The sequence below is a fragment of the Brienomyrus brachyistius genome, chromosome 13, assembly GCF_023856365.1.
Source record: "Brienomyrus brachyistius isolate T26 chromosome 13, BBRACH_0.4, whole genome shotgun sequence".
Lineage (NCBI taxonomy): Eukaryota > Metazoa > Chordata > Actinopteri > Osteoglossiformes > Mormyridae > Brienomyrus > Brienomyrus brachyistius.
This window is the reverse complement of record NC_064545.1, coordinates 17,380,250-17,520,170: the sequence shown is the minus strand read 5'-3', so window position 1 is coordinate 17,520,170 and position 139,921 is coordinate 17,380,250. Positions and strand designations below refer to the sequence as shown.

Genomic DNA, 139,921 nt, shown 5'->3' with positions numbered 1-139,921 from the left:
CAGTCACACTAGGCTGCTTACTGAAATGGAGACATTCAAGAGAGACCAAGGAGGCGGGGTAATCAAGTCTGGAGAATCATGTGACATTTCAGCTTGGCCACTCAGCGCTCAGAAATGGAAAGACGAATGGAGACACCTGAGGATTTGATTGACGAGCTGTACGTCAATCCATTGTGGGGCAGGCTCTCGATGGTCTCTAGGCTGCTCCTTACGGACTTTGGCTTGAAGTCCTTCTTTGGACGGTGGCTTTCTGTAGATATCCTGGAGGAGGTGGTATAAAAGAGGAGAAGCTGGGCTCAGCTGCGGCTTCTCTAATGCCAAGGGAAACAGCTCAGTCAGCCAGCAGGGGTCTTCCGAGTCACGGAAAATCTCCTAAGGCTTCTCACCTGCTCTTCAGCCTGCTGTTGAGTTCCTCCAGGATTTCCAAAGACTGGCGGTGGTAGTCCAGACCAGCTTCTACCAGTGCAGCAAGCTGACTCACCTGCTCCACCTAGTGGCAAGAAAACCCACAGTCAGGCCCTACCGAGACGCCAGGAAACGTAAAAGCAAAAGAAAACAAAAAAATGACAGGAAGACAAACAGCTGAAGCCCTCCGAGATGGAAACGCGAGTGTGATGCCACAGGTTCAGTATCTCACGCCCGCGACTTACGTCGCTCTCCAGGAAGTTGATCATGCTCCTCTCAGCCAGTTCTCTGGACTCGTCGAACTTCTCCACAGCCTGCCGCACCTCCTCCTCGGGGATCTTCCCCTGCCGCTTCTTCTTGTAGTCAAAGTCCAGGCGACGGCCCTCCAGCTTCTTCAGGTGGTGCTGTGACCCAAGACAGACACGACTAATGACCACCTAGAACATCTCCATATGGTGCATCCCTCGGTAGAACAGTAGCCATCTACTTCCCCCCCATTTCCCTGACCAGCCACTCACACACAGTGACCAAACATCCTGCTCCTCGGCCATCTAGACTGGTCTGGGATAATTATAGAAGCTTCAGGGAGAAATGGAGATCAATGCCTGGACGTCTTTTGGGTGAATAAAGGGCTGTAGTTGGAACCTGTTTCCAGCACTTGGCCAACATCCACATGTTCTTCCCCCAAGCCCCAAACAACTGGCTGTAATCAACAGCCCGCATGTCACATCCTTGTTGGTCCTGTTCGACTAACCCACTGCGACATAACAGAGCAACCCCATCTGCCCACCAGAGATGGGAGCCCCGCCCACCGTAACAGAGAGCCTGCCCACCAAAGATGCCGGTCCCGCCCACCAGGCAGTGAGCCACACCCCTGCGTCTGGTCCTGCCGGGCTCACCCCAATCTCCTTCAGCTCCTTGTCCTGCAGTGACTGCAGTGGGTCGATAAAATTCTGCTTGACGCTGATGTCCAGTGAGTCTTTGACGTCGGCCATCTGCTTCATTGCCTCACCTACGTCGACTAGAGCGCAACCTGGTGAGATTTCACAGCTCAGCTCAACAGGAGACTCTGTGATACGGGGCTCTCAGCTCGGTCTGGCTTTTGTTGGCTCATAGCTAATTACATATAAATCACACAGCTCGTTTACCTTACGCTTGTTGAAATTAATGCAGTGTAAGCTATATTTTATTAAGATCTTGCTACAGGATTATTTGAGAAATATTGATGTATTAACCTGCGCTTTTTCTGTACAGTCAATGATTTGAGGGTGAAATAATTGTAGTGAAGACTATACCCTAACTAGCCACCAGGGGGCATGTATGTATCTACATAAGGAGAGGAATTGCTTTTCACTGCAGAACGATCCATGGTGCATCTCTGTGAACCTTTCAACCCCCTTGGAAACACCCAGGGGGTCACTCACCAAAGGAGGAGTCCTCCCCCAGTTCCTTGCCGTAGCGGAGCATGACATCTCCCAGCATGCCCTCCGTCTGGGGATATCCCACAGTCTTCACCTGCCCCCGCATCTTCGACACCGTGTTGAGCATGCCCAGTTTGGCTCGGTAGGCTGCCAGGAAGAGACAAACAGATCGAGCGCACCCACATGTTCAATTGCAATTCAGAAGACAATTTAATGCATTTATGATAAATTCAGACAAATAAATACAACTGAAAGCCTTAAATGTGTTGATTGACTGGTTGAGAAATTTAAAGTATTATTATTAATACAGTATGTTAAGTAGAAAAGTACTGAAGGTGTAGCAGGCTTTCACAGCTGATGCCATACCTGGGTTTGGTTGGAGGTATTCTGTGGTTTTAGACAGCAGATCAAAAATGGCCTTGTTGGTGATATCGATCTTCTGCAATAACAACAGAAAGGTTTGGGGAAAGGGTAAAACGGACAAACTGTCCAGCAGTGAGCACCAGTGAAGTGCATCACTGCGGTGACTGTGCTGTGCGACGGGCAGCCCCGCTCTCACCTTCTCCATCGTCACGAAGTCGTGGTCATGCTTGGTGCCCTCTGCCCCGCTTATCTTCTCGCTCAGCAGCTGCGGGAGGGACACGGTGAGAACGGCGTCAGACTCAGGCTGCAGGGGGCGCCCTCACACTCGCCTGAACATATGCGTAAACACTGGGGCTGGATCGACACCAACTATTTGACTTTGAATGCCGATAACAGCTTTGGTTCCTCGACATAAGTACCAAATTGATACTATAAAATAATCCTATTTAAGCATTATGAATTAAACCAACAGCAACCGATTACACCATAGTGAAATATGCATAGATAATAGCACTGCATGCAGTCAGGGACGGATTACGGACCGGGCCAGCGGGGCCGCTGCCCAGGGGCCCTTGGGGTGTAGGGGGCCCGTGGGGCCCCTAGCCCAAAACAATTTGCAACGCTTATCAACAATGTATTTTCGTTTGTCTATTTTAGAGGGCCTACATTCTTTGATCCTCTGCCTACAAGGGCCCCTGACCCTATAGGGAGGGCGTTTGGCCGCCAAGGGCCCTTGAATTGTGGTGGTTGTGGTGGTGGTGGTGCTGGTGGTGGTGGGGGGGGGGGGGCCTCGCGAATGTTTTGCCCAGGGGCCAGACAACCCATAATCCGTCCCTGCATGCAGTACACACATTCCGATATTAATTTGGTCTCAGCAGTTAAAAAACCGCACGGATAATACACTAACGTTAGGTTATGTTTATGTGTCCCCATGCTTTTCGTTGTCGAGAAAAGGGATATGAATGAACTCACATGTAGGTTAAACGGAAACACAAGACGTAATAAACGGTAAATTACACTACTGTGTTGCCCCCCTGTAGTAGTTACAGTACAGGTTTTTTCGTTCGGTTTAAAACCAAAATGACACCACATCTCACTACGGCCCCCTTGTTTATCAGCTAGGGGCGGGCAGTGGGTTACCACTTTCCATGTCTGTAACTTCTCCGTACAAGAGACTCAAATGAGCGCGACTGCCTCGCCCCAAAGAGCAGATTCTTAAGGGGGAGGGCTCAAATGAGTAAACGACCAATCAGATCTCTCCGATGGCAATTTTAGACATTTAATGAAATAACAACTTGAGGGCAACTTGAGACTTCGTCAGCTTTCACTCACATTTTCTAAGCAGAATAACATTGGTGTTTGTACTGACTTCTTTATGTCTGTAAACTCTGACAGCCTTTTTTCTCATATCTGGCCAAGGCATGAAGAACAACGTCCATGTTCAGCTTGTAAAAGCAACATGTCTCATGCTGAGCAAACGGCAGAGGTGACTCAGCTGCGTTAAGCCCCTGAACATCAGCTGAGCGTGAAGGGGACAGGAATGAGCTTCTCATGAAACTCACCCCCCTCCCCCGCGACAGCCGCATCCGGCAGAGCTATGAGGCATTACACCATGGTGAAATGGGTGGGGTGGGGACAGGTGATGTAGATACAGCTCTGCGGTGTCTCCCCCCAGAGCTGGACATAGCGGAGGGGTTCACCGCGCTGAGCAGCAGGGGCAGAAGGGCCTGTTTGTTTGCATCTGCTCCGGTGCCTGAGTACAGGGCACTGGGCCACGACCAGAGCTTCCCACTTAAGAAACGTGCAGGCAATCGGCTTGGCACCAGATTATCAGAACCCAGACACCAGCAGGCGGGACCTCCAGAGCTGGGGTCTCAATTCCTTTGTGGCATCTGCGCCTGCTCACCATGGAACTGCAGAAGCTGCTATGGTTTATTAGTCTGAACTAAAAGTGTGCCTTGTTATAGACTGGCATCCTATCCAGGCTGCACCCCGTCATGAGCCCTCTGCTTCCTGTGCCCACCCCCCCACACCCCAGCCTTGGGAGCGGATGGGAGACGCATGGATGACAAGGTTACTCCCCACCTGAAAGGTCACCGCACACACCAGGCTGAATCTTTAACCTCTTACGAAAATTGGACGAAGGACACAAGTCTTAACCTTAATCTGCTGCCCTTCTGAATAACAGCCAGGCAGGTTTTAAACACTGAGAAATGTACCCCCTAAAAAAAGAGAGAAGCCCCACCGATGCAGTGTTACTGCAGCTGGAAGCTCCGCACAGCCTGGAACAGGCTAAATATAGAGATGATGGGTAAGAGGCTGCGTGTCCTTCGAGGGAGGGGGGCACCACAGGGATGTGCTCCAGTTAGCCGCAGGAAGGACGCAGGAACACCCAGCCTGCGCCTGTCCTGACTGGGGGGGTGGAGGCATCAGGGCGCCGAGCTTCACCTGCCCCCTCCTGCCATGACATCACACTGCCACCTGGGCAGTGACCTGTCTGCACGCTGCCCCAGATGAGGCCAGTGGGACCCACAGGACTGTTAAAAAACAGGTCAGCCCCCCCCCAACGCCACCAGAGCCACCGAATTTCAATTATATTTATTTATCCATCTGCTGGGGCTTCCCAATGGCCAAGGTGCTCTGTGATTGGGGGGTGCATGTGTCAATGGCATACAGGGCCGGGACGGAAGGTGACCTTACAGCTGCAGCATGTGAAGGCTGGGGAGGGTTGGTGCTTCACCAAGCTAACAAGGCTACTGTGTGGTTTCACAGGAACTGCGACCCCCCACCCGAAACACAGAGCATTTTTAATTGCTTTGAAGGGCCCCTGCCGCAACCAGCAATCCCTCTCCTGGAAAAACGACCCCGTTCCCGGTTCCGCACCTGCTGGGGTACATACCCAGTCAGCAAAGGAGCTCATGTAAATCGTTATTTACCCTTTCAATGTCATCGTCAGTGTCATTACAGTGGTACAGCCCTCTGCACATGATCAGAAAATTCATAATCGCTCATTTGTTGCTCCTAGAATCTCTTTGGTATATTTTATTTTCTTGCCCTGTTTCAGTGACATGAATAATATACGCGGAGTTTAAAAATTCTCCACTGGAGCGTTTCACCTTCACCCATTTAAAGGGGAATTCCTCCATATTTGTAGCCCCCGAGCGACATCGTCGTTAGTGGCGAGCCATCTTGGAAGCACGCGACAGAAGCCGGACACAAACAGGCTTCCGCGAGGACGGCTCTCTTCCTTCTCTATTTTTTTTTCTTTCACAGACAGAATTGAATTTTCACACTCAGCAGGGTCTGCGTGACCTCAGTGTCAGCACCGACCGCATATTTCAGCGGTTCTATCTAATTACTGCAGACCGTGTGTCAGTGAATGCCGCTCTACGTGATCTCGCTTGTCATTTCTGTGCCAGCGGGGGGCACTGCAGAGGGTGAGTGTGGAGCTCACTGAGGAACGAGAACAAAAATCACCCGGCAGCACCAGCTATGCCCCCCGATGCGGAGCTCTGCAGCAGGGAAGTAAGCAGAGTAGCAGTGCTACTTCCTGGTGGCCCAGGGGTGGGGCGGAGCTTAGCAGCACCTCCTCCTTCTGGCCCGCCCCAGACTCTGCCTTCTCCCATTCTAGGGCCTTGCTATCGTCTATGTCTCCCTCCTGCTGTGACGGGTGTCCCCCGCAGTGCCCATCTCTGCTTCCTCTGGCCACAGGCCCAGGACCCAGGATCATGTCCTCTGGCTACAATTATCCTGCAGCACTGGGGGGGTGGGGTGTAGGGTGGTGGGGCAGTGTCTCGGGCCAGTCTAACGAGCCTCTCGCTATAGCAACCGCATCTCGATCTTCACTCCACTGGGACCCATAAGCCACGTGATGCCTCTGACTGGGTGTGAGTGATGTATCACTCTGATGGGAAGTGATTCAGATGGAAGCATTTGAATGGAAGTAAATCTTTCTGTTCAATGACTGGCTGCAACATTTGCACACCAGAATAAGCTGTGCAAACCATGTACTGCATTCCTGCACTTCAATCCAAAGTGACATAAAACAGAGGAAATATGAACACTTTGTACAATTTGTCTGTAAAATGTTGCTGGAGACTCTTCAGTGGGGTGGGGTCAAATGGTGACCCCTCCCACCAACCAAACCGACCAATGATCTGGAGACCCTTGAGTGGATGAGACACACCCACCTTTTACCAGGAAGGCCCTTAAAGGGGAAGTTACTGCCATACTTAAGCAAATGTTATGACAACATCAATAAGCGGGGGGGGGGGGGGGGGGGGGGGGGGGGGGGGAGGGGGGGGGGAGGATACTTAAAATCTATAACTAAAATTGCTGGTGGGTCAAAATGTAGGAGAGAGCCACAGAGAAGAGCTCCGAGGGCAGACAGCGAACATCAAGGGAGAGCTAGACTAGCAGGCTAGAGAGCAACACAGTGACTTCCAGCGAGAACGATCACAGACAGGAAGTCGCCTGCTTTCAACTGAAGAAGCGGAAAAAAAAACAAAAACAGCTCTTCAGTGACACAGAGTGGAGGCGGGTTTACCACAGCGGCAGGCAGAGAGCAGCTGCTGGAGCCAGACGAGCTCCACAAACGCTTATGACTGATGTTCTCGGTGCTCAGCCTCACTGCCACCACGCCTGCTGTGCACTTCACTACCAACTCTGGCCACCAATCACGCTATACATGCAATTCCTTCCATTTAACTGCATTAATTAACTTTAGCGTGCGCGTTAGCTGAGCACCCTGGCACAGTGGTGTAACCCCGATTGTTCGACTAAACCAGGCCATGTGACGGCGTGAGAGTGTGGATCACTACAGGTGGATAAGCGTTGCAGCCATCGCCTAGAGGAGCTGGCAATCGACCCATCGGCATCAGCCCACTTGCCAGGAAGGAAAGACTTTGCCTATGATTTGACAGCCTGGCCTGTCAGTCTGCATGCCCCTGATCCCTGTCAGGGCCGTCTGTCAGTATCTCATATCAATCATCAGCGCTGATGTAGCAACTCGTTCCAGACGGCAAGGGCAAAGACCATTGGTTTGTCCGGATAGAATTAATCCACGTCTCCCCATTCAGGCTACAGGTACAGCCCAGTCACCAAAACTGAGGGAATGAAACGCCACAGAAAAATACTCATTTATCTTCATCGGGCAAAGACCTCATTCCACGCAACCCAAAAGTTCGAGTCAGAGAAGAACAGAAACCGGAATATGTTGTGTGACATCATCCACCAATCAGCGGGCCGGATGAGAATCACAGCGTGATGTATTCAAAGACAAGTGGGAGCACCGTTATCTGTCCAACCCAACACAACAGGTGCTTCAACATGTCAACCGGACAAACTGCATTCAAAATTCACTGCTCTCCTTCCTCGTAAACTGAGCACTGATTTGCACAAAGTGCCACTAATCTCTCCCTCTGCACAATGGAGGCGAGGGTGGGGGGGGGGGGGGGCATCTCGGTTGCCTTGAAATGCTAACCACATTGTTACAGTGACCCACGGCCGAAATCACAGCTCAGCCGAAAACAGCAGGATCACTGTGTACTGCCTTTATCCACAGCTGAAGCCACCAGAAGGGGTGGGATCATTTTTTGCAATAACTAACTGTTTAGGTTCTTATTGGGTCAGACAGTGACTGACAGTAAACGATAATACTGTAATCCCGCCCTCTATGGTTCTCAGTGCCCTAGTCCCAGGTCGAGAAATAACTGGATGCACTTTTTTAAAATGTGTTATTTTTTTATTTTAACTACTATTTTTATTTTTAAAAAGAAAAGGATTCTGTACAGTTAAATAATTGGGCCCCTCGCTCAGCGGCCCCTGGTCCTCCTGAGCATCCCATTGGTGTGCCATGTTCTCTGCAAATGAGCATGCAGCGAACAAGGCGAAGGGGATGCTACATACTACATAACGGGGGCATGGTAGGGCTGGCTGATATAGCAAAAATATCATATCGTGATATCGAGAGCCACTGTGGCATTTAGTGTCATCCGTCCTGTTTCCTAATGCATAGAGCAGCACTCAGCGGGGCAGGGGAGCATCTGATACTGTCCCTCCAATATAGGAGGGATGAATGAAGCCAGATTATTCAGGGGGACATGATTCCCACCCCCCCCCACCCCCGCCAAGGTGCTACAGCCCTGGTTACACTGACCCGGGCACAAAGCTAGGGACGCCTTTGATGGGATGCAGACAAGATCCCTTAATGACATGTTTTACGAAATTATGGAAGGAAACCGAAGAGTCTGCAAGAAACTCAGGGGCGGAGCTGGAGTACATCCATCCCTTCCATTCTGTATATATATGTGTATAGATGGACAGGCCTCGTGCCCATTGCTTCCGGGATAGGCTCCGGACCCACCGCGACCCAGTAGGATAGGCGGGTTGGAGAATGGATGGATGGATGGATGGATGGATGGATGGGTAGACAGACAGACTGAGGGCTGGTACAGCATAAACAAATAAACTCTGGAAAAAGGCAGGTCATTTAACTCATTACACTATAAAAAAGAAACAGAAATGAATCAGTCTAAAATGGATTAGCATTAGCCATAATTACATCACGGAGAGGACAGTTATGTAACCGCTAACTTGTTTAATGAGGCGCAAGCATATAGATGACGATGGGCCGGCCTTGTTTCCTAACGAGTTTAACAAATCATACGCCCCGAATTTAGCGGCATTTTAGAAGTCTGAGATATCTCAAGGCGACTTCCTGACACACACCAGGCACAATGTTTTGTAATTATTACATTGTAGTCACCAGATTTCGTCATAATGCGATAAACACTTCTTACTTCGTGGGGACATTTTTGGTAACCTCAATTTTACAAAAATCTGTGACTGCAATCAAAGAAACTAAAGCAGTCAAAAGTCTTGCATTTTGTTCATTAAGTTATGGTTAAGGTCAGGACTGGATGGGGGTTACGGTCGTCATCACAGTTGGGATTAGGAATATGCCTATAGAAATGAATGGAGACTCTCATCCACACAGACCCCTCCAAGGCAGCCAGGCTTGGCGACACGCCGACCAGCACGGGCTGAAATGGGGAAGCACAACAGAAACGGGGACAGCGGGCCTCCTGGGCGGACTGACATCCGGTGCCACCTAAAAGATTAACCCACTTCTGAGTGGGCTCACATGCCACTTTAAGCTACCAGGAACATTCCTGTGAATTACGTGGGTGATACACTGAGCAGGAGGGTTAGTACCAGGAAAACGGCAGGACCCGTGACCACAGCAGCGGGACAGACTGAGCATGTCGTCACCCCTTATGTGCGATGTGACGTTTCCTCAAAGCACCTTCATAACTTCATAACACCAGGATATTATTCAGATGCCATTCAGTCTAGATGCCTTCCTCGCGAACGCGACAGGCCGCCCCCAAAACATGAACGAGAATCTCATTTACCTGCCAGTCCTCAGGATTATGGGTAACTGCAGCTGTCGCTGTTGAGATTGGGTTACTAGCCTGATACCCAAGGTGACTGACCGTCTTGTCTAACAGGTGGCATCAAGAAGCTAACAACAGACATCTGTTAAAGTTAAGAAACCTTATTTAAGTCTGTATTATATGAACGTACAACGTAAACACAACTTTTTTCACGCTTCACAACATATGAACACGACATAGGCAATTTGTGGAAAATAGTATCCTCTGATGTGATTCCAAGTGGTTTCAATCACTATTTGGCATGAACTCTGCCGGTAAGTAAATAATCAGTCACTGATTAATCGCAGAACACAGGGGAAGCGTGTCACTAAACCAGATCTGATCTCAACATTGAATAAATAATTCTGTTCCGGACGAGATATAACGGCGCTACACGGATACAGGCAGTGACGTTAGGCAGAGACTTTTATTTCCTCTCTGCCTATCTGTGGTTGACAATCTCCAAGCTGCTGTGTCCTTTAACCAGAAAGCAAAAGAACACCTTTCAAACGAGGTGCGAGTATATGCATAGATGAATATATACGTGTGTCCATAAAACACTGATCGCAGCCCTTGAGGACTTGTATCAATCATGGAGTATATTTCTAAATAACACATTTTACGATTTCCTAATAATATGGAGAGGAATATTTAATGTTTGATTATTTCATTTGCTGTTTCCGGACTCGAGCCACGCTTTCCTGTTATAAAGTACAGCATCTCTATACTATCACGGTATGACCGGCGCATGCTTGAGCCGTTTTAAAAGTTAGCTGCCCTGCTTATTGTAAGTGACAGAAGACACGGCTTGCAGCATTAAGAAGGTGCAATTAAAAGTATTTGGGGGGGGAGCGCTGTTTGCACGCCGTTTATAGCACTTATACATGCATCCAGCTGTATAGTAAGGAAGCAGAGCACCGGCCTCCGGTGCGCTGCATTCCTGGAGTGACAGCAGGCTGCAGCGATCGCGGCCACATACACAGACCTTCATTATCACAAACTAAAGCCCGAGCCGATGCTTACCTGGCTGGCTTTGTGAAACTGCTTCTTGAATCCGGCTACCGACATCCTGGGAAAATCAAACGGTTATTTCGCCGCTGCCAGAGTAGACGGAAGGGGATGAGAAACATAAAAGAAAAACGAAGTGAAAACGAAAACGAGAGGTTGGAGAAGAGTGATCTCCGCGCTCCAGTAAGCCGTCCGCTGTCGCGACTCCAGACACATCTGATGCCGTTTATTAGGCGATATGAAGCCCTAGAGGGATCGTGCAGTGGATCCAGCAACCAGAGCGGAGGAAAAGCTTCGCCTCTATGTAAATGAGCAGCATCAGAGGACGCCCCCGCAAGGCCGGCGTGGGGACAAGAGGCAGGCATCCGCGGCGTGGCGGCACCTTAACGGGAAAGCACTGTTTGCCTCCATGACGCGCAAGCTGTAAAATGACGAGTCGCCCGGCTGTATATGACAAGAAACAATTACTTAATTTTCATTGCTTCATAATCATCGCGGACAAACAGCACTGCTCGCTGTTATCATAGAGGAACTGTCAGTGCACTTTGTACTGCTTCCGAGATTAAGTTAAATATTAAGCATCATCTATATTCTCGGTTCTTATTATTATGTATCATTTGCGCGGATATTTTTTAAAATGGAGAATAGATATTGCAGGATCATCGTTTTAAACATAAAAATCAGTGTTATGTATAATATGTTTTGTAAAAATTGACTAGAACGATTTATGTTACTTTTTAGCTTATACACACGTTGAGTCACATAAATCGAGCAGTTTGGCATATTTCGACTGGTCATATATGCTTAAACGTAACCAGGATACGCGCTTGAGGTGGACGGGCCGCCTAACACTGCTTATTACATTATGAATGTGCTATATGCCCCCTGGTGGCTGTACAAAGCATCGCTGCGTTTAAAAGAAGCAGGTGATGCTTAATGACGCGACACGCTCATCTAAAAAAAAAAAAGAACCGTTATTTGCCATAAACTGAAGTACTTGTAATGAGAGTTGGGGAAATGTTGTGTGACAAACACATATGTCTAAATCAAGATAAATAGATAACAGTGCATGACCATAAATGTACTGTCATTTTAATAAAAAAGATTCTTAAAATTATTGGTAAAATCAGACACAGAGGAAGTGACAGAGACACACTTCCCTGCTCTATGGTTAATTTCAACAATCAGAATGACTGGTTTGGAAATAGGTTTTGAAAGCAATGAACATTTTCAAAAACAATGCATTTGAATAGACATTAAACAAACAAAGGAAGTTCCGTTCAGGAGATGGCAGGCTGTACCAAGCCAGTGGGCTCAGAGTCAGTAACAGACCAGATTATGACTATGCACACTCAGCGTATAATGTACAGTGAAAAGCAGGGCTACCAGACAAATGCCAGCCGGCAGCGTAACGCGGGCCAGGCACCAGGCGGCGCCATATTAGAGGAGGCAGATAATAGACGCACTAACTCAGAGGATGCTAGTGTCCCGAGGAAACACACAGGGAGCTTCGGTGTGTCAGAGGCGAGAGAAACACATGGCAGAGGGAGGAACCGGTGAGCTGCAGGTCACTGCGGGAATGCAGCCTTCCTGGGGACTGAGAGAGATGGAAGAGATCAGGGCCAACAGAACACACAAATAAAATAAAAAATCCAGGAGTTCGTTTCACGAAAACAAAAAAACAACAATATGAGGTGGTAATCATAGACTGGGTCTAGGGTTAGAGATAGCAAACTGGTGCTAGGGTTTAGGTTAGAAAAGGTATGGCATTTTCAGGCATCAAGTGTGTTTTTATAATAGGTCTGTGACCACGTAGGATGCGAAACAACAGGTGAGCATGGCTTTAGTAACATATTTCCTACTTTCCAACAGTCTGTTGTTTCACCCTAAGGCCTCAAATTAGGGTTAGCGAACTGAGGCTAGGGTTATGATTAGGAAAAATATGTCATTTTCAGGCATCAACATGGGCATGCTTTAGTAGGATATTTCCTACTTCCCAACAGCCTATTGTTTCACCTTAAGGCCCCAAATTAGGGTTAGGGTTACCAAGTCACCTTTCCACAGGATGCCCCCCCTGTGTAACTCTGGCTGGGAAAATGTTACATGCAGCAACTTGCACCAGTTACTGAAATTTACCCCTTATTTATGCTGTAGAAATTACTTTGGGCAGGGCCAAAGGAAAATATTCTAGCTGGGGGGGCATCTTAGAGCAGGCCATCCTGCCACAGAATGCCACCCCTGTCTAACTCTGGCTGGGAAAACCCCACGTGCACCAAACTTACACCAGTTACTCATATTTGTCCCTTATTTATGCAGTTGAAATTACTTTGGGCAGGGCCATAAGGAAAAGATTCTAGCTGGGGGGGCATATTATAGCCAGCCACCCAGCCACAGAATGCCCCCCCTATCTAACTTTGGCTGGGAAAACCCCACGTGCACCAAACTTACACCAGTTACTCATATTTGTCCCTTATTTATGCTGTTGAAATTACTTTGTGCAGGGCCATAAGGAAAAGATTCTAGCTGGGGGGGCATATTATAGCCAGCCACCCAGCCACAGAATGCCCCCCCCTATCTAACTTTGGCTGGGAAAATGCTACATGCAGCAAACTTGCACCAGTTACTGAAATTTACCCCTTATTTATGCTGTAGAAATTACTTTGGGCAGGGCCAAAAGGAAAATATTCTAGCTGGGGGGCATCTTAGAGCAGGCCATCCTGCCACAGAATGCCACCCCTGTCTAACTCTGGCTGGGAAAACCCCACGTGCACCAAACTTGCACCAGATACTCATATTTGTCCCTTATTCATGCTGTAGAAATTACTTTGGGCAGGGCCAATGTCACGGGAGATCGGCAGTGATCGCGAGCAGAGCGGCGATCGTGCGGGGCAAGGGACATCAGACACAGACTCATCAATGACAGACAACGGGTTAGTACAAATCAGGAACTTAAATACATGGAACAAGGTAGCAGGAAACAAGACACGACTGGGCACGATCAGGAAATCACACGTGGGTAATTAGGGGGCGTGGCACACACGAGGAGCGGACGAGCCGGGCATGACAGCCATAAGGAAAAGATTCTAGCTGGGGGGGCATATTATAGCCAGCCACCCAGCCACAGAATGCCCCCCCTGTCTAACTCTGGTTGGTAAAATGCTACATGCAGCACCCTAAGGCCCCAAATTAGGGTTAGGTTTGGCAAACTGAGGCTAGGGTTAGGGTTAGAAAAACTATTTTTTTCAATTTTATAATACTATTGCAGCATTATCTGTAATTCATACTATATCTAATTTTAAATGTCTTGGGGTTGCACCATAACCATAATCTCTTGGGGGTGCTGATTCATCACAGACCTCCCCATAAACCTCAGTAATTCAGCAACAGCATATGCAGTTCTTGCCACACTTACAGACATGCGGGAGAGCCACGGGGAACATTGGGCACTGCAGGTAGTGGGGGTCCTGATCAGAGCTAACTCCCCCTGGATGCGACACCTCTTTGGGCTGCTACAAAGGGAGTCTCTCCAGGGTGTGCAGCATGGCACCAGGCCACTTTCCCCGCCAGCATGGAGTGGGCTCTCGAGACCGTCCTCTGAGCTAATGCATTGGTGGAGTCTACTGTGGCCATCCCCCCTGACCCCGTGTTTTTATGAGCGGTAAGTGTGGGCGGCAGACGAACAGCTCCAGTGCTCTGAACTCAGTGAAAGCGGAGTTGCCGTTCGTCAGCTGTGCTTTCTAGCCAGCGGGCACAAGGCTCCAAGACAATCACGAGCTCCCAAACACTCACCCTCCAGTGTGAATTAGGGAGCCTTTGAATCAAATGGGCTTGAGACGTGTATGACACTGTGCTAGCACCTCTGGGTGTGTGAGAGACTGTGCTTTAGCAGGTCTATGTCTGTGTGTGTGAGTGTAAGAGTGATACCCCGATATCTCACCAGCGTGCAGGTTCACGCCTCAGCCACACGGGGGCAGACGTCAGCCCAGCTGTGGAGGGCTGTGTGCTGTCGTCTCGTCAAATGGTCTGCTGGCAGATAACAGATCGATCCTAAACATGGAAATGACCTCTGAACTCTCAGCTCGTCTGTCTCAGATTGACACTGCATGCTGTCAGGCTTCTGGGCGCTATAACAGACAGTTTGCTCTCTAACTTCAACAAGCAGCCGCAGGGCCACACCTGACAAAATGTTACACTGGGTGCCACTGGCCAGTTTTATGTATAATCTGACATGTTTAAGTGCCCTTATCGAGTGCAGGGCCCCTGAATCTGCTACGGTATTCAGGCCTCTCTACTGCCACTGGCCTCTCCCTCACACACATGGAACAAACTTGCTTGATCCAACTCTCAACTGATAACTGAGTACAGGGACCCAGCCCCAATCCCCCCAAAAAATCCATAGCCTTCAATGGTTCACAGCAGCAAGCATATTAATGACCAGAGTGCCAATACTTTGAAATGAAACCTAAATTACGACCTATTCTGTTTTCTGTTTGCTATACATGACCATATTGAATACATTTCATTCCTGTAATAAAGTACATTCTCTGTGCAACTCGTTTATCTCTGGTCACACTACATGCGACATTTCACCTAAAATGCAGTCTTCTTCTGTAGAGCGTCTTCTCAGAGTACGCTCACTGATGTGCACTCCCTGACTGTCCCATGGACTGAGCAGCTCCTTAACAAGACTGTATTCAAACACTCATCGCCTTGAAAGTAACCTTCAGAGGATAAATAATTGAACAGCTAGACTTGAAGTAACAATAACGGTGATCGCTAGAGTCACTCTTCTCAGTGTTAAGCGCTGTTGTCATGATAAAGTCCTGTTCTATTGTAGTCAAAGTCACGGTTCAGGCTTTCATTCTCCAGTCTTGTTGCCGTGGTCGACAGTACAGAAGCGTAAATGGGATCGTGATCTCGTTTGTCCTTGTCAATCACCTGCATGAGGTACATGTGTCTCAGCGGGGACGGCAGGAAGACGCTGTCACAGAGAGTTAGTATCCAGCCTCCACCACTGTCCATTTCATAGAGAAGAAACTCTCAGTCATGTATTATTCAGCTTGTAGATCAGGCTCTGTTTGGGTTAAGATCTTCAAACCCACTTTCAGGGTGTGAATGAAGTCTCAGGTGTGCACCGTCTAGAAGAGACTATGACTTTGTGGGTTGACGCAAAGGTTCTCGGCAACAGGCACAGATATGAGGGAAGAAGATGGCGAAGTTCGGCCAAGGCAGTGGGTAACACAATAGCTATGGGTTTGACCAAAGGTTGCAGGTTCAAATCCCTAAACAGAAATGTAGCCTTATCAGTATTCCATAACTGTCTGCCTAGTGTATGGCTGAGATGAGGCGCAGGTCACCCTGTCTGGAAGGTGACTCACACGCACAATGGGCTCGCTAGAGACACCAGTTCACTGCCTCGTTTTCCGGGAGGAAGCCAGACTACCCGGAAGAATCAGTGAGAACATGTATCATCTTCTGTTCTGAAGCATGTTCTGAACATGGAAATCTTAGTCAGAAAAGCTGTTCGAAAATCTATCAAAAAGAAAACCACGTACAAGGAGGCAGCCACTTAAAGCAGTAATGGCCAAGGTTCTCCTATATGAAGCACCTTTAGCATCTAGATAGATGTTCAGAAAACACCAAGAGAATCTAGTAGGAACAATGTCTAACAAACAAACGATGTCTAACAAACAAACGATGTCTAACAAAGTTCTAATGCACAAAAACAAAGATCAGTGGTGCCAAACCAATAGGCTGGTAAAAATGCCAGTAACAGGCCAAAGTGACCTGCATTTTTCATTGAAATGGATCAAGTTCAAATTCTTATTAACTGAACTTTGGAGCCACCTTAGCCTTAGTGCAACAGCCATAAAATATGTGAAATCTTCCAGCGCAGCGGGGCACCTGAGGCAAAATAGTTGATGCGCGGTAGACTTACTGTTGCAAACAGTGCGTCGGCAGCCATTAGTGGGCTGATGAAGCAAGCGCTCTCTCATCCAGCAGCAGTAACCGAGCATTTTTATGTTAATGAACGAAAGCGGCTCTCACAGAACCATGCGGCTTAACAGCTTTCGCTCGCATCCGCATGTGAGCACGCCGACGGGAAACCGTCTGCAAAGCTGAGGTCGCAGCAGGGGCGGTTTTAAGAGAGTCTAAGCTGGCAGCCCGGTCCGGCCACTGGAGACATCCAGGCTGCAGCCCAACACAGCAGAAAGCCAATTAGGAAGGCAGGGTGCCCACCTAGGGCAACAATGGAGGGAGATGCGAGGCTTTAAAGCCAGCCTGTCTCACGGTTAGGGAGACCCCTCCACGCCGTTTGCACAGCCCCCACCGGAAATCGCTCCCGCTCCTAAATGAAAACAGGCCGTGGTTCATGCATAGGAGGGGCTCCTTAGGGGACACAGCTCCTGCTGGGGGGGGGGGGGACTGCACGGGGCTCCTTAGGGGATACAGCTCCTGCTGGGGGGGGGGGGGGGGGGGGGCTGCACAGGGCTCCTTAGGGGATACAGCTCCTGCTGCTTTCTTGCTTCCATCATTTGAATAGGAAGTTGCCGACACCCAGTGATTCCCACACGATCTACACTTCCCTAAAATGCATCAAACTGTGCCCCCCGTGGCCGGCCACTCCATCCCCCCCCCCCCCCCCAACAAAGCCCGGAAGCAGGCATCTCTCTGAGGCACTGGAAAGCAGATCGGGTCATTCCGGTGAAGCACTGGGGAGATCGACCTTCTGCTAATGAGACGCACTCGTCTTTAATGAATCGGCCAGCAGTGCAGTTCCCACGCGATTTCTTCCGATATGCCGCTCATCAGGAGATCCACTCCAGTTGCCTGAGGACACAACTGATGTGCTGCGAAAGTTGTTAATGCTGATGTGTGAAACCTCATGGTGGAGCTCCAGAGAGAGACCCCCCCATGTTAAGGCTGCACACGCCTGAAATATAACAGCCCTCACTACACAATCAGGGTGCTTATGGTTTCCAAATAAAAACCAGAAACATTCCACAGTATCCACTGAGCCACTTAAGAGATTACAGTCTTCTTCCCTCTCAGGTGTAATTTGCCGTAACAGAAGTTCAAGAAATATGGATACTGCAGTTCCTGTGAAACGGCAGTTGTACCCTAAAACCACTGAAAAGATTTCTGTACACTTTCTTTTTCTTTTTCTCCCTCTTTTTCAATTTCTTATTTCATAATATTCAGACTTTGGCAAAGTTAGTAGTTAGCTGCCCTGCTCGCTGGCAGACGCCTGTCAGGCCAATTCACGCAAAACTGCCAAACCTGTGTGATCAGACTTTTGAAGAGCTTTTCCGATTAAGATTTCCTGACAGTGACTGTTGCGGAAGTTGACATCACGTGTCTTTTTCTTGCCAAGACAGGACTACACGTCACCTCACGGGCATACAGGAGGCAGCTGATGGATGGACAAGCCCATCTGTTGTGCTCACCTGCCCTGAGACCAGCAGGACCACGATGACTGGCAGCACATTCGCATCTGCACAGCTGATCAAGTTAGTGTGTGTCAGCTGTGTCTGGGTCTCATATTCTCCCTTCACCGAGTGCAATGAAAAAGTTGCAATCAAAGCACTCTTTGTTTCAATACAATTCCATTTGCCCATAATAAAATTGCTTTTATTGGCTTCCTTGTAAAGTGAACACAGTAAAAACACTCTCACATGCCACATCTCTGGCGCCATAACCTTGGTGTAAGTGCATTGACCAGAAGCTAAATGGTTCCTTAAGTTCCCTAGAAATATTTGAAATTTTCTTGACAGGAACATCTGTAGAAGCTTGCTTCAAAGCAAGCAAACCATCTCATCCAGTCTGGGAAGGCGGCCCCACAGTGTGTTGGTAAGTGTGGAGACCCACCTGGCGGTATATCCTTCCTCGAGGGCTCTTTCCAGCATCCTCAACCGGGATCCCCCACCCAAGCTTCCTGCAACATGATTCAATAAATTCGGGGGAAAGGTGCAGAAGGGAAGAGGAAGGGTTCCTCAGCTCAACTATGGTGGGACCCCAACAGTGTTTCCCAATCTTGTCCTCAGGGACCCACAGATGGTCCATGTTTTTGCTCCCTCCCAGCTGCCTGGGAACAAAAAAATGTGGAGTGTCTGACAGGGAGGTGGGAGGAAGCAAAAACGTAGACCGTCTGTGAGGACCAGGATGGGAAACACTGATCTAAAATGAAACATGACTATCAGAACAGAATGAATTGGGACATGGTGGGTAACTGGGCACCAAACATCTCCAAGGTTCACACTATTGTTCATTGAAGGTGTCAACAGTGAAGCATAAACCGGCGACTACTGTGAAAGCTCCCCTGACTCGTCCTGAGACGTCGAGGTGCGGCGGGTGAGATTACTGCTGCTTTAGTGATGGAGAGCCAACAAAATATCGCCAGACTCAAAACTGCTGAAGAATAATTTCTGCCAAGTTAAGCACAGCAGGATATTCTGGCAGGATCTTCTCCCTAACGAGAAGGTAAGGAAAATGAGGAGGGCAGGATTTTAGTGGTGAGCCAGATGGTGCGGCCAGTGCCGTGCTTTTCACAAGGCCCTTTGATGATCTGCCTTTGGTGTTTTCATTGGTTCCTCATTGCAAGGCTCCCAATTCGTGATTTTGAACTTGGTTGCTCCGTAATGGGACCTGAACCACATTTCTATTAAGGTAACAACAGACAAAGTAAGAGTAAACTAAGAAGTCTTATCCATATCATTTCTACAAAAGAATACTTACCAGAAGTACAATGCTTGGGTTTCCCACTCCCTGTTTCACATTAGTATGTCGTTTGATTACTGTCACGCCCAGCTCGTACGATCCTCCTGTGTGCCACGCCCCCCTGATTATCCACGTGTGCTTCCCCGATCGTACCCAGCTGTGTCTAGTTATTTTGATCAGTCCTGTCTATCTCAGTCCATGTCTTGCCTGAGTTCATTGTCTGTCATTGATGTTAGTTGGCGTCTGATGTTTCCCGCACCTTGTTTCCTGATTAAACCCTCGTTTTTCCCCGATCCTGCCTGCCTGCCTGCCTGCTTTTCTGCCCGTCTGCTTGCCCGAGCGATCACCCACTCCCCAGCGATCGCGGCGAAACGTGACAATTACGGTGGTTTCTCCACATTCAGTTAACAACATTTAACTTTAGTGAGCAATACTGACAGGCCTGACTTACACATGAAATTTATAACGCAAACCCCCCACCAGTTTTTGGTCTACGCAAAGTTCACGTTTTCTCAAGAAATTCCACTCCGTGGTGCGGTCCTGTGTCACCTTGTTTTGCTGTCTCCCATGGTAACGAGAGACAGGTATAGCATCAGTCCTGAGGCAGATCGTGGTGATCCTGCCTCCTCTCAGGGTCAGATCTCACCATTAGCTCCGTGTGCAGTTGTTGCCTGAAACCGCTTTAGCCAGTCCGCATGGCCCTTCTCCATTATTGGACCTGCACGATGGCCAGGACTCTTTAGCTGGAACTTCTTGAAAGTTCCACACTTCTCCCACATGCCTGCTAAAGAGGCCATTAGACACTGTTGTAATGCAAAAAGTAATTCTAAGGAGACCAAACAGGTGTCACATAGAAAGAGATGAGCCTCTAATGTACCCATTACACAAAGTGAGGCCTGGTTATTATGAAAGGCTTTCATTCCTAATGTGGCCACATCAGATCAATACCAGACGTGTGATGGGGAACCTTGATTAATCTCTCTTCGCTCCTTTCCAAAATGGCCAATGAAGGACTCACAGCTACGCAGTGTGGTTGGGGACACCAAACAATGACAAAGCATCCTGATTAGATTTCATGCATTTCAACGTTATTATCATTGCGTGAAGTACAAGCACTCAGACAACGAAATCTGATACGAAAGTGCAAAAAAGTCCCAATTGTTAGAAACTAGTAAAATATATACAGGTCACTCAATAAATAGAGAAATATCCATATATACAGGGGTATACATGGTACACATGGAGTGACATAAGTAAGCACAGCCCTGGTTGGAATTATTGGCACCCCTCAATTGTAAGTACAGGATGTAAAATATCTTCAGAAAAAAATGGAAAAAAAAAAACCCAGAATATTTCATAAAATGCCCAAAGTTATTGAACAAAAAAAAAAAAAAGTGTTCATATAGTGAAATGAAAAATACAGACGTATAGTAGACTAATATTTGGTTGCAGAACCTTTGGTATCAATGACATCTCCTAAATGTATCTTGTAGCTATCTATACGCGTCTTACATCCATCTGCTGGAGGTTTCTGTCCCTCTTCCATTGCTATGCATTCCAGCTCTTTTAGGTTTGCAGGAGTCCCTCTTGCAATGGCAGATTTCAGCTCTCTGTGGAGATTTTCAGCGGGATTTATGTCAGGACACATTGCTGGCCAGTTTAAATCAGTCTCTTGTACCATCAGCCCCGTTTTATGATGTGCTGGGCAGGTTTAACCCCCATTGTAGGGCCTATTGGTCAGAGACAGAACAACTGTTATGGCACAGTGTGATCAGGCTGCTCAAGATGCTCTGCATGGTACACCAGTAAAAGCTGGTCAGGATCGGAGTTGACAGAAAGCCTTTCTAAAGTCTCCTTATGAGGTTATCGTGCTGCTGCACCTTCCTGACCAGGGTAGAGGAGTCGATGGTCCAGGAGAGGTCCTCAGAGATACGCACTTCCAGGAGCCTGAAGCTCCACCTCAGTACCATAGATGTGGTAGATGTGGTGGATGTGACAAATATAATGTATGATGTGTATAGTTCAGTGTAACCATTTAATGTCACAACTCAAAGGCCCGTATCTCACAGAGCCAGAATTGTTGGTTAGCTAGATGACTTTTTAGATTTAAGGTTCCCCGGTTTAATGGACTTTATCCTCTTTCATTTACATGTTTTTGGGGATTTTGTGTGTGTGTGTGTGTGTGTGTGTGTGTGTGTGTGCGTTGGTTTTTATGATTTATCAGGACTTTTCACCTGATTACGTGCCGACATTATCGGGACATTTGGGATTATGAGGACAGGGACGGTGTCCTCATAATTCCTGTAATACAGATGCATTTATCTAAGTTAGAAAACCCCCCCTGCAAACTTTGGGGCCAAGTCCTCTTACACCACAAAACCACGAAAACCAGTTCACACAGTGTAAACTCTGCATTCAGCATCGCGCCCTCTGTAGGCTGGAGCCGGAGAAACACCAGAATAACACTTGCGTTAAGATTTACGGCTGCTGATTGGCTAGTTCTGGACTAGCCATCTAAGGTTGTGATTGGCTGAGAGGTATGTCATTCACTGCGAATCCTCGTTTCTATCGGTGGACTTCAGCAGGAGACTAAGAGGACACTACAATATCCTGTAATATCCAAGTCGTGGAACAGACTGTAATCAGGTAAGAAAATTGTTTTTATAATAGAATAATAGACTAAGTTTTCTTTTCAAATTGCTGGAGTTAAATGCAAATTCCAAGGGGTGTACCCATACATAAAATGCACGGTTCGATACAAACTTCGGTTTTGGATTCATGGTTCGGTGAAATTTCGGTACAGCAGGGAAAACAGAATATGTTTTTAAATTATTTATTTTTAATACTGAGACCACCAACTCATTTATAAGATTAAAATCTGTCGACGTGTCTGATTAACAAAACCCAAGAGACTTTTATTCGCACATTGTAAAAATAAATATGTAAAATAAATAAAAACATCTAAAATAAAACATCATAACTATAATGAAAAACTTCGGTTTTGGATTCGTGGTTCGGTGCAATTTCTTTACAGCAGGGAAAACACAATCCAATTGTCGCCTACTTCCGAGTATGGCCGCAGTTACGTAGCGATAATTTTTATGCCAGGTTAGAATTTTCTGGCAGAGCTGCTTAAATGCCATACGGAGAATAACTTGCGGAGGTTGTTTCTGCCTTTCTCTGGTCGCACATACACTTGGATGATGTCGTCTCAAATCAGTTAGCATGTCGGATATGTTTCCAGCAACCGAGTTGGGTATAACGGAGCCGGGAGACTGTCTTGGTCTCGCCGATTATACACTCTCCAGTGCTGGTGTACCGAAGTGATGTACCGAACTCTACGTGACGAATACGTGCACCGGCACTGCCTACACATTCCTAATCCCTGTTAATACGGAAGCATTATCTGCATTGCTTCGAAATTTACAATAAATACCAGATTGTCGATCGTATTCTGTTTCAAAGGTGAACACTATGTAGTCATTAAGTGCAGATAAAGCGATTTCATTGTGTAAATATTGCACCGAGGATGATTCGGTGTCGTGCGATAAGTCCTTAGGATAGTATGGCTGTATCTGTGCTCTTTAGGTTAGCTCATATCCAGAATTCATTTGGTAAATTCGATTTCCCAACAAACTTTATTAGTCATTCGTTCTTACTGAATTACATTTGTAGAATAAAAGGGATGTCATGCATTAAATATCTGCTTAAAACATAAACTAAATAATATAAACTGAATATATGAATAAACATCAATCATTCTTCACAGGAGGAGATGGCTTCTTCGAAGTTGAGAAGTAGAAAACTTTCTCCAAAACAAGAGGCTGCATATTTTATATCTGCATGTAAAGACAAAGATGGACTTTATGTGAAATATATAAATTCATATAAAGGTAAATTTAAAGTTTGTGTACGAATATTTGATTTTATCCAGGGTTTTTTTGTGTATTAATGTTATGGTGCTTATTGTTAACAGGGATCATCGTGCAGGAGCATTCGAGGCTGATCTTAATCTAGTGTTTGCTATCTCTTGTAGGCCGTGGGGTATACAGCAGATTCCATTTTGAGAGGGGAGATTTTCTTCTGGAATACAGAGGGCAACTCATCAGCAGGCATGAATGTGAAAGTAGACAGAAAATATATCATGATGCCCTCAAAGTGTTCATGTTTGAATTTTATTTCAATGGAAAATTGTTTTGGTATGTATGACATTGCATGTTCTTTAACATAATATAAGCCTTTGGTGACTGCTGACATACTCATTTTTAAATGTCTTTAGTGCTCTGATATTTACTAGAATATGGTAGTTTTTCTGACTTTTCACTTTATGTGATACAGCATTGATGCTGCCCGAGACGATGGCTCCCTTGGGAGACTGGTGAATGATGACCATGTTAGCCCAAACAGCAAAATGAAAAAAATCACCATATCAGGAAAGCCCCATCTATGTTTATTCGCAACCAGAAGCATTAGTCCTGGAGAAGAAATTACATATAACTACGGTGACTCTGACTGGCCATGGAGATGCAAGGTATTTAGACATGAAAGAACCATTTAGAAATAATCATCCTTCTGCAAAAGAAGGGTGAAATCCAGATATGTTACTTAAGTGATTAAAAGTATTTTCATTAGTTTATATTCTTTTTCTCAAGCCTTTCTCATTGACAATGATTATCGTATATCATAATATATAACTAATATTTACAGGTGGCTACTGAAAAAGACCAACTGCACCCAAAAGAGCAGAGCACATCAAGTGAGGTAGGGAGGACAGGGAAAGTAATTCAGTTAAACTCTTGTATGTGTGATTATTAGGTTTAAGTAGTTGGAGATATAGATGTGTGTTGAATGAGGATATGCAGAGAGAATGCTGGTAATTCTCTGTCCCTGCAAAAGGGAGATCAGCGTGTGAAAGTGTGCTTGACAAAAGCATTGTCTGTGAGGATATGGTGTTGATGAGAACTGCAGAGATTACTGGGATTTTGTGTTTGAACATTGTGTGAAACAATGCTTAGATATTAGAAATGCAGTTCTGTCAATGATAGTTTTATGTAATTTTTTTTGTACTGATTTAGTTGTATAGTTTTGCTTATGTGTGGTAGGAGCATTTAATTGACTGTTAACATTCTGCTCTCTCCAGCATTCCTACCATGTGCAGTATGGAATTATATTTTTATTTGTGTTTCTAGAACATAACCGATGTGGGAATGACTACGAATGTCCAGTTGTTGCCAGAAGGACAGCATGCAGATGTCCTAAGAGAAGAGACAGAAGAGGTAAGTGTGTAAACACAAACCTAGTTTGGCGGTACACTAGGTTTTAAGAGGACCCTGCAAATGTGTTTCGGCGTAGAGTTTTATCAGTTGTGTGTGTATATAGTGTTTGACAGAAACATGGACTCGGGGGTCTTCTTAATATGAAGCTGTAATTTATGTCATAGATGGCCTTTTGCTGTGTTTTTGAGTGGGTTCACCACACTGGAACATAGACCACTTATAGCAAGCAGTGTTTTGCATGAAATATTGTTCTGAAAACTATTTTGTAGGCTGTTTCTGAGGGAGACCCCTGTGCCAATACTCTGATGGATACCTCATCACTTAGCAAAGAAATGGAACAGGTAATTTGCATTATGTGCCATGCATTAGGAGCTTAGATATTAGAAATGCAGTTCTGTCAATGATAGTTTTATGTAATTTTTTTGTACTGATTTAGTTGTATAGTTTTGCTTATGTGTGGTAGGAGCATTTCATTTACTGTTAACATTCTGCTCTCTCCAGCATAACTACTATGTGCAGTATGGAATTATATTTTTATTTGTGTTTCTAGAACATAACCGATGTGGGAATGACTACGAATGTCCAGTTGTTGCCAGAAGGACAGCATGCAGATGTCCTAAGAGAAGAGACAGAAGAGGTAAGTGTGTAAACACAAACCTAGTTTGGCGGTACACTAGGTTTTAAGAGGACCCTGCAAATGTGTTTCGGCGTAGAGTTTTATCAGCTGTGTGTGTATATAGTGTTTGACAGAAACATGGACTCGGGGGACTTCTTAATATGAAGCTGTAATTTATGTCATAGATGGCCTTTTGCTGTGTTTTTGAGCGGGTTCACCACACTGGAACATAGACCACTTATAGCAAGCAGTGTTTTGCATGAAATATTGTTCTGAAAACTATTTTGTAGGCTGTTTCTGAGGGAGACCCCTGTGCCAATACTCTGATGGATAACTCATCACTTAGCAAAGAAATGGAACAGGTAATTTGCATTATGTGCCATGCATTAGGAGCTTAGATATTAGAAATGCAGTTCTGTCAATGATAGTTTTATGTAATTTTTTTGTACTGATTTAGTTGTATAGTTTTGCTTATGTGTGGTAGGAGCATTTCATTTACTGTTAACATTCTGCTCTCTCCAGCATAACTACTTTGTGCAGTATGGAATTATATTTTTATTTGTGTTTCTAGAACATAACCGATGTGGGAATGACTACGAATGTCCAGTTGTTGCCAGAAGGACAGCATGCAGATGTCCTAAGAGAAGAGACAGAAGAGGTAAGTGTGTAAACACAAACCTAGTTTGGCGGTACACTAGGTTTTAAGAGGACCCTGCAAATGTGTTTCGGCGTAGAGTTTTATCAGCTGTGTGTGTATATAGTGTTTGACAGAAACATGGACTCGGGGGTCTTCTTAATATGAAGCTGTAATTTATGTCATAGATGGCCTTTTGCTGTGTTTTTGAGCGGGTTCACCACACTGGAACATAGACCACTTATAGCAAGCAGTGTTTTGCATGAAATATTGTTCTGAAAACTATTTTGTAGGCTGTTTCTGAGGGAGACCCCTGTGCCAATACTCTGATGGATAACTCATCACTTAGCAAAGAAATGGAACAGGTAATTTGCATTATGTGCCATGCATTAGGAGCTTAGATATTAGAAATGCAGTTCTGTCAATGATAGTTTTATGTAATTTTTTTGTACTGATTTAGTTGTATAGTTTTGCTTATGTGTGGTAGGAGCATTTCATTTACTGTTAACATTCTGCTCTCTCCAGCATAACTACTATGTGCAGTATGGAATTATATTTTTATTTGTGTTTCTAGAACATAACCGATGTGGGAATGACTACGAATGTCCAGTTGTTGCCAGAAGGACAGCATGCAGATGTCCTAAGAGAAGAGACAGAAGAGGTAAGTGTGTAAACACAAACCTAGTTTGGCGGTACACTAGGTTTTAAGAGGACCCTGCAAATGTGTTTCGGCGTAGAGTTTTATCAGTTGTGTGTGTATATAGTGTTTGACAGAAACATGGACTCGGGGGTCTTCTTTATATGAAGCTGTAATTTATGTCATAGATGGCCTTTTGCTGTGTTTTTGAGCGGGTTCACCACACTGGAGCATATACTACTTATAGAAAGTAGTGTTTTGCATGTACATTAGGTTTTAAGAGCATCGTGCAAATGTTTCAGCATGTCATAAATGGTCTTGTACAGTGGTTTTAAATAAGTTCGCAACAATAATGCCATAAGGATGCACTGGATGGTCATGGAGAATACTAGATTACTGATGAGTGACTTTAATTATTAATTCCACTAGTTGCTACTTAGAATATATATAATATTCCTTAGTTTTCTGTAATTAAAATAGCTTTTGATGAGTGGCACAAATTTAAAAATAGAAATAGATCTGCAAGACCTAAGTCTTACAGTACTATTGTTCAACTGATTCAATCACGTGAACTTCAGCTGATTATCTATGGGTCACCAGATCAGCAACCATAAGCATCTACTGTGTTTAGGAATAAGCATCTACTGTGTTTAGCTTATTTAGTTTATTTTAGTTTATTTTGCACTTTGTGTATTGTAGGAGCACAAAACGCCAAACTGATTCTCAGTTGAATTGGGACAGTGGGGAGGTACAGACACCATTTAATTGAAGCTGTTGAACTGTATGTTACATGTTATAGTTTTCTAGTTTTTGTAAACGATTTCATGACCTCTCTATATCTCCTTAATGATTCACTAAGTTTATTTATTCATATACTCCAATGAGTAGAAATATTACTTCAAGAAGCTGGCACATGGGGCGGTATGGTGGTGCAGTGGTTAGCACTGTTGCCTCACACCTCTGGGACCCAGGTTTGAATCTCCACCTGGGTCACATGTGTGCGGAGTTTGCATGTTCTCCCCATGTCGTCGTGGGGTTTCCTCCGGGTACTCCGGTTTCCCCCCACAGTCCAAAAACATACTGAGGCTAATTGGAGTTGCTAAATTGCCCATAGGTGAGCATGAGTGAATGGTGTGTGAATGTGCGCTGCGATGGGCTGGCCCCCCATCCTGGGTTGTTCCCTGCCTCGTGCCCATTGATTCTGGGATAGGCTCCGGGCGACCCAGTAGGATTAGTGGTTTGGAAAATGGATGGAAGCTGGCACAAATAATTGCAAGAGTTGTTTCTGTTCCCATAAGCATGTGTTTTATGCATTGACATTGTCTGAGAGGTCAGTGATCTTGGTCCTAAGCCTGCCCAAATTATGAATTATGACAATGATTCTAGCAGTTTTTATTGACTGCTGGTCTAGATATTATTTTTTGTGTTTATCTGAACTTCTTCATTTAATCTGTTTTGAAGGTAGCCACCAAACTTGATTTTTGCAAGACAGGGGGTCACAGATCATCATTTCCAAATGAGAATGTTGAGAAGGTAATGCAAGGTTTTAATTATACTTGACATGTAGGTGTGCCATCTACAGAATTATAGTGAGATATTGTGATTTTTAGTGTCATTTTTAAAAAGCCTTTAAGAATTCCCACTCAGAATGTAATTTCCTTTTTGTTTTGTTCAGCAGCCCTGTAAGCATGAGGTCATCCATGCAAATTTTTCAAGCATGGACAAATGTTCTGCATGTTTTGGACCTGTGGCGCCACTCAAGTGGATTGGTCTGAGGTGTAAAGGTCAGTAACAGTCCTTGCAAGTATTTAAGATAGTAAGTAATATTATGCAGGTTTTTTTAAAGTGTTTCTTATGCAGTATTTGTCAAATTGTTACTTTGCTAGATTAGTGTCATTGAAGGTGATTTTGGATTGGTGGAGAAAAACTGGAAGGTGTAATTCAGGTAGTAAAGGTAGCATTTGCCCTGTGTTCTCTGACTTTGAATTGGGAATGTTAACACTAAATTAATTAATGATTGCCAAAGTTCAGATTGTCTGATCACCAGTCTCAGTTAGATGATTCATTTCCCATAAACACAAAGTGATATGAAGAGGTTTTATCATTCAAGCCAGGAATGTTTTTACTTGTGTATATGAAGGCACAGTAGTAGGAATATACCACAAGAATGCACCATAATAATACACAGAAACACCTCCAACAATGAAAAAAGGAATGCTGCTTTATCTGACAGTTATGCCATGCATTGCAAAATGTGCAGTGCAGAGTAACATTTGTATGGGTTAATGAGCCCTCAAATACAAGCATAAACAATGTGTTGTTTATATACTTAACTAATTTAACACCATAAACCAGTATACCTTTTCTATCACAAATAATGAAAAACCCCATATCTGAAGTCTCTCTACAGGCTTTTTATATAACCCAGGTTACTGCCAGTTATCTTCTTTGCAGTGCACTTTGTCTTGTAGAGTAGTTGAGTACAAACTTCCCATTCAAATATTTGTTACTTCACAGCATCCTAAAGATAACTCACTATTTGCAAACATGATTGCTGTTAAGACCTGGCATTAGCTATTCATCAAAAAACTTTACTTTTCTGTCTCAAAATTACTTGGTAATATTGAGACAATGTATTGAGAGGTAATATTGAGAGGTAATATTACTTGTGTTTCATGAATCCTAATTGTGAGGAAGTGTATAAGCCCTGGAATCATCGCTTATGACTAAACTGTTTTATATTGTTACATATGTAATTATCATCCATAGACCCAATGTTAAACTGGCACTTTTTTAGCTAGGGCATTCTTTGTTTTTACATTTTTATTTATATAGTGCTTTTACATAAACTCAAAGACGCTTTGGTATTTTGTGTGTGTGTTTTTGTTATGCCTATCAGTTAAGGGTTTATCTAATCATGGCCTAATAGGGGTTGATTGTGGATTAAAGGAATTAGCCACAATTTGTGTCCCTATTTTAAATACATTTGAAATATGAGTACAATTTATTTCTCTCTTATAGTGTGCTCTAAATTTTGGCACAAGAACTGCTTTGCAAAATTTGAAAAGAATGATGAAGAACCACTTTCATGGGTGAGTACAGTATATTTACAGTTTTACTTATGAACCATCTCTCTTCACAAATGCTACATAGTGATTTTCTCTTTTCTGATACTAGGATATAGGATTTTCAAGTTCTGATGAGGAAGTGTCACTCTCAGATGAGGAATATGTCCCAGACTCAGACAGTGAATCGTGCAGTTCAGTGGAGTTAGCAGCAGGATATGTAAACAATGTCCAAAACAAATGTTCCTCAAATGAACAGAACGTGAAAGTTGCCACCTCAGAGTGCACCAAATCTCAGAAAACAAAGTTGAACCAGGAAGGTGTAAGCAAAGGTTCACAGTATTTGAAGGCCAGGAAAGTGTCTTGTTTAAATGAGGATGATTTATTTTGTTGTCTGGAGGAGTTGACAAGTGGAGAATCAGACAATGAGTCAGACAGTTCTGCAGAAGGGACAGATTTACTTTCAAGCACCAGTCAAGTTAAACGCCTTTCAGAGATCAAAAGATCATCAAAAGTTGACGCTTTAATTAATAGATCAGATCGTGTTTCTTTGCCCAGAAAAGACCATAAAACACCTACAAGTGAACAGCAGTTGGAAATAATAGGTGGTACTAGTGCACTTGATTTGCCTGGAGATTATAAGGATGTATCAGTGGCAGGAGCAAAGGGTAACATGGCTGGAGCTGAGAAATGTCTTCAATCATCAGACATTTCTTGTTCTGAAAATAAGAATTACTGTTACATTTGTGGGAAACCACAGTCAAAAATATCTCGTCATTTAAAAACCCATTTGACTGAAGTTGAAGTTGCAGAAGCACTGTCATTTCCAAAACGCTCAAAAGAACGCAAAAGACTACTAGAAAAAATTCGGAACAAGGGGAACTATCGGCATAATTCCAATGTATTAGAGAAAGGAAATGGGTTGCTTAAAGTAAAACGAAGGCCAAACAAAGATTGTGATTCAAAACAGTTTGTGCATTGTATGTACTGCAAAGCAATGTTTGGGCGTAAAGAACTATGGCGACATGTGAGAAGATGTTCCTCAAAGCCAGGTTCAGTAAGTGAACATCAGGGACGGACCAGAGTGTTGGGTTTGGCTGCCATGGCAGAGTCTACATCTTTGCAGCAGATATCTGGAGGAGTTTGGAAGCTCTTGAGTGCAATGAAGCAAGATGACATATCTTCTGTTGTACGCAATGACTTCTGCATTCTTCAGCTAGCGCAGTCATTCTTCAACAAACATGGAAATGACCCTACCAAGTTTGAATATATTCGTCAGAAGCTTCGAGAAATTGGGAGGTTTTTGATAACATTGCGCAGTGAGTCCTCTATATACAGCCTTGAGGAAGCTATAAAACCAGCTAATTTCCAGCATGTTATTGAAGCTGTGAAGAAAGTGTCAGGTCATGACGAAGAAAAAAACTACTACCAAAGGCCAAGCCTAGCATTGAAATTGGGCCACACATTGCAAAAGGTCTGCGAGCTCATCCACTGCAGAGGTCTAATGGCAGAAGATGAAGAGTTAATTAAGTCAACTGAGACATTCAGAAAGCTATATACCACCAAGTGGTCTGAGCTAATATCACACAGGGCTTTAAGCACAATGAATGAAGCAAAATTCAATAAACCGTCAACACTGCCTTTCACTCATGATGTTCAGCTCCTTCATAAACACCTGGAAACTACTGCCAATGCAGCATCTGAAAACCTGAAAAAAACATCATCATCACAAAGTTATGCAGAACTTGCAAAAGCTACCCTTGCAAGGGTAATTATTTTCAATCGTAGGCGTGCCGGTGAAGTATCTAAAATGCAGCTCAAAAGCTTCCAGGAAAGAGAGAACACACTACTTCACGCAGATGTTGCAGTAGGTCTTTCCAAATTTGAGCAGAAACTCTGTAGTCATTTTAGTAGAGTTGAAATCAGAGGTAAAAGAGGTCGAAAGGTTGCTGTCCTCCTCACACCAGATATGGTAGATGCCCTAACACTTCTGGTGAATAAAAGAACAGAGTGTGCGGTTCAGGATAACTGCTTCTTGTTTGCTAGACCCAAATGCCAGAGTCATTACAGAGGTCAAGATTGCTTGCGGCTCTATGCAACTCAGTGTGGTGCTCAAAATCCACAACATCTCAGGTCAACACATTTGCGCAAACACGTGGCCACTCTATCACAAATTCTTAATTTGAAAAACAATGAATTAGATCAAGTTGCTGACTTCTTGGGGCACGATATTCGTGTACACCGTGAGTATTACAGGCTTCCAGAAGCGACAACTCAGCTGGCAAAAATATCCAAACTTCTGCTTGCTATGGAAAAAGGGTGTCTCCCTAACTTTCAAGGCAAATCACTCGATGAAATTGAAATTGAAGGTACGCTTTTGTACAGTATCTACTTCTATGTCCTTTTCATGATAAATATGTGAAATCTGAGCACATTTATCTGGATTGGTTAACTATATGCACCTCAGATACTTTTAAAACATGAGCATAATATGTTTTGTAGCATCATTGTCCCAGTTTAGTTCAATTTGATTTCTTTGTTTAAGATGAGATCAACTTAACTGATGGCAGTGATGGAACTGAACCTGACAGTGATACAGAGGATGCTACCTTGGGCACACCAAGACTGAATGGTATTTTTAAAGTATTTTCATGCATTCTGCAGTGTTAGCAGCATATTCAGTTTATTTTTCTTCCATGTTCTACTAGAATTGTTTGCATGTATACTGACTGAGCAGTTCCATATTCTTACAGAAAGTCAAAGCATTCAGCCAGCTACAGAAGATAATGCTGGAGGCTCAACAGATTCCATCAGTGGTAACTTTCAGTATAATTCCGATTTTTTTATGGAAAGAAGCTTGATTACCGAGACAATAAGTTTGTCCACTGCTAAGTGGTATATTTGGCTGGCGTTGTGGCACATCTTACACGTTGCCATAGATTCTGATGCTTTTGGGACTTGTGGCAACATGAATGGTGTTCCCCAAAGCCATTTGTAGTAAAGGAGTGAGGAAGGGTCTGGGTTTTTGGTTTGCCTGCCAGAATCTCACAGGAGATGTCTCAAGGGGTTCGTATAGCTAGAGAAGACAATGCAACAGTTGTGACGTGTAGGATGGAGACTGGCAGTGGTGAACTCTTGTCTGTAAGATTCTCATCCTTCCTCCAAGGTTTATAGCTGGTATCAGCATCTATATATTAAAGACCAATTTAACTATGCCCAAGTTCTTGTTCAGGCATGCCCTACTAGGAAGTGAATCTATGTTGGGATTTTTTGGCAGGTGATCAGTGGCAAGAAAACCTTGTAGTCTGTACAATCATCATAAGAGTAAAGCAACACAACTGAGTCAGGACTTTTGTCACAGGTCTCTAGGGAGGTCATTTTTCTCAGTGAGTTTTAGTGGTGGGGGACCTTTGCTGAAAAAGAGCCATATGGAGAGCTACTCTGGATCAATCTGGATTTCCCTCTGTCTCCCATCAAGTAACATTCATGTAGTGACATTCATGCTGTTTCTCTTATTTGCAATATTCTATGTGTTGAATTCTTGCCTTATTTAGCCAGTTAATATGTGTAATTAATTTGGGTATGACCTGGGTATGAATCCATCTTTAAACCATTGTGAAGCTCAGCTTTCTAAACCTTGGATAACATAACTTTTAAATGTCTGTGTGCTAATTAAATGGAATAATGTTAAGTTTAACATTACTACAGATTATAGCACAGGAATTCTGGTGTCATTCTTCATAAATGACTATTTTTATATCCTTTGTAATTAATACACAAATTTAGCTTTTCGATACAGGTTGTATGCATTCTTTACTGAAAGAACTGCCCTACACATGCAACTGTAGTAAATTATATCCCAGCTCAACATTATCATTCTCAGCAATCTCATGTATAACTACTTCAGTTATTTGTATGTGTTTGCATCTAAATAATACTGACTGATTTGTTTTTTTTCTGTGACAGTGGGCCAGGTTTTTACAGCAGCAATTAAAACCTCAAAGAAGAAGTCGCGAACACAGTGGTCAAAACAGGAGGTGACAGCTGTATTGAAACATTTTAAAGATCATATAACCAAAGGAAAACTGGCAACAATGGCAGAGTGTCAGCAGTGCAAGTCAGCTGAGGACCCTGTTCTGGCAGGGCGCACTGTACAAAATATAAGAGATTTTGTTAGAAATAGAGGGATCACACTAAAAAGGAAAACCATGTCTAATTGAATATATATTATTTTCTATAGAGGCAAAAATGCCAAGGAGAAAAATATTGTTTATTTCTAATTTTTGGGGAGTAAAGAATTTGCCCTCGTGTCATGCACTCTTAAGTTGCAGAAAGTCTTTTGTTACAAGTTATAATAAAAAATTAATTATTTTAATATTAATATTTTAATTTCACGTTAGTACTTGTGCATAAGTAATCTGCATTTCATTAATCAGGAAAAAAGTCATTTTTGTTTTTGTGCATATTCGAGGTCCAATAAAACATCACTGACCTTCTAGCACAGTGAATGGACATGTTTGTGTGTGTGTTCATTTGATGTCCTGGAAAATCATGTATGACCTCACAAACAATGTTCTCGTCGTAGGAGGGAGTTTCTTGGGAGGTTCCCATATGCTACCATAGTGTCAGGTGGTAATGTAAAGAGCTTCATTTACTTTAGAATTAATATGAAGTGATATTTGTGTTGTGCAAAGCAAAATAATTTTTTTGATGTTTACAGCACTTCTCTAGAGCAAAGGGAAAGGTGGGTCCCCTAAAACCATGTTTCAACTGGTTTGGGAGGCAAAGTCCTCTTAAGACTTAAAAACCCGTATGTGTGTGTGTGTGTGTGTGTGTGCGTGTGTGTATGTGTGTGTGTGTGTGTGTGTGTGTGTAGACTTGTGTTCAGGGCCACAGCCTGCCCTATAGGTGACACAGGCAGTCTAATTAAGGGGTGCAAAAGAGCCAATGAATAAATCTAAAAAAACCCTCTGGTTGTATTCTGTAACACTATAGTTCATATTTCATTACTTTTCTTGTGTAACTACAGTAGTTAGCAGCCAGACACCCTGTACTACTGAAAGGTTCTAAATATAAATGAATTGACAAAATATGTTTTCTGCTGGTCTGGGGGGTGGGGGTGAGTGGCGCTCAGCACTATCTCGCCTAGGGTGCCAGAGCACCCAGGGGTGGTTTTGCTTCCTTTGTTCTTTGATCCAGTTTTTTTACTAATACGTTTAATTCATGCACTAATTCATGAATGAAGGAGGTCACGTGGTTCACGCGGCACTTTCTTTGCCATCACCCACAGAAGTAATAGTGTACAAATCTGCGTGAATAAAACATAATACTACATATTAAAGCATATTAAATGTGTATAAAACACATTATAAGTAGTTATAATTATATAGCTAAATTTTTGTCAATTTATTAATATAAAATTTTAATTGTTTGTCTTTAATATATTATCCATCCATTTTTGTTCCCGTTTTTACTCCGGACCCCCGTGACCCAGCATAATAATTATTACATAATATATCATTATTATTTTGTCACGTGTCTATACGTTACATGTGAAATCTTTTTAAGTGGGGGGGGGGGGGAAGAAGAGAGGGAGGGGTTCATGGTGGGAATTCGCAGGCTGCGCGTTCGCTTGTGAGAAATTAAGTGTCCGGACGTGTGCATGTTTGCGCGGGCGTGCGCGCCAGTGAGTGCCGCCGAAAGTACCGCTGCGCGGAGCCTCTTGCGCTAGTATGTGGCCAGGAGCTGCGGGTGCCTCCGCGGATGGAGCCGGAGGGCGCGGGGGACTGTGTGATCGTCGAAACCTCTATTTAACTAGGATGTCCGAGGTAAGACAGGCAAGCTGCCTTCAAATCCTTATCGTCACTTTATGAAGTTTTTGGAATTAAGGAATCCTTACAATATATGACTTTATTATTTTAGTGAATATAATTAAGCTGTGCATAATGGATTTTACTAGTTTTTTTATCGGCTTTTGCTTAAACACCATGCAAAGCTAGAAAGCTAAAATGGAAACTTTTATCGATCACTCTTCTTTTCTCAGAAGACCCATCAATCAGTGTTAACAGAAATCTTCGCACTGTCATTTTGTCTCTCGTGCATTTTTGCGGAGATTCCACTGATTTATCTCGGGAGTTTTTGAGCGGTCCCTGCCCAGCTTGCAGGTGCCGTTTCACGGCTGGCGGTGTACTGGTGTCGCCATCGGGCATTGGTTCGGTGCCCTTGTTAGTACCAGTTTGTCTTTGACCGTTCCGAGGTTGGCAATGGGGCCACAGGTTTGCTGGTAAGAAGTACGGCGCCTGGCTTGGAAAAACATAAAGGACATTTTCCCCTTTAATCACTATGAGGTTTCCGTTTAACCACTTGTTCTCTGTGCCACTGTCTCAGATGTTGCCTAATAAATGATTTTCAGCACGCAGAATAATTTGGTGCACAAACAGGTAGATAGATGCGGGTAAATCTGATAATGTTTATTCTAACGGTTTCGTAGTACCTTATTAATTATTTGTATTAGCAGTCAAATGGAGAAGACTCGGGGGAAAAAATATAGTTAGTTGGTGCATATAGCGACTAAGACCGTTCGGTGCTATTTTGTAAGGCCTAATTTTATGGTTTAAACATAGGTATCCTGTTTGTGAGACACTTTGTGTCCTAATATTACACCATGTTACAGGTTGTATTTCAATTTAAATTTATATAACATTTTCATGTATACTTATTTAACGACTTAGGCTTGAACTCATATTTTAAGATTAATTCTAATTAATTAATTACATGCTCGGGGTTTCATTTGGTATGTATCATTAATAGTTAAAGACGCGTCGTCTCTGCAGTAGGGGGGTCTTCTGTGAGTTTTCAGGGTCTTGGACAGCTCTAGCCCAATGAAAGCTTGGCTCTCGAGCTATTAGGATGAACGTATCATGTGTACACTTATAACGGGCAGCTTCCACAAGCTCCTTAACACGCAGTACCTCCCTAAACACTCAGAAGTTCACATTTAATATTTTCTCAGGAGTACAAAAACAAAGTTGCAACCTTTAGGTGTCAGAGGTTCCTCCGACGCAGCGCCACCTGCTGGTTGCTCCTTCCTGGTAATTGACACAGCATCGTGCCGTTGCGAAGGTTCACAAGGAGACTGTGGAAAAGCCGTCTGTTTGTTGAGAGGTTCAGCGAGCGTCAGTGGCCCTCAGCTCCCTGCTGTATCACCTGACTATGGAATCTCACACCGCAGAAGCTCGTGACTATCCATCACGTTACAGCCTGAACCCTGCGATGACATCCTGCAGGGCTGTGAAGTTTTTACAGCTCGTAGGTTGAGAACTTTCAGATGTTTGGACCTGGGGGTCCAGGCAGATAACATTCCCGTTATCTGCTGTCGATTGGTTTTTAGATGGCTAGTGATGTAGCTGAAGAGGAGATCGCCTGCATGTCACAGCTGGGCTCCGTAAGCAGAGGGGTCACTTGGCGGGAACCACAAATGTTTGCATTGCGGTGGCAAGACCTGATCTCTGGGTATGAACACATGGCGTGTGTGTGAGAGAATCTGTCTTAGTTTCAGGAGTTATTCCCGATAAACTTTACACAGCTGGGGGTTTTCTGGACACCGTGCTCTTTCTGGGAGAAGAATGAGGGCCGTTGGCACCGGATCCATTGACCAGCGCTGCCTGGCTGTTGCAAATTCTCAGAGGCTGCAGACAGCAAACTGGCATGTTCAGATTAAATCAGATAGGTATCATTCCTCCCTCCAGACGTGCAAATGACGTCTATTCAATTGGCTGCTCCCATCACACTTTTAGTTACAAAACAGCCGCAGTGTGTGATGCGCAGTCTGTTCTCACTGAGGAATGACTCCACTGCTACCCTTTTGCCCCAACATTCTGCGTAAAGGCCCAGTAATGTTAACATGGAGTTAGCATGACAGGGCTGACAGGCATCCATCTGAGTCCTAACCTCTAAGGCACGTGGAAAGACCCCATTAACAGCCTTCATTTTCGGGATCAATAGGAACGGTACGATAATTGCAGACTAGACAGGATGCACTTCCTGACACAAGTACTCTACGCTCCTAATTAAATTTAAAACCCACCAATAAACACGGTGTTACAAGGCAACAAACATAAGCAGCGTTGACACATTTCTGATACCCTGAGGGCCTTGGGTAATTTGTCATCCCACAGCTGGGTGTTGCAGGGTTGAGGCGCGCTGTCCGGCGTCACTTTCCCGGGGCGCACTATCGGGTGTATTCCAGTTGAAATTTCCATGTACAGTAGGAACTCAAAAATTCCAACTTCCCAGTTCAAATGGAACAGTGCAGCATAAGTGTTTGCTTAGCGGCATGTAAAACTCCCTGCACTGGGAATCTCCTGTTTTTGGCCAGATCTGTGTCACAGAGAATCTTGGAGATTAATTACAAACTGACTGATATAGGATGAATGGTTTAGAAAAGGCTACCAAAAGTGGAAAATGAGAGCTAGAGACAATCCCCAGGGACCAGTGGGCGGGGGGTGGGTCGGGGGGGGGGGGGGGGGGGGTGGTGAAGCAGCAACACGAGGTGTTATCCTTCTGCCTAAAAATAGCAAAAAAAAAAATCTGCATCTGCAGTGATACAGTTTTCCTTAAAAACCACCGCTTCATTGTGCCAATTATTTTGATCCCAGGTTTGCTCCCCATCTGTCTCACACTGCGTGCTCACAGCAGGCCTGTCACGAGTGCAGGTCGCATTCAGGTTCGTCTTTGGAAAGGAGCAGAGCCTGCACTGCACACGCCGCATCTCAGGGGACGGACTACCACTTGCAGTGCAACAGCACCCTCTAGGCGAAGAAGGCGTCAGCACATCTGCAATGCTCAGATACTCTTATCTTCCCCTCTGTTCCCAGGGGCTGGTATGGTGCTCAGACCAGACACAGAAAAATTATTCATCTAAATGGTACCATTTGAAAACATGGCCAGTGACCTGTGTGTTATCAGTAAGAACAGCTCGAGGGGCCCTGCTGTCGATCTTTCATTGTTTTTTGCATTAATGTGGGTGCCTCTGCCCTCCCCAGGCAATCTGCTGCACTCTGGTGGACTGTGGCTGTAAGAGCTTCAAACCAGGGAGGCTGAGAACACGGCAGTGTGACCACTGCCGGCACGGATGGGTAGCTCACGGTGAGCCCGACCGGTGACCTGAAGTGACCTCTCTCGTTATAATTTAAATAATTTGTGTGAATAGTTAAAAAAAAAACCTTTTGGTTTTACTTACCAGCATCCATCCTTCTATTCATCCATCCATCCATACATCTGCGTACCGGTGGGCCTGATTCCTAAGCCAGAATGCTGAGGGCAACGTCCTGCATGGGATATCAGGGATTTAGCTACCAGTGATGTTAAATATACCATATTTAAACCAAACTGACAGTTTTTATATATCTCTTCTATGTATATAAACATGCTAATGTATATATACACACACACACACACACACACACACACACACACACACACACACACACACACACACACACACACACATTGCTTACACAGTGTTTTGGGACGCTTGTTTAATTCTGTAAAAATATTGCACATTTACAGGTCTCATAAAAAAGTTCATTGACAAGTAATGTTTAACATATCTGCACATACATTGTACACAGACATCTTTTCATTAAATGTCTTAATTGTTTTTTACTCATTCAGTTCTGTTTTTGTCATTTCGCTATTAATTGCAGTTGTAGTAACTGGCTCCCAAAGGGATACTAAACACAAATATTTGATGTTTTATGTTATTGCAGAGTTGTTTTATTACTTGAAGTGAAGGTTTTACTTAAAACTACTGGCTGTTTCTAATGTGATTATTTTTTGTAAACAAATGAATAAAGTAATGATTTTTGTTATAAAGCCAATAAATATGCAAATTTTTAACTGAATTAAGAGTCCCAAGACTTTTTGTGAGCATTGTATACACACACGCGCACACACACACACACACACACACACACCTAGAGGTGGGTAAAATGCAGTTTGTAGCTGTACCTACCTGCCCAGGATCTTAGTGACCACACCGCCCTGCTGTCCTGATGCATGCCATGCGCTCTGCAGCTCTGAGCAGGCTGACAGCAGAGCGGCAGGCTGGCCCGGTGGAGGCAGTGCGGTCCGGGACAGCCTTCGACGTCTGCAGCCTGATGCTCTTCGGCACCCAGGCCATCCCAGTGCGGCTCAAGATCCTGTTGGACCGGCTGCTCAGCGTCCTGCGGCGGGACGAGGTGGGGCGCATCCTGGCTGCGCTGGGCTGGACGTTGCAGGACTACATGCGCGGATACATCCTGCAGGTGACCGTGCGGCCGACGCCAGCTAAAGGAAGAGCGTGCCTCCCTTGCAGCTCTGACACACATCTTCAGTCTTCAGCCCAACAAATGAATGATCGAACCAGTCTCTCTTTGCAGTGCGGTTCAGTTCCTGTATGCTGTAACTAGTCCTTCTTCGGAATAGGCCTCAGTTCCTGTATGCCGTAACGAGTCTCTCTTCGCTGTGCGGCTCAGTTCCTGTATGCCGTAACGAGTCTCTCTTCGCTGTGCGGCTCAGTTCCTGTATGCCGTAACGAGTCTCTCTTAGCTGTGAGGCTCAGTTCCTGTATGCCGTAACGAGTCTCTCTTCGCTGTGCGGCTCAGTTCCTGTATGCCGTAACGAGTCTCTCTTCGCTGTGCGGCTCAGTTCCTGTATGCCGTAACGAGTCTCTCTTCGCTGTGCGGCTCAGTTCCTGTATGCCGTAACGAGTCTCTCTTAGCTGTGAGGCTCAGTTCCTGTATGCCGTAACGAGTCTCTCTTCGCTGTGCGGCTCAGTTCCTGTATGCCGTAACGAGTCTCTCTTCGCTGTGCGGCTCAGTTCCTGTATGCCGTAACGAGTCTCTCTTCGCTGTGCGGCTCAGTTCCTGTATGCCGTAACGAGTCTCTCTTCGCTGTGCGGCTCAGTTCCTGTATGCCGTAACGAGTCTCTCTTCGCTGTGCGGCTCAGTTCCTGTATGCCAGAAGAAGAGTGCCATAATAAGCAGCTATGGTGCATGTTAAGGTCTGGGATATATCAGACAGTAAGCTAACATTTCATGTTCACAATCAACATGTTGAATGCAGAAGATATGGGCAGGAATAAAGATCTAAGTCACTTTGACGAGGGCCAGATCATTATGGCAGGTCTGGGTCAGAGCATCTCCAAAACGGCAAGGCTTGAGGGGCACTCATGGTCAGGCGTGGCGAGACCCTACTGAGGGTGGTCCAAGGAGGGGAAAACCATTAACTGCTGACAGCGTGTTGGGTGGGTAAGACTCATCAATATGGGATTTGAACAAAGGCTCTCCTTTCTGATAAAAACCAACAAAAGTGCTACTGGGGCACAAATGGCAGATCATTTTGATGATGATCACAAGAGTAATATGTCACGACACACAGGCATCGAGCCCTGCTGCAGAAGGGGCTACGTAGCCACGGAATGCACTTATCAGTCTTTGATATGCACTATTCTTACAAGATTCTTACATTACTGGCTCTACATAATGTTTGTCTGATAATACATGCATTTTCAAGTAGTTAATATAGGTTTGGGTCTGTCAGTTGTCAGTGCCAATTAAATGAAAAATAAATACGTGTGTAATTAAAGTATAACCCCTATTCTCCTGGGAGCACCATTATTCCCAGTGATATGACTGGGCTGTGTCATCTCCACTGGCTCTGCAGGATGTCACGGGAAAGATCTTGGACCGCTGGGCGATGATGACCTTCGAGGAGGAGGTTGCGACACTGCAGCAGTTCCTGCGCTTTGGTGAGACCAGGTCCATCGCGGAGCTCATGGCAGCCCAGGGGCGGCCGGCCGGTCCCTTGTCTGATCACGGCAGTGATTTATACATGGGTGCCATCCTCAAGAACAGCGACCCCTGCTGGCCAGGACACCCTGCTGCTGCCAGGAAGGAGCCTGCTGGGGAAAGACCTCCCTTCAACATGACATTGCTCACCAACATGACCTTTATGTTTCCTCTCCACTACCTGAGTTCAGCATCCACCCCACTACCATGTTCCTCCTCTGCTGCCAGGCTGTTCCAACCAGGGCCAGACCCAAAAGAGGAAGATCTAGACACGAAGAGCAACTTTGTTCTTTTTACCCCAGAAGAGGAAATGAACCGGCAACCTGGTCCAGCCAAACTAGCTGTCAGCGCTGCTTCCGAAACCCCTCTGACCTTTGACCCCATGCACATATTCCCCAAGAAAAAGACTAGAACTACGGAAAACAGCAGCAACAGTGGAGGTGGCTTCAAGAAGGGCAGGGTCTTCTGCAGCACCTGCAAGAAGACCTTCTACGACAAGGGCACGCTGAAGATCCATTACAATGCCGTGCATCTGAAGGTCAAGCATCGCTGCACTGTGCAGGGCTGCAACATGGTGTTCAGCTCACTGCGCAGTCGCAACCGACACAGTGCCAACCCCAACCCGCGCCTGCACGCACCCTTGAACCGCAACACACGGATGGGGACCCTAAGGGATGGCTCACACGCCAGTGAGCCATTGGGTGAGGAGAAGAGATCCATTATGAACAAGAGATCGAATACGGCTTCCATCTGCCCCCCAAAACAGGCCACCCCCACTGATGACACTCCTCATGCCTCTGCCCCCAAGCCACAGGGCAAAAGAGAGACACTGTCCATAAATCTGAGGACAAAACAGCCAACTGTGCCCCTCCACTGCAGTGACATAGGTTTTCCAGTGGAGGGTGCCATCATGCTAGGTGTCCACCCCTCCCAACCCACTGTGATCTCATCAGGTCCTGCGAATGAACAGCGCGCCCTCGGCCCTGTAACAAAGAAGAAGCCTCGCAAGTCAAGCATGCCCATTAAAATCAAGAGGGAGATTGTGGAGAGATGTTCGGACCACAAGGTGGCCACTGTGCGGGAGAATCTGGACCTGAGATTAAGCACAGAACTGAGCATCAGCATGGACACCACATCCTCTGACTCCACCAGGAATGATCATCTTAGTAAAATGTCACAGATACCTGGCCACAAGGGCAGTGCCTGTGAGCAACTGGAGAACCAGGCCCATGCTGAGGAGAAGTGCCAGCCAACCTCAGAGGGACTGTTCAGGATATTAACCAATCACATGCAAGACTCCGAGGCTTACACCAAGGACAGCATTGGTGACCTCCCTCACCTGGTGTGCCTCTGCCAAGGAAATGCACCCAACCATTGCATCCAGTCATCCGAAAGCTCATACACAATTAGGACACATTACTGCAGCGCCTGCGTAGAGCAGATGCACCTATGCGCCATGCACTGCTGCACTGCATTCGATCCCACCTGGGGAGGCATGCGCAGGTGAGACCTGCCTCATTACCCAAATACGGATGTCGTCTGTGCCTGCTTTCACATGGACGACACATTTGCTCCACTCCAGCCACCAAGATCTCCACTGCAAGGCTGCCCTGGTTTAGCTGCATTTCTGTGACTTCCATAGGAGTGGGGAGCCTGGGATTCACGGAATCGGCTGGATCCTGCATCATGTGGTAGCCAGCAGTGGACACTTCAGGCTAATGAAGTAAAGGGGTTTTAGGATCCCAGGGCCTAGCAATACTTCTTGCATCAGGAGCAGATCCTCCTCCAGCATCACCACGGCGACAGAATATCGGTTGTATGTTAAAAAAAATCATATCAAAGTTTGTTTACTTATCAAATCTACAACTTTACAGCAAACAGCAGTTGATGTAGGCAACGAAATAAGCTTGCAGTCAAGTGAAACTAAAGGTGTTTTTAAATCTATACACACCCACAGTGGATGAAGTAATGCATGCTGTTTCTGCACAGAACAAAGGTCTGTCTAAGGGAGGCTGTTTGCCTGACCTCTGGGGAGGCCATTAGTGCAAGTGTGTCTGTGAGTTTGCTTGTAAGTGTAATTGTAAGTGCAATTGTGAGTGTGATTGTGAGTGTAATATATATATATATATATATATATATATATATATATATATATATATATATATATATATATATATATATATATATATATATAGCGTGTGTGTGTGTGGGCACGCGTGTGTGTTTATATGTGTTGACTTGTGTAGAGCTACAGAATTGCTGTGATTAATAATGTAAATAAATAAAACTTGACAACACCACATATAGCCATATGGCTGCTGTTTCATGTTCCCTTGATAGCTGCTTTCACACCGAAGTAGCGGAACCTGGTCGCTGGCCCGTATCGACCTGGAGCTTTTGTAGCTCCTGGCCACTTTCGGGTGTCGTGTTCCCACTGCAAAACAGGAACTGGGATGTTTGTGCTTAATAAGCAAGGGAGATGCAAAAGGTTTGTGGGTTAAACTTCACACATTTCATACATCGCTACAGCACGATGCCAAGACAGGAAAAGGAAAAAAAGTTGTTTTGTTAGTTGAGTATAAAGAGTCACAGTCACAGAGTAACCACTGGTTGGGTGAAACAAAACCTTGGTCTGGACCTGTACTTTCCCCTTCTGTCTGAAATGGAATCATTTTGGGATTACTTGGATTACTTCCACAGCACCGCCGGCCAGGTAGGGTGGGGTTGTGGCAGTAAAACTTCTTGTCGGCTAATTTTACTGACTCTGAATAGCAGAACGGGGGCGGCATGGTGGTGCAGTGGTTAGCACTGTTGCCTCACACCTCTGGGACCCGGGTTCAAGTCTCCGCCTGGGTCACATGTGTGTGGAGTTTGCATGTTCTCCCCATGTCATCATGGGGTTTCCTCCGGATATTTCGGTTTCCCCCCACAGTCCAAAAACATGCTGAGGCTAATTGGACTTGCTAAATTGCCCGTAGGTGTGCATGTGTGAGTGAATGGTATGTGAGTGTGCCCTGCGATGGGCTGGCCCCCCATCCTGGGATGTTCCCTGCCTCGTGCCCATTGCTTCCGGGATGGGCTCTGGACCCCCCGTGACCCAGTACGATAAGCGGTTTGGAAAATGGATGGATGGATGAAAAGCAGAACAACAGATTTCTGTGACGTGCATCATTCACAGGTGTCAGGGAGCTGCTGTCAGTTTGCGGGAGGCTTCTGGAACATCCAGGAGCGGTTGGATGTCTGGAAAACCCTGCCATTTCCCTGCCTCTGTGGCTGAGGTTTGTCCCCCTGTACGTAGTGTATAATTTTGTACTACTTCACAAAGGAAGCATCACTGCACGGAGCCTTGCAAACAGCCACGAGTTTCAGAGACATCCTCACCTGGTTTGTCCATTTGGTTCCCTGAAACATGAGGTCCAGCTAGTCAGTCTGCCTGTGTTCATTTGACCTGACGGTAAACTCCGGAACTCAGCACACTCCCCAGTGACCCTGCAGCTGCCCACTGCAAATACGACCTTTCCCACTTACACACATACACACAGGTGAAATTAAATAATACCGCTGTAAAGGCAGCCTAAGAAATCCTGACAAACTGTATTAACTCATTGATTAAATCAATCTTCTTTCACCTGTGACGGTTGATGTGGCATCTCCTACCTTCCTATTGGCTAGTTTTAAGGCTGTGCAGATGCGATTAACTCTTTTTGTACTGCACAGAACTATGGTGTCTTTCACAAACATTAAACTGAATTTAGCCAGTACCAATGTTCAAGAAATATTGTACAGGAGGTGTATCTATTGACAATCGGTAAAAACTAGTGTCAAATTACAGAAATATGGAACACTTTACTGCATTAGTTGTACTTACAGAGAGGGCATGTGTTCAGCATATATGACACAGTATCAGGTTCTCCCGTTTTTACACTGTCAAGAGGACACTATCAACCGGTTGAAAGAGTTAACAACGTACTGAACTGTTATTAATGGTGCCAAGTTAACTTGCACAAATGTACTACTACTACTGAATTGCACAAGTCTACTTTTAAATCTACCGAAACATGGTGTGACCAACGGCTTTTCCCAGAGTTGGGCCGAGCGGACAGAGGTTAGACACACAATGGTTTCTTCAGAAGTCAGCACACAGTGAACCTCACTGAGGCGTCGTGATAAACGCCGTAAATCAGAAGCTGCCAGCCTGACCCATGTTACAGTAACACTGCGTTACATTGTTTTAGATTCTGCTCAGAAATACATTTTAGACGGAAACACCCTACAGTCTTTTTTCTCTGTTTGTGTTTGACAAAATTTCCCTCTGGGCATTTTGGCATCATCTACACTGGTTTAACTTTTCACAGAAATATTGATTGATGGGAAATTAAACATGGAAAACTGGGCCTTGTCAATCTATATTCCATATAAAAGTACTGGTTTGTAGTGAACCTGGAGTGTATCCCAGTGGGCCCTAGCCTGGGACACCGTGGGTGGTACGCCAGACTATCGCAGGGCCCACACAACAGGAAATTCAGGAGCACCTGCTTTCGTAATTACAGGCATTTGGACCGCAGGAGCAAACCCACGCCAAACACATACCGTTTGCTGGACGCTGCACTCTAAACAAGTCAGAATTGTCAAGTCAAAAAATCAATTGCTAATCCAAAGTGCTGTACAAAAAGGAGAATTCAAACTAACAAGACATACTACAACAAAACCGACTCAATTGCTATGTAAAATAAAAGAGTTTTAAGACATGATTTAAAAGTGATAATGCATAATAGGGCACAATGCAATTACAAATTTAGATAGTAATGAAGACAGATCAACAATGTGCAAATTAAAATGACTGAAACTCATATTAGAAACTAAAAACATCAGACAGACCCAAATGCTAAGGAGTAAAAATGAGTTTTAAGCCGTAATTTAAAAATGGTAAAGCAGGGAGACTGGCAAACCAGGGAGGGCAGGAGACTCCGCATTCCGGGGCCAGCAAGAGAAAACGCACAGAAGTTATGAGATAGATGTGCTGCTTTGGCGTGAACAGGCTGACTGACAGGGGGAAAAAAATCAGAGCAAGTATGATGGATGTTGATCATCTCAATAAATATCTATCTTTGTGAGTTTAGGTCAGAACAAAAGAGTTTGTTGTTGATGTCAGAGGGTGACTTTTTTTGTCACACCAGCATGTGTTCATGTGCATGTAATTAATTTCTCCTTGCATGTTTAGCATATTGCCTGACAATTAGCAAATCCCAGAGAATCTCAGCAAGTCAGCAAGAATCGCTTTTGGCACAATTCCACTGTCATGCTGCCACAGAACAGCTAGTGAATTTGCCATCGTTCTCCAAAGTAGGCCTGGCATCTTACACCCTCCACGCTTTTCAAAAATACAAATAATACAGTAACCTTCGTTTATATCAAAGTATACGCTACAATTGACTAAAATCACACTATAAAAAGTAAGGATGATGTCTTCTTAAATAATTTATGGGTCATTTATCTTTAACATAAAATACATACATTAAAGTTCCATTATATTTTCACTTCAAGCGTCTGTCCAGTATTTAAAAACGGACATTACGTGCCCCCTGTTGGAAACAAAATGAACTAATTTGTCAGTCGCATTAAAGTTCTCATTTAGCCATAGCTCCCCCTGGAGATTAAATGTGAAACTATGAATATAATCCAGCAATAATCCTCACTCTGGCTGCCATGAATCCCTAAATCCATGTTTCCATTCGATCAGATGCTGACAAAACGAACCGCGCGTTCAGCTGCTGCTCTAAACAGTGGACGGTTTCTAAATAAGCTCAGCGATGGAGATTCGGCGTGATATTTAGGAGTCAACTTGGAAATGATACAATGAAGGAAATTTTGTAAAAAAAACAAACCAAATAAGCATAGAATAAAAATCAATGTTGAAAAAAAGAGTCAGATTAAACAACCTGGAAAGATCCATAAACGCATGGTGATATACGGAAGCCTACGAGCGTTTTACGCAGAATTGTCTTTTGAATGATGAAATAGGCAGATACGTGCTTTTATAACACAAATGCTATTTGATCGCCTCCATAGCCAGTATCTGACAGTGACACGTGACACCTGATAACTTCAGGACCTTAATAGCAGAAATTACCGTCACCATGTACCTATAAGTTAGCATTACACCATGTCCTTTCTCAAGCTGCCTGACTCTCCTCATTGGAAAACTCATACGTGCTGTGTGACAGGAGTAAATAATGTCAAATTAATGTCCTGTAATAAACCATCCATTCTAAATTAGGCGGCATAAAACCATAACATATACATCAATATCCATTAACATCGATATACCGATAAATAAGATATAAATGTAGTTTTCGTGTCATGAGATTTCCCATATTTTAGATAACCTTAGTGAGAAAAATATATTTCGTTGTTCTGTTCCAAAAAAAAAGTTCACATATAAAAACGGTAACTGTAAAAGTTGATTTCTGCATGAAAATAGCAATAGCAAGAAAAAGAAGTCCCGATGGACAGAATGTCAAATGTTAAAGGTCCCTGGCAGAAGTAGTATTCAGAAAAGAAACCATATTTCTGTGTTGGACAGCCGTGCTGCGATTCTAATGCATCAGGCGAGAGTAGGGGACCGCGTTAGCGCTCTCGCCAAGCGGTGGCCGCACATCAAAGCCTGCGAGCAGCACGTTTGCAGCTTCGGGGCGACGCCTGGATCCTGCTTTCATAATATTTTTTTTCGAGCTGGGCAATTTTCGGATTTGTTGAATAAGGAGCAGAATTACATTGTGGGGCCTTTTGCTTTATTATATGTTTATAGGCATATTAGGAAAGCCCCGGTCTTGCTATAAACCCTTGGTAGTCGATCATTTCCCGTTTCGTGGCTGTAAAAATACGGTAATATTTACCAAATAACGATTAGAAAAGGAGAAAAGATGGCTCGTCCCAGACCTCGGGAGTACAAAGCCGGTGATCTGGTTTTTGCGAAAATGAAAGGGTATCCACACTGGCCAGCGAGGGTAAGTATCTGACGCAGCCGAGCTCCGAAGCAGGGAGGCGGGGTTGGATGGGACAATACGACCGGCGGCTGAGCACTGGAGATGCTTGTTGTACTTGCCGCGTCCTTCTACTATTCTTTATATTTCTCAAAGGCGCTTCACGGCACAGGCCTTAAATCGCCTATATGATCGCCTACATTCACATCCATTTTACGTTTATGCCTCGATCTACAGGCGAGTGCGTGTTTTGTGCTTTCGGAGGCATTTCTCCTGCGTTACGCAGTGGAAGTGATCGCCGTAGCGCTGTTTTTACTACCCTTTCTCCATCTTACCTATTCTAGGGGGGCGGGGAAGGGAGGTTGAAACATGTCGCTTGACTTTCTAAAGTTGCTCGTTCGTATTAAGAGGCCGAATCACGGCCAGCATCAATCTGTACTACCTGACTGGTAAAACCGTAAGATGAAGGCAATCGCCTGGTTTATAAGCAGTCATCTAGAGGATCTCCGGCATGCACGACGGTAATGAAGCCACCTTACTGGCTTCTTCTGATTTCCGAGGTACCCAGAGTGCCAGGATCCATACACTGTAAATCAGCACATTAGAACTTATGTCAAGGGTGCAGTGCATTCGCTGACGGTAAACGGCACGGAATAACCTTATAAATGTAACGCCCTTTATATCACTTAGTGCGGATGTGCACTGGCACTTGTAACAACACGCTACACGTTTTTTTTTTCTTTTTGTGACAAAAACATTTTGTAAAACCACCGCCTGACGTGTCATACTTAATCTTAAGTATGGACTTTAAGGATAACTGGGTTGTACTTATCTCGCTAGTAAAGGATGGCGGTTTCGAGTGGGGGGCGTGGCGGGGCCACATTTTTATGTTCTGTGCGATGGAAGGGAAAAAACGCTAAATTACCCGCTCTTTTCGGTTATTCTAAAGTTATTATAAATATTTTACAGTAGATTATTTTAAGAAATGAGTCACTGGCACGCAAAATAATATTAGCCTCAAACTTTCCTAAATTTATGAGTAGAGTTTCCTGTTGGTTTTTAGTGTTATACAGTGAACCTACCGAAATGACACAAGCGCTATGCATCTCAGCTGAGGTAATCAACAGGCTAACTGAATCAATTTATGCATCTTTTCCAGTATCTAGGGTCTGGCATGACAGGATTAAAAACCACTGATGTGCAAGTCCTGGAAAAGGATGCAAATCTGAGCTGCATCATTTTTGACTGGTGTGTGAACTGAATAAACAGTATTCCAGCAGGCCTCTGTGTCTGTGCAAACAGGCAGTTCCTTAACTCCAGTTTCCTGAGGCAGTGTGACTGAAGCAGAAGATGCAGTAACTTTAAACAGGATATCACTGTTGATGAAGACTGTAGTCATGTGTGATGTGTCACGAGGAATTTAAATGGTGATGTCACCCTGAAATAAGACAGGAAGGAGGTCGTCATTAAACAGGGGCTCATACTACAGAACAGTGACATGTGGGCATTAATCGTAGATCTTGGGGGTGATAACAGGATCATGTGGGTGAGCAAGACATAGACGGATTTTGGACGTGGGTCACGAATGACTCGCATCGAACATGACATCGCTCCACGTGAGCATCCGGGAGCATGCTCACGTGTAGCGATGTCATCTTTCTCAATATGTTTGCGTCTGTCAATATTTGGCCATGGACCAAAGATCTCCACAGCTTATAAATGGCCAATTCCAGCGCTGGACTACTCAGCCAGGTCCATACTGATAAGGGATGCCATTTCCTGGCAAGGCATAAGTCCACCTACTCCATTAGTCAGCTGAGGTATAAGGCGGCAGAGCTCTGGAAACCCCAATCCCAGCAGGCCATGGTGGGGCAGATGGGTGCCTCAATCAGCATTTGAATTCCATTATTAAATCAGTTTAAACGGAATGGGTTACTTAAGATGGAACAGTGACCCGTTAAGGTCACCTCTGACCCTTGTTGACCCACCTATGTGGGTGGATGGGTGTTCAGCTACCGGAGGGCAGAGTTTAGACGGTGTTATATCTCAAGACCCTATGGGTGCAAATATGAAGTGTATCAGCCCCCCCAGTAAATTCATCCTTGGTATCATGTCTCAGTTTAAACTTAATTTGTGCTGTCACATTTATATGCACTGTTTTGGTGACAGTTTACTAAATCACCTGTACGTGCATTTACTTATATAATGCACTTGTAAAGCATTTTACACCAATAAAGCATAATATCATGAAATGCGAATATTGTGATATACAACAGGAGCAAAATGCTCCAAGGACACCAGGAAACAATGGTTTTGAGTATTTTCTGGTCCAGCAGGAAGAATTCTCCAGTTTCTTTGTTGACAGAAGCTCTCTCGAACAAACAGGGGTCAAGGTCACAGGGGGGAAAATATTAGCCTGCAATGTCCGAGGTAGGGGTGGGCAATCTTATCCACAAAGGACCAGTGTGTATGGAGGTTTTTGGGGTAACCTTTAGGTCAGCTGTTCAAACCCTGGTGTGAGGACTCTTCAGCCAATCAGTCCTCCTACTAGTTACATAATTAGGGAGGTGCAGAGAAAACCCGCACACACACCGGCCCTTTCTGGATAAGACTGGTCTAAGGAGAGACACCAGAAGAGTTGGCCATATGTGGCACTAGCCTGTGATGACATGCGGACACGACTGAGTACACGTTTGTTTATCCTTTGCAGAACACAGTACCTCGGAGGAGGATTAGCACACACATGCAACACACTATTTACAAGTAGTTAGTGGCCCAATATATGGTAGGATTCCCCCCGACATGGGAGTCCTGGACTAATAACCATTTTTCTGACACTTTGCCAGCGGTGTTGACAGTTTGTTTCTCATTGGAATATGAAACACTGACACATCACCCTTTCCCGACACTAATTCTGCCATGAGAGAGAGAAGATTGTCTAATTGTATGGTTTAGCGGCACAATTTAAGGACTCCCTTTAAATATTTTATGGCACCCATTAAGCTGAAAATTCAGTTTTCCAAAATGATAATGCACGCTTAAGATAGTGACGTGAATGTTTAATGGGATGCATCGCAGAGTTTACAGGAAAACCGTCTGCCCTTGGTTGCCCTCTGTTGCCAAAATGAGATAAAGGTAGTTTTTGGCTGCCTGTGTTGGTGTTTCAGTTGTGGTACAGCAGCTTATTCAGAGTCACCATTTACCTGAATGTAAACAATGAGCCAAAATGCCAGGTCTTCTTATTGTGCTGAAACATCGCAGGAAAATATGGCCTCTGCTTGATATAAATTATAAGAGAAATTATGGGCTTGCGCTCCTTCACTGCAAAGCTAACATTCATTACAAACTGATTTCCTTTCTCTTACCTTCCTGCCACGCAGGACGCAAGTTGCCACGAGCTGAAGCTTCGACATGATGAAGGTGGTGTGCAGCAAGTGGTCAGCCCATGCAGTTAGCAGGGCATCTACAGACCAACTTGTGCAGTTAGTAGGGAAGCTACAGGCCAATTCCAGCCAGCTTGTACATTTAGCGTGGCAGCTACAGGCCAACTCGTGCAGTTAGCAGAGCATCCACTAGCCAGCTACAAGCCAAATTGTGCAGTTAGTGTGGCAGCTACAGGCCAATTCCAGCCAACTTGTGCAGTTAGCTGGGCATCTACAGGCCAGCTACAGGCCACCTTGTGCAGTTAGTGGGGGAGCTACAGGCCAGCAGGCACATGTGTCACAGGAGCTAGACATGGGCCAACGTGTCGGGAGTCACTAAAGGGTTTTCCCTCTTTTCCACCTCCGAATGTCTCCAACAGATTGATGAGCTCCCAGAAGGAGCGGTGAAGCCACCTGCCAACAAGTACCCCATCTTCTTCTTCGGCACCCATGAAACGTAAGCCTTTAGTAGATCAGGGCCTCATGAAATGTCAGCCAATGAAAGTTATCGACCACACCTCCATCCCAGACAACAACACACTCCTAGAAAGTGTGCTGAAGGTGGTGGCTTTCTGAGTGCTTCTAATGGAAAGACATGTGTGTATGCATGCGTGTTCACACACGTGTGAGGCAGTACAATCAGTGCAATGTGACCCATTACGTAGTTCTTCATATGTAAAGGCCCAAATTACGGTTTACAACCCTGTCATCCTATTGATGACGGAGATTGTTGATAAGGTGTGAAGTGACTAACAAATTCAGTGTGGGGCTGCATGATGCCAAGTGTTCAGAAAATGTGGTGAGTATCTCTCCAGCTCCAGCTCTCTGTCTGCAGGGCATTCCTGGGCCCCAAGGACCTTCTGCCGTACAAGGAATACAAAGATAAGTTTGGAAAGTCTAACAAGAGGAAAGGCTTCAATGAAGGATTGTGGGAAATCGAGAACAACCCCGGAGTCAAGTTCACTGGCTACCAGGTGAGCCGTGCTCTGAGTCAGCAGTCAGCGAACAATGCTTCATACCCAAGGCATGTCCAAACAGATGTGCTCTCCTGCAGATAAACTCATTAACTGGATTAAACATGGTTATGTGTCTACAGAATCAGCAAGGATTCACCAATGAACAAAATTCTCTTAGTTGGAAGCGTTTCGTGCAGTTTTTTTGCTGTGGGGATGTGCATTACGGGTTATTCGGCCAAACAAAAATCCGCGGGAGGCACTATGAGAGAGCGCCAGAGTGTGACATCGCTGTGTCCCGGGCGTGTAGGCCATGCAGCCCCAGAGCTCTTCGGAGACAGAGGGCGAAGGTGGCAACGCGGCGGATGGCAGCAGCGAGGGCGAGGAGGGTGACTCCGTGGAGGAAGACGGACAAGGAAAGCAGAAGGGTGACCGGGCCGGAGCCAAGCGGAAAAAGACCGCCTCCTCCAAGGTACGGCCTGGCCCACACCTCCGGGAGACGACTGGCCCCGCCCGTCTCTGCTCCCATTTGCCCAGGCAGTTGTTGCAACTCCCATGCAGGGGAATTCTTGTCATCGTTCGAGCAGAACAGCAGGATTGCCGGTGATCATGTGTCTAGCAAAGCTTTTTTAACGGAAGCGGGAGTTATGGGTTATGTCACTCATTATTTTTACCCCTCGTTACTCAATGCTGTGTCACTGTGGTAAAAAAAAAGCCTCTGTCCACATGCAAGTGCGGAGGAACAGGCTGACATAAATGCAGCAGGCCTTCCTTAGGTAGATATAAGCTCTTAGGTACAGCAACGTCTGAGGGGGGAAAAAGAACCTCCTACAGTATTTCTCTGCCCAGTTCTTGCTTAGCAACCACCGTTGCCTAGCAACTGTGGGGTCTAGCATGCCCACATTTGCCAGGGAATGATATATTAGAAGAGATCTCTGTTCGGAGCTCTGGAAGGGTGATGCCAGATCACAGCGTGATGCTACTGTACGTCTGGGGGGGGGAGGGGGGTCTCGCAGCCAAGAGGGACCAACCCAGCATTTTTAGCTGTGAGGAAACAGACATTTTGTTTTTTGTTTTTCTTTCCGTTTTGGAGAATTAAGATTCTCAGTGTGCACCGACAGTGTGCTTCTTTCCTGAGTCAGATGCAATGTGACCCTCTCCCCTCTATATCAAACCAGCCTATGCATGAAAACATTGCTGGGTGTCATGGTCTGTAAAGCACAGGAACCCAGTAGGGTCCAGAAACTGCACTGACCCCAGTCTTCGTACAACCCCCCTCCCCTAGAAGTCATCCAAGTTGTCAAGGAAGTCTTCGGGCGAAGAGGAAGAGGAGGTGGACCAGGATGGGAAAGAGGACGGCCACAAGAGCAGCTCAGAGGGAGGAGACCCAAACAGCGACGTGCAGAGCGCTCCAGAGAGCAAGAAGGCCAGTCAAGGGGTAAACTCCCGACAAGTTTAAATTGAAAAAGGAAAAAAAAAAATCTAAGAACATATCTGATATACGTACAGGCGAGAAAACACCACATTCGTCATGATTAAATGTCATAGCCGTCTATCAGCGAGCGAATCCTAAACCTCAGATTGCATTGTGAAGGTCCTGTAGCCTCCTGCCCCCCACCTTGCCCCTCGTGTCTCCCCGGCTGAGCTGCCACTCTGCCCCATCTCCCATCCAGCTTCCGCTTTCACGCTGCCGAGCATCACTAGTATAAATGTGTGTCTCACCCCTGATCGGCCGGGCCCCTCCGTGCTGTGTTTGGTTAAGTGCTTTGTCTGTTGCCTACCAGATTAAACTTAGAGTTTTACTGTCCATCATTCTCCTTGGTGCCCAGCTTTATGCTTCCAGGAGGTCATTTTCACCCCGACCGCCCCGCGCTTTAACTGAGATTTGATCTTAGGTCATAATAAAACCATAGGCTACCTGACGACAGGAAATGGGAGATCACTGTGTTCCCTCAGTGCCATGGAGCAGCTGGGAAACAGAGGTTTACAGTGGAAAGGATGTTGCCCCCAACGAAAACTGAAACGCAGAGTAGTGAAAAACACGCCTTTAACTCCCTCTCAGTCGATGTCAGGAATCAGCCTGCTCAATATTAAAACCGCCCTTTTTCATTACACTTCTCAGAGAAAAAAAAATACACAATTATATATATATATATCACAGGAAGTACCAAGGAAACCAGTTTAAATTGTTGCGTAGCAGTGGTAATTCTCAGATAGTTTGTTGTAAAGATGTTTTGTTTTGTGCGTTGTCTTGACATTTATCTAGACCGGTGGGTATTAAAGCATTTGCACGACGACTGAAATACAAAAGTAACTCAAAGGCACTCATAGAATTACCTTTGATATTATTACACTTAAAATCAGATAATTGTACACTTGATTGTTGCTGGAACAGCTGGACTTGGAAGGTGAATGTTGTCTCGTTCAAAAGGGGAATTCCACTGATACCTGAGAACTTCTGTCCTGGGAAGGAATCTATTCTAGGCCCTCATCATAATTTAGTTTTTAATAAATGCAGAAAAACAAAAGAAACCGCTGGATCATAGCCCATAGTTCGTGGGAGATTTACTTACACAAAGATGTTCTGAGGGCAGATGGATGGAGATGGATCCAAACAAATAGAGGAGGTGGGACCCACAACCCTCCTCCACAATCTGATTGGTTATTTCTCTGAACCAATCATTTTTCCTTCTGCCCTCAGAACATTTTTGTGTAAGTAATAAATAATAATAGTCAGGGGAAAGCCTCATCTTTCGTCGTAAATATTAGGATATGAGGCTGTGATTTTAAAAAGGTGAACGCATTTGTTGAGAGAGAAGACAAAAAAATTTTTTTATGGTGATCTTAAGACTAAGGTCATCACAGGGGAAAAGCTCACAGACAAAGTACTCACAGACAGATGAGAAAACAAACACTGCAGTGATGGAGCAAGAGTTTCCTCAGGCCAGAAGCAAAGAGCCGGCTCTCTGTACAAGGTGTAATGAAATAGCCTTTGGAAGAAACATCATGTGGTTGTTACCAGAATGAACTGGCTGCCATTTTTCATGGAATTCCCCTTTAAGGAAGGAAGCGCGGTTAGGTACGGTGTTACTGGAGGCTGCCCAGTGTTCTAACCACAAACAGACCCCCCCCCCCCACCCGTACCTCTGCCCACTGATCAGGCCTGTCACTGACACATGGTACAGTGGAACTATATTTGTGAATACCACAACACTAAGTTATTTCAAAATGGTTGGGTGTTTGAACACGATAAAGTGAGAGGTTTAAAAAAATAATATTACATGAGAAAAACAATTATAATGCAAGACTGTTTAAATTGCTGCGTTTCCATTCTTGTTTCAATTAAATAGATATTTTTTTCTTCAAAATTTATTGCTATTTTATGGATACCGATTTAGGAGTCTGTGCCTGGCTCTTTGTGTAGTATCACGTAAATTTTCATCCCTAAGCCCACTGGAGACCATACCCACATTCCGCCTTCATGTAACCAGATGAAATATTAAATTGAAAACGTAGAATAAATGTATGAAGTAATGTGCACAGTTACACAACAATTCTACATTAAGTTAAATATATATTTATATTTTGCTGTAGAATGTAGCACCAATAGTATTCTACAAAGCTATAGACAACTTCTCTTCTTTTTACGAAAAAAAAAACAAACGTGAAAACTTTCTGTATGTGTGTAAAATCAGCTAGATTTCTTAGGGTTTATAATGGCATGCGAGACCATCACCACACACACACACACACACACACACAGGGTTGTCACGAGTGGCCACTAGAGCTGGGCGATATCTAAAAACATAATATATGATATTTTAATTTAAAAATATCGGTATATATGATAATAGAGTCAAAGACCCCCTCCCCCCCCCACAACCACAGAAGCATGCATGGTCAGTAGTTGCTTTAGATCAATAGTCACAGCTCTACAATAATAGTTATTTTTTTACATGCAGACAGAACGTGCATATCTGTTAGGTTCCTCGACAATAAAACTTGCCAAGCGGGATTTTGGGGTCCCCCACGATAAAATTTGCTGAGCTGATGGGTATAAAATGTGTATGGAAAATATGGGACAATAAAAAAAATACACGGTATTTTACTTTTTAGTACCGGACCGTTTGCACATCACAACAGACAAGCTTTTAAAATGAATTAATAGCCTAGTTCATCTAAACATTGTCAGTGGTTATCTCCACTTTTGGTTATATCCTGTGCAGGCCACCCCCTCCCTTAAATGAAAGGAGCTGCAAATCAGGAATTCGTAGCTCATTTATCAGGGCAATTTTCTTATACTGAAAGGGAATTTACAGTGGTAAGCGCTTGTCAAGTTTGACTATTCACACAGGTTGGGAAGCTTCAGATTCCCACGAGGAAGTTGCACTGAAACAGCTCAGATTCTGGCTGCTGACTAGAAGATAGAAGTTGATGATGTGACAAAGTTGAACACAGTATTACGGCGATGGGCAATGCTTCTGAAATGCTGTACTACAACAGCCATGCTTCGGAAACACAGGCTAGGAAGCTGAATGAAAGCCTTTAGTTGTCTTGCTGTGTGTGTAGCCTAAACCCATTTCTCTGACTAAGATGATAATCGGAAGTTAGTCACTGTCAGATATCGACACCGGGTTACTTGTCTGATAGCGTCGATTACCGACGGTATCATCATATTACCCAGTCCTAGTTACAATGCCATCAGTTATGCCGCTTGTTCATTCATCTCCGCCACGGTGCCCCCTTCTGGTCCAGCTGTAGGACCCATGAGAGTGCAGCGGAATAGGTGACAGTTGAGCCCAAGCTGAAAGAATTAGTGGAAGTGATTGAGCGAAAGCTCTTCAGTACTGAACGGTGTTACGAAAAGCTTCCATTAGCCTTTCATGAAGTTCTTATTCAGAATGTGATCGTAATAAACATAATGAACCCCTTTATTAAATTCTGCTTTGTGGCATTTTTACACAACAAATAAAACAGTTTGGATTGTATTAATCTGTATTTATGCTCCAGCAGCTGATGGAGCAAATTATACCCAATCTCCCTGCACCCAAACGGGGCTGTTATGGGGGAACGTCTCTTCCAGGATGTAACTCGCCTTCCCCGGAAGAGTCGCCAGATTAATATAACTCTAAATGTATAAATTATTTTCCAAAAAATAAAAATACAACAGCTCTTGATGAATCTTTAACTCTAAAATTTTTGTAAAAGTTGGCTATACATTTGGGTTTTATATCTTATGTTCTACAAGTTTAGCAAGTAAAATCCTAGAATGCTATAAGTGCTTTCTTTCATACTCAGATTATATTCATAATCTCTCAGCCAGTGGGTCACAGTTGGCAACCCTGAACACACCATATAACAGTTATATAAATCCCATGACGATTGAACACATCATGTGACCATTGTACAGATCATATGACATAATAATCCACTGTGCTTTTTTAAAAAAGGATTCCAGCCCCCTGATGTATATTCATATTGTAAATGTACCACTGGGTTTCAGGACAGTGCAGATCTCATTGGTCAGTCCTGCATAAGACCGCCCCTTAGATAGGCCCCGCCCCTCCATGGCCACGCTTATTTAGAAAGGTAAAACATTCCTTCACCACAGTAAAATTGCCTTTTGCATTTTAGTTTCTAAAAAAAAAAACATTTATTTTTCTGATGTTGGTAAACATGCTGTGGGAAAATACAAAAAACTCATTAACTCTTGAGTTTGATTGCATTTTAATCTTTGTTATGCTTGTAATTGGAATGTTTTACATTTTCAAGGTTTGTAGTCAAATGTCAAATGTTTTTGCTGTTTATGGAGATAAATTTTGCAAAATAAAATCATTGGAATGCAGACGGTGTGGTGAGCCAGTCCTGTTTGGGAGGAGGGATGAATGGCAAATTTGCTCCTGCATCATCTGGACTACAGCATGTTCCTGAAGAAGCATCACTGTAGAGCATGGAGTGACTTTGCAGAATGCCATGCCACTGTAGATGGGACTGCAGTAAAAGGAGCCAGCCTTTGTTTACGTGAAATGTGATTCCACTGAAGTTTCTGAATGACTGGGCTGCAGGACGCTAACACCCAGGAGTACATGTCGTTTTGAGTGACTCACTCTGAACGTTTTCACACTTTGACAGACTGTGTTGACTGTTTACTGGATGTTATGCATGGGTAAGATAACTGGGCTTCTTGCACAGGATTGCATGGGTCATACCCAGTCCACCCAGCAGAAGAGCATAATTTTGCTTTTAGGTAGAAGTCCCCCAGGACAGCAGCTTGCTGTAAATCGCAGCCCATCGGTGTCAGGTCTTGTGAAACAAATCTTAAACTCATATGCATGAACCCATGTCACATTCCTCCAGTACTGGTTTTAAAACAGCTGCATTGAGGTCACACAGTCTTGAATACGTAAAATGTTAATATCGTTCCGTGATGACGCACGTCAGAGCACACTGCCCCTCCAGTCTTTGGCCTTGCAAGGCAGTCACCCCACCGTCCCCGACATTCCGACAAAACAGCAACGCAGAGACAATCCATGGGGCTTGGCTGCATGAGTCTTGCAAAATTGTAATAGCAAAAGGAACGGAACTGACCTTAAGACATTTTGTTGTAAGTTTTGCAGTGAGCCACACTGCCCTGAAGGATTTTTATGCGCCGGCTTCCGACGCAAATAATGCAGATTATTTTAGCGTGACTGACGTCTCTCACCGGAGCGCGCTGCTGCTGGTTGCTGCCTCGCGTGCATGACATTCCCCGCACATATCACTGGAAGCTTTAACTGGAAATTTCTTTTCTTGCCGCCGCCGTTTTCCATAAAATTAGTAACAATATGAAACTATCCCACAAAAACTAAGGTTACTTTAGAAATGCATTATATAACCGCTCCGCATGCCAGTAAAGACCCAGCTGAAATCAGAAGAGTGGACCTGACGTACCACTAACGACTCAAAAAATATATCAAGACGGGTTTTCGTGAGCTACATATAAAATGCCCAAATTATAAAGAAAATGTTAGTACTATTGTGCACATATGCAATAAACACGTCATATCACAGCCACTTATTCCATCCTAAAATAAAGATACTACGATAATGCTCGGATTGAGATGTACAGCCGCCACATAAATACATGAACGCATAAGATAAATAATTTCGCGAGGCTAATTATGGGAGGCCGGAGTCTATGAGCCGTGCACATATGCGCGCTACCGCGACGGGGGCCATCTTCTTAGACGGGAAGCGGGAGCGCGCAACATCGGAAGTGCTTCTTGCGCGACGTCACGCCGACATCAGTAGTAAACAGAAAGCGCAGTAGCGGGGACGCGAGACGTCCGCGCCGAGGATGACTGAGGGTTGCGGCCATTCCTCCGTGTGCGCGCCTGCTGTCACGATCCGCCAAGGGAGCTGAACTGCATCTGAAGTGGACGTAATGGCGACGGGCGGCGGTACGGCTAATAACGCCGGGGGAGAAGCGTCCAACCTCTCGCGTTCCGCGGCTGGGAGAGGTGCGACCGCCGCGGTCACAGCCGCGCCGCTTTGTCCGCCGGTAATGGGCCTCCACCGAGAGCCGATGTACAACTGGCAAGCCACCAAGAGCTCAGTGAAGGAGCGCTTCGCGTTTCTCTTTAACAACGAGCTGCTGAGCGACGTGAGGTTTGTCGTGGGCAAAGGCCGACTGGCCCAGCGCATCCCGGCGCACAAATTCGTGCTGGCAGCTGGAAGTGCCGTCTTTGACGCCATGTTCAACGGGGGTATGGCCACCACGTCTGCGGAGATCGAGCTTCCAGACGTGGAACCAGCTGCCTTCCTCGCTTTGCTCAGGTGGGTCGGGATGAACGGTGTGTCGCCGGTACCGTGGATATTCAGGAAGCATATTAACTACCAGCGAAGTCTGGATAGCTGACAAAGGCACTCGCATTGATCCGCCTATGCAGTGAGCCTGTATCGGCCGAGACGACATCAGCTATTCTGCATCAGAAACCAATGGTTTAAGTTTGTCGGGTGGTTTGTGCGTGGACTCCTCATACGAAATGTAAATGCTCACAAATTATTTATCCATATTCCCAGTATCTTGTATCTGTAGTTTCACACGTTAAAGAGCATTCAGTATAAGCTACGTGTAAACTACAGTATAAACGATTAAAAAGGTACAGTGCTTTTATTACGAGTTGCTTTTTTGTTGGCAAACGCGAGGTACACGCTATTCGTACAAACCGAGGTGCGGTCTCCCTACCTGTTTGCTTCGGGACTTGTCATCCACGCTGTCCGCTCGCTTTAAGGTTTCTCTACTCGGATGAAGCGCACATCGGTCCGGAAACAGTGATGACCACCCTGTACACCGCGAAAAAGTACGCGGTACCGGCCCTGGAGGCGCACTGCGTGGACTTCCTCACCAAGCACCTGCGCGCGGACAACGCCTTCCTGCTGCTGACACAGGTGCGCGAGGCGCCGTGTCCTCGCGAGTGCGGCTCGAGGGGCGACACTTATATATGCTTCTATCACCCGAGCCCGCAGGAAGTTTGAAACACGGATGATATGTTTTGCATTTCTTCCTAGTAATATACACATAAGAAAAGTAATCATTTATTGGCACCCTTCTTGAGCAAACTGTCTTTTTGCAAATCATGTCTTGCTCTCCATGAGGTCCAGAGACACATTTACAGATGAGTAGGATTGGGTAGGCTCACAGTGTAGGATTATCTAGTGCCTCAAAAGCAACTGGGGTTATGGGCAACATTAATCTGCTGGCCATGGTATTTGAACTAGCAACCTTCTGATCACATGCACAGACCCCTAACCCATTGAGCCACACACCAAGCTGTTTTGTGATACACACACAAAATATCCATAACTGCGTACCATGGTTTTTGTGCTGTAAAATCCTGTAATGATTACAATGCAGTTTTTTAATGTTGACTTCTCTGTGTTTGACATTCATTGTGCAGAGTGTTGCTTTAAGATGTCTGATAATATCCTGCCTTGTGCCGCAGGCCAGACTGTTTGATGAGCCCCAATTGGCCAGCCTGTGTCTGGACACCATTGATAAAAGCACAGCTGATGCCCTCAATGCCGACTGCTTCACCGACATCGACTTGGGTATGAGTGTCTTTACGCTGCATCTCAGTGCTTCTGTGCCGCCCGTGTGTGTATTTCATGCGAAACAGCGTGTTCATGCACTGAATTCTACAGCATGAAACTGCAGCGACCGATACATTATTCATCCTGCTGGAAGTAATCCTTCAAAGGACTTCAAAGGAACAATGAAAACTATTTTGTGCATCATATATTAAACATTCTGTGGCTAATGATGGCCAACTAAATATATGCTGTGTAAACAATTTTGCTATAGGTCAGGTGATTTACCGAAGGAAACAATGAATACATGTTATTTTGGGTCAGGCGTAGTCTGTGACTGTTTCTTTACGCTGTGGGAAATGCCAGTGTGCTGACGCTTTTGCCGTTTGGTCCGCTTTGTGGCTGCTCTGGCTCCTTGGGCCGCAGACACGCTGTGCGCCGTGCTGGAGAGGGACACGCTGGGCATTCGAGAGAGCCGACTCTTTGGCGCCGTGGTGCGCTGGGCAGACGCCGAGTGTCACAGGCAGCAGCTTCCACTAACTCCGGAGAACAAACAAAAAGTTCTGGGGAAAGCGATGTCACTCATACGCTTCCCACTTATGACTGTGGAGGAGTTTGCGGCAGGTAAACGCTTGCCTGAGGGAGGCGTGATTGTTTTACAAATATAGAAGTACTTCAACATTGCATTTTACTCGCAGATAGAGCATTTCGTTCATTAACAGTACCACTTGTACTCATTGTTCCTGTACCTTGGAGTTGTCTTTAAGCTGTCGACTTGTAAAAGCGTGTATAATTAAGTGTAATATCATTTTTAAAATGCAAATTGTTTTAAATTGTGCCTTTTAAGTTACGCTTAAAGATGAATGACTGAACTGTTTTCATGTCTGAACTGCTGAAGTCTGTCTATTTTATTTCCAAACAATGAAAGATTTAAGGTGCCAGTCTGATATTTTTTCTTGTGCAACAGGGCCTGCCCAGTCTGGAATATTGTTTGATCGGGAGGTGGTAAATCTGTTTTTACACTTTACAGTAAACCCCAAACCCCGCGTTGACTACATTGACAGGCCAAGGTGTTGTCTCAGGGGACAGGAACGCAGCATTTGTAGGTTTCAGCAGGTAGAGAGTCGGTGGGGGTACAGCGGAACCAGTGACAGAATTAGGTAAGGTCATGTGCATGTCGGCTGCTCTCGTCTCACTTTCTACATTGAGTGCCTGGGTATCATGTGCTGAGATTGAACTCTTCTTGTCCCTCTTTTTTCTCTTGTCCACTACAGGTTCAATGTAAATAGACGTATATCAATAGTGGGGTTTGGACTTTATGGTTCTATTCACGGACCGACAGACTATCAGGTCAATATTCAGGTATGTTATGCTGCCTTTATGTATCTGAACACTTTACTTGGCTCCTGACTGTTACAGTGACTTTATTTCCCTGTTTTGTTGTATGTAATGTGATTTCTCCTTTTAGATAATTGAGACTGATAAAGGCCAGATGATTGGACAGAATGACACAGGATTCAGTTGCGATGGCACAGCGAACACGTTCAGGGTGATGTTCAGGGAGCCCATCGAGATCCTACCCAACGTGAGCTACACTGCTTGTGCCACTCTGAAGGTGTGTTGTGGTTCCAAGCAACTGTTAAATCCATGAATACCATTCCTAGATCGAGATGGCCGAGCACTGTGGTGTTGCTTTTCTACAGGGTCCAGATTCTCACTATGGCACAAAGGGCTTAAAGAAGGTGGTTCAGGAAACATCACCGGGGACCAAGACGACATTTTTCTTCTTCAGTTCCCCTGGGAATAATAATGGTACATCAGTGGAGGATGGGCAAATACCTGAAATTATTTTCTACACCTAAAGCCCCGAGCTTTGCCGTCCAGAGTGTTAAGGTGGAATGCTAGTAATGCGACCCAGAAGACGACTGCTCGCCGTTGGATGTTGCCAAGGAGATTTGACATTGACACTACATCGATTTCGGATTTCACAGCGTGTTGGCGTTAACTCCATGAATGTGACTTGAGATGCTGTTCTCCAGACACTGATAGAGTTGCATTTCAGAATGCTATACATACGACAAACACAAGCAACTGTTATCTAGTATGTAAATAGCATAAAAGGTTCAGTGATGTTTGGAGTTCGGTTGTTACTGTACCGGTGCTTGTTCTCCCATTGCTTGATATCAGCTGTGCAATTTACAGTAATTACGGGAGAGGGCGCCACCGTTATGAGCGGTCTCTGATTTTACGTTGATACCCGGAAGGCAGGTTTTGCATAGGAAAATATATGTGCATCGAGAAAATTATATGTGCACTTAAAGATTTAGAATTCTATATCTTAATTAATAGAGAATAAAACACTCCAAAATATACATACCATCCCGGTCAGGGTGACAAGGAACTTCAAAATATGTTTAAATGACACCTTGCACTACCAAATGCATCCACGTTGTAATACAAAGAGAGTAACTCATGCTGAACGCATTTTTATTTCTTCCAACTATTATAATTCATATGGCCAGTATTTCGGTCCGAATCGTAAAGGTGCACTTACCCGTTGAAGAAGAAAAACTTCTTGTTGATGCACTGTTCTTCCTAAAATGAAAATACAAATATACACGTCAACAAAATAAGCGCTACACCTTTTTCAGGAATTTCGATTGTTCGACATATGTATGGAATATTTTTGAAACAAAAATGTTCTTGTTTTACCTGTTGTTTATTGTGAACGACTTTCACACGGGGTATTTGGCGAGCTACCATTAAAATCACGTGACTGAAACTAGCCACGCCCCTTAATTTGCGCGTGCGCAATGGCCATCCGGAAGTAGTAATCGCGTAAGATGTCTGCTGTTAGTAGGGGCATGCTGCACTATGTAAATGTATCTTAAAAAACTAATTTTCAGGTATTTGGCGCCACGTATTCTGTCACGACCGTCACCTCCAAGTGGAACCTTACATGCAATATATATAATTTCGTTTTCGTCGTTCCATCGGAGTGTCCTATCTTATCGGTGGCTGTCGAAATCAGGTTCCGTTTGCAGCATTCCGGGAAAGCGTACAATCAGAAAGTGCTCAATGCCTAAAAAGAACAAAACGGTGAGGATTCGTGCATCGCACTTCCATGTTGCACATCAGTACCATAGCAACATCTATATTATACTGCACTGCAAAGTGCTACGCATGCTACTTTTAGGCATAATCTTGAATCTGCATCCAAGTACCGATTTAACAAATCTGATTTTTATTGAAGAGTGTACAGAATAAAGGTGCGGCAGAGGATTCGGAGTCCCCATTGGGCCCCGTTGTACGTGACAGAAGTGGACTCGTCTGTATTGCGATACATGCAAAGCCTGGGTCAAAACAGAATGCCATCACAGGCAAGTTAACTGTTACCCGGCGCAATAGCTTTCAGGTGTCCAAACTTGTTTTTTAACGTCTTCAATGGATGCATGTAAAATATCAGTCATTGATTAAACTATATCAGTTATTTGTGTTTGTGATTGTCAGCTGTGTCCGAGCGGACCGTGGACGTCAGTATAGCTGCACCTCCATCCGACGGCGAAGCGAACGCAGAGCTGGTCCGGTATCTCTCCAAGGTGCTGGAGCTGAAGCGAAGCGCTGTCATTTTAGATAAGGTTTGTACTTTGGTCTGATACCTTTTCAGAACGGCATTTCCTCAAAATCCGTGTAGTTCGAATTTTGCCTCCACTTTAAAATACACAGTTTTGTAAAAAATGTTTTTGTAATTAAAAAAAAATTACTCTCAGCTAGGAGGGCATTCACTCTGAAGATCACGTTAAGTCTTGGATGACAATTAGCCAACAAGGATAATGGATTAAAGAGTGGATGTGATTTCTCTGGTTTTACTTGCTCGGTTTTATCTGTGTTAAACTAGGGGTGTCGGTCCCGGGAGAAAATAGTTAAGATTTCAGGCTCCATGAGCCCAGAAGATGTTCTGCAGAAACTTAAAACAGAAGCTGCCTCATATCATAGGCGACTGGAAAGCTAGGAAGAGTGATAATGGCACCAGCGAGTCTCCCTGTGGGGAAGACAAAAAGGCATCAGCACAGCACGGCAGGGTACCCAGACTGCGTGAATCATGTGACGTCCCGCTGTTTCCAGCACCAGCAGCAACTTCATGGGCTTTGGTAACATTTGTCAGGCAATCTGGCATCACTTGTACTTTCTTTCTTTGATGAATAACTGCAATAAGATATGCTAATGAAATGTTTATAAAGAGTGACACATGGATGGCGATTGAGGTGAAATCCAGGTGCTTTTTGTCAAAATTAATTCTTTCAATATAACCAAAATTTTCCAATTGTCTGTACCAGGGTAAGAAAGTTGTCTGTACCAGTAACAGACAGAAAGCATGGATCCTACAGAACCTGTTTTAAAGATGTGAGATAATCAGTCGCAGGCATCATTTTGAACAAAATGCAGTGTATTAACATTCTCTCCATTCATTTGCAGCCATGAGCTCACAATTAAAATTTCTAGATGTTAATTGTCATTTTGTCTTCATACACAAAGGGGAGCTAGTGAGTCGGTGTTTAGCTTTAGAGACTCTCAAATTGTCGTTGTTGGCTCCTTTAAGGTTATTTAATGATTATGGAAGGTGTTCAGTAGCTGGAATGAGAAAATGCACAGATTGCCACTGGTGAACAGAGAGCTGCTTGCGGAATATTATAAAGAACAAACAGTAACAAGCAAGAAAGAACACGAAAATAACATCTGAGTAATGTGATCTTTCATTTTCAGCAGTATTTAAAATATCAAATGACTAATCTCAATTTTCGTGAAACCCCTTGTATAAAAATAAGAATTAGCCTCACACGACTGTCTTTAAATCCTTCTCTGAGTGAATCTCGCTTCATGTAATAAAGTAGACAACTCACCTAATGTCCCTTCATCCTCCACTGAGTATTTCTCATGGCATGTTTCCGAGTGCTTTTCTGACTGAGGAGCGTCTATAGAGTGACAGGAAGCTTCTTCAGTAGTACAGACTCATCAGCACCCAAGGGATTTAATCAGGCTTACATTGGCGCTTGTTACAGCCCAAAAAGACCAGTTACAAGTCGACTTTGATATGCACAGGCTACAGGTCAAAACAGAAGTAGTACTGATGTTACCACACTTCGGGTTGCTGAAGATTTTAGTCAGCTGGTACAGTCAAACAAAGCTGTTTCAGTCCTGGATTGACTGGCTGTAGCCCAAGGCTGCAATCTTATCCACATTGGGCTGTTGTGTTTGCAGGTTTTTTGGATAACCTTTAGGTGCTGTGTAATCAAGTGTCCATTCCTGGTTGCGACACACTAATGACGCGTGTAACACCAACATGTCCTCCAGTAGGATCTTCAGGCTTCTCCACGGCTATTACACAGTTGTGATGAATCTGCTCACCTCATTGCTGGTCGTCTTCTTTCTCTTTTACCTTCACCCTTTCCAAGCATTCTAGTCTTTCCCAGCAATGTCTTCTCATAAGAAAAATGAGCTAAAGAATAAACCCTCCTTTCTCCTCCTCCTTTCTAGCAGAGGTTGATAATTCAAGGTCCAGGAAGTAAAAATCCAGACCAAGATTTTGTTTCAACCAACTAGCTGAGCATAAAAAGTCACACAGTACTTAGCTAGTTGGTTGAAATGAAATCTGAACTGTCCACCTCTGCTTTCTAGACAGAAAAGGTTTAAAGATGAAGTTGGAATTTGAAATTACATTTATTTTAGTAAAGCTCTCCCCTCCCCTCATGAACATCCCTTGTAAAGTCAACTGAATTTAACACAAGTTCAAATCCCATGTGAGAGTTGCAGCGACCTTCAAAGCTCCATTCCGAAGGGTCCAATTGAAAGATGTGACAGGTTTGTGCCTGGATGCCAACGATTAGCTGCCTCTAAAACCTGCCCACGTGTCGGGCTGAGCACAGGACAGCCAGCAAGGTTTTCCCTCGGGCTGCAAAAGGCCAAGCGCACGTCAGACTCTCCCATAGTCAGTACTTCAGAACAGTTAGTTCACTTGATGCAATACTACTGTAATACTTTAATTATGGTTAAAAATGCTGGAGCGTCTACTGTAACTTCAGTGATTTTGGAGGCAGGCTTGCGCATAAAAAAAAATGCAGTTACAGCTTGGACTGATGAGGCCAGCGTGTAGGAAAAGATGCTGCATCACAGCAGGGCTCCTGACTTCACCCCCCAGCTTGGCGGATGTATTGGCCTGGATTAGCTGGTTAACAGTTAAGGACTGGGGATTAGGCGATCCATAATCAGTCGCAGCTGAGAGAAAACATGGTCAGGCACCGGCTAGAGCGTCCAAGAAGGGCATTACTGCTACATGACAAACGGGCTGCCCCACAGCCGACTTTTGGTGATGTTCTCTGCGGCATCTCCACTAGAGGTCAGGGCACCTCCGGCATCCGCCCGCCTCGCAGCCTCATTCTGAGCAAGGATGGGGCTCCTATCACACAGCTGCATCTGGCTACTTTAAGTCACCATTAAACAGAGGTGGGCAGTTACATGGCAGCAAAAGGAGAGTCAGCTTTCTCAGCTGGCTGGTTTAAACAAGATCTTGGTCTGGACCTTTACTTTCTCGACCTGAATTACCCACCTCTGCCCTAGAAATATGCTGTGTGGGTTACCTAGCTGTCCTGTGTGTGCGTGTGCGTGTGCGTGTGTGTGTGTGTGTGTGTGTGTGTGTGTGTGTGTGTGTGTGTGTGTGTACCGGAGCTGATCCAGCAAGGACTGCCTTTTCTGTTTTCTGATAATATATGATTGGCACACAGTCACACTGGGAAGGAACCACAAGTATATGACACATAGATTAGCCGATTTATAAAAAATTCCCCAGACTGTGCTGCTTTTTAATCACCACCAGGACACGAAAAAACCTGGAATAACCTGCACCTCACTGACCCTTGAAAATCAGTCACTGTTACGAAATTACATTTGATATTTTAATGGCAACCTAGAAGAATTTGCTGCCATGTAATTCAGTAATGAGGGGCAGCGCATCTCACAGCACGGACTTGGCCAGAAGAGCGTCTTATGCCTGTTGAAGTGAATCCTGGGCTTTGGTATTTCTGTGGGCATCTGGTGGCTCTCATGCTCATTTATGGACGTACCTACCAGGCCATAAAAACACAACGCAGCCTGAAATGATCTGCTCACACTGAACTGTACATGTGAGTATTCCTTTGGGCCTAAACCGCAAATCAGAGGGTCTGGAACTCACAGAAAAAGGTTGAACTCATGAGATCCATCCAATCAGCCATAATGTCACAATACAACACGGCAAACGCCAGCTTCCAAGCCAAAAGCCCCCTGGCTGATTCGGGGAATATGCCCAGCATCACTCACTATATCTTGCCGACAATCTTCAAAGAAATAGCCTCCGCACACACAGTCAAAACACCGCTGCACGAAATTCAGACACTCAGACCAAACAGTCCCTCTATCAGCACTTTCAGCAAGAAACATTCAACACACAGCCTACTCTCTGTAGGAATGCCGTCACTTCTACAAGTAAAAATAGATGGGAAAGGTGGGTAAGAGGAGAAAGAAAGCTCTTCCCAAAAGGCCTGGGGATAGCAGTGCATGAAAATCCAGTAACTGCTAAGAATTCCATGGAATGGGCTGAACTCCCTACGCCACCTATGAGCTCCATCCATCCATCCATCCATCCATCTACCTTCTGCAACCGCTTGTCCTATTCAGGGTCGTGCGACACATGAACTCTCCACACTGGAAACACATGCACCAGGATTTGAGATACTGTCATCCACAAAAGGCAGGAGCCACAATCAAGGTTCAGCATCACCAGTGTCTGCAATCCCAGAACTACTTTCCTGCAGAACCCTGTGCAGAAACGCTGCATGTCATTTGAAGAAGCGCTAATCCCTGGTTATCTAACACTTGGACACACACATTTTCACACTGATTTACCTGTGGGCCTGACTGTACTGCTTTATATTCACACGGGTGTCTCACAGAACACATGGCCAGCCAGGTCACATGACAACCACAAGGCAAACACATGACCTCTAATTGACAGTCTCTCTCACACAGATATGAACACCCATGCCTGCTTACTGGACAAAAATGGCATCAATGCAGAGCATCTGTCTGGTGTCACACACCACTATGCATTACACAGTGTACTAACTAGAGTATAGCAAGTATTACACAGCTCATTAGCATCTCAAAAGAAATGCAACCAGCCACTTTTCAACCTGTAGGGGGATGACCCAGAACTTTACGCATGCAGGATGTTAAGCGCAGTCAGAGAGGGAAGAGCTTAAATGACCCAGCTATATCAACAAAGTACAGGTGCTTTCAGGGAGACACGCCACGCGTCGCTCATTGGCCAATCAGCAGCTGCACTCCAGCATGACCCCAGACTCCCAAAATGGAAAGCTAAGGGTGTTTCTCAGAGCAACAAAGAGTTAAAGAGGAAAGCTGAAGCGAGAGGGAAACAGAGTGTTTATATTGACCCATTATAATCTTACTTAGAGCAAAGTGTAATTATACCATTTCATTTTCATTATATCAAGTAAAAATATCAACTAACATGCAAAAATGACAAAAATTATTGAATCCAACTGTGAATTCATTAGAGGTAAACCGCCCAGACAGAGACTATGCCACAACAGAAATTAATAATCAAGTGAAGATTTCTGGTGTTATATCCAAGCCTGTCATAATATCTCCGGTTTCAATGCATTGTCATGTTACAGAATGATGCCTCCATCTTTACTAAGTAGTAGTATTTTGAATGTTACACACAAAACAGGGATATTTTAGTGGTATAGAAAATAGCTGTATCTGGGACAGTAACAAAACACGAGAGATATCATGGAGAATTATCAATTAAATGCAATGCCAGTCAGATCGATACAGTTAAAGTTCGTTTTGCATGTAAATGTTACCATGGTAACGGGACCCGGGAGGAGTCAGGTTTCTCAGTGTAGCAGCGTCCTGAATGCTTTGTTCTTGATGACATACTAATTGCAGTGGCCCACTCCACTGTCTAACTGCCGGCGCACTGCTGCTGTGTGGCAAGGCCGGGGGGGGGGGGGCAGGAGCCTTTGGAGAGTGAGTGTCACACAGACTGCCCTGAAAAGTGCACTAACTGGGGGAAAACGCTTTAAAACGCATAAGGGTCAAGGACTCCTACTGAAGGCCCTTGGATTGAAATACATGGCTTTTGCTTCCTTATCCTCAGGAGAGTTAAAGGCATCAGATATCCTAGCTGTTTAAGATTCCATAAAACAAAGGTGAGTTCTAGGAAAGGTTTGCAGATGAAAGTTGTATCCTAAATTATTTGATGTATTTTAAATAGGGGTATGTTTGGCGTGTTCGCACTGCACATGCGTGGCCATGTCCACAAGCCATCTCTCCCAGAATGCACCCTGCCTTAAGCCCCCCTTCCTACAAGAAGACACATTAAAAACTGAATATAAAACGGCTACAGGAACACCATGGGGAAAAACCACCAAAATGCAGCTTGACATCCTTTATGATGAAAAGGAGAAACAATGTCCAAGCTGTAGGTAAAGGACCGTGTTTTTGGGTGAAGGAAATTTGTGAGTGCTGAGTGCATTTACCTGCTTGGCACTTTTCACTCAGCTTATTTATCTGGATGAACTTATTAAATTCTTTCTCCATATTTACGCAGCTGCACAGTTAAGCTGCTTATTCAAGGGTGCAAGAGCAAGCCCCACCCCCACAGGACCTTCCAGTCATGTGATCAGCCAGCTGTCTACTTCTCTTTAAATCTTAAAGCATCTCATTGAAGCTGTTCTCTTGCAATGTACTGATACAAATCCAGCCTATTGTATAATGGCTAAATAGGAACCTGTTAACCCTTCCCTGGAGGATCCATCCCTTCTCACCTCACATAGTTGCTGCGTCTGATTTCTGGTCTTCCTCATTTCTCCTGATTTCAGAGCACTTGGGTACAGAGCTAGAAAACACCTCCATAAGCACAGTGAGCCATTACCTGACTCTGCATAGAAGCATGGACTCCTGGAGGTCACCGATCATTCTTTCTGGCCTCCAGGACACTGTCTGTCTCGCCTTCACTGCTCCTGACTGCAGCGATGCAGCGTCCGCTCCGTGGCCCCAACCCTGTTCAGCTAGTATATTAACATCTTCCAGATTATATGAAAACGCCGACGGAGGGAGACAATCACAAGCCAGTCTGACACGCAGCTTTCACATGCATTTACCACAAGTTATTTTACCTGAAAGTTCCAAGTGGCTCGGTCCCATGACATCACCATGTTAGTTTTACTTTAAAAAGGATTTCATCTTCAGACAATAAAAGCACAACTCAAAAGTTCATTCAAACCAGTCTGAAAACTTTTCATTGTGAAACCTGTCATTCCCAGTATAAAATATGACACAAGAAAAATATACAGACATGAAATATGAAAAAGAGTCCAGTCCAAAGGCAAAAAAAAAACATTCTTTGCATTTGTTACAGTGCCCTCATATAAAGAAAACAATTAATCAAACCTAAAGTCTAGTTTTTCTTGGGCTACTAAACCTGCAGACGTCAATCAGTTGTGGCAGAGACTCAAACCTTGGTCTCCAGAACTGTGACACATCCGTGCAAAGCACTGCGACACCAAGCCCAGCAAGATAACATCACATCAACTACAAAAAATTATACAGCATCACCATATTCCATCGATCTAAATAACTCCAGACTATCGTTTACTTAATTACACCAAATGGTCTCTTTCTCGAAGACATTACTTGAATCACAGCATCAAAGGCGTGTCTTCATACATCATTACTTGCTCCTACGGCGGTCCTCAGTACCGGTTGTTAGGTGGCCTCTGGTTATAGGAGTTGTGATGCCCTGAGTGTGGGTTGTCCCGCCCACTGCCATGACTCCAGCGCCTGTCTTGCCATTGCTGGGAACCCCACTGGTTCCCAGACCAACCCCTGCCTCCATCATGTCCTCTGTATGGCCGTTGTTCATGGTACCTACAAGCAAATAGCACAAGTTAAGTATTCCTATACATATTAGACGCATTCTCCTAGTTGACTCTTTATATTTCCCAGTTTATGAAACCAAAGCCAATATATTTATTAATCAGATTTTGTCCCATATAATTAGGAGTGTTTTACCGATTGTGGTGACCACCTCCACGACCTCTCCATTCCTCCACTATCGGCGGGGGGTTCGACGGCCGCTTGAGGTACTCCTGATACTCCTGGTCAGCGGACGTGAATCTGTGGGCGAACTGCTCCTCGTAATCAGGGACTGGTTCGGGAGATCCGGAGGTCCTGAGAATTAAGAAATCGTGTACCTCAGGTGTTCAGGTGATGTTATGTACGCATGGTCCCAACAACATACCCAGATCAACGTCATTGCACGGACCTGCTGCCTACATGCATCTCGAGAAAAAGTTCTTTGGCTGCCTACACATCATCCTTACAGGTGGAAGTACCTTAAGATCCTCATTAACATGCATATACATGTACCAACTGCTGTACAAATAAAAGGTAGCCTACCAACACAGCAAAACATTAACAGACTATGAATGAGGATGCCAACCACTCAAAGCGGTTAATAAAATGTTAGTAAAACATTCAAATACCCTTAAAATGTTAGTAAAATGTTAATTTACTGGTTGTCGCCAGCCCCCAGCCCGCTCCAGTCCTCCGCTGTGGGCGGTGGATACGAATCACGTCCGAGGTTTTGCTGGCCGTCTTTGGACGCGAAGGGGCCGGAGAAGCGCTCCTCTAAATCGGACGAAGACTCTGGGAATGCAGACATTCTGAATGGGGAATCACGAAGCTTCCTTAGGTCATCCAGACAGCCGGGTAGCACAACACAGACACACGTCAGGTATTCGAGCCTAGCCGGAAAGCAGACTTACTTAAGTTTTACTTTTTTAAATCCGAAAGTTTAGAGGGTTTGAAAATTTCGCACTGAGGCTATGAAAAACTAGCTCGAAAATCAGCACACGTCTCACTAACGTAGCCAGTGATGAAACTGACCCGGGCCCGCGAACGCTAAACAGTGTCACACAGGCGTAACAGTGTATCAGCTCCCCGATGGCTGGATGATAAATGGTTCCGGAAATCAAGTAATACAGTAGGAGGGTTAACATTCAGTACGAAGAGTTCCTATTGTGAAATATTACATAATGTATCATCCTGCTTCTTCTAAATATTATTATATCGGCCACGATATAATAATAATAATAACAACAACAATAATAACCCCCCCTCGGAATTCCGGCTAAGATGCGTTTGGTTTCAAGACAGTTTCATTAAACACAATCACACGCATACACACAAACCCTTTATTACGTAGCGTATATGTATTAACTGGGAACAACATATGCCAGTTAATAACAGTGATTTTAACTGTACTTAAAAAAAAATAAAGCACTCACTCTAATAGGGTGATCTCGTTTGTGTGTGTGTGTGTGTGTGTGTGTGTGTGTGTGTGTGTGTGTGTGTGTGTGTGTGTGTGTGTGTGTGTGTGGTGATTGAACGCGCGCGCATTCGTGCGATCAGTGAATTTACTTTTCCGCTTCCATATATGACATAATATTCTGGTGCATTGGAATGCCTTTGCATTCTCATTATCTAATAAATGTAACACGCAATGCCATTTCTGCAGAGCACCAGCTCTGAAAGACACATAGTATTTGAAAAATATTAATTACACACTAGTTACTGTTCGGTTCGAGTCCCTGGAGACGGAGGGCAGGCTTCGTGTCAGGAGTAGGTGGGAGGCTGTTGTGATAAGCAGGTGGGATCCGCTCAGTGTCGCTGCTGTGGCCGTGTGCCTCACTTGTAATTGAAGCTCACCAGGGAACGACGGCATCTACCACTGCTGAAATGTATTAAGCAGTGTAACACAATTTAAGAGCTTGACATTTTAGCGTCTAATCAGAAAGCACTAACGTCAGGGAAATTGTTTCTTCTTTATCTGAGACGTTTTTTAAATGACATGAGCTTCACGGTGGAAAGAAAGGGAAAGGATTTACAACGAGGAAAAATCTGCCGCTTAGAGCACAGTGTGAGTCACTCTTAAATTTCAGTTTTATTTTTATTGCTGGCTGCTTGAAGAGACTGCGATGGGCACAAGAAAAAACTGAAGGTGGATTTATTTCATTTATCATTTTTTTGAACAAAGTTCACCACAGAATCCATTTTAGACCTTTCAGTCTAATTACAAAAGTCCGTGGAAATGGGGTGAGTACTTTTCTTTAAATTATGTCATATTGAAGTGCATTTTTGGGCACTCGTGTAATAGTTAGACATATTTGAACCAGAAATTACCATTTCTTAGCCTAAAAAGACCTACCGATATGTAGAAAAATCCATCGATATGGTTTTCACACGCTTTGCGGTGTTTTGTTATATACGGTTTGATTATGAGACTAAAGCCATTCTATACCATTTTCAGCAAACTAATACACGTGAGAAGGATTCCGACATCCTGCTGTGGAGTACGTAAAGTTGGGTGTGTTTTTCATTTAATGAGGACGCTGAAATGCGCGATAAATCCTGCATAACGCAAGGTCAATTTTGCATGCTTGTGTGGTCAGTTTAGACCGCCGAGAGATATTATGGACGAATGTTCCGGTCATCATTTTCCCGATAATTTTCCATCGAATCCGAGGGATTTCTTCTAATATCCGAATCAAATTTCACAAACGTATAATGCATTTTCACATACGCTTTAGAAGCAAGCAAGAAGTAATACTGGAAGTTTGAATCAATGATCTACCTGCATGAAGGTAGACAAACCGTGCAGTAAAATTCCCAGTCGTTAGACGCTGGATGAGTTTTTCCCAGTTCTCACAAATAAAAAGTAACGTAGCAGTAACTGCAGAACATTCTTAAGGCTGTTCGTCCGTTGCATATTTTGCCTCGAATCATTTTGGTTTTCTCATCGAAAGGGTCCCTAATCGATCAAGTGTCCGATATCCATTAAACTAAATCGAACGTTTCATTATTAGGTAACGGCCGACATCCGCTGTTATGTCTAGTGTTGCGTGTTTTTTTTTATGAATGAATTTTGAATTATCGTAGGCGCACAAGACTTTTGCACAAAGTTTAGTGCATCCAAAGAGGTTCAACTCGACTGTAGCCTGTCTTAAATATCATGTCCGGAAATGAGAGTATTACTAATTTATCGAACGATAATAAAATGCATGGGATTACCTTCATAATACAGTCTAGAGGCTCGCTTTATTTACCTTAATTTCAAAGTTGTAAATTCAGTCGGTCTGTATGCGCGTTATACAAAGCATTGCATTGATAATACACAGAAGTAGCTTAACTTTATTTGGCACACAGAAAGATAAACCTATCCAGGATAAACAGTTTTGACGGGGTTATAAACTGAAAACAGTGGCATGCTCATATCTGGGGTAGTCTAATTATTTAATTCGAAACAGTTAATCGGTTTCGTGGTCTAAACTAACGCCATTACTTATAATTAAACTTAAATAAGTCAATAATTAAGTTAGATAAAATTCAGAAGATAAACTACCCATTATACGCTTAAACATAATTTCGTGCTCTTTGGCGTGCGGGAAGAGCTTTATCCTCAATTAATTCAACCTCGTGAAACTTATTTCTGAGGCGAACACTGGTAACTACCGGACTGTTAACTGAAAGATTTACCGTGTTTTAATGCGGCACGTTAATTCGATACCCCGAAAAAGCAGAATGCAGTAAATCTAGGCCTTAAATAGACGTTCTTCTTGAAGCATTCCTGAAATCCGAGGCAGCAGGGAAACCAGCCTGACTGGGTCCAAAACAATAGAAAATGGTCTGTTGTGTTTCGTTGTGAGATCAGATGAAATAATTGTAAAAATCAGAATCATAATCAGTGATATTCATCTGTTTACTTGTCCTTTTAGAAGTACCTCTTCTATTTCGCTACAATTTTAAAGATATTTAAAAGCACCTTTCACATATCTGTAATTTATAAATTTATGTCCTTAAAACTGGTCCCCGTGCGCTATATTTTCAGAGCCAGCGAGTACAGCCGAGGTGTTTTTCGGTGGAATCGATTTTAAATATTTCCGCTCGCTAGCGCTTTTTTGCCCTCCAGAGCTGTGTTTGTCGGCGATTATAGATTAACTGCATCGTTCAGATGCGTTTTAGTTTGCCGTTGTACTCGTTTCTCACTCAGTGCTTATCAGCCCCCCTTGCTCAAATATGACCCTTGCCGCATAATTAGACTCTGCTACCGTTTACTTTTATCTCACAAGTGCTTCCTTCTAATAAAATCTCCCATTCTCTGCAAAATACATCAATTCCTTATTACGCAATAGCGAGCATGGAGGTCTCTGTCTGCTTTGTGCGGAGCTAAGAGGCCAATTTCTTGGGAGAGTCACGTGGAGAAGGTTTGACAGGGATTTCCCTTTTTAAATAAGAAGCAGGGGCAGCCGTCCTGTGCACGGGGAGGACAGGGGGAGAGACCACAGAGCTCGGAGCTGTCCTCCACGCTGGTTTGTGCTCTCCAGGGTTCCTGCATTTTGGGAGGGGTTCCCAGGGATGGAGGGGGCACCAAACTGGCTGATCTTACAAATGATGGCAAAGTGTTCCCAGTTGCAATGATCCGGAATTGTGTAACGATTACCTAGACGAGGGAGATAGACTGACTCGGACAGAAAGCACAAGGACCAGATGGTGGGAAATGGTGCTGTTTGCTGCCAGGTTCTGCAGGGATACAGACATTTTCAGTCTTGGCACAAATTATGCAGTGAAAGGACACCCCCCACATAGACACACAAACTTATCCACACTGGAGCTGTGCTATAGGCTAATCAGAACTATGCACCTGTGAGTTCTTCCTGTGTTTTCCTCCAGATACTCTGATTTCCAAAGACATGAACTGGTGTCTCTAAATCACCAGTAATGAAAATAAATGATATCTCACTTGCTCATAACCACTGTAGACTGATGTTATCAAACAGCCATCTTGGATATTTGAGGAGGTTATCCATCCATCCATTTTCCAAACCGCTTATCCTACTGGGTCACGGGGGGTTCGGAGCCTATCCCGGAAGCAATGGCCACGAGGCAGGGAACAACCCAGGATGGGGGGCCAGCCCATCGCAGGGCACACTCACACACCATGCACTCACACATGCACACCTATTGGCAATTTAGCAAGTCCAATTAGCCTCGGCATGTTTTTGGACTATGGAGGGAAACCGGAGTACCCGGAGGAAACCCCAAGACGACATGGGGAGAACATGCAAACTCCACACACATGTGACCCAGGCGGAGTCTCGAACCCAGGTCCCAGAGGTGTGAGGCAACAGTGCTAACCACTGCACCACCATGCCGCCCCCTTGAGGAGGTTAAATAATCACAAATTAATTTTCTCTCAGCTTGGACAGCGTGTCTCTTTGCAATATTTTTCTCAGAAGCTGTTTTATCAACATCATGCTTAACTTCGATTATTCTGAGGTTCTGTGTGCCCTGAATAGCAGGTCTGTCCTGCTCTGCTGCACCTTCTCGACGGTTTCAGCTGATAACAGCTCCAGCCGTTGAAGGTATCTCTGTCCCAGCAGGTCCGGCACTGCATCTTGAAATGTCCCAGATTGTCAGTCTGAGGAGCTCTGAAACATACCCCTTTAATCTAAAGACGTACCTGTGTACACTCCCAGGGGCGTTATCATACTGTCATTTTTGGTTGGGAGACCAAATTTGACTGTGTTGATAAGCTTGTGGAGAGAAATTCCTCGTTTCTCATTTTTTGTTCTCCAGACCATTAATCAGAGAAACACGGAGCGACTTCAGAGTCTATTTCTGTAGGTGTTAGATGAGACGCATCCTTCCCGCTTCGCCGCTGAAAGGTTCCTCCCTGTTGGGTGGAATGTTGAACTTTGGTTCTGCGTTGGCACTTTCACTTTTTCCTCTCAGCATGGCTTCAGCAGCTTGTGAAGATATTCTTCGTGCTGCTGGCACATAGCCGCTCGAACCCACCGGCAGATCCCCTTCCAAACTGCCCAGGACGATCGACCTGAGTGCACTGTGATTGCTCGTCTTGGAGGGCGTCTCTTTAGGTGATAAATGGAAGCCACCAAACACAGCATCTCCATCCCAGGCTCCTTCTTCCTCTAGATATTGCAACCCACTCATCCACTCCCTCCTATGGTTTCTGATGTGCCAGAAATTGGATCTTGCTCAAAGAGGAGGACAGAGGTTGCGTTTCAGCTGACGGTTCTGCATTTTCGCTCTGTGGAGATTGAGCTGAGCGCCCCCCCCCCCCCCCCCATGCAGCAGCAGCCTCAGTGCATGACACACCCTCTTCCCCAGGTATGACCCAACCAGCTGCCTGTGTTGAGTATTGTCCGCGACAAACAGGTGAGGCCTGCAGGAGCAGCTCCTCCGTCATGTCTGCGTGCAGCACTGCCAGGCATCTCAGGAATGTTCCTACTGGCAACAGGTCCAGGTTACCATGCAGGACCCTCCTGCAACACCAGCCAGACCTGTGTCCAGATGCTCATTGAGTCTAACTGGAGCGACCCGCTGCTCTTTACACGTGCCAAGACAGAAGCATCTCCGGCCCCTGGGGCAACCCCGCCGGCGCAGCCCTGGACGACAGCTGAGGGATGTCTTCCGCTCCAGTGTCAGACAGACAGGTTCCTGTTCGCCCAGCTGAATGCCAGCTGAAGGTTGGTGGGCATCGTCGATGGACAGCCATGTGAAGCGTAAGAGGACATGATTCATGATGGGCCACCGTGGAATAAGCTCCGCCCATCCATGGTCACACAGCTGAAGTGAATCAGAACCTCATAAAGATCGAGGGATATCTTCTTAATCGGGCAATTTCACACCGTCTCTCTGCGGCTGTCAGCGCAGCTTAGCTCTGTTTACAGCTAATAAGGAAAAATGCAAGGGCAGCCTCCTGCATCACTCTACTCCCGTCACTGCATTGCACCCTTTGGGCTCCGCTGCCCCCAAGCACCTTTGAAGGCCACGCTTTAGCATGATGGCCAGTCTCCTAGCCAGTGATTCAGTGCCCATGCGCTGGGTCGGTTGCACATGTATGGCATGGAAAAACGTCAGCCCACCCCATGCCTGGTGATCAGCAGAGATGCTGTCCCATAGGAGCAGCACCCCCCCCCCCTTTCAGTATGTGATTGGTTGTGTGTGATTGGCTGTGTGTGATTGGCTGTGTATGTTTGGCTGTGTGTGATTGGCTGTGTATGATTGGCTGTGTATGATTGGTTGTGTATGATTGGCTCTGTGTGATTGGCTGTGTATGACTGGCTATGTGTGATTGGCTGTGTATGATTGGCTGTGTATGATTGGCTGTGTGTGACTGGCTGTGTGTGATTGGCTGTGTATGATTGGCTGTGTGTGATTGGCTGTGTGTGATTGGCTCTGTGTGATTGGCTGTGTATGGCTGGCTGTGTGTGATTGGCTCTGTGTGATTGGCTGTGTATGGCTGGCTGTGTGTGTAAAAACAGTCCCACAAGCCTGGTTTCCTCTGCTGCCGTTGCTTTCGCGTTGAATCACATGGTCCTGCACCGATTGCACTGCCTGCAGGTTGATATTTCATTTTCCAAATAAAAAATAATAAAAAATAAAAACCGATGTAATGTCGACATTCCCCAAAAAATATAAAACAATGTAATTCCTTTATTCTGCGAAGTATAACAAAATATATTTTTATTTTTTATGTAACTTTTAAAACTTTTTAAAATTATATTCCACTAATCGTTAAAAAAACAATGTAATTATTCCACTAAAAATAAAAAGCATCGCAATGTCTATATTCCATTAAAAATTAAAAAAACAATGTAACGTCAATTTTCCGCTAAAATAAAGAAAACGATGTAACATCTATATTTTTTTACCCCCCCACCCAGCACTGATCAGTAGAATAATATAGAGATTAAGACATTTTTCCCCTCTCGTTTCTCTTTAAACTCCAAGCCCGTGGCCTCCGAGTTATTTAGGTTTGAGACCCCTGATCTGTACGGTAATTTCATGGGGCAACTCATAGTGAATTAAGTTGCTTGAGCAGGTTCACAGTGAATATCTCCCCCGGTGTCTCTTTAGTTCACATTTTGGCTTGAACAGGCACTCAGAACATTCGAGTTGATGCTATATTTTCCCTCCATTCATCCGCTTATCAAGTGCAGGGCCACTCATCCCAGAAAGAACAGGACGTCAGACAGGAGAGCATCAGCTCAGATCCTGCCAGTCAAGGTCTCTCTGTAGTACAGAGTCACTGGTCCGTTAAGTTCTAGGTTTCCGTGTTTGTCCTCACCGCAGAAGTGTTTTTTTTTTTGTTTGTAGAGTCAGGCTGTAAGACGCACAGAGGCTACAGGTTACATACAAAGCAGCCGGAAGAAACCGAGAAATTTGCATGTGTTCCCTGATTGAAAGGCCTTTATGTTCTGACTGGTCTGACGCAGCATTCGGCTAATCGGGTGGTTCGACGGCACTCTGTGCCCCCAGAAAGGGGTGAGTGTGAGGCTGGGCGTGGAGGAGCTCTCACACTCTGGTGTTGGCCTCCATGAATCTGCAGCCTGCCACCTTTTCCTGGAGCTGTAAGTACTCAGGAGGAAATCACACCTTTGTCTTGCACGTTTGCGATCCGCGGCGAAGCCTTGCTAATGGGTCAGGAGCGGACCAGCGGAGGTGACCTTGTCCTCAGCCTCAGTGACGAGCCGCATGTGTTTGCGCCTATGCTAATGAGCCCAAATTTCTATATTTGCACGGTACCATTAGCATGTGTGCCAGCCAATCACAGCAGTGCCCCCGTCGCTCGGCCTAGAAGCAGAGCCGCCCGGAAGGTTGCTCGGTCCCAGCGACCGGCTCAGATTGGTTGCGTTGACGGTGATGTGTATCGCAAATCACCACATCGTCCTTCCCGGAGGGAGAACAATCTCAGGCGTAGTCAAGGTAGCAAGATTTGCGGCAAACGTTTGTGGGTCCCTTTATTTTTAGGCCTGTGGCCCAGGGACAGAAAGGCCGTCATTATCTTCACCCGAGCCTTTAAATAGGCGAAGCTTTATTTTGTTTGTAGTGTGTACTTCAGCTGAGAGGGGAAGCGGATCCGTCGCTCAGAAGTGGGTGTCGATCAGGGACAGTTTAGGGCACTTAGGACCTACTGAGAGCCACCACAAGTCCCGTGTGGTTCCTGTTATCTGAGACCGGGCCAGTGTGCACCATGTGGTCCAATCACACATAGCACAGACGACCCCCCACCCCCAAAAAAAAAAGAATGCCGTCTCCTCCCCAACCTGTTTCTGCTGACTGGAAGGCGATTCTGCCCTGTGTGCTGAGAGAGTGAAACATCTATGGTAATCCATCAAGCCCCCCCCCAGCATAGCAGCATGTGGAGTTTAACGACCCCTCTGACTCACCTCCAGTGTCAAAAGGCCTTCTGAAAGAGCCCTCCGGAGGTAATTAGGTGAAGTTTTTCCGATTACCTAAATTAAAACGCGCTTTCATAACGTCTCGAAATCGCCATGGACCTGGCAGGACGACCCTTGTTGCTGATAAGAGAAGAACAACATTGAAATTATGTTATTATGTTATTATATTATTTTGAAACATTATCTGGTAACAGGTACCATAGATGTAGTCTAACAGCCCAATAACAATTACAGTTGCATGATGTGAACAGTTATCCAGTACAAAACACAAACTGAATCACCTTAGTCATGAACTATCAGGTCTACAAACCACGCCAGCAGCCTGTGTGATTAGGAGTTGAAGGTGGCCACCTTTGAGGTCTTTACTGGTTCATGAAGTACAGGAGTGCGAGACTTTTACCGGGAAATGAGGTACGACACCGGAGTAGTAATGATTGTGTTTTTATGAACTGCTGGGAACTCCTTTACGATCAGAAAGATGCAAAATGGAGATCCAGGTCGAGGGTGGGGCGGGGGATCTTGGGCACGGGTAAGGTGGCCCCCTCACAGCAGAATCGGAGTTAAGCGCTTTCCGAATAGCCGTCTGCGATTTTCAGGGGTTACGAGGTGGTCGGCTTTCCTGCTGCCAGAGGGTCCCATTCCATCTGGTTATTTTAAGCCGGCGTCTCTGTGGGAACCTCTCTGGCCGAGGACCCGATGATTCATAAGACAGGAACCTGTTTAGTGCTTCTGCTGGAATCTGGCTCTGCGTGTGTCACTGCATAATGCCCTGCAGCCTGATGAGGGCAGCCACACACACACACACACACACAGACACACACGCACTCACCCACCCAATGCAGGGCCAGATAGAATGTGAATACTGTGTCCCCCCTCCCAGTCCTCACATACTTACCCCAGCCCTGACGTTTTCCGCGTGGATGGGACGCCTGCGATTGACATGTGCATGCATCCCGTCAGCTGGCATTTTGATGGTGCTCGCTTCCCATGTGAGCTCACAGGCTCCATCACATTAGCGCTGGTCTGAGGCCAGAGCAGGCTCCACCTGACCACCTCAATCCGCTCAGACGAACCCTTCACGGTGAACGGAGCCACGCGGTGCGACGACGGCGATTCCTGCAGCGCCAGACATTCTTTACATTTCTTACAATGCTTTGTTTTTTTTTTCTGTTCCTCCTCATGGCCTCGCTCCCGCTCTCGTGTCCCGCAGAGAGCAGCCGATCTTCACCACCAGGGCTCACGTCTTCCAAATCGACCCGACCACCAAGAAGAACTGGGTCTCTGCCAGCAAGCAGGCCGTCACCGTCTCCTACTTCTACGACAGCACGCGCAGTAGCTACCGGGTCATCAGCGTGGATGGCTCCAAGGTGAGCATCGTGGGGGAGCCTGGCTGACTTGAGGTGGTATGAGCCAGGACTGGGCAGGAGTTTAGTGGTGTCAACAGTGGACCTCAGAGAGATGGGGGTTGACAAATGTGGGGGGGGCTGCTCATTCCCTGATACCACAGCATAGAGCTGGAATTCTGCTCCACCCCCCCCCCCACCCCCCAAGAAACGGCACAGCAAAAGTGACGGTCACCTACATTCAATGATGCCGGCGCCAGGCTTTGCAGTGCACCGTGGTCACACTGCTGAATGGATGAATGTTACAGGAATGTTATATGAACGTCAGAGAGTGGGGCAGAGGGCAGGAACAGCGAGGAGATCACAGAAGACCCTCCCCCCCATAGAATGGTCCTCCCCGCCATAAAATGCGTCCTGCCGAACGCGGGAAACCTGGCCCGGCCTCTTTCACGGTCACATTCTGCATCCCGATCTTCACACTCCCTCAGATCCGCTCCCTGACCTGCTGTATAACTTTCCACACTTTGATTTGCTCTCCAGAAAACTAGTTGTCCTTAAGCAGGGTATTTCCCCAAAGCCGCGTGTAAATGATTCATTAGTGATAAACTCATTTGCGCGCCCTCTGCATTCTGACTATGTACTCCAGTGTCCCCTGTGCAGTTTTCCCTGTAGCCCTTTGACATCATGGCTGCGGATACAGGCTCTCGCCACAAATCCCCGGCCGCACAGCCCCCTTCACAGCCATTCCCATCATGCCTCTAGCCACCAACATTCACCGCCAACCATGTTAACTTTAGCTTCTCACAGTCCGTCACAGTCCAGGCTGATCTGCGGGGTGTGACTGGAGTTGGGAGGGACCAGCCACAGGCTGGGTTTGTGAGGCTCGCACGCGGTGGTGGGTGGGGTGGTAGCCCCTCCCCCAGCAGCACTTCCTCTTGAATGGGGACCGGGGGGTTCGGCTTCACGCCTTACGGCCCACACAGGACCAGCTACTTCTACAGGATGAGGTCAGTTTAAAGCTCGGATACCTGCATGATAAGATTATCGGAGGGGGTGCGGGCGGCCAGGAAGCAGCCGAACTAGGTTGCTAATGGGCGCCTCGCCTTCAGACAAGTGCGCAGCTTCCGGGCCGCCTGCTAATGGCAGCTCTGTACGCTACATTTCCCCACAGTCAGAGACGAGCTTTTGATCAAATTTCAGGCAGCACCGGATATTAGTACCAGAGAGGCCCGGCCCACATCTCAGCAGGGGCTTTCTGAGGCTCGCTTGATAGCTCTGTCTTCCAGCTCCTCTCCGTCTGACATCGGCTGATGTGTTTGTTTTTCTGGCCCCTTCGTGTTGCCCCCCACCCCTCCTGGAAGCCTGCAGTAGCACCCTAACAGCACCCCAGCACCCACTCTCCATTACGCACCAGTAACCGAATCGCGCCTGCTCCATCCCACCATCGAAGTAGGGGACAACAGAGGTGCCGATCAGTCGGCCGTCCATCATACGATGGGGTCACCATGATGAGAGCAGCACAGATCCCGTCCACTGCACCGTGCCCCTACCTCCCCCCACTACGCAGGGAGTGCGAGGGATGTGAGAGGGAGAAACGGGAAAGGATGCAGTGAGTCAGCATGAGGACATTCATGACGGAAATCATTGTTCTACTTTGATGGTACTTGTGGGAGGAGAGAGCGAGAGAGAGTGAGAGCAAAAGAGAGAGACAAGAGATAGAGAGAGTGAGAGAGAGAGAGACAGGGAGAGAGAGAGACAGAGTGAGACAGAGAGAGAGACAGAGAGTGAGACAGAGAGAGACAGAGTGAGACAGAGAGAGAGACAAGAGATAGAGTGAGTGAGAGATAGAGAGAGAGACAGGGAGAGAGACAGAGTGAGACAGAGAGAGAGAGAGACAAGAGATAGAGTGAGTGAGAGATAGAGAGAGAGAGAGAGAGAGACAGAGAGTGAGACAGAGAGAGATAGAGAGTGACAGAGAGAGAGACAGAGAGTGAGACAGAGAGTGTCTTAGTCACTGTTCAGCCAATCTGTAATTATCACAGGGGTTGCACACAGTTTCTCCAGACGTATGCCAAAGCTCAGTCTGCTTCTCCAAGCCCTGAAAGTAACACCCATCTGGTGCACTCCTCTGCATGTCCTGCGCTCCTGAGCTTGTCTGGTGCTCCAATGAGAAGTAGCGACAGTCCCGAGAATTAGGCCTGTCTGGGACGGAGCCCCAGTTTACGATAATCTCAGACCAACTGGATTTCACCCTGAGAGAACTTGAGGTCATGAAGTATTCCAGGCTACTGGGTCAGTAGGTGCTGCCTGCTCTTCAGGGAGCTGCTCAGGGCTGGACAAATGATCTCACGCACCTGACATCCTGAGGTGCTTATTGGAGATGCTTCAAAACACAGCACCAAACAACCTATAAATGCAATGATTTCAGTTTTTATTTTTTCAGCCACGATTTGTTACAAGTCTCAAAAGCAAAGAAACGTGATACCGAGCCCCTTAATTCCACCACATGTTCACCGTGTAGCGGAATGTGAGCGATGGAGAACGAGAATGTTATAAAAGATGTGAAATATTTACAGTTATCTGAACGTACTGTGAGTGTTTACATAGAGGAGAATGGACTGTTATCTGAGGATGGGGATCAGGAGAAGATTAGAAAGTACAAAATTCCTGATCGCAGCGGATCCTCCCTGCAGGTGCTGTCAGGCTGTGCAGTGCAGCCCCCGAGCCTTCAGTCCGCGATGGCCCTGCATGGTAATCAGTGCTGTGATCAGCATTCCGCAGGCCAGCTGGCCCCTTTTTCATTTTAAAATATAATGTTGTGACTGGGGTTTATTTCCCTCTCTAGCACTAGAAGCAGCTGGCCCTGCCAGTAAGGGAGTCTGGGGCTTTTTATAGGCTGGTGGGGCATCTCCTGCCTGTGTCAGACAGCGGGGAAATGTACAGTCAGCAGGCGTCTGGCAGCAAAGCAGCCCAGAGGTCACTGGCCTTACAGGCCGTGGGGTCCAGGTCGCGCGTAACACATGTGCGTCAAAATCACCGGGGTATGGTGAGGCGCTGACACCAGCAGCCTGTCATTTCGGGTCCTCAGTTCCGACAGAGAGACACCATGTCGCCTCAAGAAGGGAGATGCATCTTCATTAAACTGTCGCCTGTTTCATCCTAATTGCTGTAATCTGCACCTCCACGTCCCGCAGGGCCGACAGAGGGTGTCGCAGGCTGGGCCGCTGTGCGCAACTCTCACTCCAGGCTTTATATACAGCAGCCCCCCTCCCGTCCAGCCATTCAACATCATAGGAATCCACTGTGCGGTCCCTCCCCCAGCTACGTCAGAACATGCAGCATGCGTGTTCTCCAGGTGTTCTGCTGACGTTCTCCAGTTGTTCTTCTGGTGTTCTGCTGACGTTCTATCTGAACTCTGATTTCCTCCTACAGCCCAAACACATGTGCGCTTGGCCGTCTGATGACCCTCAACCCAGTGTTTCACTGTGTTACTCAATGTCTAGAACATTCCACCCTGGATGTACCTTAACTGTAGGAAGAGGTAAACAGTAATTAGTGCTCAGCATCCATTTATTTATGACATTTTATTGATCCCTGGGGGGTGATTCTCTTTTTGCCCACCCCAACATGCTCTCTAGGACACACGTGTAGGTGAGAGTGAGCACCTGTGCAGCTGGTGGTCAGGGGCCTTGCTCAAGGGCCCACAGACGTGTGACTGTTCTACCGAAACTGGGCAGTCATCGGCACAAAGGCTTAGTCCACAGAGCCACATGCTGCTCACACTGAGAGATGGACTCTTTTCTGAAGGAGGTGGGACAGTCTTCCCTGATATAGGTGTCCTTCTCAGCCGGTTTCACTCTCCTTATGCCAGGTGATCATCAACAGCACCATCACGCCCAACATGACCTTCACAAAGACCTCGCAGAAGTTTGGTCAGTGGGCCGACAGCCGGGCTAACACCGTCTTTGGCCTCGGATTCGCCTCAGAGCAGCAGCTTGCTAAGGTGAGGGAGGGGGCGGCCGATCGGGCCACAAGCTTTCGCCCAAATGTTCACACACACCCCCCCTCCCCGTCCTGCGCCTTGGGCATCTTTGATGCAGTTGAGAGGCTACGGTCTCCTGTAGTGTTTGAGTCTATTTTCTCCTTTACCTGTAGTTTGCGGAAAAATTCCAGGAGGTGAAAGAGGCAGCAAAACTTGCCAGGGACAGATCTCAGGAGAAGATGGAGACCTCGAGTAATCATTCCCAGGTAGGCTGAGGGCTTGTGGACAAAGCCCCCTCTTCTCTCACCCCCTTGTTTTGTGAGGCCCAAGTTCCCTCTGACCCAGGTGGAACGGAGACATTAGCCACAAAAGCCCACCAGGCAAAAATAGGGAAAGTCGGGACAAAGGTCAGAGAGTATTAATTACCTGCCAAAGGTCCAGCTAGAAAAATGCACTTGGCTTTGCTGGAAAGATATGGAAGGCGGAGTGGTGTGAGAGGGAGGGAGGGGCGGGTGAGCGGCTCTCGGGTGTCAGCGGTGAGCCAGACTCCCATCATGCCGTGCAAGAGTCACTTTACTGCCTGTCAATACGGATCAGGCCCAATGAAGCATCCTAGGGCTCCCTCGCATCCATCCACCAGGCAACAGCAGTCCCATGCTTCCTGTAGCGCAAAATTCCGGTTTGTCTCGGCATTCTGGGTCGGCATTAACCGATCACTAGTTTTCGAAAGAATCAGTAGATACTCAGTGCTGCCGGGCCCCGAACCTCCTGTGGGCGGCTCCGCCCACTTCTGACATTGCCTTACCTCTTCCCGCACCCTCCCTATACCTGGCGCAGGAGTCAGGCAGGGATACCCCCTTATCGGCGCAGCCCTCTAGCATCAATGGCACGGATGACGAGAAGATCTCACACGTGGAACCGGAGGACGCAATGCTGAAGAGCGAGAACGAACGTCTGCGGTCCGCTGTGGAACAGGGGTAACCGGCCTCATGCTCAAAGGCACCGCCACCTCAGCTGCCGTAACACACACACACACACACACACACACACACACACACAGCCTTTGGGATAGCTGGCATTCTACTGCAGACTGTCACTCTGTTATTACAGACAAATGCAAATCAGATCCGCAGAGCAGGAAAGCACAAATCCTCCGTCTTTTATCTGCAATAGGACACGTGAGATGTCAGGTGATCCCAACAGGCGGAGATGTCATCATCGGCCACCCTTCCTGCAGAACTGACATTTAAAGCTTATTAGTCGCTTAAGAGGGCGTCGCATGAGGCTGCTTCATCGGCCCAATCGGAGTGCGCCCCGTGCTCAGGCGTAAGAGCCGGCCGAGGTCACTCTGCCGCGGCGATGTGTCTGCACACCGTACCAACCTCTCCGCCCTCCCCTAGCAACGCCAATGCCCACAAGCTGGAGACGGAGCTGCAGGCCCTGAGGGAGAACAACGCCCGTCTCGCAGAAGCATTGCAGGAGTCCAACAATGGCGTGGAGATGTGGAAGCAGCAGCTGGCTGAGAGCAAGCAGGATGGGGAGCAGCTAAGAGCCAAGGTCACCTCCCGCAGTCTCACTCAGCCAGTACTGCGGAACCCGTGGCACATGTAACATAACTAGGTTCATATTAGCTATAACTGAGGCCTCTTCCCGTTATTTACCGAGTCATATTACCTGAAATACTACAAAAGATATGAATGGGGACATTTGTGGACATTGATATACAAGCTTATTGATGTGCAAGCAGGAGGCTGCAGTCTGGGGGATCAGTGACTGGGATCCTGCTGATGTCTGTCCATCTCCACGGCTGTAGATCGTGGAGCTGGAAGCGCAGTGCAAGGAGATCGAGGAGGAGAAGAAGAGGAACGCCCAGCTGGCCAAGCAAGTGGCTGAGCTGGAGGCCGAGATAGACGAGAAGGACAAGGTGAGGCACACAGAGGCGCCCAGACAAACACGGCCGCTGAGCCTAACCTGCCATTTCCCTACGAGTTTGCTCGGCTGTGTCATTTTTTAAAGAAACCTGCCATTCTCTGCACCTTCTGTGGGCTCTTATTGCGGCACCTCTGAAGGATTCTGTGAGTCAGTAGCACAGCAGAGAGGGAAGCTGTCGGTCAGTGTCAAGGTCTCCCGAGGAGAGAGGGCGCTTTTGGGGACTGCAGCAGAGCCGGGGGTGCGGATGAGGGGGAGTTGGGGAAATTTGGGTCCAACATTATCCTACCGGATTAAGCTCCAAGAGAAAATGTTAATATCGACTATTTTTGGCAGTCCTGATGTCAGTGTCTCGTTGCATCTTGAGGACCAGCGATGTTTGCGTTTTCCTCAGCATAAAGATAAACGACCCACTTGGTAAATCCATTCACGTGATCCATTTCTCAACGCGATGTTGTTTTTGTCGTTATTAGACTTTTGTCTGGATTTTGTGGAGGTTTTCTCTTGAAGTCACTACCTGGAATAATACATTGCTGCTGAACCTAATTTAAAATTACCTTAGTTAATTATCTGAATCTCATTCATTCTGGGGACGATCCACCCACCGCTCTTTACTTATCCTGAACAGGGTGCTGGGTGCGGTGACAATTGCTCACATACGTCACAGATCACCAACCAGAAATCGACAGCTGTTAGCTTATTTATTCCACAGCAGCAGTAACAGCAGATCGATGAACAAATATGACGGCAGGGTGACTGATACCCGGTCTGGCTGAACGTTGGCATCCTCTGATCAGTCGTCATAGCCATCTCCCGGTCTCTTTTTTTAATTAGTTTTTTATTCAACCCGTTAATTTCTTTCACTGAGGATAAAGTCTGAAACAAATCGTTTGTCAGCCTGGACTCTGCATTTTTGATTCATTGTTTTCTTGATCTGTTCTTGCACCCGGAACATAAATAATGGGCTTTTTTACTTGGAGGGGATCTCGCTTTGTGGCTCGAATCGTCATGCATTCTGTCTTGCTCTCAGCAGGTGGTGAGTCCGTTTGTTCTGTGTTTTCAACAAGAACCTTGCCATGCTTCGAAAACCTGCATTCTAGTCAGGTGGATATTTTTCAGAACCGAATTCTCCTTCTGGCCTGTGCAACAGCTGTTTGATGGCAGAGAGCCCGACATTCAATGGCTTCAGCATCTCCCAGTGTAATGTAATATTTGATCAACAGACGGCACAGTGGCTAAGGAACTTGTACTCAGACGGGCGCAGGTTAAACTTCAGTGGATCCTTTTGTTGTGAAATTGAAAAAAGTATCTAACCTGAAATGTGTAGGGAAAAAAAGTTCAGTAGAACATCCCACCACTCGACAGAGTAGAGTTTAAATGATTTGCACTTGCATTCTTCAAGGCTATCTGGTAAAAGCATCTGCCAATAAAATAATTGATTTTCTATTATTTACGAGACACCATGCATTGTTTTCTCCTCTGTTATTGTCTGTAATACAGGCTGAGCTAATGAGACTCATCACTTCTACGTCACATCACTATGTTTTTCATAAGCTTAAAGGAGAATGGAAATAACTTATCTAAATTCCCCATAAGGTGTGATTAAGGGGGCGAGCGCCTGCATGTGGGCGCCCCGCAGACGGACTGGCATCCCTTCCAGGCGGCACGCTAACCCCGTACCCTGTGCTTCCTGTGACGTGTCGCTGTCACCATCACCCTGTACGGGGAAATCAGCTGGCGGATCTGCTCGGGCGTGTTGACTGTCTGTGTGTCTTGCAGGAGCTGACTGAACTGAGGAAGCAGGCTGAGATCATTCCTAAACTGATGGACGAGTGTGAGAGCATTAACCAGAAGCTGGAGGTAAAAGGCACCGGATAATTTTGGTGGGGGGGGGGTCACACATCGCTGCTGGAGGTAACTTGGCGAAGCAGCAAGGCATGCAGAGTGTTCCGGCTTGCTGGGGGAGGGAGGCAGGGGCCACTGCGACAGCCACTGAGCTGTGAGTCATGGGGAGCCGAGTCACTGCGAGGCTCGCTGACTCTCAGGCGCTCGGCGCAGAAAGACACACTGCCTATATCTGAAATGGTCAGGTGAATGGATGGATGGATGGAAAGATGATAGATAGAAGGATGAATGGATTGATGGATGTCAGATAGATGATGGACAGGAGAATCAATGAAAGGATGGATGGATGAATCCCGGACAGATGGATAAATGGATGGATGGAGGGATTGCTAGTGGTACTGTTGGTGGTCGTACTTTACAATAACTACTGTTCCCACCAAATACACACAAATAATGTCAATGTTCAATAGTTATCTTCTCATAGTGATAATAGTAGCAATATTTCCAATTTCACTGCCGTATGGCTACAGAACTGCCTTTATACTTTGTGATTTGCAGTTGGCCGAAACAAAGAACAAGGACCTGGAGGACAGGATGGAAACTCTGCAGGCCGACATAGATGACAGCCACCTGAAGCAGGATCAGGTGCGTGTGGAGCTAAAGCGGTTCACGGACATCCTGGATGGCAAACTGGACGAGCTGCACGACTTCCGGCAGGGGTTGTCCAAACTGGGGATGGATAACTGAGAGAGCCGGCTGGGGGCACCCCTCCATCCGAGACAGGCAGGAACAAAGAGGAATTTACCCGCTGACTACAGCGCTCTACTTACTCAGATGTTCTCACGCTGGCGTTTTGATTTTTTTTTAACAGTTGAACTGATAGTTCTCAGTTGTAACGCTGCTGCAATGAGCCATTTCCTGGCAGATCGGGAGAGGGGGGTGGGGGGTGATGAATGGGTGGCAGATTTGGTCTCAGATGCCCGATAAACTCTCTGTGTCTGACTCCTTCCACGAGGGGCCACTTAATGACGTGCGGTGCCTCAGACGCAAACAGTACGGCGCGGTACTACGGCAGAGCAATAACAGGGAAGGCTGCAAGCCACCCCAACCCACGGCAAGGACCTGCCGGACGGCGGCCATTTGTGATGTGGAAAATGGAGCCTGGAGCCAGGCTGAGTGCCTCGCCGGCGACCTCCGGCGGACACGATGACAGCTGGGACTACATGCACATACACAAACTGCACGGCATCTCAAAGTGCCTCGGGTCCGCCTGCTCGCAGAAGCGCCCCTGCTCAGGAGATCTCAATAATTTAGTACTAGCAAGTCTAATTAAAATATTATGAAAATGATACATATGTGTGGGCATGCATGTCTGCAAGAATGAGGTGATCTATACAGTACATACACATCTGTCGTACATTACTATGGATGGGGAATGAAGATCCAACCCAAAGTCAACAGCGGACAGTCGAAACACAACATGGAGGTGGATCTTCAACATGAACACGAACACGCAACACAAATGTGGACCTTCGGCAGCATATGACTGCAGACGTGCAACACGACCATTAGCACAGAACAGGAATGGACACGCGATTCAACATGTACGTGAACATACAGGGTGAAAGTGGATGAGCAACGTGAAGATGAAAGAGCAGATACAGGTGAACCTTCAGAAGAAACATGAGCAGAAAAGATGGAGGTGGATCTTCAGAAGGAACATGGATCTTCATGAGAATGACCAGGGAGGTGCACAGTGATTCCAGGCTCCTGCAAAGCCCACCAGACAGAGAGCTTCTGCTGATGCTTTGACGGTGCATCGTGAACACGGTGTGCCGACTCGTATGTGCATAGGAACATAAGGGGTCTTTAGTCACATGTTGTCAGCAGAAGGCTGAAGATTTGCTGCGTCCAAGCTGGACTTTCCACACAGTGGCGGTTGGAGGGCGCCGCGTGTGCATGAGTGTGTGTGCGTGACATGGGAAGGGTGGATCCGTAAAAAAACAGTACATCTTTCAATTAGTAGTTCATATGAGGGGTGTATTTCCTGCAGTACTGTGTCCTTGTGGTGATTTTACTTTTAAGTTTTTTTTTCGTGCTGGGGGTGGGTAATTTATATACTATATACCAGTATTAAGTATTAACGATTAATAATTAACACATAACAGCCCACACGAGCCTTCAGTGCAGGGAAGACGGATATTTATGTTGGTGTCTGCAGACTTGTCAGTGAACCATTGACCCCCCCCCCCCCCCCATCTCTGGATGGCGAGATTCCTACAGGACACATGCCCCCCCAGAGAGAGGCAGATTAGACCCTGCTGACTTTGATACAGCTTCTATCATCTATAACAATATATAGTGAAGTTGACAATACCTGCCCTTTTCCTTCTGTGAAAATCCTGTACACTGCAGTGATTTTTATTTCACTTCTGTACCACATAGAGATAATTACTGTTAAAGTATAGTTTCATTAAAAAACATGGTGTCTGTCTGTCTTTTCTTCAGCAATGCAAGGTAAGCAAGAGGATCGTATTTATAAAATGTGCTGAGACTCAAAGAAGCATGCAGTTTCATGCATTATCTGTATATGTACCGCTTGAGTGTTTGGGTTCGAATATGTTTATCTAGAGGATAAGTGCATCTTCCTCCTGGCTCCGAATCGTGCTGCCTTTTGCCAGCTGACTTGAGGGAGTGAAGCGCGTATGGAGACGTTTACATACTGGGCCCGGAAGCTGAGGTCCTGTTCACACCGCCTGCGACGCTGCAGTCTCGCATGTCCGTCAGCGACTCCCGCCGACTCATTCCCCTGCATCTGCCGTCGTGTGGGAGGGAGACTCCGGCAGTTCCGCGGCACCGCAGCCCCCAATCCCACGCCCCCCTCCCGCGTCACTGTAACGAGTGGGCGAGATGGCGGAATACAATTAAAACCGCGTTGCAGAGATGCAACTGTGGGGTACCTCCGCAGAGCCATCCTGTTTCCATAGCAACGCCCAGTTGCCGGGATCCATCTGCACTCCAAGTGTGTGGCCGTCACCCATGGCGAGCCCCCCCCCGCCTCCCCCCGGGGTGTCCCCTCCCACGGCCTCGGCCGTGCCGAGGGGTCCGTTTGGAGCTGGCACACCGAGCCTATTGGGCAGCGTCGCGGGACCGGCTGAGAGTGGCTCGGCTGCTGCACTCAGGAGGATGAGAGGGCGTTTGGACAGATGAGTCAAGGAGCCCCCCCCCCCACACACACACACACCATGCAGGGGGCGATCTCCAGCCCATCACTCTCAGGAGGACCGGCGGCCTGCAGTGCCCAGCCCCAATCCCACACGATCCACCTGGTTCTGTAGCACCCCAGTACTGACCATCAAAAACAAATAATCCCTTTTTTAATCTACCAATAATGGAATCCTACCACAATGAATTTCAAGTAATTTATTAAAGCTGTAAGTTTGGATTTAAGCTCCCAAAAGCCCCTTGTAAGACCCCTGGTATTTAGCAACATGTGCAAAAGTAAGACTATGTGTTGTGTGAGGGCAGCCGGCCAGTCCCTTCCGGGGAAAATGCTGCAAGGACACTGAAGCCACAGGATTGCGACATGCATGCAATACCTGCTCGGGGTCAGCAGTCACAATCTGACTACATTACAAGACATGATTCTCTCCCCACATCCCGAGCCTGGAAAGTGAACAAAATCCCCTCGTGGATGGCTGGCTCTGATTTACATCCCCCCCACTTCTCAACAGGTCCTATTTTGAAGCTTTTCGGCTAAGTATAAAGCCTGGATGCTAATGCTGCCCTGTCTTCTGATGTGACATGAACCCCACACACTGCACGAGTTGCTACCTGATGAAACCAGCGTCCTGGACTCATGTGGGCATACTAGCTCTCTCATGCATGACAAATAAGATTATCAAACAAGAGCTTGAGCAAAAAAAAAAAAAGAAAAAAGCATTTCAGTGGAAGTAATGAAGCACATGAGTCAGTCAGGTGTCGCCAGAGAGCACGCCGTTAGTGAGAAGCGCTACCAGCTCTTTCCGGAACGGTCTTTGCTGGAGAGCCTCGCTTCCCACTTCTGTCCCTCGAATATCACCCTTTAAACGGTTGGCATCTCTTTATTTCCAACCCCCTCCCCACCCAAACCCTGCTTCTTGCCCATTATATTCTCAACTGCATGTAAATTCCTCATTCCTTGGTTAATAGGCATCTACAGAGAGAATGTACGGATTCTGCATCCCCTGTGTCTTGTCCTTTAGGTAGGAAAAACTTCATAATTACTGCCTGCTGGTGCCTGCCGGGAGCAGAGCGAGCTCTTTTAGGACGTGACTCATCCGTCCAACGCCACGCCACCCTCTTCCCTGACCTTCGATCAGCCACGTGCACGCACACACACGCACACACACGCACACACACACGCACACACACGCACACACACGCACACACACACACACACGCACACCGCTGTGCCAGCACAGATTTCATTTTTCAGGCACGACGCCTCACCCTACCTCTGCTGCAAGCAGCACTTCTTTACACAGCGTGTAGTTGGAGTGTGGAACAGTCGTCCTGTTAGTGTAGCGCAAGCTAAAACCCTGGGTTCCTTTAAATCAGAGCCAGATAAGATTTTAACAACTCTGAGCTATTAGCTGAGTTCTCCCTAAACGAGCTTGATGAGCCGAATGGCCTCCTCTCGTTTGTAAATTTCTTGTTCTTAACAAATTGCTGGAATGTGCCGGAAAGGTCACGTGGCCGGAGATGGCCGAGCCTCTGCAGGCCCCCCTCCATGAGGCTCAGCCCTGCCCCCCCTGCCCCCCGCCCCCCCGTGACTTTCGTGCTCCGCACTGTTAATGGTGCCAAAGATTGGCCACAGGTGTCCAGGTTGGTCAGGCCCACTAACTCACCAGCAGCCACCAAAAGGGCACCTCCTACTGGTGAGTGAAAAAGAGGCAATAGGTGTGGGGGCTGTGGGGCTGTGAAGGGCGTAGCGAGAGCACAGCAGCTGCACAAGGTCTGTCACCCCCCTTTGATGTCCCCATGAAGAGTTTGCGTGGGCTGTTAAGCGTATCCAGCTGTCTCTCACTGCTACGCCTCAGGTCTCAGTGTCTATTTAAAAGCACAGGCCAGGCTGGTCAGGGCAATCAGACCTTAAAAGGGGGACATACTGACTGTCCTGAGTGTCTATCGCTTCGCAGTCCTTCCTGTTTAGGGATAAATGTTCACACCATCAGGCTTTAAGACGACACAGCAGGAGTCCTCCAGGGATCCGTGACCAGATCTGGGGATAGCTGCAGCCTCTCGATAATGATGAAACTCACAGGATCTCTCCACATGTCATTTTTCAGTGTTCACTGTGATACCCTGCTATCCACACACACGGCATGTGCACGCACACACACACACACACAGCATCACCACCATGTACTCTATACCACTAGCTTCCCCTGCCTATGGAGTTTGCAGCTGATATTGGTGCAACTTAGTTGCCAGGGAAACACCATCCTTGCAGGCTCCATCTTCTTTAAGTTGTCAGCCTCTTGTGTTGTTCCGTATTCGTGTGAAACCGTTTACGCGGTGCCGATAAAATGCATTTCCGCAGCCTTTTTTCTGAAATAGACCCAACAGCGACACTTCAACATTCCACTGCGCCCCTTTGAGCACATACGTGCTAAACAAGACGGTGACGTTTTATCTTATGTAACTGTACACCGGAAAAGATTATTTAAATGATCATTACTCCGGCCATCTCCCATTATCTTATTATTTAAGTATTCAGTCGAGGCTTAGCCTATATACAATCGACAATAGATCACAGTAAAATAAATTGCCAGTACAAAAACGACAACGAATCAATGAATAAGAGATGCCTGATCTTATATAAGGAAGAACATCAAAACTACGTTACATAACTATTATAAACCGTTTGTGATACATTATAACAGATTCTAGTGCCTCAAAATAAGTGTGAATTTTGTCACAAAATAAACATTTTAATTTGAAATGTGTCGCGTCTCACTTTGGTCTAAGAGGTAAAACCACTCGATTCGGTGAAATTCTGGAACAAAACCAACATCTGACCAGGAGTACCGTCGGAAACGGGACAGAAACGTTTCTCTCTAATGCGGGGTTTTTTAAAGTTGGGTGAGTGAATTTGTCATAGCCAGTGAAATTCTGGATAATAAGAATCTGAGATGATCAGTCACCTAGCGGAAACATCTTACTTAAGAGTCTATATTTATAACAAACAACCGAGTTTCTAGACGAGCGGGGAGGACTCTGTGAGTCACGGCAGACTGAGGCGTCATTCCAGAGCCGCCCACCGGCGCCTGCCCGCAGCCCCGGGCGCAATGGCGCCCCATCACCCTACGCCGGGGGGACGCCCCATCACCCCGCCCCAGGCGCTACGGCGCCCCATCACCCTCCGGCATACAGCTGTTACATCACATTCGTTAGATTACATTCGTAGAAGAACAGTCCTTCACAAGCGGTAGAATAACTACTTCAAACTACATCAACGCTTTACAAATAATAGGACGCCCCTAAATATAGACGTTAAAATGAGATTCATTAACGGCAGATATGCATAGATACTAAACAGACACAGAAAATGAGAGTAGACGGTGGGTTATAAACACCGGTAAATTATAAAAAAATAGGCTTGGTAAGTTAATGAGATAGCAAATACAAACGCAACACCTCCACAATACATCGCTCGATCGACATCTTTGCTTGCGACCTATTAAGCTGTATATTTACCAATATTTCCCGAATACTACTGAGACCACATTAAATGTGCCCCTTAAACACGGATTTTTCGGACTTGTTACGTCTGTAACCAGTGGATTTAATGCTAATGTTGGATGTAGGCTGCGATGGGCTGGCCCCCCATCCTGGGTTGTTCCCTGCCTCGTGCCCATTGCTTCCGGGATAGGCTCCAGACCCCCCGCGACCCAGTAGGACAAGCGGTTTGGAAAATGGATGGATGGATGGATGTAGGGGGGAGGCATGTTTATGAGGCCGTACCTTGATGGGGCATTCTGGCACTTGGCCTTGCCGATCGGGTAGCGGTAAATAGGCGTGATTATGACCATGCCCAGTCCGTATTCTGAAAGGATCCTTTTCGTCGAATGCCTTTAACAATCAGAACCGAAGGGTATCCTAATGTGCTAGTGGAAAGTCGAAAAGTCGACATTATAAGATTATGGTTGCAGTTCTGTCTTCTTCACTTGTAGATGAAGTGGAAGCCTTATGGGTCTGGGCACTGGGTTCAAGAAATGCCGCTTCTACTCCCACTGAAATAAATATAATATAAGATAAACTTTAATGCCCATCATACGTTTACCACATATTTTTTATTTATTTGTCACTGCAGCTCCTGCACACGATTAATGTCCAGCGAAACGCAGTGATCCTGGCTGCACTGCCCGCGGCTATAACTGCCCCCCCGGCTATAACTGCCCCCCGGCTATATTTGTCAGCAGCTGCCGCATTGCTTACTAACCAGGCATGAGCACTACGGCTAATTTTACCACCACCGGCCATCGCACGTACGATCTGGAATAACGTCAAAGTGGCGAAATCCTCAGAAACTGCTACCCAGCACAAAGGTATCATAATCACATTTCTTCAATGCAAATAAGGCAAAAAAAAAGTTTGGGTTTTTTTTTTGCGAACATAATATTTCGACAAGTTTTGACGGAGTTTAAGACAACGTGAGTGTGTTTTGCTTGGAGACGGCGTTTTTATTAGGCATGTTTTGAATTGTTTCAAATTAATTTCTAAGAGCTGACCGGCATAACTTGATAACATCGATTTTAGGAAAGCGATAGGCCCACGATTGAGTACTAGTAATAGTGTCCATACTGTTTATATAACATATTAAACTGCTGTAAAATTTAGACATTATGTGGAGTATTGGATAGAGGTGTCTGCATTTCTTTGATCATTATCGGTGATTTGTGTGAATGATTTTTTGTAAGCTTAGGTAAAGCTTTTTTGCTTACTAAATAGGTAACAGGTCTTACGACAAGACTGTATTCCTCCATTTTCCACCGTTTTGGTTCTCGGTGTGTATAATAAAGTATGTTTATTAAAACTAAGGACAACCATTTTTTGTTCTGAGTATCAGATCACAATAAAATCATGAAATGTTCTGATCTCTCAAGGTCCTTCAGGCAGAAAGAACTGGCCTGCCTCACTTAAAAAAGACAGATCTGTCAGTATGCAGGAGCAGGATCTGTACAATGCAGAAGAGGGCAGCGCTGACGACCAGCGGGGGGTTTGGGGTGGCAGGGCTGAGGGAGAGCCAGACGGAGAGCTTCGTATCCCGGGGAAAACGGAGAGACACGGCAGACAGAGCAGGACAAAGATCGCGGAAGAGAAACGCCTAAAAGAAAAAACACGAGTCACTCCGCCACCCTCCACGTTCCAGCGCTTCTCGGTGGACACCAACGAGTCTCTGCACTTCGAGCCTTATATCCCGTCAGACGAGGATGAGCCCCGATCACCCAGTTTCAGGGGAGCGACGGTGTACAGCGACGAGGTTTTCGAGGAAGAGGGTGAAACGGAGGAGGGGCCAGCGATGGAAGATGCGGGTGGGAGCAGGGTGGAACCGAAAGAGGGGCTTGGGGGACACAGTGAGAGAGACCCTCCCGGCGTCTTCTGCATGGACTGCAAGGTGCCCACCTGGGCTTCCCAGAAGCTGTTGGGACCTCACAAGGACCATCGGGTGATCCAGATATCCAGAGCAGCAGATGATGTCAAGGTAACATGACATACGTTCTTCATTGACAATGTAGGATGAACAAGGTTTTGAGGAACCATTAAGAAATGTGAGGACCTTGTATTAATGACACAATGATAATGAATATTGCCCAGTCGTGACACTTGAAGTCTATGAAAAGAAAGAGAGCAATAACATTTACATGCAATACCCAGAAGTTATTAAAAGAAAGTAGTAGGATCATCACGTGTCATAAAGAGCCCTGCATGAGGTCCCTTAGTGGTGCCCCCCGGGGCCTGATAATTACTGATGTAAATCCTCTCTTCCATCCCAGGAAGACCTTCGGAAAGGAATGCACAAGCTCGAGGAGCAGATTGGCCTGATGGAGAACTTTGCAAGCCACTTGGAGGAGATATTCATCACTGTAGAAGTAAAACTGGGATTCCTGTTAATCAGTGGGTTCATGGAGTGCCACACTGCACGAGACTCCATGCTGGGGGGTGTTTAGTGGGGGGGGGGGGCTCTCCAAAAAGAAAGATCCAAACAAGTCAAACGGGGGCGATTCAGAAACATAGGGACACGGTCCATTGCCCATTGTGATTAAGCTGTGGCTCAGGTGAGGTGGGACCTGGTCAAGCCGGGAGGATGAATATTTCATCACACCTCAGTAAGGCCACAGTTTCCATCCCTCCATCCTCCACCAGCTGATCTGTCAGGGTGGCTGCTCTGTATATAGTGTCTCTCTCCTCTTTGACAGTTACACTGTGTTTTGTTTGATTTCAACGATTTGAATCATATTTATTATATAGCACATTGAGAGGCACCTTATTGCCTGTACTAATGGTATTTCAAGGCTAGTCCCTCCGGTCGAGGTCTTAAGTCCCGCTGCCCTGTACGGTTTTGGACTGTCGCAGATGAAAGATTACCAGTGTGAAAGAATCGTGGCGATATCTCCGGCCGTGGCTCCAAAACCACGGTCCCACATGACACTGTGAGAGAGGTGCAAAGATGCACGTTGTCACGGTCTTACGACCGTAGATAGGCTGGGACATTTTATATGACTGGATCACAATGTGACTGCGGCCACAGTATGACCTACGTCTACTAACCAACCAATGCTGATGACGACTTACTTTTGTATATGGACTCGCCTCATAGCCAACTGTTCAGTTGGTGTTATCATCGTACAGTCTACATTGATGTCATACTTACTTTTATTGCATCCATGTCGCACAGTGCGACTTATACGATTGCGGAAATGGCACAGTCCATAGAAGGCATTATTTAGGGGACTCAGGTGGATGGAGGTGAACTGAACCCATTTCTGTGCAGGAGAACTTCGGCAGGCAGGAGCAGAACCTGGAGCAGCACTACAACGACGTGCTGCAGGTCCTGTCCCAGCGCAACGAGCAGGGGGTATCCCAGCTCCAGGACGACAAGAAGCTGAAGCTGGAGGCCTTGTACACACAGCTGCTCGAGTGTGGAAAAACCCTGGACGTGTCCAAGGAGCTGATAGAGGAGGCGCAGCAGATCTACAGAAACGAGGACAAGACGGCTTTCCTGCAGGTGCGCCACTGGCAGTTTCGGAACACATGATGTTGATATAGTCCTGTGTTATTGGAGAGACAGATCTGGGTATTAATTTGAAAACATAAAATGTCTCTTAACAGGCTGTCTCACCTGCATTATGCAGGTAATATGACCTATGCTATTCGGCATGAGTGTAGATGGCTTGTTGGCTGGAATAGCCCTTGCAAGCGAAGTCGGCCGTTGCATTGGAATGCATGAGAAGCACGCAAGGGAGCGAGTTACTGCAACTGCTAACCTGTGTGCATGAGCCTGCATCTGAGATGGGAGTCTGACCCTCTCTGTCTTTTCGAAGCGTTTTTACAAAGTTCCATCCGATTATCTTGTTCCTGAAATAAGTCGTAGGTTGCTGACTGAGGTGTGTCGTGACATTAATGTGATGCTCCCAGGCACGAGTCCGCCATTCACGGCTTGGTATTAATGCACACATGAATTTGTATTGAAGCAGAATCGAAGAATTGTCCCAAGATGAGTCAGAAATCAAGCTGTCAGCCTCCATGGACTTTGAAAATACGCCAGTGGATTTCTCAGATGTTAAGCAAATGATGGATTCCATCAATATTCTCCCAGGTTCAGTGACTCCAGCTTTCCTTACAACCTTGAATGCTCAATTAATTGACTGTTCTCAGAGCATCTACAATTACGTGAAACAAAAGGATTTGAGTTACATAGCTTATGATGTGCTATGTGTTTCAACCCTGTCTGGAGACACAGTCCCTTTAAACCGTTGAATTTGTTTCCTAATCCAGTCCTCAGGGACCCACAGACAGTCCATCAGGTGCTGGGAGGGAGCTAAAATGTGGACTGGCTGGCAGGGAGCTAAAATGTGGACTGGCTGGCAGGGAGCAAAAATGTGGACTGTCTGGCCGGGAGCTGGCAGGGAGCAAAAATGTGGACTGTCTGGCCAGGAGCTGGGAGGGAGCAAAAAAGACTCATTTCGTGGTGATGGGTCACAAATGTGGACCGTCCATTGGTTCCCGAGGACAGGATTGGGAAATGCTGCTCTAGGGATATAACTGAGCTATTGATATGACCCCCTGTTCTGTTTCAGCCCCCTCAGCCCCCGTCATCAACCCCCAGGTGCCCAACTCGGCCTCTAGCACGTCAGCGCGTGTGTGCTGGAGCCTGTTCTCCGATGACACTGTGGATTTCTACGAACTGCATTACCATCCTGTGCTGGATGATGCAACCCTCACCGGCCTGCAGGCCCCAGACAGTAAGGGGGGGGGGGGGTAGGACAGTGTAACACACCCAGGATCTAAAATGGCCAACAGCCTTGTGTGCTCAAGGGAGCTGTGCTTGAGGTCTGTGCTCTCCATCTTTGGGATGTGTTAAGGCGAGTGTTAAGGCTATTTCACACCAAACGCGGCACGAGGAAACGACACAAATTCAAGGGATCGGAAACTTTCGCACCAAACCATGATGCAAAATTTTCGCGGGTGATTGAGAAAAGTTCGCGTAGCGCAAGGAATTGGCGACACATGCTAGCATCAGTGACAATGGGCTTTTTCTGGTTTCGCTTTTGCAAACAAGTGAAAAGACAAAGGTGAAGATACTGATTCATTCAGTTCTAAAAAAAAAGCTTAAACTTTATGACAACTCTTTCAGCTGCTATTGGATATTGATTGTATACCGATTTATAAAGGTTTATAAATCAAGCAAAAATAAAAATTGTGGGCCCTGGCTTAATACTGTCCCCGAAGCATATTATAAACCTTCACAAATTAAAGAAAAACAGGAAGTTCAGTGGTCCCCGCAATGTGGCGAATGGCTGCTCTCATCTTGTCACCCCCAGCGCTGGAGATCAGGGTAAAGGAGACGTACTGTACCGTGACGGACCTGCTGCCCAACGCACAGTACGAGTTCTGGGTGACGGCGACGAACACCACGGGCGTGAGCCCCGCCAGCGAGAAGGCCGTGTACATGACGGGTAAGGGGCGCTCCTCCACAGGTGACCCCTCCTTTTAGGTGACCCTGCCCCACCTCTGAGAGCGTCCCCCCCCCCGCCCCGCAGTACCCTCGCCTCCCGTCATCAAGCCACGAGAGTGCGCCAGCTGCCCCGAAGCGGCGCTGATCCGCTGGGAGTCCGGCAACGCCAACCCTGTGGACTCCTACACCATGGAGCTGAGCGAGATCGGGGCGGAGGAGGGAGGCGGCAACGGCGTGACCGAGTGAGGCAGCCTCGGCCGGGGGGTGACAGACGGGACACACAGGCTCAGATGGGTGGATCCGATAGGCCGTAAAGGATGTGAAGCCATTACTCACACATTATTTGCTCCAGCACTGACCGCCAGCCCTCCTGGCACATACAGTGACCCCCCCTTAATGTTCCCCAAGGTCCATAGTGGCTGTCCCCACCTGTGAGTGCCTTGTACAACTGCAGCCCGGCCGCCACTATTCCATCTGCGTCAGGGCCGTGAATATCGGGGGTCCCAGTGAGCGCAGTGAGCCCGTCATCATCCAAACAACAGGTGGGATCCCCCCCAAAATACGCTGTCAGGGACCTACATGGTATCACCCAAAGTAGGCATTCAGACGACCTAGCAGCTCTGAAGCTTTAAACTCTGTGTCTATACCTGCTGGGTTAAGCTTCTGGATCCCTGCTACTCTGCCCTGCATAAGCGCCTGGAAGATGGATGCATGTGTGTACAGACACACACACAAATCTAACTGCGCTGGCTTTCACCCTTGGGACGGCAGGTACGTCCTTCCACCTGTTGGAAGACACCGCCCATCCCTGCCTGTCCATCTCCAGCGATGGCCTCACCATGTTCTACACCGACGAAGACTTACCCCTCAGCGGCATGGTTTTTAGCGACAACACCTTTGCCCGGTACGTCCTCCGAGGCCAAGCAGAAAACTCGAGAAAGTGTTACGTCTTTCTCACTAGAACAGCATGGGGGAGTTAATGATTTAAATGTAAGAAACACATTAGACATCAAATTGCATAATGTAATCAAGTAATCATGAAAAATGGCAAAGTAGTAAAAATTCACTACAATCTTGTTTAACAAAGTCTTGCTGTTTAAAGGGAACCTAGGTCCTGTCTGCATATTTCAGCTGTTTATAATTAAAGTTCACGTTTGAGAATATATAAAAAAAGCATAGTGAGTGGCTCATGGAGCAGGTGTACACCTGCTGGCAGACTGCTCTCTGAAGCAGGGCACCAGATGTAGTCACAGATGGACCTTCCCTCCCCCTCCCGCTTTCAGATGCGTGGCGGTGCTGGGAGAGCTCATCCCCGTCCGGGGGAAGCACTACTGGGAGGTGGCAGTGGAGGACAGGACAGAGTTCAGGATTGGCGTGGCGTATGAAGACACCCAGAGGAACGGCTTCTTGGGGGGGAACAGCACCTCCTGGTGCATGCGGCATGTTATCACACCTTCCAGGTGAGAGTGCTGTACACGCCAGAGACGCTAGCACCAAAGACAAGCCAGGTAAGAGTAATAAAAAAATACTCATTAATAACCTTTAAGCCAATCCCCGGGCATTATGGGAACAGTATTGAGCAAATGAAAGATGGTATTAGGTTATCTGCTTGAGCGATGTAGTGATAGGGCTGTTCCCATGGCAACCCAATGGTCTGCACACCAGCAATCCACAGACTTTTGCATCAGCCAGTCCGTCAAGAATGTACACACAACCCAAAGTAGAGGGTCTCCACAACTTGCTGCCTTTAAAACAGTCTTTATGTGATCCTTAGGCACAAGTATGAGTTCCTGCACAATGGCTGGACCCCCGACATTCGGATTACGGTTCATCCCAAGCGGGTCGGCGTCCTGCTGGACTACGATGCGGGGAAACTGTCCTTCTTCAATGCACACCTGGCCCAGCACCTTTACACCTTCCAGTGCCGCTTCTCGCACCACGTTCACCCTTGCTTTGCTTTGGACAACCCAGGCGCTCTCAGGCTTCACAACGGCATCGCTGCTCCTGCTTACACAGTGTTTAACTGATCTCAGCCTCTGTGTGTTTGCCTCAATGTGACATAGGCATCTGGAAATAAATGGTTTTTCTCAAGGCGGAAGGTTCAGCAATCCAAACCAAGGACATACTAAAAGTTTTTAGCTTGAATTTCAAACCTCACAGGTACTTTGGTCATTAGATGACCAAAATAGTCCACATCTGTGTTTATTATGGCGTTAACAGAGCTGAATTAGATCCCACTGTGTTCCCAAATAACCTTAATTTTAATATTGTCTTGGCTTGATCTAGGTTATCCCTTGTTAAACAATAAAATAATAACAGGCCGAATCGCTGTTTTGACATCAATAAAGTCTGAAACCAGCGTTTTCCCGACAAAGTAATTTATTAAAAGGTTGCAGCTACGCCGGTTATTAAAGAAATAAAGGGTTGAGCTGTACGTAGGGTACGTGAATCTTTGTGTTTCTCAGACTACTGCACGTAAAAACTGGAGGAAAAAATAAATAAAAGCTGAATAGTATGACAGACTGTAAAAAATAAAGGGAACTGAAACCATTACTGGCGATGCTAACCCTGATCACTCGTGCTCACATTCCTGAGCTCCCAGGTTAATGGATCGAGCCTAAAAATGCAGAATAGCGCCCAGATGGTAATCTAAAGCAATAGCTAATTTGGATTTGCGTCATGTAAGATTTATTTTATCCACTGGCAAACGTGTGGATTATTCTCGTCAAAATAAACAGCAAAGAAAACTGACGCCACTGTAACTATTTAGATTGGATGACCCGTCAATACCTCTTACCACACTGTAACGCTGATCAGCTAATATAACCCGAGATAAACGGCAGCATATCGCCCCCTTAAGTTTGAGGCCGGTAGTGTTACCCACAGGTGACCCAGTCACCCGTTTATTTGTCTCCATCGTCGCGCATAAAGATACTTATGATAGAATGCCTCTTTGGAACCAGTCAAATCTCAGATACATTAGCAACAAATTTAATATTTGCATATCCCGCTTGAATATTTTATTTTTACCCTCACATTAAATTACGGAAGATTAATGGCGCTAATGATGCGTCTTTAGCAGAATGTAATAGATTGTGGCTGAACTTCACCTGCCTGTCATTTCAGTATTAGTAATGTTGAACGATAGCTGCAATTCCGTGCAGCTTATGCAGTTATTTAACATGTGCCTATGATTAAAGAAAAATCGCGAAAACAGAACAGATCTCCCATCCAGTCTATGAAAGCCGTTCGCATAAGGCGTATGCTGGCGAAAGATCCGAGCCTGCATGTCTGCAAAACCCCCAATCGCTGTGTGGGTAACAGTAGGTAGTTAACCCTGCATGGTGAGTCTGATAATGTTATGCTCCATTACTGTAATGCGCCTCCACGTGGGAAAACCAAGAAGAGCATCGATTTATTTTAACCTTTGAAATAGCAGTGCGAATAAATAGCGGATATAACATTTTAAATCCAGGGTTTCATATGCAAATCACTTGCCGTTTATCTTCCGCCTTCCGTTTTGATGGCATCCAATGTCAAAAATCTGAGCCGACTGTTTAATACAATATATTAAATAAATAGGCTAATCGTACGTTTGAAGGGTGAGAACCTCCTGTATGATTCTGTGTGTATGAAAAGAAACGGCACGTAGTCAAATTTAGTTGTCCAGGGTGAGGTGCGAATTTAAAATTAAAATTTAATAAACTCAATGAGACGAATAAACTTTGGACCCCACCGCATCTAATTATCCGTCTGACAAGCACAAAACTGATAAGTTAATTCAAGCACTTAAAGCTGAAATCATTAAGACCGGGTGCCAAACTCTAGTCCTGGGGGCCGGAGCCCTGTGTAGCTTATAGTTCTTTCCCTGTTGAACCACTAATGATTCAGCTTGATAGCTGTGTGACAATTAGCACAAGGAGTTGAATCAGGTGTGTTAAATGAGGGTAAAACAAAAACGACTGCAGTTCGACACCCCTGCATTAAGAAGTGATACAGCAATGACACGTCATAAATTAACAATACTAGTCTACTTAGGGAAAGTGGACAGGGCACTCCGTGAGGAATGGGCGTGAATATGTTTTAATTGTTCCCGTAATGGATGCCCTTTGCTAAATTTGCATAAGGCTTAATTAGAATTTCATTCAACCGCTGTTCCATACAATCAATTAAAATAACTCCTAAGGCTCCCGGGTTGCCAACTCTCACGCAAGAACTCTTACGGTAAATCTATATTATTCCATTATAAACCTAAAAAAGCGCTGGGGTAGTTGGCAAGCCGTATAGACTTTTTAAAAAGGTAATAAAATTGTTACGTACATGTAAATGCGTGTGCATATGTGTGCAGACTTTTCTTGAATTGAAAATCTCATGCCAGGCGGCTGACCGAAGTTGGCGACCCTGAGGCTCCAGCATTCAGCTCTGCTCTCAGCCCATAGCAGGGCTCGCCGTTTTCAGCGTCTTGTGTGCTGTGGGGTGCGTCTAGGTCTTGGTGTCACCGAATAATCGTAAAACTATTTAGCACCGCTCCTCGTTAGTCGGGAGTGGGAGGGGCAATGTCGAGTGGGAGGGGAAATAATGGGAGGGGCAAAATCGAGTGGGAGGGGTTTATCACGAGGGGCCCGATACCCTATCGCCCATCCCTCACTCCCGCTATAAACCCCTCCCACTCGACACTCGGCTCCCGGCTGCAGCTATTTAAACTTGAATCACCGCGATTATCCCCATTAAATCCGCGGACTGAACGCTGCCTTAAATTAGGCAGAAACAGGAGCAGCAGCTACAGGGACCCCACCAAATATACCAAGTGACTTAACAATAACCACCTACTTAAAAATCATCTGGGGGAAAAACCTCAGACAGCTTCGAGAATTATGAATCACGGTAAGATTTATTGGTTGAAGCTTCTAAAGAGAAAGTATTGATCCGATTTGCTGATGATTGGGGGGGGGGGGCGGTTCACACCAGCATTTAGTCTGGTTAAAATGGACTCGGGTGTTTTTCTTTTAAATATGGGCCTTTTATACACTGAGCTGATGTATATAAATGCTAGAAGACCAACGGGTGTCTGAAAGGGGCGCTCTCCACAAAAGCATTCCAACATGAATCAGAGGTAGATGATCCATCTGTCTGGATGAACTGAGAATAAAACTCTGACAACAGTCTTAAGTTCTGCACGGTTTATGGTCTCTTCCGTTACTCCAGTGTCAAATCCAAACAGTCTATAAAAATATCTTTGTCATAATACTACTTCTGGCTAAACTACCAAGTCCAGACATTCTTTGTATTTACACAGTGGGATACAGTGTATAAATATAGTATAAAATAAGGCAGTCTTCGCTGTAGATTATATCATCAAGTACAAAAAAATTAATTCAAGTCCTGAACACTTTCATTCACGATTCGGTCACTGAAAGCCACACGCTTCTGCAGCATCTCTCAGGCGTCACACGTCCTGATGGCCCGCAGGGAGCCCCACACTCACGTGGTCATGTGACCAGGCCCAGCATGGGGCGTCCCAACTGTACATTTTCGTCGTCGTTTACAGTGCATCATAAAAGGTATCCTGTTACATTACAAAAATAAACATATAGGTATCAATGAAATGTATGTTGACGGATGCGAACCTCAAGGCTTTGGCTTTGCACTTATTTTTTCATTAAGTTTATTATGAGTCACTTCTCTAACCTCGCAGGAAATATCAAACGCCTACAAGAGAATAAATATACCGAATATGGTGGCCGAAAGTCAATGGGCAGGATGCGAAACATCCATCTGTAGGCCTTACGATGCCGGCCCAAACTGAGAAGCCGACTGTACAGACTCCCAGCTGAATGCTTTACACTGAAACAGTTTGTGTGCAGGGGGGGATAAACAAAAAAACCAGGAGGATTAAACAGAAACAGGCAAAGGGAGGGGCACACTGCAGTACTACAGCATGGCTTCTGTGTGACAGAGATCATCCAGTCTCTCACGCTCCCGTTCTCACCCCACAAAGGCACCCGGGGAGGGAGGCGGCAAACCCCCCCGCCAGCCCACTCCATGCCCCGCTTATCCTCAACGTCGGCCCATTCAAGTTGTGGGGCTTTAGTCATCCGTGGCCCCCTCTCTTGGGCGATTCCATATCGTGGGGGTGGGCCTGCTGTCCCGATCACACTCCGCAACAGTTTGCAGCTAGAGGACAAAGGAACTGCTCCTCGTCCACAGACTCCTTTGCGGGGGCCACAGGACAGCTACTCTGGGGGGGTTGGGGGGGGGGGGCCAGGCTGCGCAGGCACCACAGAACATCTACTCCGGTGGGGGGGCCAGGCTGCGCAGGTTGCGCTCGTCTAGGCTTTTCCAATACTTAAAGTTGTTGTCTAGGTGCTGCATGAGGTTGGGAAGGTCAGCAAAGGCTGTGAAGGGAACAGGCATATGTTGAATCAGAAGGGGCTCCAAACATGGCAGGAGAACTTCAACTACGGAGAGAGTAGCCTGCAGTCTCATTTGAAGAAAATGATCACAGGTGTAGTCACATGCAGTGCTAGCGAATTCATGGGCTCCTTCCCTACCCAGTTTATAAACCTCAAGAATTCAAGATGGCTGCACCCTTCATCATCCAATTAACTTGGGTGTGATGTCATTCCCAGCTCCAAAGTACTACCTCCAAGGTTGTTGGAACACAACATAAGATAAAACAGGTAGAGAGGGACATACCATCCCAGGCATCAAACATATCCGTGATGAAGTAGTCAATAAAGGAGATCTGGGATTTGGGAATGCTGCAGGTGTTCCTGTCGAACACCGGCATCACCACAGGCAGCCCCCGACTCCTCTCTTCATCCGTCTACACACACGGAGGGAGACTGTGGTGTTACTACTGTCGCGTGCACAGACACCAAACCATGACTCAGTAAGCGCGGCGGCAAAAAGCCTGTCACCTGAGCGAAATACTCCTCGGAAATGCGGCCCGCCCACTCCACACACAGCCGCAGCGCTCTGCACGGGTTGGAGATGTCTGCACATTTGATGAGCATGCGCTTCACGAGGATCCGGTTTTCGGGGGATGTCAGGATCGTTCTCACGGACTCTTCCCCGTTTCCCTGTCAGGCATTGAAAAGGTGGCAGAGGATGGGGAGAAAGTAAAAAGAACCGGCAAGGAAGAGTCTGATGAAACAGGACTTGCATTTGATGGAATCATGACTCTCACTCAAAGTGACCTTGAAGGGGAAGCACCACGTCTGTACAGCGAAACACACTTACGCTCCACAGGGTCTTTCAATCCAGTCTGAGGAGCACTTAGCATGAATCTGGGGCGAATCACATACCACAGGTAATCAGAAGGATAAGCCTTTTGTAGTATCGAGAGAAATGTTCCGTTCTTAAGCTACACAAACCTCTTAAAGCCTTGGTAACAAAAAGTTTCTTAATAAAATTGCTTAGATTCAATGACAATGTACATCGATTGAAATTGAAGCATGTTTGGAACTTACCAGACGTTACATTATGAAGTTATGAACACTTATCAATCACAGGCACTGGATGTTATATAAGACATTTGAATCTAGTCACCCAGATTGGTTGCGTCCAAGTTAAAGCAGCATGAATTCTAGTTAAATCGATCGACTCTTTTCGGCAAGTCAATTCACTGCAGCTCAAAGCCTCAGCGGGATGGTAACATCAATAAAGCCTTTATTTTGCGCCTCTGATTGCTAATTCAAATCATCCAGCCCAGCAGATTAGGAAATGTGGATGCTGCCCCAAGTAGATTTACCAGCCTAACTATGGAAAACGACTCCGAACACCACAGCTAACCTGTTTCTCGAGCTTTTATTATAAATAGGATGCTTGAGCTAAGTAAAGATGTGAAGCTCCATTGACACATTAATGCTTTAATCCACAATTATTAAAAACCCACATTATCTGCTCAAGGCAGGGGAAAAAAATTTTAATTTCGCAGTCAATATGTATAATGATTCTGTGAAAACCAGCATGATAATATGAAATGAAAGAAGGTTCTTTAGTCGTTTTTTCTATTCTATCCCTGAGGTTCCAAGGTGCAGCATGATTAAACAATCAGATGTATTACTACACGTTTACAAAAAAACTGTGACCATTATACTGTCAAAAATGAGCCCCCCAGGACCACGAACCGCTGGTGTAGAACACTGTAGTCCAGAGATTCCCAAATGTTTCCCCAGGAACCCCTAATTATGGGCTGGAGGTTAATTTAATGAGTCATATCACCTGATGGTGGGACCATGCAGCAGATTAGGGTGTATTAGGAAAACTCCAAGGACCAAGGCACACTGTACGAAGACCACAACCTCCACTGCAATGACCCACTGGCTCAGCACTCAACAGCCTAGTACACACATGCAGGGACGCATCGACGGCTTAGGGCTGTGCTCATGACTGGAAGGGCGCTGGTTCAAACCCCGCCCACCGCAGAATAGTCACATGTCCATTTGGACCCTTTACCCCCCCCTGAAATGCTCGAGAGGTACTCAGACAGCTAGCTTCACGCTCAACTGTGTGTGGGGGCACACACACATACATGTTAGGCACTTCAGGGCAACTTTATCTCACTACATCCCACACTCAATTATTCACCTTATACCACCAAGGACCCCCCCCCCCCACGGCCAAATGTACCTGGCCAGGCCCCCAGAATTTAGTGTGGATTTCAGTAACCATGACGGTTACACACCATCGAGTAACAGAGGACGCCATCACACACAGCGGAAGCGTTCGCCGAATCCTCACCTCGCTCTCCTCCAGCGCGGCCAGCGGCTTGTTGATGCTGTTCACAAACTTGTTGACGTGCTCGAAGTGCTTGGTCATCTCAGTGGCCAGGACCATGTCGATGACGGCCTGCCGCAGCGTGCGGTACTCAGTCCTGTGGAAAGCGAAACCGCACGACTGCCAAACTGACAACACCCATGTGTCACCGAGCACGGGCGCACGAGGCAGGATGGGATGCGGGACCATCACAGGGCACAGATACATGCACGTCCATGCACACACCCCGCGTGCACAGACACGCACATATGCACGCACACGCGGACACATACGTGCACACGCACACTCGCACGCACATATGCACACGCACAAACACACATACATACACACCAGACAATTTAATGAAGCAAATTATTCTACCTGCATGTCTTTGGACTACATGAGGAACCACCAGCACCTACTGAACCCACACAGCATAGGGAGACATGCAAACTGCACACACAGCGTAGGGAGACGTGCAAACTGCACACACAGCGTAGGGAGACGTGCAAACTGCACACACAGCGTAGGGAGACGTGCAAACTGCACACACAGTGTAGGGGGCAGAACTGAACATGGCAGCAATGCTATGCACTGAACCACTTTAATTTCAACATTATATATAATCTACATCAGTCAGGAAGCTGTCTGCCCCCCCTTCCACAGTTCATACAATTTCATCACCATTAACCTAGTAGCTAGGGAGCTGGGAGCTGGGCAACTGACCTCTCCATGTTCCTGAAGATGTTGCACTTTCTGTCGCGGGTGGTGATCTGGAAGGCCAGGGCGGCGTGATGGCTCTCCAGCACGGCCGTGTCGTTGTACAGGACAGCCAGCTCGCTGCCCGCGTTGCACAGGAAGGAGTTGGTACGGCCCGGGTGATCTACGTCATGTACCGCGGCTGCGATCAGAGCCGCCACCTCGTCGATGGGGTCCAGGCTGGCCTGCAGGAAACCCAGTGCGAGGAGACCAAACAGGTTGAAATGGCTACGGATGATTGCTATTTGGGTTATGTCCAGAAGGTCGTAGGTTATAAAAGTTCATTGAGTGAGCTAGTGGTGAAATTTAATAAATACATAGAATGGCTGAGGTGCCCCTGGGGAGAGATGTTCATCTAGCCATCCAACAAGACAACACTCATTTTTTGGAGAACAGAAGTTCTTGTTAATTTTTTGTGTTACCGTTCATTTGCAAATGTTCTAATGTTGTAACATTAAATTATGTTTTTTGTTTTTTTTTTTACCATTTTATATTTCCCACGCAGATAAAGAGGCTTAAATAACTTCTCTAATGGACGAAACCTTTTGCACAGTGCTGTATCCCTTAAGGTCTCATTCTGCTCCAGAGCTCTGCATGAACGGTCGACTCAGCACTCAATCCGCTAGTGCTAGTGGGGGGGGGGGGGGGGGTTCCAGTGCGAGGAGGCCTGTGGGTCGTGGCTCACCTTCACACGCTCCCGGGACAGGAAGTACGCAGTGGCGTGCAGGACGTCAGCGGCATGGCTGGAGTTGTGGTACGGGTTCCCGCTGTGGTAGTTGGTCTCGATGGCCTGCAGCCAGGCCCTCAGAGTCGCCTCCGAGCAGCGGAGGAACTCGCAAACCCCGAAGCGTGAGAACACCTTCAGCCCCAAGTACACCAGCGGCCTGGAAGAGAACGGAGGGGGAGCGACCGGCCCCGCCCACAAGACACCCACAGCCAATCAGGGAGATGCCGTCAGAAAGAACCATGAGCTGGCAGACAGGAGAGGTCCCTCACGCGCTGCCCCCCCTCCCCCCCCCCCACTCCTCACCGCTTCATGGTGACCGTCTCTAGGTTGAAGATATCAAAGTCCCAAGACTCCTCGTTCTCCATGGCTTGGGCCACACGCTGAGGGATGTCGGTGAGTGACAGTGGGGTGATCAGGTGACTGGGACCATGCTGGGACTCTGGATGCACGTGCATGCAGGCCGACACACACACACACACACACACACACACACACACACACACACACACACACACACACACACACACACACACACACACACACACACCACACACACACAGAACTTGTACGTCACACAAGCCTGAGATTTGATGATGAAATAATATGTCAAGCAATTAAAACCACATCGGACATGGACTTGGAAACACGTTTGATACTTTGACACCTCTTGCCTGCCAGCTGCAAGTGACACTCATGCATCCCGGGCCTTACGTTTGGTGACGAGGATGTGTTCATTTCCTGACAATCTCCGCAATCCGTCCTGTGGGGGGGGGACAAACCAAAACATCTGACACCGAGCAGCAGCTGAATCAATCCCGGTCAGATGTGCTCCCGGCCAAACATGGAACAGAACCGCCGAACCCAGAGCCAAGAGCTCGGCTCCCTTTGAAGTTGCAACGTGTCACATATCGGTGGGAGGTGTGAAGAAAGCTTATAAAACATCTCACAGGATTATAAACAGCTCCGCGCTTCTGTCTGGAGCTGCATGTTTCAAAGTCAAAGTAAACTTTATTGTCATCTCTGCTATATACTGTACAGGTACATAGAGAGACGAGATGATGTGGCTCCAGGTTTTTTCCAGTGCAGACGAGAGAAAGACATGTAACAAATAGGCACGTGGTAAACAAAGTAAATAAATATAAGGTATACAAAAAAATATATACTATATTGGAGATAGAGGTAGAGGAGGTTACAATAGTTATATATGGAAAATGTGCAAATAAGTGGCAGAAGTGCAAAAATGCTTGTAGCAGAGTTTGTGTGTAAAGTGCAGATGTGCAGGAGTCAATTTGTTAGCAGTCCGGGTGTGTGTGGGGGGGGAAGTATGTTCAGGAGTCTGATGGCTTGTGGGAAAAAGATATCCCGCAGCCTGGAAGATCGAGTCCTGATGCTGCGATAGCGTCTGCCAGATGGGAGGAGTGAGAAGAGTCTGTGTGAAGGATGAGAGGAGTCAAGCACGATGCAGGAGGCCCTCCTGATGCAGCGCTTGTTGAAGATGTCTTGCAGCGATGGAAGAGACGCACCGATGATGTTCCCAGCTGCTTTGACGATCCTTTGAAGCCGTCGGTTATCAGAAACCGTGTTGTTTCCAAACCAGACGGAGATGCAGCTGGTCAGGACGCTCTCTATGGCGCCCCTGTAGAACACGGTGAGGGTGGGAGGTGGGAGGTTGGCTCGCTTAAGCCGTCTCAGGAAGTGGAGACGTTGCTGGGCCTTTTTGGTGATGGAGGTGGTGTTGGTGGTCCAGGTGAGGTCGTCTGAGATGTGAACTCCCAGGAACTTGGTGTTTTTTTACCATCTCAACCGTGGAACCGTAGATGCCGAGTGGTGTGTGGCTGGGGCGAGGTCTCCTGAAGTCGACAACCATTTCCTTGGTTTTGTCCACATTCAGCGACAGGTTGTTCTCAATGGAGAATTACGCATAGACGATAGTCCAAATAAATCATACAGTAATATGTGATGTCCCTTCGTCCATTCCGTTTTCTCACGTCACACGGGGGCATGTCAGTGTGTGTGTGTGTGTGTGTGTGTGTGTGTGTGTGTCTGTACATATACAAGTGTTCCTACAGACTCTTAGCTCTGGAGGCACTCATTCCCTTCTAGCTGTGAAAAGCCAAGCTCACAGACACTAACCCAGTGGAGAACGCAGTGTAAAGCACAAGGTCATCCTCGTGGGTGGAGGATGCAAATATTGCGCTGGGGGGGTTTTGACTGAGTCTGGCAGGAGTTTTGGACAGAAGAGTCCGGTCCAGAAATGGAACTGACCCTATCAAACCCCCACCAGCTGCCCAGCCAAGGAGCAGAGCGTCTGCTATGAGCTGTACAAGCATCAGCAGCTGGTCCTCATTCAGAGGAAGATGCCAGTCTGCAGGGCGGCCGGCTACCGGAGGACAATCCGGCGCTTCCTGTGCTCCCACTTAGATTCAGGTGGGGCAGCACTCTGACATACAGGTCAGAGGGACAGGGCGAAGCACAGACCAGCGCACGGGTAGGGGGTAAATGGAAGAGCACAGATTCAGGACATAGGATACACAGACAAGCAGACACAGAGACTGGGCACAGGACACAGGATAAATAGATGGGCACAGGGACACATGTATTGACAGACAGACCACACAACCAATCATCTGCACTTAAAACTGGTCTCTCTTGTCCGTCAGAAACCATTAACTAATGCTTGTGATCAAACTTTTGAAAAATACTAAGGCCTGTCAGGTTTAGCTTTCCTCACCATCATCAGCCCCCCGACAAGATCACTGGTGTGGGGGTCCTCCTCCTTATTGCCCAGCTGGGGGGAGTAGAGCTCCGTAGTACGCAGGATCTCCAGCACGTGGTCCAGGGCCTCGGCCACCGGTATGGGGCTGCTCTCCTGGGCCGCATTGATGATGTTGATCACCTGGGCGTATTGACATGCAGAGGGGCTGGTATCTCTGGGTCACGTCCAGGCTGCGACCCTCATGGCCCAAGGCCGGGACCTGCGGAGTCCCCCGGAAACCCACCTTGGTAATGGGGGCCTCGATGGTCATGGAGTGAATCCGGGTCATAGAGGAGTGCCGTTTCTGCGAGCTGCCTGCAGCAAAGAAAACTGCCATCAGCAGTGAAATGAGGAAGGAGCTTCTGCTGAAGCGTTGGACATGACAGTGACAAGCTTAGGGGGAGATGGACAGGTGGGGCAACCAGCTTACCCTCACTTCCCCGGGAGGTGGTGGACCTGACATCGAGCGAGCCTTTCCTCCAATCTTTGTGCTTGCTGCACTGGATGTCTGTAATGTGTGTGAAATGTCACGTTTTCATGACATTAGGGTACTGGTTAGTGTGCTCACCGCAGTGCTCATTAGTGTGCAATTAAGTGTGCCCTTTAGTGAGCTCGTTGGGGCGCCGCATTCATACCAAAGGCCTGGGAAGCCACCTGTGTCCTACCTGTTTGGGATTCGGCTGGGACGCGGCCCCCACACGTATCCATCTGAAGCGGAAAGGAACAGAGCTCGTCACACATTCCACGCTCCGGTACATCCAAGGAAAAGCTCCCTGAGTGCCCTGTGAAGAGACATCCAGCCAGGTGCCCCCCAGCAGAAAACACCACCTTCGGCTGTCAGGCTGTGCTCTTTCGTGTGCTGGAGGCTCGGTGCGAGACTGAGGCACGCACTGCCCCAGGCGTCTTGCCCAAAATACGCCCCACATTACGACACAGGGGGGTAACACCGTCACACCTGCCCCACCACATCCCCTGCTCTGTGTACAGCTCACATGTTCTCCCCATGTTGTGTAGGTTTCCTCCTGCAGTCCAATGATGTGTGAACTGCCAGCTCGAGATGTGTGTTAGCATGTGTGATCTGAAGAGGACCAAACATAGATGGATGGATGGATGGACAGACAGACCTCACATGTACACTACCAGCCACAAGTATATGCACACACAAAGATTTTCTACATTTGCATGTTATTTAACATCCATCCATCCATTTTCCAAACCGCTTATCCTACTGGGTCGCGGGGGGTCCGGAGCCTATCCTGGAAGCAATGGGCACGAGGCTGGGAACAACCCAGGATGGGGGGCCAGCCCATCGCAGGGCACACTCACACACCATGCACTCACACATGCACACCTACGGGCAATTTAGCAACTCCATTTAGCCTCAGCATGTTTTGGACTATGGGGGGAAACCGGAGTACCTGGAGGAAACCCCACGACGACATGGGGAGAACATGGCAAACTCCGCACACATGTAACCCAGGCGGAGACTCGAACCCGGGTCTCAGAGGTGTGAGGCAACAGTGCTAACCACTGCACCACTATGCCGCCCTCATGTTACTTAACATTTACTAAAAATATACTCACTATTCTTTGCTAGCAAATTTCAAAATGTTCACCATCTGAGTACTTTTCTTAGCAAGAATCATAGCTTTGATTCCGACAAAGTAGCCTCCTCTAGCAACTATAACAGCAGGGAAATTGAGGCATTACATGCAGCTTTGTCTCACTGCATGAAACAGTTAACTAGTGCATTTAAAGGTAAAGGACAGCATTGAATTTGACTATAACATCACCACACAACCTGTTAATAGGGTGTCGGACATGCACTGTCATGAATACACTCTTGTTATAAAGGAAACTTGTTTTGTTTGACTTACAAAACTAAATCTGCAGTTTATGAATTAAACAAAATAGTGGAAAAAACCTGTGGTGTGTAACACTGTCCAGTGTCCATCGTACTAACTGCCACTGCAGATAGTTCAGGAGAAAAAAAAGAGATATTTACATCAGCCGATTTGGGTTGCTGCTGCTACCCTAGGACCATTTATCAGAGGCTCGCCGGGTGGAAGGCTCCCATTACAGGCTACCGAGATGGACGTTTACAGCATGCATCACTCCTCTCATTCAGTTATTACATGCAAGCCTGTCCTCTTACCTTATTGTCATTTAATGGCCGGTTAATGGAAACAAAGTGCTTGATTTTCCTGTAACATTAAACAGAAGAGACTCAGACAGAGGGTGAGGATGACAGCAGAAGCATCACGCCACAGAAGACCCCGCCATGCCGGAGCACTCACCCGCCCTGCCCGGTCACCGGCGTGATCCGCACGTCCTGCTGCACGCTGTCCCCGTTCTTCTTCTTGGTGTAATAAACACCCTGCCACTCCTGCAAGGACGGAGGGCAGACGGGCCGGTGAGGACGGGCCGGGCCGGCACAAGGACGGTCGCGCCCAGCCATCCCCTCCCCGCGGACAACGCTGCTTCTATATTTAAGAGGGTCCCCGTCAGCCGATTTGTCATGTCTGAAGGTCCCCCCTCCCCACCAAGTTCAAATGTGCTCTCACACTGTTCCTCTGTCTGCCCGTCACCTTTGTTTGCTGTGAAGAGGGGCCATTTGGGCAGGCAGGCACTTTTAAAGGATGTCCATTCCCAGGTCCCCACGGTGACCCGTTTCCATCCCACTGCTTCCCCTAGTGGCCAACACAGGGAGCCCAGAGGCCCTCCAGACAGGGACAGACAGCCAGACTGGGCTGAACCCCAAACGATCTCAAGGGCTCTCGCGAAAGACAAACAGGAGAGCAGCCAGGCAGCCCTTCAAAGTCAGACCGGTCACGCGATAAAAGCTCTGCCGCCGTATTTCGCCACATAGCTGCCGCAATCGGCATGTAAAGCTCCCATACGACTCATCGGCTCCCCCTATGGGGGAGGCTGTCAAACCTCCACGCTCACCTTTCCTTTCTGGATGTAGGAGTTTATGGTCTCCAGGAGGTCGGGCTTGCTCTCACTTTCAGGCGCCTCCATCACCTCCTTCCCCAACAGCTCCCCCTGCTGGTACCCCATCATGGCCTCGTAGGCGGGGTTTACGTACTGTGTGGCGGCAGATTACTAGTTCAACGCCATGACAACCACTCAGAAGCCCTTCGCACACCAAGGCGGGAGTCACACCCCAAATAACATCACGAAAACATATACACACTACATGTACAAAAGTATTGTGACACAGCTCCTAATCATTGAATTTAGGTGTTTCATTCAGGCCCATTGCCAATAGTGTATAAAATGCCTAGCCATGCAGTCAGGTTTACAAAGATCTGTGAAAGAATGGGTCGTTCTGAAGAGCAAAGTGAATTAAACCATGCGAAATACCAAGCGTCAGATGGAGTGGTGTAAAGCACGCCGCCACTGGGCTCTGGAGCAGTGGAAACGTGTTCTGTGGAGTGAGGAATCACGCTTCTCTGGCAGTCTGATGGACGAGTGTGGTTTGGCAGATGCCAGGAGAACGTTACCTGCCTGACTGCAGTGTGCAAACTGTAATGTCTGGTGGAAGAGGAATAATGGTGTCGTTTTTCAGGGGTTGGGCTAGGCCCCTTAGTTCCAGTGATGGGAACTCTTATTGCTTCAGGATACCAAGACATTTTGGACAATTCTATGCTTCCAACTTTGTGGGAACGGTTTGCGGAAGGTCCTTTCTGTTCCAGCACGACTGTGTCCCAGTGCACAATGCAAGGTTCATAAAGACATGATTGGTTGAGTTTAGTGTGGAAGAACTTGATTGGCCCACACAGAGCCCAGACCTCAGCCCCATCAAACACATCTGGGATGAACTAGAATGGAGACTGTGAGCCAGGCCTTCATGTCCAATATCAGTGCCTGACCTCACAAATGCTCTTCTGGCTGAATGTGTAAGAATTCCCACAGACACAGTCTACAATCTTGTAGAAAACCTCCCAAGAAGAGTGGCAGCTGTTATAAATGCAAAGGGAGGACCAACCCTGTACTGATGCCTATGGATTTATAATGGGATGTCATAAAAGTTCCTGTAGGTGTAATGGCCAGGTGTCCCGATACTTTTGTCCATATAATGTATGTATCATGCATATATATCTATCCATTCATCCATGCATCCAGCCACCTACAGTAAGCCCTTCACCTGAATCACTTTGTCTTCATTGGTGATCTCAATGGCCTCTTCACTCTGCTCCATCGCGGTGAAGATGGCACTGCATGCTCTAGGGACCACAAGATGGGAAATATCTTAAAATGAGAACAACTGCATACTGGCAGGTAACCAGTAAATACTCCCCTTCCCCAGAGCTGTGTGGACGCTCCGGGGTTCAGCCTGCTGAGAGGCTGGCCTTTTCCCACGCCTTCCCACCCTTCGTGGGCACGGGTGAGCGCGTTCCCCACGGTATCGGCGGAAAAGGGCACCGAGCCCAGCGACCGCCATCCTGAGCCAATGTACATAATTACAACACAAAGGAACCACAAATGGTGTCTGGAATTCCTTCCCAGACAGACAAACCACCACACTGGGGAACAGCGACCATGGAAACTAAAAACAGGCCGCGTGTCCAAGAGGAGCTGAGAGAAACGACAGATGAAAGTCCAGAGTGATTAACCAAGGTCCCCATGCTCTGGGGCACTCTCACTCAGCAGCCTGCCGCGCTCTGGCGCCCCCTGCCTTACCTGAGCCGGAACTGCGCCTGAACCTCGCCGTGCTCTAGCTGGATCAGCTCGTTGTAGCAGCTCATGACGCTGGGGTTCTCCACGTAGCTCTGCAGGGGGCGACATCAGGACTTGCCATTCGGACGCAGAATATTCGCCCCCATTCCCCATTAGCTGCCTACTTCGGGGTTTCGCTATACGTGTTTCAGCCATGACGGCCAACACGGGCAGGCCAGTGAAGCAGGGAGCGGGCCAGCGGAGCTGGGAGGGGGCCAGCGGAGCCGGGAGGGGGCCAGCGGAGCCGGGAGCGGGCCAGCGGAGCCGGGAGGGGGCCAGCGGAGCAGGGAGGGGGCCAGCGGAGCAGGGAGGGGGCCAGCGGAGCAGGGAGGGGGCCAGCGAAGCCGGGAGGGGGCCAGCGGAGCCGGGAGGGGGCCAGCGGAGCAGGGAGGGGGCCAGCGGAGCAGGGAGGGGGCCAGCGGAGCCGGGAGGGGGCCAGCGGAGCCGGGAGGGGGCCAGCGGAGCCGGGAGGGGGCCAGCGGAGCCGGGAGCGGGCCAGCGGAGCCGGGAGGGGGCCAGCGGAGCAGGGAGGGGGCCAGCGGAGCAGGGAGGGGGCCAGCGGAGCAGGGAGGGGGCCAGCGAAGCCGGGAGGGGGCCAGCGGAGCAGGGAGGGGGCCAGCGGAGCAGGGAGGGGGCCAGCGGAGCCGGGAGGGGGCCAGCGGAGCAGGAGCTCCTCTCTGCGTTTCAACAGCCACATCTTGCTTTCAGCTGTCCTTATGTCATGTGACCACAAGGCAGGCTTGAGTGAGAACTGCCCCCCCCCCCCCCCACAGACCACCCCCTGCCCCCTCCCTGGGGCAAGTTACCCTGTTGAATCCAGCAGCAATCAGTGGCATCACAGAGGCTTGCTCTCGGTCTGGCCTTTAAAGAAGAAAAAGAAAGAATCACTAATCGATAATCCAGCTCACCAGCACCCTCATCTGGGGGCTTCCCAGCATCTCAGAAAATCCCTGGATGAGTCGGTGTGTTACGGGATGGTAACATTCAGGTTTAAGGAATTAAATTACAAGAGTCTTCTGGTCCCCAGCCCTAATTTCCCACATACACACTTCATAAGGTAAACATGTGACCTCTGAACACAGTACAAGCTGCACTCCACTCGCACGCGCACCGTATGGACCCACACAGCCACTCCGCAGGGCTGTCCCCCCTACCTCTTCACCACGGCAACCATGACTGTGCTCTCCGAGGACTTCACAGCGCGAATCGACCTACGGGTGAAACGAAGGGAGCTATTTAGCGCCACACGGTGGTGGAAGCTAGGCTGACGGATCACTCAGCTCGCAGATAACAGCCAGGCCAGAGCACTGAGGTACATCTTTATGGGGGGCTTAACAACAGCACAGAAGTACTGGGTAAATACGCATTAAAATTAAAAAGTTCTGGAAAAACAAGAACATAGCAGAGCAGGCAGGCCCAAACCGGGTTCCAGAGACCCTCAGCCCGCAGGATGCCGCGACAGTCAGCGGATTAAAGGTGGGGCGTGATGCGTGATACTCCTGGACGCAGGAACCCACCGGCACACGGCGTCAGCGTCAAGGTGTCGGCCATGCCTGCGGTCCACGATCACGATGTCGGGCTGCGTCTCCAGGAAGAGCTGCAGTGCGACCTCGGGCGTCCTGGCCACGCTGCACCTGAAGCCTGCCCTCTCGCAGGCCCGCAGGAAACCGCCGCATTGCCCGTTGTCCTTGGCGAACACCACATGACCTGGGACGGGAGTGGCCGGTCAGTCCGTGTGCTTTCGAAAGGCTTTGGGGGGGGGGGGGGGGGGGGGGGGGAGGCGTCTGGCCCTCCCTGCTCTCCTCAGTGCCCGGCTGCTCAAACGCACCAATAATTAAGGAGAAATTGGCTCAGGGACCATAGCGCCACCCCCTGGTATCAGCAGCAGAGCGCAGTCACATGGTCCCAAACACACCAATCAATGAAGGGAACAGGCTCGGGGACTACGACCTGCCCCCCAGCATCAGCAGCAGTGTATAGTCACATGGTTCCAGCAGCACAACTCTACCCTATGATCTGTCCGGGCCAAAACAAAACTGCAGCAGTGAGCAAACTGCCATGAGCCATAAGACACCTGGCCTAAGAGACCTCAAACGGGTCGTGAATGTCGGCCTCCGTGCGCAAGACGGCGGCCCGGAGCCCAGAAGGTGAAGCTCACTCCTGTCTCACCACCTTCACCTTTACGGGCTCCAGACCTCACGTCTCTCACCACCGAGATCTTGAGCAAGGTGCCAGGCGGCATCATACCCTGGGTGTTCTTGCATGACACACCGATGAAGGCCTGCCCACCCCCCCCCCCAACCCCCGCGTGTCAAACCATACGTGTCAAACGTGCATGGTGACAATGAGTTTGTCATGGGTCTAGATCAGAGGCCAGATACACAGGCTGCATTCTCTCATTCTCTGTGCAGAGAGAGGCTGGGCACCCATCCCCTCAGGGCATCCCCCACTCATCAGTCACCAGCCCCCCCCCCCCCACACCCCCATGTGATACGTACAAGACGCAACTCTCCTAGTGGCGTGATCGAAGCATTTTCTGTTTAGCGGCATTGCCATGGAAACACTACATCTCACACAATGCACGCATTTATGGAGTTATTTTAAAGGGCCAACTGTGTGCTGCTATCTTACAGCGAAGAGAGCTTATTGTGATTTTCAATGATCCATTATACGGCAAACATCTGCGCTACAGGAATCAAGAGGAGTCATGACGACAGGGAATCCCCCCCCCCCCCAAAAAAAAAAGCTAAACATAGAACTTTTTCTGGAAATTAGCACTGAGCCATCTGCCTGAAGTCAGAGATTAAGATGTTATAGAACAAAATGCCTGGGAGAGAACAGAGCGAGTTTGGTGATGGGGGGAATGATCAAATGCACACGGGACACCAGAGCGCAAGACTAGTGACCAACATGGCAAGGCAACCCGGACGTAGGGGCCCGATGGAGGGGCCCAGCGGAGGGGCCCAGCGGAGGGGCTGGCGCCCGAGATCTGTGCATTTGAAGGTAATCTGAGGGAACGTTAAAATATGGCTTTAATGAAAGACGTTCTACCTGAAGCTGATCTTGATAGAGCTTCATTGGTCCAAACTGAATCTCCTTGACTCTGTTCTGAAAAACAGAGGAAAACAAACAATAATGAAACCCAGATGATTTAGACGAGCCTTAAAAACAGGTTACAAAAAAAAAAAAAAATCAGGCTTCAGCATAGATGTTCACTGTTCCTTTGCATCCAGCCTATCAATCCTCAGACAGCAAACTTCTTCAAAACAAACTTCAACCCTCCTTCCTTACTACAAGGGCTTAGTATCCATAGCAACCCGGGCCCTCAGCGGACGGCCGTCCCTGCGGAATTCCTCCTCCTCCTCCTCCTCCTCTCCGTAAACAAACTGCACACGTGAGAGCAGGTCACATGGAAGTACAAATGCTGCGGGCTGATATCTGACAGGGAGGGGGGCACCTTATGTGGGGATGGGGGAATCATAACAAGCGATTTTATGTGATGTTTATTCTCGTTGTTGTCATCACCATGACGATGGAAAACAGGACAGAGCAGCGCCAATCTGACCCTAAAAAGTGTTGCCTGGTCACTTCGCGGCAGGTGGCTAAAGGCTTCTTAAGAAGGGTGGGGGGCACAGCAGGCTTCCTGATTTCAGCGGTCCATCATCTGAGAGGATAAGAGCAAGCGTGGCAGTTTGGAGCAGCAGAGCCATCCGGTCGGATCACATTCCCCCCCCCCCCCCCATTCACGTAGAGAGCTTGAGCTTGAGAAGAGTCAACGGGTGCAGAGAGCGTCAGCTGGGAAAGTCGCAGGGCGACAGGCCCTGGGAAGATTCGCAGAGATAAGTCGGTAAACAGCGAAGTGCGGAGCAGATGTGCAGAGCAGCGTGTCAAGCTATCCAGTCTGGCTGCATTTTCACCCGTGACGTAACCCTTAGGTGCCTACAGCAGAGAGGGCCGTGCATGACAGTCACGCTACAGTTACACTTAAAGCACACTGCGGTACATTTTGATCATTTCCTGTGACGCTGTACTGAAAACGCAGTTGATGGACAGATGCATGGCTAGAAAACGGAAAACGGCAAAGGGTGAACCACCCTAGAAAATTTGCTTCCGTCCGCCAGTTGGAGAAACGTACCAATGGGGACCTGCCCCCAAAACTGACTCCTGCTAGAGACCCAAACCAATAACAACCAGAATCTTGGCCGATCCAGGCATCATTTAATTGATCGGTACCAGTTACCACCAGGCAGAACCAAAAACCCAATCTATTCCACCTCCCACGTCTGCCTTATGTACATCAGCGACAGCAGATCGTAAGGATCCGTCACACACTGCAGTGATCCTGAGGCACGTGGGCAGAAAATAGAAACTGTCAAGATGTCAGCTGTCCGGAAATTCTTTATATCGAAAAGATGTGATGTTTGTGATGTTTGCAGAGCCGTACTTTCGAGAGAAAGGTGGCGACAGAGAGTCATTCAATGCAACAAATCTAATCAGGCACTTTCAGAAACATCACAAGGAACAATACTATCGATATCGCGAGGCTTACTCAGACGACGAATACACCACCTATGCGTAGGTGTATTTAAATATTTATTGATATATTAGATTAGACTTAGAGCCTGTAGATATACATGGCAAATGGATGGGAAAGAAGGAAAAAAAACGCAGACCAGTAGTGGGTGGAGATGCAGAAGACCTTCAGCATGCACAAAACCTGGAGCGGACAGCGGCAGGGTGGAGAACAGTGACAGGCACTCACAAGCACACAGGTTTATAGAGCTCGTAAAGATCATTATGATGTAATTAGGAGCCTGCATCAAAAGTGGCCTGCATATAACACAAGGCTGCGGTCTAAAGAGCGACCTCACTGCGCATTTCCTGACTTTATCTAATCTGTGAAAACAAACAGCTCCAGGAAGCCGGCGGCCCTCTGAACAGGCCAATACAGCACAGTAACAGCACCTACAACCAGAGACAACAGTTACACCTCCTGGTATCTGTGCTCGCATTCAACACGGCCGATTTTAACCTCGACCCAGGAAACCTCCTGGCAAGCTGGTCCCTACACCCCAGTTCGAACGGGCTGCACCGAGCCTTGCGTTTCCCCGAATGCCATGCGACAGATGCGGCCGTGGGCCAGTGCAGCCTTTACTCGGCACGACCGCCTGTCACTTCCTGTCTGCCGGACGCATCCGGCCCCGTGGATCCGAGGGACCACAAAGTCATCCACACAAGCTGAGAGAGCGGCCTTCCACCCCCGTGAAAAACAGGAAACGCGATGACATTGTTCGGGGCGCCCAGACGGACAGGGTCAGCGGCTTCCTGCCAGTGGCCACAGTGACCGCGGTGACCGCAGGGAGGGGTGGGCAGTGCTGGGAAGACCCAGAAACCTTCACATACAACACCATAAAGCTGCATTAGAAAAAAAAATAATAAATTCCAAAGCAGGTCCACAGCAAGCTAACTGGCTTAAAAAAAAGCCTAAAAATACAATGAAAAAAATTCAGATAAATGGCTTACCACAGTTTATGCATCATTTTATTAACAGTCATGGTCTATCTTGAAACAAGCATCTACAGGATGGGAGACATCAAAACCCAGAAAAGAACTACTGTAGAACTACAGACTACTGTGGATTAGAAATGGGGAGGGGCTTAGGAGGGAGGGGCTTAGGAGGGAGGGGCTTAGGAGGGAGGGGCCAGGGGACAGCCAGCAGAGTTCAGCGCTGTCGTGATTCTCAGGCGGCAGCTGCGATCATCTGCAAAGCCAGTGATCATCAAAGAGCAAAAGCTGGCCCCACTGAAACCTTACCAACAGCACATACTATTCAGTCATCCACACTAAATAAGTCAATCACCGCAGCAATAATCGCCAAACTGAAGATCTCGCTTTGGGTGCTGACCAGGACAGGAAGCCAGCTTGGAGCTCCCCGACCTCCAGGGACTCGTGCAATGACTTGAGGAGCAGGTTGGGGGGACCAGTTAGAAGATGCGTACAATCGATGGAATGGTCCAAATGGTCTTGTTTGGGGATGAGGAATGGTTTCCGTTCCCAGCCTCAGGTGACGTCCCCCTGTGCCAGCAACTGCCCTTTGAGCCAAGCCAAGAGGCAGTATGGGAGATCGACAGCGCTTCAGCTCGTAGCCAAACTGCAGGCCGTACATGCTTTTAATAGCTGTGGCGGACACTCTGTTATGACAATGCTATTCTTCAGAGAGGCGTTTAGTACTAGATGTGTCACTAGATGTGACAGGGGGGGGAGAGGGACACAGGCATGATGTCAGAGGTCCAGCAGGAAGTTACCCAAAGCCCCAAGCCCACAACTTTCCCAGCATGCCCAGCTCACAAACAAAAATGTGCCTCGACAAGCCTTTCATATCCCCAACTGTCAATACAGCTTCCATTTATAGCGTCTCTTCCAACATGTTATCCAATTTCAGTCTGAAGTTCAAAGGTGATCCTTGACTTGGTATTTGGTTTTATGAAGCCCTCAGAGCAGGGAGAAAAAAAAAAAAAAAAAAAAAATCATAGGAATTTTTGCACCACACAAAGCCCACGTAGACCCTCTGAGAACAACGGCCCAGAAAGACACCTGCCCTGTCCATCACTGACCTGAGACACCAGAACGATAAGCACGCCGACAGCACGGCATCATGGGAACACGTCGACCTTGAGCCACCCGTCCTTTCTCCCCAACTTCAGCAGATAAACGGCGCCAGTGACAGATTACACACAGACACCACATATGCAGCAGACAAACCACCGGATATGAGGAAGATTCCCAAAACAGAATTAAATCTGCGCTTTCTTACCATTAGTGACCACAGACTGTCATGGGAAGCCTTAAATATCGACCATCCATTCTTAGATACTTATCCAGTGGGTTTTTTTAACTGGTACTTAACCTAACTAAGCACACATACATATGTACATCATAAAAGTTACCAAAGGGGATATGAGCCAAGAGTACACAATCCTGAGAGACATGGGCAAGATCAACCAAGAGCGAAACCAGCTGGAGACTAGAGCTGCCAACTCTCACGCATCTGGAGTGACGTTCACACTCTCAGACTCTCACACTCACGCAAGAAATCTTATGGCAAATCTATATTATTTCATTATAAACCTAAAATTTGCTACAACAAAAGTACTGGGGTAGTTTGCAAACCCTACAGGCTGTTTAAAAGGTAATAAAACTGCTACATACATGTAAATGTGTGTGTATGTGAATGAAGACTTGACTCTAATTGAATATCTCACGCCAGCCAGCTCACCAAAGTCAGCAGCGCTGACTAGTTCAGATCAAAAAGATTCAGTCTTTCCACCGAGTTGGGGATTTGGCATTAGGCTCCTAATGACACTTTGAAGACAACCACGGATTTGGTGAAGGCAACAACAAATGAATCAGGAAAAATGCAGACTCTGACAAAAAAAAAGGTTGAATTTAAAAACATTGTCCACTCTTGTGAGCAGACAGCTACTGTGAGAAGGTGGAGTCAGCTCACAAGCAATATGTTCTGGGTCATGTGATCAGATTGTGTCCCTGACAATATCGTGGTGTCAGTGTTGGACACGTTCTGGTTTTCGAAACCTTGAATGAGACAGACGGACAGACTGCTGCTCTCCCAAAGGGCTTCGCTTGCTTCGCACTGCATGATGGGTAATACACAGGCTTACAACACGGCAGTAAATTACCATCAAAGTTCAGGAACAGTTTGTTAATAGCCACTCACGTCAGCTTGGGTTCTGTAACACAGATAAATTACATACATCTACTACTTTCTGTCATTCATATCACAATCAGAATGAACTTTCACAAACAGAGGGAAGTATGCAACAGTGCACTTCTGCGGTCCAGCTTCCAATCTCTCTCGCAAGCACACCGATGTCAACCCAAACAAATCAGACTGATCTGTCTGCTACTTCACCCCTGTTCTTGAAGGGGCGGTGCCCTGCAGCGACTCTCAAAATATTGCGCTTATCAGAGGAATCTGAAGGGGCATTTTGCGCATGTTGCTGCACACACATGCCAGAAGGTGAGATACAGCCCATCCCAAGCAGATACCAGCGACACCACATGACAGATCCTCCTAAGAGGCAGTGAAAGCTGGCCTGACTTCTCCCCATGGCCCTACGAAGAGTCGTGCAGGTTTAGCAGCTGCCAATAAGGCAAGTAACGTGGTACCAGCACAGTGCATCCAGCCCCATCTGTATAGATCAACCAGCAAAGAGCTTCATACCAGCCCAACCCTTAGAAACCATCGACTTGCAGCAATTTTCATGCTTTAAACCTGCCATCCACAGCTTCTCTCAGTTACGCCGTCGACGGTCCTGAGGTTCTGCTGCTCCTGTGCCACATCTACAGCCAACTTACTGGACATTAGACTTCCATCCCACAAATGGACACCACCACAGACCTCACTCTGCACACTGGTCACCTGGGTAACATCGTTTCCCTTTCCAGCCTGAAAGGAGGTCATGTTCTCCAGCACTCAAAACCAACTGAGGAGGTCAGGCCCAGCTGTTTCAGGGCAAGGCGTAACACTCGTCACGGATGCAATTTCAAACGACCATCAGATACTAATGGCAAGCACAGTGGGTAATGCAGGGAATTAAAATATTCGCGTTTTAATCATTATGGAAGACTGATTTTCTTTTAAAGGGTTCCAGTTGTGCCAGACGTATGGTTGAATAACAAAATAAATGTAATGATTCTGAAAAATCCAGGAAATGTGCAAGTAGCTCATTTGTTTCATGCTTCTTAAAAACGGTAGCTTCTCTCTGCTGCCGTGTATAAAAAACCTAAAATGAGAACAAGAGAACTAACCTCTGATCCCATCTGTCCTCAGTCTGCTCACGTCATGCTCACAGTCTGTGGAGCACCTGGAATGTGGTAGGCTGTACGTCAGGGCCCTACATACCACCATACTGGTCTTGCCAGGCGAGAGGGCGGAGCCCAGGCGAGAGGGCGGAGCCCAGAAGAGCCCCTCCCACCTGCCTCCAGTCATCTGTGACCTTTTGTCCACACATGCTGCTGGAAGAGTCCTTGGCCACAGAGCCGCCAATGTCCCTAAAGCTGCCTGGTTATCAGCCTGTAACCAGCTGTCGAGCACGTTTTTATCCTGCAGAGGTGATAATTACGGACATGCACAGCCATGGACTGGAAACAAAACAGCTTTGGATGAAGAATTCTCTCTCTGCGCCTGTAACCAAATAACTCAGCATCCGATCCCAAAGTTGAACCAACCTTTTCAGACTTGTGTATTTGCAGGTTCAGGATTTAGAAGTACGGGGGGGGGGGGGGGGCAGGGGGCAGGGGTCTCGGGGTAACAGCAGGAGTAGAAACGCAGGTGCGAAGCGTCACATGGCTGGAAAATATCAGGCCCGCCAGGTCAAAACAGCGCAACTCCTCTTGTTGTAAATAACACCACTGCTCAATTCAAAAGTCCAATACTAGTGAAAACGAACAACTAAACCCCATTCATATCAAGAAAAAAATAAAAAATAAATAAAATCACAACTGATTCTTAAGCCACAAACAACAGCCTACTCCCCGAATACGTATGTGCAAATCAACTATTGACACAGTTAACTGTTACGGCTGTTGACAGAAACCTACAGAAACAGGAGAAGGTTTGATATGCTAACGCACGTCAACACATGTGCGGCGTAACGTTCACAATTGGAGCCTTCGCTCCCCGAAGGCCACATGACCAAATAACCTTAAATAACCTCAGCGCCAAGGCCGTGACTCTCACCGAAAAAAAGTCTCTTACGTCACGAGGGAGCTGGGGAGGGAGAAGATGCCCAGCGGGCTTCCTGGCACCGTCACACCACGAGCCTCTGAAACGCATGAAGACGCTAGATAAGACCATCAGAAAGCCCAGCTCTCTTTATCGTCATCTGCTTATTAAACGGTTTACGCCATCGATTCGCAGCCTCGCATCGCCTTTCATATCTTCCAGATTAACATGCCAAAGGCTCACGCCTCTCATTACCCCCCCCGCTACCACTTCCAGCACTAAGCTAATTAGGTCACCCTTCCCATCCACCCAAGAGGGGCTCTTTTCACAGATCTATGCCACAAATGGTAAGAGGGCACAGGGAGGAATCTTTGCATGCGGGGGCCCAAGCCTCCCCAGGTCTCCCCAGGCCTCATCCCTGCTCCGTGACCCACCCCCCCAGCTCACGTCACAGCCACACACCTCCCAGTGTACATACCTAGAAAGAACCATTTTAAAAAAAGGTATATATGAAAGGACAGATTCACGGTCAGCAGGATGGTGCACCCCATTAGCTGCACAACAAGAAAGACAGCAGAAGAGGTGATGGGATAACGATGAGTGGGATGGCTCCCCCCGGAGGCAGGGATGTCCCATCCCAGTACCATCATTCTCCCGTTTATAATATATCCAGTATAGTCATTTGCAGTGTTAAACATTTCAATAGCTGAATATTTAGTGGTGCAACTCAGCTCCCCAAAGCACAACACAAAGCACAATTCTCTGTCTGAGGCATGGTGCACTCAGCAACCAGCTCTGAACAGGAGCCCCCCCCCCCCCACACAAAGCAGGACACGTCACACCAAATGAATGAATGCATCTCTTCGCGTCCAAGTCACTGCCTTGCGTTTTGTCCCTGCCCCTCTCACAGGCATGACGGACTACCCCCCAGCCAAGGCTATGGGGGGGGGACTTTAGGGTTCGGTCCTCTGCCCGGCTGCCCTCCAAAAGTCCTAGGCAACGGCTCAGCTCGGATGCTACCAGGGGTTTTGGCGGCGTGGCCTCTGGCAACCCAGTAAAAAATGCTCCTTGCCAGCATTGCAGCCCGGAGAAGCAGCAGCAATCCCTCTGTCTTATGGCAGGCATTACCTCAGCTAGAGATCGAACCAATAAATGATGAAATGAGCTGATGGAGGATGGAAGTTCCCCAGATGGGACTGAAAAGCACACTCTGCGTGGACGAGCTCCGGTAAAGGCCATAAGTCACAACGGCGAGAATGACCGCAATCCCTCGCACAGCAACCCTTGAATACAGAAGTGAGCATTTCCCAGGCGCAACATCCCCCCCCCCCCCCGGCAACTACACATTTGGCTTGAGACTCTGACCTAAAAGGAGACAGGAGACAGGAGCAGAGAAGGAACTATAGGGGACACAAACCCAATAGAAAGTTCTGATGATCTTGGCAGCCAAAAACAGTCAGTATGGTTCAGACATCTAAAGGGTCTGTCCCCTGCAGAGCCCCTGTCCCCCCTTTTCTCCCCACCAGGAGACAACCATACCCATTCCCTTTACAGCAGTGTTTCCCAACCCGGTCCTCAGGGACCCACAGACGGTCTACGTTTTTGCTATATCCCAGCTCCCATCAAAAATGTGGAGCGTCTGCAGGCCCCGAGAAGCAGGTTGAGAAACACTGCTTCACAGTAAACTCCCCTTCATGCTCAAAGGACAATGTGCTTCCCCCTGTAGGAGGGAGCCTGAACTGGACCAACCCCAAAACAAGAACAAAAAAACAAACAAAAAAATAAATAAAAAAATGGGATGGACACCAGGCTCATCACGAGCCTTGGGCACCTGCAGCCGAAAGCCCAAACAAATCCAAACGAGCCCCGAATGATTCGTTTGGCTCCATCCAACCATGCTCTCAGTTTGAAGACAGATTGGGGCTTGGGGCTAAGCCCCAGAAGTCTTTAGATCGCGCTTCCCAACCCATTCCCCAGGGACCCACACACAGTCCACATTTTTGCTCCTTCCCAGGAGTCCTCATTTTTGCTCCCTCCCAGTTCCCAGACTGTCTGCGGGTCCCCGAGGACCGGATTGGGAAACATTGCTTTAGAAGTTTAGATCCTAGCGGCACCCCTGTTGGACACACTCAGTAATGCAATCAAAACTTCAAAATGATGAATTCTCTCATAACTTTATATACTCATACTTTCATAAGTACTCTCATACTTTATAAGAAGGTTTGCTAAGTAGCCAACAGAGACCTTCTGTACATACCGTTGCCCAGATGGTCTCCTTGACCAGATCTTCCAGGCTGAACACACCTCCTGTTGCACCCAATCCCACAAGAGCCACCCGGCTAAAGTAACCATCACTACCAGCAGAATGCAACAGCCAACAAGAGACCCGAGACCATGAGCTCCTAAAAGCTGAAGGCTCTCATTTGATAAACTGTCTAAGAGCCCAAGGGCTACCTACTGCTGTAAACGCAGCAGCAAGAGACTCTAGCGAAGGGTAACGGTGCCATTCTTGTGTCTCTGAAGTTCTCCATCATCACCCAAGGACAAATTAGACACAGAGCACAGCAGCTCCATGCAAAACAAGTGTAAATAACTGAAGATTGTGATGTTTCCCTTTTATGACTATATTACAGAAGTGATTTTAAGACTGACCAGCAGTATCACACAAGTTTATGAAAGTTGTAAATTAAATAGAATCCAGCTGCACTGGGCTTGAAGTAAGCAATAATTTTTACCCTGCAGCATGTCAGCATATGAAAGAGATCAACGCAAAAATGATCTGACTGTCAGCGACCTGGAGCTGAAGCAAACACCTGCCAAAAGCCAAAAAGGTCTGTCTAACAGCACGGCCCTGCTCCCGATTCTGATTTACGGGAGGTTTTTACTACAGTTTCATAGAAACGCCATTGCGATCCGAAAAACCGGGAGCCGCAGGGAGACGCTATCCCAGGAGACGCGACCGCCACGGTCAGTTTGTCACCACATCACCCCCCTGTGCCATGACATCCTGCAGACCTGCTCCCCAACTGCAGCTAAGCACATATCATAGAAGGAAGGGCGAGACTCAAACCGAGATCACCATCCCAAACAAGAGACCCCATCTCTGAAGCGTCTATGAGCCGAACCACGGAGGCCTCTTATTTACCCCCCCAGGCAAAACACGCCAATTCTGCCACGCAGTGAAGTGCAGGCACCCTGTCTGACTACCTGGGAATCGAGGTGTGTGATGGATGCCTTTCACAGGCAACAAAGCACTTAAAGGCTCATTATTCCAGCCCACTGTGGAGTAGCGGGGTCCTTCAGTGTGTTCCCATGCTTTCACGACATCCTTAAACGAGCAGGAAATTACCCGCTGGCAAAAAACCAGAAGAGTAACAGGGCATGTAACAAATATTTTTTAAAAACTATGACAGTCTAAGGGGTGGGGTCCACAGAGATTTAACCGCTTCTTTGTGCTTAAAATAGTCAGGTTGCTGGACCAAAGTTGAAAATGGAAAATCGAGCTGAATAAAATTGGCAAAAAAACATTAGGAGGGTGTGTGTTGGGACTTCTCTTCCTACATGTGCCAAACAGCACAGCAGAGCCAGTGACACTGTCCTCTCTCCATGACAAAGTGCGTCGGTTGTACGCACTGTGACCTAACAGAACCAGCCAGTGTTCACCCAGCCCAAGGGGGGAAACGTACCCAGGGGAGGGGATAAAGAGAAACATGCACTAAAGGAGCACAAGTGAGCACACTCAAGACTGTGTCTGAATATAAACTGCAATTAAGACTGATTCTTCTTAAATAAATATAGGGCTGCCTCAACTTTGCATACAAACCAAGCAGGAGATCAAGAATGAAGGGTTTGAGCAAACAGTACAAATAAACCAGGAACCAGTTCCAGTGTGGACAGATATCTGCTTACATCTCCACTGCCAGTCTTACGAAGTGCACATCTAGCACATACGATTTCCTACCTGTGCAACAAAACAACCCTTTACACCAATGAGACTCCTCACTAACTGACCCACTTGGACCAGTACCCCCATTGAACAGTACGGCACATTCGCAGTTACATTGAACAGCGTGAAGCACATCGACGCAAAAGCAAATCGCACGCAGCAGCATAATGACAGCGAAGGCCACCGTTTGCCATTTCATAAGGCATAGCATGTACGGCTTCCAGTGATGCCCTTCCAAAAGTGCAAGTACTGACACTCCCGTTTTCAGGTTGTATGGGATGAGGATTTATGAGTCCGTGAAGCCCAAAGAGAGGGGAGATGGAGAGGAGATGGAGAGGAAAGGGCTGCCGCACAGCTGGGCTTATTGCCATGTCGCTGCTGAAGTACAGCCACAAGCTACAAAACTTATTCCCCACATGCACCGTTCAGGGAGGACTCTCTCCAAGAAAGCGTGAGATCACATCCACCTCCAAGATCCGCCGGAGACCGGATGATTTGGCCAGAGGCGACGGTGAAGCGGCTACGTCCGGACTTCGCCTTGCCCTCTGCGCCGCACTCGGATAAAACAGGATGCCCCCATCGGCGGCACGACGGGCGCATCGGAGTCGGGGAGCCGCTGCGGTGGATGACACTCACCTTCCAGGCGGCGGCTTTAGCGGAGGAGCCGACGGCGGAGTTTCTCTGCTGCCGCGCCTGTAAGGCGGCACTGGGCTGCTGCGGCGGCGGCGGGTGCGAATCCTCCGCCTCTTTTCCGCTGTGATACACCACCCTATCCGATATATGGATGCTGGAGGCGCAGCCCATGCTTTCACCACACTGCGGCCAGATCCTTCTCGCTTCTTCGTGTCCCCCTCCCTCCTCCGAGGATTCCCTAGCTCTGCCCTGATAAGGTTTTATTCTTCCTTTAATTCACCAATTTCCCCCACAGAGACTGTAAATAATGTCTTTCCCCACCAACCAACTAGGAAACCGATTTCTTTCAGGCGCCTCTTAATAAATAAATGACATATGCTTTGCAAACGCACGATTCTCTTGCAAAAACATACGTCTAGAGGCAAATCTAGTTTGGCAACTAAATTCCTTACGCTGTATCCCCTGCGCTGAGTTCCCCTCATTGTAATCCTCCCATCTCTCCATTAACAAAAGCTTTACACTTTTCCTCCATTCCAAATGAAGTAGTCTCTATCATAGCAGGAAAAGTGAGTGCAACTGCTTTATCCATTGTTCGGCCAAGCTTGCCACAGAAATTATTTCCGCCCAAAAACACATCTTTTTTTATCCCAAAAGATCTTCAGTTTACCATCGGACAAATTTAATGCTACTATCTTCACTTCTGGACACAGGATCCGATCCTGTCCCCTCTCGAGTTTTTTCCATCATCAACAGGCTGAAATGTGCACCAAACAGACTGACACTCTTGCAAGTCCTAATTGGAAAAATCTTCGACACAAACAAAACGCTTCTTGCCGAAATATATCCATATACCTGTCAGGGAAAAAAAAACACAATTTTAGAAAAATATAATAATCTGCGTAAAACCTTCCAAAATGATTTTAACATGTAAAAACCTAATTAGAAAAGTAAGTTTAAACTAAGTAATGAGTATCAAAGGCCCACGATATTTCCTCTCAAAAAATGTGAAGACAGTTAAATATTCTCGGGACTAACAGTAACTCTGGAATATGCAATCGTTTAGAAAATAAAAAAAAAGCTTTGCGTACTTTATTTCAGCTTGCAAATAAACAAGGTTTCGCCTGTCACTTATAATCTAAATCTAAATGCAAAGCCCCACGGCTACTAAACGCCGTCTTGCGCTGGTCCTTCCCTGCCCCTCCAATTCTCCAGTGCTGCTTGACAGCCGCGGATCCAATAAAAGCCCCCGCAAGGCTTGACCTACAGCCTCTACTGACGTCAATGCAAATGAATAGCGGCAGACCAATCAGAGGCGACCTCCCCCGAGCAGGGCGGGACCCGCTATTAGGAGGTAACTTTAAACTTGCCTTCAGCGTCCGCGAGTTCACGCCTGTAGATTGCAGGGGGTCGCCGAAGGCGCGCGGGTCTTCACGCTTAGCGGCGCTGTTAACCGATCATGCGCAAAGGAATCTCCGCGTTTGATAAGACCATATACTCTACTTAGCCTTGCGCAAAGTAGCAAAAGGCAGATTCTCTGAACCAACCTCAAATGTTATTCAAAAACATTGTAGATATAATATCCAGCCATTTTCCAAAAGCGCTTATCCTACTGGGTCGCGGGGGATCCGGAGCCAATCCCGGAAGCAATGGGCACGAGGCAGGGAACAACCCAGGATGAGGGGCCAGCCCATCACAGGGCACACTCACACACCAGTCAGATATAATATCAATATATGTAAATAAAATAATCAATAAACTGTATTTAATAATATAAACTTGTAACTACTCCGTTCAACTTTAACAATTAACACTTTGTTTTTGTTAATAATTATAGTCCCCAATGTTCATCCTTTAAAGTCTACTATTAGGGTCCAGGGGATCCTAGTGGGTGGCCAAAGAGGCATGTCAAAGAATTCTGGGCCCCTTGACAGAATGTCACCCTGGGCCCCCTTGCTGCATTCTGCCAAATGGAGGGGGGGGTGCCCCCTCAGGCCACCTCCAGTCTAGGGCACAATAACGAATGCCTGTCCTATGCTGACGCCATTATGTGTGTGAAAACGGCTCATTGCTGAAATTCCTGTGAAGATAAAACATGTCAGCCCATCTGCTTTGGTGTTGCTCTGCGGAATTACAGTGTTTAGTCATAAATAAGCACAACGGTACGGTTCGGGAACACATGGACCACAGTGTGACACTGTACCAATAATCATTATCAATTATTTCAATGGCAAATCAAGCCAGTTAAGTGACAAACATGTTTGACATTTGCTTGACTGGTTTCTGTGTTCCCAGTGAGAAGTGGGAACTGGGTTGGAAGGAAATGTCCAGTAAATTGGAGTGCAGCGCCAGACCTCCCATGCATGAATCAGAAACCATATACAGTCGAGTAATTTACCTGTAGCAACTTAGCAGGGCATTTGATGGCTCAGTGAGCAGCATGACCGCACCACTGGGCTGGGGGTTTGAATCCCACCTGTGCTCTGTACGTGGAGTTTGCTCGTTCTCCCAGTGTTGCACTCGTTCACTCCAGGTGATCTGGTTGCCTCCCGCAGTCCAGAGATATGCAGTTGGGCTGATCAGGATCTCTGCATTGCCTGTGGTGCATGACTGTGCTGCTGTGTAAACCCTCTGCTGACCTAGGCACAGTGTCCCCCCTGCCATAGGACCTGTGCTCCCCGCAGAGGCGTCTAGGGGTGTCGGCACCTCGCCAGATTCAGAGGGCCCACACTTGACCCTTAAATATCGAAAATTAGGTAGGAGGGATCAAGGTGACATTCCGTTATTGCACCCAGAATTTATAGGTACGTTGTGGCTGCCTGTGATTGGCTGCAGGCTCCAGGGATCGGATAAGCCTCCTCAGTGTGATCCCATGTTCTCAAAGCAATTTAATGCATGTTAATTATATTCTATGGATGACATATTTGTGGTTTATAAATTCCCCGTGCTAGAATTTATATATATTGAATTCAATCATGCTAATGGTTTGCTAATTAAAATGGTTATATTTAAACATCTAGAACTCCTGAAAGGTTTTGTAATCCTTTAAATTTTACATGGTAATTAAATTTATTTAATATAATATAAAATTATGTAGAACTATCAAAATTTCCCTAAGACTTATACTAATAGAATCCACATCTAAAAAATTAGTGACGGCCACTGACGAACTCAAAGAGAAGTTTACGGTGTGTCTCGGGCGCCCTCTATTGATTAAATCAGGCGTAGCACTCACGACGCCAAATCGCGTACCGCGTGAGTGCGAAAGTTTATTGGTTTTTCAAAATAAAAGAAGTTGAAACCAACAATAATGCAGAACCAATAAAGTAAAGTAGTGTTATCATAACGAATTCTCTCTTCCCAAGAGGATTTCTCATTTAGGCACCTAACAAAATGACATTTTATAATCAAGACACTGAAGAACAATACGAACATTTCCTTTGAGCAGAATGTTTCTCTGGCGTCCATCTTGATTTGCCACAATTTAGGAGACACTCACAGCAAATGGTCTTGGCCCAGGTCATCTAAAGCACAGAATGCAAGTAGGAAGGAGGGTTGCACTTTAGTTAGTGTACCTGCAAAGCTCTTACTGTGTAATGTGTATTAAGAACATGAAAACAGATGGGTTATGTAAATGTTTAATGTGATACATGAACATTTATCCCACTCTGTCGAAATTCGCTGTTGCATATTTGTCTGGCTTGGCAATGCATCGATAGCAATACTAGACATTCAGTTGCAATCGGTGATATTTCTTCACACTTCGGAATGATCAGTTTTCTCGGTCGAATAATTTATTAAACTTCTCTAAAGTACTGCACACATCTTTACTAAAAGCAGCCTAAGCATACAGTACCAATCAAAATTTCGGACACGCCAAGACGCCTACAAAGGAGAGTGATAAAATGTCACATCGCATGACCTGGCATAACACACTAAAAATGGTTTCAGAGAAGGTTGACCAGAGTGTGAAGGAAAAGTGGCCAATGAGAGCTCAGCATATATGTGGGACCTCCTTCAGGACAGCTGGAAAGGCATCCCAGGAAGCCACATCATGAAAAATGACCTAGAGGACAAAGGATAGGGTCAGCCAGTTCCTGGAGCAATTGGAGTTAAGGGCCTTGCTCAAGGCCCTGATGGTGGGATCATTCCGCTGACTGTGGGATTTGAACCAGCAACCTTCTGAGTCCCAACCCACAGAGTGCATAATTCTATATGTGTTATTTTATAGTTGTGATATCTTTATAATTATTTTAAAATGTAGAAAACTGTAATAAAAGCTTCATTTAGTAAAGAGTAAACACAAGCTGCGAACAATACTTGTTGGAGCC

At 46.8% G+C, this 139,921-nt stretch overlaps 10 protein-coding genes and 2 long non-coding RNA genes across 22 annotated transcripts in view; 9 read left to right on the top strand and 3 right to left on the bottom strand.

The window, feature by feature from the left end:
• LOC125705891 (endophilin-A3-like) overlaps nt 1-39,727 on the bottom strand; it is a 42,786-nt gene extending 3,059 nt beyond the window's left edge. Inside the window, exons 1-9 of one of the 3 annotated variants that reach the window (XM_048972230.1) lie at nt 39,595-39,727; nt 38,821-38,908; nt 2,386-2,454; nt 2,193-2,265; nt 1,830-1,973; nt 1,305-1,438; nt 651-809; nt 387-490; nt 137-261 (exon numbers count right to left, since the gene is read on the bottom strand). In XM_048972230.1, the coding sequence (XP_048828187.1) occupies nt 137-261; nt 387-490; nt 651-809; nt 1,305-1,438; nt 1,830-1,973; nt 2,193-2,265; nt 2,386-2,454; nt 38,821-38,826 (814 nt within the window). In that variant the 5' untranslated portion in view covers nt 38,827-38,908; nt 39,595-39,727. Of the gene's footprint in view, nt 1-136; nt 262-386; nt 491-650; nt 810-1,304; nt 1,439-1,829; nt 1,974-2,192; nt 2,266-2,385; nt 2,455-9,604; nt 10,163-10,648; nt 11,409-38,820; nt 38,909-39,594 lie in introns of those variants that run through there. The other 2 variants (XM_048972229.1, XM_048972231.1) reach the window with 2 other exon arrangements.
• LOC125705895 (uncharacterized) lies at nt 22,004-24,378 on the top strand. The gene is made up of 4 exons (XR_007381730.1): nt 22,004-23,244; nt 23,388-23,550; nt 23,690-23,882; nt 24,059-24,378. It is a non-coding gene; the product is annotated as an uncharacterized LOC125705895 (long non-coding RNA).
• On the top strand, nt 24,624-26,539 carry LOC125705896 (uncharacterized). 2 transcript variants are annotated; one of them, XR_007381732.1, is made up of 5 exons: nt 24,624-24,968; nt 25,178-25,605; nt 25,815-25,901; nt 26,171-26,242; nt 26,452-26,539. It is a non-coding gene; the product is annotated as an uncharacterized LOC125705896 (long non-coding RNA). The 2 variants fall into 2 exon arrangements; XR_007381731.1 differs by lacking the exon at nt 26,452-26,539 and having other exon boundaries at nt 25,178-25,264; nt 25,534-25,605; nt 26,171-26,274.
• LOC125705889 (uncharacterized) lies at nt 26,640-34,091 on the top strand. 5 transcript variants are annotated; one of them, XM_048972223.1, is made up of 8 exons: nt 26,654-27,262; nt 27,976-28,047; nt 28,193-28,298; nt 29,536-29,606; nt 29,692-31,948; nt 32,125-32,211; nt 32,333-32,395; nt 33,546-34,091. In XM_048972223.1, exons 3-8 carry the CDS (start codon nt 28,232-28,234, stop codon nt 33,797-33,799), a joined length of 2,799 nt encoding a protein of 932 aa, XP_048828180.1. In that variant the 5' UTR covers nt 26,654-27,262; nt 27,976-28,047; nt 28,193-28,231; the 3' UTR covers nt 33,800-34,091. The 5 variants fall into 5 exon arrangements, 4 of the variants coding, with proteins under 4 accessions (XP_048828181.1, XP_048828180.1, XP_048828179.1 ...); XM_048972222.1 differs by having other exon boundaries at nt 28,190-28,298; XM_048972224.1 differs by having other exon boundaries at nt 26,640-28,047; nt 28,190-28,298; nt 32,941-34,091.
• On the top strand, nt 35,213-43,463 carry LOC125705894 (zinc finger protein basonuclin-1-like). Its single transcript, XM_048972235.1, has 4 exons — nt 35,213-35,407; nt 38,624-38,726; nt 39,657-39,886; nt 41,286-43,463. The coding sequence occupies exons 1-4, from the start codon at nt 35,312-35,314 to the stop codon at nt 42,915-42,917; spliced, it is 2,061 nt and encodes a 686-aa protein (XP_048828192.1). The 5' UTR covers nt 35,213-35,311; the 3' UTR covers nt 42,918-43,463.
• A 4,508-nt stretch (nt 43,464-47,971) lies between these two features.
• On the top strand, nt 47,972-58,613 carry hdgfl3 (HDGF like 3). Its single transcript, XM_048972232.1, has 5 exons — nt 47,972-48,417; nt 52,196-52,272; nt 52,651-52,789; nt 53,079-53,240; nt 54,054-58,613. The coding sequence occupies exons 1-5, from the start codon at nt 48,334-48,336 to the stop codon at nt 54,225-54,227; spliced, it is 636 nt and encodes a 211-aa protein (XP_048828189.1). The 5' UTR covers nt 47,972-48,333; the 3' UTR covers nt 54,228-58,613.
• Nucleotides 58,614-60,035: 1,422 nt separating this feature from the next.
• On the top strand, nt 60,036-64,619 carry LOC125705890 (BTB/POZ domain-containing protein 1-like). 2 transcript variants are annotated; one of them, XM_048972226.1, is made up of 8 exons: nt 60,036-60,583; nt 61,042-61,198; nt 61,753-61,858; nt 62,264-62,461; nt 62,805-62,997; nt 63,112-63,199; nt 63,306-63,452; nt 63,541-64,619. In XM_048972226.1, exons 1-8 carry the CDS (start codon nt 60,192-60,194, stop codon nt 63,697-63,699), a joined length of 1,440 nt encoding a protein of 479 aa, XP_048828183.1. In that variant the 5' UTR covers nt 60,036-60,191; the 3' UTR covers nt 63,700-64,619. The 2 variants fall into 2 exon arrangements, with proteins under 2 accessions (XP_048828183.1, XP_048828184.1); XM_048972227.1 differs by having other exon boundaries at nt 60,037-60,583; nt 62,868-62,997.
• Nucleotides 64,620-64,717: 98 nt separating this feature from the next.
• c13h15orf40 (chromosome 13 C15orf40 homolog) lies at nt 64,718-66,742 on the top strand. Its single transcript, XM_048972234.1, has 4 exons — nt 64,718-64,936; nt 65,091-65,217; nt 65,348-65,475; nt 65,736-66,742. Exons 1-4 carry the CDS (start codon nt 64,718-64,720, stop codon nt 65,847-65,849), a joined length of 588 nt encoding a protein of 195 aa, XP_048828191.1. The 3' UTR covers nt 65,850-66,742.
• A 5,429-nt stretch (nt 66,743-72,171) lies between these two features.
• On the bottom strand, nt 72,172-73,898 carry LOC125706453 (RNA guanine-N7 methyltransferase activating subunit-like). Of its 2 annotated transcripts, XM_048973157.1 has the most exons (4): nt 73,726-73,898; nt 73,474-73,623; nt 72,971-73,129; nt 72,172-72,826 (listed from the first exon to the last, which is right to left on the bottom strand). In XM_048973157.1, the coding sequence occupies exons 2-4, from the start codon at nt 73,620-73,622 to the stop codon at nt 72,652-72,654; spliced, it is 483 nt and encodes a 160-aa protein (XP_048829114.1). In that variant the 5' UTR covers nt 73,623; nt 73,726-73,898; the 3' UTR covers nt 72,172-72,651. The 2 variants fall into 2 exon arrangements, with proteins under 2 accessions (XP_048829114.1, XP_048829113.1); XM_048973156.1 differs by having other exon boundaries at nt 73,474-73,898.
• Nucleotides 73,899-74,554: 656 nt separating this feature from the next.
• On the top strand, nt 74,555-93,803 carry LOC125706452 (homer protein homolog 2-like). The gene is made up of 9 exons (XM_048973155.1): nt 74,555-75,055; nt 83,435-83,591; nt 87,439-87,570; nt 87,723-87,815; nt 88,387-88,526; nt 88,950-89,106; nt 89,363-89,473; nt 91,258-91,338; nt 91,882-93,803. The coding sequence occupies exons 1-9, from the start codon at nt 75,051-75,053 to the stop codon at nt 92,068-92,070; spliced, it is 1,065 nt and encodes a 354-aa protein (XP_048829112.1). The 5' UTR covers nt 74,555-75,050; the 3' UTR covers nt 92,071-93,803.
• Nucleotides 93,804-98,777: 4,974 nt separating this feature from the next.
• On the top strand, nt 98,778-105,909 carry LOC125706631 (fibronectin type III and SPRY domain-containing protein 2). 2 transcript variants are annotated; one of them, XM_048973385.1, is made up of 13 exons: nt 98,778-98,915; nt 99,474-100,072; nt 100,365-100,460; nt 101,363-101,596; nt 101,701-101,723; nt 102,066-102,187; nt 102,669-102,833; nt 103,413-103,547; nt 103,632-103,788; nt 103,955-104,088; nt 104,318-104,450; nt 104,830-105,006; nt 105,321-105,909. In XM_048973385.1, the coding sequence occupies exons 2-13, from the start codon at nt 99,530-99,532 to the stop codon at nt 105,571-105,573; spliced, it is 2,172 nt and encodes a 723-aa protein (XP_048829342.1). In that variant the 5' UTR covers nt 98,778-98,915; nt 99,474-99,529; the 3' UTR covers nt 105,574-105,909. The 2 variants fall into 2 exon arrangements, with proteins under 2 accessions (XP_048829342.1, XP_048829341.1); XM_048973384.1 differs by having other exon boundaries at nt 102,063-102,187.
• Nucleotides 105,910-108,711: 2,802 nt separating this feature from the next.
• On the bottom strand, nt 108,712-136,830 carry LOC125706388 (high affinity cAMP-specific and IBMX-insensitive 3',5'-cyclic phosphodiesterase 8A-like). The gene is made up of 23 exons (XM_048973063.1): nt 136,682-136,830; nt 135,597-136,445; nt 124,314-124,377; nt 122,787-122,976; nt 122,424-122,480; nt 122,076-122,130; nt 121,234-121,322; nt 120,698-120,776; nt 119,497-119,634; nt 118,845-118,933; nt 118,703-118,751; nt 117,213-117,255; nt 116,978-117,055; nt 116,792-116,862; nt 116,524-116,688; nt 114,504-114,552; nt 114,096-114,231; nt 113,751-113,949; nt 113,033-113,250; nt 112,292-112,424; nt 110,467-110,628; nt 110,243-110,372; nt 108,712-109,941 (listed from the first exon to the last, which is right to left on the bottom strand). Exons 2-23 carry the CDS (start codon nt 135,762-135,764, stop codon nt 109,835-109,837), a joined length of 2,469 nt encoding a protein of 822 aa, XP_048829020.1. The 5' UTR covers nt 135,765-136,445; nt 136,682-136,830; the 3' UTR covers nt 108,712-109,834.
• Between the last annotated feature and the right edge of the window lie 3,091 nt (nt 136,831-139,921).

Coding starts and splice junctions, on each gene's coding strand:
- c13h15orf40 (XM_048972234.1), top strand. CDS start 64,718: ATGTATCTTAAAAAACTAATTTTCAGGTATTTGGCGCCACGTATTCTG. Junction 64,937..65,090: donor TGCCTAAAAAGAACAAAACG/GTGAGGATTCGT, acceptor TTTTTATTGAAG/AGTGTACAGAATAAAGGTGC. Junction 65,476..65,735: donor GCGCTGTCATTTTAGATAAG/GTTTGTACTTTG, acceptor GTGTTAAACTAG/GGGTGTCGGTCCCGGGAGAA.
- hdgfl3 (XM_048972232.1), top strand. CDS start 48,334: ATGGCTCGTCCCAGACCTCGGGAGTACAAAGCCGGTGATCTGGTTTTT. Junction 52,790..53,078: donor TCAAGTTCACTGGCTACCAG/GTGAGCCGTGCT, acceptor CCGGGCGTGTAG/GCCATGCAGCCCCAGAGCTC. Junction 53,241..54,053: donor AAAAGACCGCCTCCTCCAAG/GTACGGCCTGGC, acceptor CCCCTCCCCTAG/AAGTCATCCAAGTTGTCAAG.
- LOC125706631 (XM_048973384.1), top strand. CDS start 99,530: ATGCAGGAGCAGGATCTGTACAATGCAGAAGAGGGCAGCGCTGACGAC. Junction 101,724..102,062: donor GTCTCACCTGCATTATGCAG/GTAATATGACCT, acceptor TTTGTATTGAAG/CAGAATCGAAGAATTGTCCC. Junction 105,007..105,320: donor CATGTTATCACACCTTCCAG/GTGAGAGTGCTG, acceptor TGTGATCCTTAG/GCACAAGTATGAGTTCCTGC.
- LOC125705890 (XM_048972226.1), top strand. CDS start 60,192: ATGGCGACGGGCGGCGGTACGGCTAATAACGCCGGGGGAGAAGCGTCC. Junction 62,462..62,804: donor TGTGGAGGAGTTTGCGGCAG/GTAAACGCTTGC, acceptor CTTGTGCAACAG/GGCCTGCCCAGTCTGGAATA. Junction 63,200..63,305: donor ACTATCAGGTCAATATTCAG/GTATGTTATGCT, acceptor TTCTCCTTTTAG/ATAATTGAGACTGATAAAGG.
- LOC125706452 (XM_048973155.1), top strand. Junction 87,816..88,386: donor CCTCGAGTAATCATTCCCAG/GTAGGCTGAGGG, acceptor TACCTGGCGCAG/GAGTCAGGCAGGGATACCCC. Junction 89,474..91,257: donor AGATAGACGAGAAGGACAAG/GTGAGGCACACA, acceptor TGTGTCTTGCAG/GAGCTGACTGAACTGAGGAA.
- LOC125706453 (XM_048973156.1), bottom strand. CDS start 73,622: ATGTCTGCATTCCCAGAGTCTTCGTCCGATTTAGAGGAGCGCTTCTCC. Junction 73,130..73,473: donor CTGGGGGCTGGCGACAACCA/GTAAATTAACAT, acceptor CTTAATTCTCAG/GACCTCCGGATCTCCCGAAC. Junction 72,827..72,970: donor GGAGGTGGTCACCACAATCG/GTAAAACACTCC, acceptor ATTTGCTTGTAG/GTACCATGAACAACGGCCAT.
- LOC125705889 (XM_048972223.1), top strand. CDS start 28,232: ATGGACAAATGTTCTGCATGTTTTGGACCTGTGGCGCCACTCAAGTGG. Junction 29,607..29,691: donor ATGAAGAACCACTTTCATGG/GTGAGTACAGTA, acceptor TTCTGATACTAG/GATATAGGATTTTCAAGTTC. Junction 32,396..33,545: donor CTCAACAGATTCCATCAGTG/GTAACTTTCAGT, acceptor TTTCTGTGACAG/TGGGCCAGGTTTTTACAGCA.
- LOC125706388 (XM_048973063.1), bottom strand. CDS start 135,764: ATGGGCTGCGCCTCCAGCATCCATATATCGGATAGGGTGGTGTATCAC. Junction 110,629..112,291: donor CCGCGCTGGAGGAGAGCGAG/GTGAGGATTCGG, acceptor AATGCCTGACAG/GGAAACGGGGAAGAGTCCGT. Junction 110,373..110,466: donor CCGAGGAGTATTTCGCTCAG/GTGACAGGCTTT, acceptor CCGTGTGTGTAG/ACGGATGAAGAGAGGAGTCG.
- LOC125705894 (XM_048972235.1), top strand. CDS start 35,312: ATGTGGCCAGGAGCTGCGGGTGCCTCCGCGGATGGAGCCGGAGGGCGC. Junction 38,727..39,656: donor GCACGGATGGGTAGCTCACG/GTGAGCCCGACC, acceptor TGCGCTCTGCAG/CTCTGAGCAGGCTGACAGCA. Junction 39,887..41,285: donor TGCGCGGATACATCCTGCAG/GTGACCGTGCGG, acceptor CTGGCTCTGCAG/GATGTCACGGGAAAGATCTT.